Source organism: Vicugna pacos, unplaced genomic scaffold (genome assembly GCF_048564905.1).
Source record: "Vicugna pacos unplaced genomic scaffold, VicPac4 scaffold_19, whole genome shotgun sequence".
Classification (NCBI taxonomy): domain Eukaryota; kingdom Metazoa; phylum Chordata; class Mammalia; order Artiodactyla; family Camelidae; genus Vicugna; species Vicugna pacos.
In genome coordinates this window covers 72,032,643-72,176,821 of record NW_027328740.1, presented here as the reverse complement: position 1 = coordinate 72,176,821, position 144,179 = coordinate 72,032,643, and the positions used below count along the sequence as shown (strand labels likewise).

At 44.4% G+C, this 144,179-nt stretch overlaps 1 protein-coding gene across 5 annotated transcripts; it reads left to right on the top strand.

Annotated features, from left to right (window-relative positions):
- Positions 1–58,154: 58,154 nt before the first annotated feature.
- Positions 58,155–130,906, top strand: LOC140693507 (uncharacterized). Of its 5 annotated transcripts, XM_072957325.1 has the most exons (17): positions 58,155–58,347; positions 81,574–81,695; positions 82,726–82,950; positions 88,986–89,185; positions 89,489–89,615; positions 101,555–101,681; positions 119,591–119,711; positions 119,977–120,175; positions 121,751–121,867; positions 122,287–122,461; positions 122,580–122,671; positions 125,896–125,982; positions 126,317–126,387; positions 127,571–127,658; positions 129,861–129,993; positions 130,381–130,434; positions 130,709–130,906. In XM_072957325.1, the coding sequence occupies exons 13-17, from the start codon at positions 126,349–126,351 to the stop codon at positions 130,764–130,766; spliced, it is 372 nt and encodes a 123-aa protein (XP_072813426.1). In that variant the 5' UTR covers positions 58,155–58,347; positions 81,574–81,695; positions 82,726–82,950; positions 88,986–89,185; positions 89,489–89,615; positions 101,555–101,681; positions 119,591–119,711; positions 119,977–120,175; positions 121,751–121,867; positions 122,287–122,461; positions 122,580–122,671; positions 125,896–125,982; positions 126,317–126,348; the 3' UTR covers positions 130,767–130,906. The 5 variants fall into 5 exon arrangements, 1 of the variants encoding a protein (XP_072813426.1); XR_012069258.1 differs by lacking the exons at positions 58,155–58,347; positions 81,574–81,695; positions 88,986–89,185; ... (10 more) ...; positions 130,381–130,434; positions 130,709–130,906 and adding exons at positions 82,187–82,448; positions 110,834–110,870 and having other exon boundaries at positions 82,726–82,846; XR_012069260.1 differs by lacking the exons at positions 58,155–58,347; positions 81,574–81,695; positions 89,489–89,615; ... (10 more) ...; positions 130,381–130,434; positions 130,709–130,906 and adding an exon at positions 82,187–82,448 and having other exon boundaries at positions 82,726–82,846; positions 88,986–89,021.
- Positions 130,907–144,179: the final 13,273 nt, after the last annotated feature.

Genomic DNA, 144,179 nt, shown 5'->3' with positions numbered 1-144,179 from the left:
TTTGGGCTTCTGGCAAAGCTGTTTTCAGAGATGGGTATATACGTAAAATATCATATAAAATAAAATGATTTATTTAACGTGAGCGACTTTGCAGCTCTTGGGAAGAGCTGTGTTGGCCTGGTCTCCACGGGGGACACCAAGGGTCAGCAGAGCGTGCGGGAGGGAAGGCAGCCTGCAGTGCTTCTGCGGGGTGTTCTCCCCAGCAGGGCGCTCTGCTGAGTTGTCTCTTCTCTGAGTTTGGTTGCCAGAGGAGCAGACAGCAAAGTAATGAGATCTGGAGGGATTGTATAATGACAGGAAGAAATAGGAACCTGGAGATTTTCTGGACTAAAACACGCTTTTGGTTCCTGATTCAGTGTGTTCCATTACAGAATTGATGAGTTGTGTCTATTCTGGAACGTCATTGAAATAAACGTTCAGCCTAAATGTTAAGGGCTTTGATTTATTTGGCTGGAGGACTCGAGCCGGGATGACAGCCTCTCAGATCACTCTGAGGGACTGCTCCCAAGAGGTAGTGGAGGAGCTAGGATAAATAGAATCTTTACAACAAAGATCAGGTAATTGGAACAATAAAATATTGCTTGTTATCTAAAGAAAACCAGATATCTCAAGTTCAAGTATTTAGTGGTTTTCTATGTATGGTGGGAAGCAAACATTTGGGTCATTGAATTCATTCCTTTGGCAAGCCCCTGGCTATCTAGGGCCAGTATCCTGTCCTTTCTTGCACTGAGTCTGCTCAGAGGGCACCACTGTGAGTGGCTGAGAGGCCGGGCTGTAGGCATGAACTCGCTGGGGGTTGGCAGCAGCCGCTGATGATTTGGATTCAGCATTCTTTGTTTACTGACATGGTTGCAGTATTTTCATGCACATTGTAGTATTTTCATTCACAGTGTTCCCCCTTGGTCCTAAATTCGACCAATATTTTGAGAGACATTTCATGACCAATTTTGTCCCACGGTGCTAGGATGGCTCATTCCTAGTTCAGGTGAAGAATCTTCTGAGTTGCCATTCAAGGTGTTAGTTTTTTTTATCAGGCCCTGTTGATACTAAAAGTTCTCTGGATCACCTGTCTTACTACTCTATTATGATCCAGGAAGTGTTTACCCATCTTTGCTCATTCCCATACCTAGAATCACACTATTATATTTATTTTATTCAGGGTTATAAATTTTATCTGTTTCTTCAAGATGTTTAGCCATCATCCATCTTGTGGGCCTAGTTACACATTGGGAAATGTAACAGACAACAATTTTATAAAATAGACAGGATATAAGTAATACAGCTAGTAACGTTAATAAAGTCACGAGTAAGAATTTAATAGTCGAGAAGTTGTATTTTTGGGTTAAAATTTTGCTTGTGTTTCTGAGTTTGATCCTATGAGAAAGTTCATATTTATGGTCAGGGTCAGGGCAGGTATTAATTGGCCAGTTGAAATCTCCCACCTTGTAAGATCAACAGTGGCCTAAACAGAACTATAAATTCTTTTTAGAATAACGTTTCTGAGGGCTATCTAGTTAGAGCCTTTGAGTAGGGAAACCCACCAAGGTAACACAGAAGTACTAGACATAGGTAATTTATCATAAACTTAACAATTGGAGTAGTTCATAATCAAAGGTTGGAGAAATTATCAAAGTAATTGGTATACAGTCCTGGTCCGGTGTCTTGGGTCAGCAGTCTAGCTCAGATGTCGTCTTCTTCTCATCCAGGTATGGAAGCTTTTTCTCCATTTGGGCATTGTTTTAAGGTGAGCAGTGCTCTATAGGCCAGTGCACTGCAGGGGCTGTTTCAGATAGGAAATGAATCCGAGACTCCGTTTCCTTCAGCTTTGGTGTGTATGGTCTAGTTAAGAGTATCTGAAAAAGGGTCTTTCCATTCAGGTTGGAGACAGTTCTTTAAGTCATGCCTGTTGCAGTATGTATAATCCCCTGGCTGCAGGTCATGGGGCATTGGAATTTTACCCAAGGATAGATTACTGAGCTTCAGAATCAAACCTAGAGTATTCTTTTCATAATTCAATTAAACTGTACAGCAGTGTGACATAACAGCAAGGAATGATCTGGGAAGTGTCTTAGTAAATATGGACCTCAATTAACAAAACTAGAATTTAATATCCACTAAAATATAATTTTTTTCTCTCTAAAGTTACCCTCAGTTCTCTCAAATATAGCCAAATCAAGATTAATTTCTTTACAAATTAAATCTGATTATTTGATCATATAGGCTTTTTAAATTGACTGTGTTGGAAGTTTTAATACGGAGTCTCAGGGTAGAATGTTAATAAGGTTTTCTAAGGCCAAGAAAGCCACGTCAAGGCTTTTCATGGATTTTTGCCTTACAGATTTAGGTAAATTCTTTTCTCTTTAAAATCCTTAAAATACCTTTATACTCCTATATCTCTTAGGAGATGATCTCCCTAATTTGTCTGATAGAGCCACTGGGGACCTAAGTATTTTTAGTCTTTTGAGGGATCAGATAGAGAGAAAAGATAACTGTTCCAAGTCTGTATACATAGTTATAATTTATCAAATTGCTGTGAACCATAACTAGCTTAAGGAGAAGAGATTCTTTATGTCTGGGAAACAGGTTAAAAGGCAGTAGTATTTCAAACAATATCAAAAATTATAACCATATTCAGCTGGTTAATCAGTCCCATGTAACTAATTCTTTTAATGAGAGTTTTCATTAGAACTTTAAAATGTCTTACCCAGTTTAGTTCAGTGCTGTAGTTTGAAATTTATTAGAAATCAGTAAATCTCCTTGAAGAGAAAGCATTTTGCAAAACCATCAGAAGAAAACAATTAACTGTCTATAAATGACAAAAGATTTAAAAGCATGGTTAAACACCGTTACACTATAATCAATAAAGAAACCTGTTCACTATACCCATAATTATCACTGGTAACATTTCAGATAAACCAGAATTTTAGGGAGTCCATATAATTTCTACAATACCTATATTAATAATATTTCTCATTCAATATAACCTTAGAAGTTTTATGATTCATTTGACAATTCCATGTTATTTAAAATGCCAAATGAAACTTTATAGTTAAAAATCTCTCTTTGGGATGTTTCAGGGGCCTTCTGTAGCATCCCAAACTTAACTGGAGATTAAAAGAATTTTAATTAATTAAATTAATTTTTATTTAATTAATTAGAATTTTATATTTGGGGAGCTTTGTGAAAGATTTCAGAACACTTGATCAGATAAACATATAGATCACTGTAAAGTAGTACTAATTCATTAACAAGAAAATACGTCAAAAGTAAAGGCAGAACAGATCAGCTAAGTGGTATAAGAAGTTTTACAATCTGTTACTGAAGGTGGATTAATATTTTAAGAAAATTTTTTCCTCTTAACAGAGAGAAAACCAAATCTAATCTTGTTCCAGCTAACTTCTAAGATTCATTTACGTTGCCCAATTTGATTCTAAACTTAGCCAATTCTGACCACGTACAAAACTTTCCTCAGGGTTCCTTTTCCACAAGCCTTCCACAGCTTTCTATACTTATATTAGTGTGTCCCTTATTTTGTCTTCCATTCAGAGGTAACCAGCTTCAGGAGAAAGTCACTATTTTTCATTAACAAAGTATTATTCCATTCTTACATCTTCCTTTACGCATTTATATTACTTTCCTAGGATACTGAGATCATTCCCTTACTAATAGAGACTATTTCTGTGTGACACCAACCATTTATTAATATTTCTAAACACCTTTAGTTTCACTGTAAGAGGAAGTTAAATGTTAAGTAATTCATATTTCAATCTTATTTTATCTGAAAATGGCATAGATATTTAATAAAATCTTGTCATTTAACTTAATTTAGCACAACTCTAGAATTTAAAGATATCAAACATTTAGAGATTATTTTAAGCATACATTTTAAAAATATATTTTAAATATTTACCCAAAGCTCTCATCTCATTTGCATTTAATTTACTTAAAATTTTACCACAGCACATTACTGTTATTTTTTTTTGACAAATCTGCAACAGATATAACAGGATCTTATTTGACTTTCATTAAACCTAGGTACAGTAAAGGTATTATAGTTAAGATGGATGATTTTAAAGATGTCTACATTTATTAGAACATACTTAAACTAAACAATATCAAATATTACCTTAATATTGAATATTTTCCAATTCACATGACACTGAAAGTCAATTTGTTAAGTTTTTATTTTAAAAATACTTAATTTTTAAGCTCTTATATTTTTACATCAATTAAGCAGAGCTCTTTGACTTCGAAATTTTTTTTTTTAGCAGTAGAAATATCTCACTTCTATAATCTGTATGCAGGCTTATAAACAGACAAAAGCTAGAGATCTCATAGCTTCACTTTAAAACTTACTTATATTTATAATAATAGTTGGAGTAAGCTGAATTTGCTTGCTCAAATCACTAAGGCTTACTATTTATGAAACAGATAATTAAGATTTCCTCACAAAGTCTGAAGGACCCGTCAGAGTTCTGAGTTCTAAAATGCCAAAAATTTCATGGCCTCAAGTTTTATTTCGTTGAGCTAATTAGGCTCAGTCCTAGGTCACTGTTTGTTGTATTTATATTTCTGATCTGCAAGACAAAGACACTCTCTTCCAGGTCCCCAGATAAATGCTCTGTCACCCAGACCCAATTTTATCTCCTTAATTGGCATTTTTGTATCAGTGAGAAGAGCTGTAAACAAAGAATTCCATGTTTTAAAACTAAGGTTTTCTTTATTTTGTCTTCCAAAGCTTGCATAAGACATTTATTAAGGTCTCTTTTCCTTGAGTTATAAGTTAAACCCAGGGTAAACCTATTTTTTTTTTTTAGCTACTCAAATTACTTTTTAGATTTACGTTATATTGGACGTCTCAAGTAACTATATTGGTTTCCTTTAATTTGTTCAATTAATATTTTCAGAGGGATAGACATGTGCCCAGCCTTATAATACCAAGAAGGGGAAGCGTTTTTCCACTGAAACATATCTATCCCACAACATAAGCAAAAGGTTTCTATAAAGACCATCTAAATATACCAATTTCACAAACTTTTATCTCAATTTTATTAAATCTTATACCTTTAATTTTTATATTTATTAAGTTTAATCAATAATTCTTATTTCTAGAAGGAGTGACAGAAACCTTTTTTTTTGTGGGTGTACATTGTATATAATTTTATAGAAGTCTCTAGGATGCCCAAGTTTCAGCCAAAGAGCTTAGGCCCTTCTCGATTTTTAATTTCATTAATTGGTCTGTTGTCCCAATCCTTGATCAAGTATTTCAGTCTACATATAAATATATGTTAAACTGTGGTAAATAAAACGGACTTGTTTGAACTTTAATGTTGGGGGGGAGTAGGTGAACTCTTTGGCCCTTTTTTTTTAACTTTACGTAGTGTAGTATCAAAACCCTGTATGTAAATCCAAAAATGTCCATTTTATTTATCTCATTCAAAATAACCATATAAAAATATTTATCCTTTTGGGATAAGCCACTTATCTGTTTTTTTGACATTTTTACAATCCTTTTTCCAGTTATTCAACCTAATTAACATTAATTATACTAAGTTTTTATTAGCATCTCTAGAAACATTTATCAGAAAGGAAAAACAAAAATGTAGCTTTTCAAACCAGTTATATTTTTATATCTGAGTTCTTAGGTTAACCATTAGATATATTTTTCTGCATTTAAACTTTATTTTAATAGGTACCAATAAAACAGCCGTTTATAATGAGATCTCTTTAAACTTTCACCAATTAAAAAGTTTTTCCAAATTAAAAAATCCATCATATGGCCATCAATTTATATATATATAAATATATATATATATATATATATATATAGTGATTTTAAACCAATAAGATGAAGAGGCCCTTCCACATGAGAGTCGGGGTGTTGCCTAAATAAAATTCAAAGGTTTACTCTCCAAAAGCTTAAAGCCTTCGTGGTCCAGGCTGATGCAACAAAGTTTAAGATGGCAAAATATCTGAAAATTGGTACAATCAAAGAATTGCTTAGAATCCCAATTTATTTGCGTGGCCACCGTATGTACACAATACTTGAACTTTTGTATGGCAGAGTCCAAGGTTTCCTTTAAAAACTAAACTAAACATATATATACTTACATGCACACACTTAAAACATCCAGAGAAAGATAAAACGTTTATATTTCAAGGACACAGGAAGAGAAATCCAAGTTCCCACTAAAGGGGATTTTGTTTTTACAAGTTCAGAATGCCAAAAAATGTTTTTATCAGGCCTGGTTATTTCCAGAGTGAGTTTTTTTTTTTCTTATTCCCGATTAATGTTGTAAGTTTTGTATGTACATAAATCTGGCTGGGGTTTTACTTGGAGACTGGCAATCTGTCATTTCTTTTTCTTTTCTTTTCTGTTCTTTATTTTTTTTTTTGAAAGTTCTATTCCCCATTGTAAGGTCGGGTTCTCAGAATAAATTTGCTAGTAAGATTTCCCACAGGGACAACTCTGTGGCATGAAGTCTTTGTGTCTACCACTCCTGGAAGATTCCCTGTCACCCGAGAATGCTGTTACCAGCCAGGAGGATGGTCCAAAATTTGGAGTTGAAAGTTTCCTCATAAGAGTTTTACTTTTATCCTGAAAAATTCAATGGAGGTAACCAAATTGAGGAAAACATTAGACCAGCCTCTTACCTAACCACTCAGTCCTGAACCCAGTGTCTTTCAACTTGGACCCACTCGGGATGTCTCCACTGGGTGGGTAATTCACCTCAGTTTCTTTCAACTGGAGGGCCACGTACCTGGATACACCGCCAGATAAAACTTAGGATCATCAACCAATATGTGAGATCTGAGAACCAGGAGAGACTCAGCCAAATTCATCTGGACCCCCCGAGGAGGCGGATGAGCACAAAGGGCCACTGCTGGTACCAAGGCTCTGGTTACTTGGAGAGTTCAGGTGGAGAGAAATCTGCTGTGGTGCTTCATGGTGTCCAAAACTGTTGACTGAAATAAACGTGCAGCCTAAAAGTTAAGAGTTATGTTTCATTTGGCGGGAGGACTCGAGCCAGGATGACCGTCTCTCAGAACTCTCTGAGGGACTGCTCCCAAGAGGTTGAGGAAGAGCTAGGATATATAGGAGCTTTACAACAAAGACCAGGTTGTTGGAACAATAAAAGATTACTTGTTATCTAAAGAAAGCCAGGTATCTCAAGTTCAAGAATTTAGTGATTTTGTATGAATGGGAGGAAGCAAATATTAGGACTCACTGAATTCATTTTTTAGACAAGCACCTAGCTATCTCGGGCCAGTAGCCCGTCCTTTCTTATTCTGAGTCTGCTCAGAGGGCACCATTGTGAGTTGCTGCAGTGGCTGGGCTGCAGGCCTGTCCTCGCCGGGGAGTGGCGGAAGCCTTTAATGACTTGGTATCAGTATTCTTTGTTTACTGACATGGTTGCAGTATTCTCATTCACATTGTAGTTTTTCGTTCACAGACCGAATATGGATCATCTGCAAACTTGGAAAGCAACCGAGATGGAATTACTGCAGATACCTTCTGCTTTAATAAGCCGTGTGCAAACATAAACACGGAGGAAGCATACACTTGGATTTGGAGGTGTAGGAAAGGGATCCTGCACATTGCAGGAGAACGCAATGCAGAATTCCTTAAGTCCAACTTTCTTTACTGTAGTGGTTTCTGAGAACAGTTTATGGTAATTAAACAACATTGACAAACGGTGGCACACATTGCTTTTAAGGGATGGCCGGCTGCAAACTTTTATATTGGACAGGTGGAATTCATAGGCAAGTGGTCAGGTGGATGGGAGAGAGATGGAGCCAAGGCCTGGGCCCAGATTCCGGTTTAAATTGCCATTTCTTCACCATAGGGCCTTGGAATAGAATGCATACTCTCAACCTGTTGGTGAATCTGTGAAATGGGCATGATAATATTCATTTCTTCCTGGGATTGTTGTAAGATCTAAAGAGTATTATAGCACACATGAAGCATTTAACACCCTGGCACTTAGCAGTGTTCACTGTGTGGGGCCGCCCCGCTTAGCGTGCGTCAGAGCCGTAAAGGCAGCATTTGTCTGTTGAGGATGCACTTGTAGCCCCTTGGCTAGGTTGTGAATTTGTTGATTTCCTTTAATACTTGTAACTCTGTGTGACATGGGCAGTTATTTTCATGGACAGATGAGGAATCTCAGGGTAAAGAAGACTGTGTAATTTGCCCAAGGTCAGACCATAATTTTGGGTGCAGGGGCCTCAGTTCAGCATGGGCCCCTGGGCCTTCTGCTCTCTCCGTTCAGCACCAGAGCCAGATATGGAGTTGGCTGTTTCCCTGCCCAGAATATCCGGCAGGACCCAAGACACACCTGGCCCTGTGCTGCTTGAGCAAAAACTCCGGAGGAGAGGGAGTTACAAAAGGGATAAACATAAAAACAGACGACAGCAAACTGTGATCAGCTCTGAGAAGGAAAGGAACACGTCTCGCCGTGCAGAGCTGGGAGCTTTCCCGTCTGGGCTGCTCTGGGGGTGTTCATCTCAGCTAAACAAGTTCTGCTGTTGCAGCAAGGCAGGAAGGCAGGGCGCATGTGGGCAGGTAGACAGGGCCTCATTGATCGTACTCATTCCCCATTAAGCGGCAGCTTTCACGGGCACTTACCTAGTAAACATTGGCCATAATCTTCACGCAATTTGCTTGGTAGTTTTATTGACCCCAGCTTTGAGATGAGGTCATTGAAGCTGGGGAGTTTGTTGCATGCCCGTGATTACCTTGCAAATACCCCCACTGGTCTTTCAACCTAGACTGGTGTGGCTGTCATGCCCCATCCCTGTGAATGGCATCGTGTAGCTTCTCCCAAGTGGCCCAAGTGACTGACATTGATATGCTTAATTCGTAGGAAATGGTATGTGGCAATAAGAGAAAAAGATAGTAAGAAATTGTTTGGAAAACAAGAAAAAAACCTATTCTTCCCCAGCTGGGGGAGCGTAACCTGTATCACCCACCCTAATCACTGCCTGTCACCTCCTCCCTGAGGATTCTGTGTTCAGAAGCCACTCTGAGCCTTGGGAGAACATTTTTCCTCATGACACTTTTGACTAGGACCCGCGACATCTCTGTCCCTGGTTAACACTCTCTTCAAAGCCGTTTAAATTTTTTGCAGGTTCCTCCACTCTGATGTAAGAATACCCTGTATAACTTCTTGATGCAGCTCCTTAATGAAGATCTTGTGATGGAAACCTAGCCAAAACTGGGATGTATGCACATAGTGACTGCAACTTCAGCACATTGTGAGTTCATAATCAGAGGGGTGGGTGACTCAGGAAAGGCTTTTTTAAGGTAACAAGGGGAAAGTGAAAGGACGCTTGCTGTGTGAGAAAGAAACATCTCGGTCACAGCCAGCAAGACACCTGTGTTCATGATGGGGTGTGGCGAGTGCAGAGTTCTCACAAAGAAAGAAGTGATGTGATGGGAGGGAGGACAGTTGGGTAATTTATTGGGGAGGAAAAAAGTGGGCTGAACATTTCCTGGTTGAACAAGAGGATTGTGACATGACGTGCTTGTATTTTGGAGAGAAGGGTTTTGTGGGGACAGGCCTAGGAGTACGCTGTATGGCTGGGGAGTCAGCACAACAGAGAAACACAGAGAACCGGGCAGACCCCAAGGCCCAAGCTGGGGGAGAGGCTGCCCGCAAATTGGAACCCTGGAAGCTGGTTCTGTCCCTTAGCTGGGGCCTCAGACGTCACTTCACAGCCCAGTCCTGTTGATACAAGAATAAAAAACGTTGGGCATGAGAAGGGCTGTGTCCCAGGCTTTCGTTGAGCCCCTGGGATGTGCCCCACCAGATTTTGTTCTTTGACTTCATGCAGTAAAGAATTCAAGAGCAAGCCAGTGTTGAGTAAAGGTATATATATTCAGACAGATACATTGAAATGCAAGAGAAACGTCACGAGGTGTGGGGGTTTCATGCACAGATTAGAAGTAGGTACACACCCCACAGACAGAAGGTCTGTCTTCTCCAAAGAGGGACAGAGAGTGGTGACCGCGAGGTGGCGCTGTGTTGCTTGTTTTCTTGGGCTTGGTGGTTTCATATGCTAATAAGTAGAAGGACCAGCCTTAGGGCAAGGGGCTAGGATTCCCAGGGAGTTGGCCATTTCCCACCCTTTGACCTTTTGTGGCTATCATTGGGACTGCCATGGTGCCTGGGGCATGTTATTCACCAGGTTACTATTACAATGGATGTTTATTGAATCTCAAGATCTGCTAGAAGTTAAATCTCTTCATCCTGAGCCTCAAGGCCTATTGGGGGTTGAATCCTTCACCATTTTGATGTCAATTGCTGCGGCCTTCCTTGAATGGCTGTGCTCTTCCCCCTTCCATCCTGTATCACTGTGATGACACAAAGACAGCAAAGGCCGGGCCCTAACCGTGCTCCTGCATTTAACGGCAGGAGGTGTGGTGTGGGCTTATGATGACTCTGAGTGGTGAGAAGGATGTTTCAGATTTTCCCACGTGAGACATGGCGACTTACCAGCAGCCTCCCCAGATTTATCTCACGGGCATTATCGCTTGTGTTGTTATGGAAACAAAAGGCCAGCCAAGAAATAAGAATCACACAGAGGGTTGGAGTACTGAGATTTATTACGCTGGCGGGCTCAGAGGGGTTTCTTTTCCAAAGCTCTGAGCACCTCCAAGACGTGCACATGAGGTTTTATAGGGTTAATTACAAGTATGGGGCTAATACCCAATAAGGCTCAAACAACAAAAAGCAAGGAATCAGTACACTGAAGCTTATCAATTTGGAACAGATCACGTTACTGACAACTGTTGACCTTGGATTTTCGGGTTAGCTTATTAGCCCAGTAAACTGACACTAAACTTCAGATTTACCAGGTAGCCCAGCAAAACTTAGATCAGGAAACCGACACTTATCACACTTTGATTTGTGACTTAGCTTGTTAGGCCAGCTGTGGTTTTCCTTCAGTGTCACTTATCTTTTGAATTTTTCTTTTTTTCTTTTTTTTAATATTTAATCCAAATTTAATATCAGGGTTCTTTGGGAAAGAAATTTCTCTTTTTCTTTTCTTTGGTGATCTTTTAGGGGGGCAGTTAATTAGATGTATTTACCTGTTAGTGGAAGCCCTGGGGCTTCAACCCAGGACCCCGTGCACGCTAAGCACACGCTCTACCACCCGCCCCATCATCTTTTCTTTTTGGTTTCGCTGCCAAGAATCCTACAGCTGAATTTCTAGTCAGCCTTAACACTTGCCCTGACTTCATGGAATCCATTTTTATGAGTTTACTTCCCCCTGGTTTCATTTAAGTATTGAATCTCCATTTTCTCTTCACTCTCCGTTTTGCCTTTTGTTGTTATGGTTGTTAAGCTGTGTTTAACAGAATTGTTTAAATTCTCTTTTAGCAAGAGGCTGAATGTAAATAAATATGTAAGCAAACAGCACAATTAAATGCTTTTATACATTCTGAGCTGTTTAGTAGTAACTTAAAAACCGAATTGAATATTAAAGTGATAGCATTTTAAAAATATTTTTTAATTTTTCATAAAAATATAGCTGATTTAAAATATGATATTAGTTTCAGGTGTACAATAGATGCTCCATTTATAGTTACTGTAAAACATTGTCTGTATTCCCTGTGTTGTAAGATACATCCCTCTAGCGTGTTTACATTACATGTTGCAGTTTGTATAAGAAAGTTGGGTAACGCAGAGTCTGGAACGTGGCTGTGTATGACTCAGGTTCACGCTCACCCTGCCTGTCAGAGCTCAGGCCTTCACTCCTTTCTGCAGGGGAGCGAGTGGAGGCAGCTCTCATCAGCGCTGTCACCACCCTCTGAGTGGCAGTGACAGCAGTGACTGTGTGTGGACGTGCAAATTGTTTTTCCAAGAGCTTTATATGCGTTTCTGCATTTAATAATTAAAGCCCTCCTGTGAGGAAGCGTTTTAAGTTTTTAATGCATAATACATTTTATTTTGATATTGATAGATTTCAAACCTCTGGAAAATTTACAGGAGTAGTACAATAAACGCTTAGATACAGTTCACTTTAAAGGGCACTATTTGGCTTTCTGTGTCTGGCTTATTTTAGCATAAAGTTTCAAGGTTCATCCATAATTGTAGCCTGAATCAGTACTTTATTCTTTTTGCTTGATAATATCCTTTTCCTTTGTTTTCGTTTTTGGTCTATTTAAAAATATTTTCATTGAAGTCTTGTTAGTTTATAATTTTGTGTTAGTTTCTTGTGTACTGCACAACACTTCAGCTAAATAGGAACCTACCTGTATTCATTTTCATCCTCTTTTTAAACATAAGTTACTATAAGATATTAAATATATTCTCCTGTGCTATACAGTATAAACTTGCTGTTTATTCTTTACATACTCAGTATCTGCAAATCTTGAACTCCCAGTTTATTCCTTCCCACACCCTCTCCCCACTGGTAACCATAGTTTGGTTTCTATGTCTCTGTGTCTGTTTCTGTTCTGTAGATAAGTTTATTTTTTTTGTTTCTTTCTATTTTTTTTTTTTAGAGTCCACATGTGAGCAATCTCATATGGTATTTTCCTTTCTCTTTCTGGCTTACTTCACTTAGAATGACATTCTCCAGGTCCATTGATGTTGCTGCCAATGTCATTATTTTATTATTATTTTATGGCTGAATAGTAGTCTATTGGACAAATATGCTACAACCTCTTTATCCAGTCATCTCTCAGTGGACATTTCCGTTGCTTCCATGTCTTGATATTGTAAATAGTGCTGCTGTGTACATTGGGGTGTAGGTGTCTTTTTCAATTAGGGTTCCTTCTGGATATATGCCCAGGAGTGGGATTGCTGGGTCATCTGGGAGGTCAATTTTATGTCTTTAGAGGAACATCTATACACTTTTCCACAATGGCTCCACCAAACTGTATCCCCACCACAGTGCAGGTGTGTTCCCAATTCTCCGCAGACTTTCCAGTATTTATTGTCAGTGAACTTCTGAATGATGGCTATTCTGACTGGTGAGAGGTGATACTTGATTGCAGTTTTGATTTGCATTTCTCTGATAATGATATTGAATATTTTTTTATGTGGCTACTGGCCATTTGTACGTCTTCATTGGAGAAATGTTTCTTTAGGACTTCTGCCAATTTTTGAATTGAATTGTTTGTTTTTCTTTCTTATTAAGTGTAAAAGCTGTTTACATATTCTGGGAATTAAGCCCCTAGCAGTTTCATTTATTGTAAATATTTTCTCCCATTCCATAGTTTGGTTGTCTTTTTGTTTTGCTTACTGTTTCCATAGCTGTGCAAAAGCTTGTAAGTTTAATTAGATCCCTCTTGTATATTTTTGGTTGTTTTACTATTGCTTGAGTAGACTGCTCTAGGAAAACATTGCTGAGATGTATGTCAGATGTTTTGCCTATGGTTGCTTCTAAGAGGTTTATAGTGTCTTGTCTACATGTTTAAGTCTTTAACACATTTTGTATTCATTTTTGTATATTCTGTGAGGGAGTAGTCTAACTTCAATGATTTACATGCAGCTGTTAAGTTTTCCCTACACCATTTGCTGAAGAGGCTGTCTTTACTCCATTGTATGTTCTCACCTCCTTTGTCAAAGTTTCAATGACCAAAAGTTTGTGGGCCTATTCTTGGTAAATGTGTTTATCCGTTCATTGATGGATGGATATTGTTAGTAACTTTTGGCTACCCTGAATGATACTGCTATGAATATTGATGTGAAATTTTTTATGAGAATATGTTTTCATTCTGTTGGCTGTACATTTGCCCCGCCATATCTGTAGTTTCCACTACATGAATCCAGATGGTTGATTGTAAAGGGACTCGAACATCCTTGGATTATGGTATCCAGGGTGTGGGGTTCCTGAAACCAACCCCCCAAGGATATTGAGAGATGACTCTATATGTAGGAGTGGAATTGCTGAGACATATAACTCTAAGCTTTTGAGGAAATACCAGACTTCTCCAAAGAAGCTGCAACATTGTTCCTTTCCCCTGGCCGCATATGAGGTTTCTCTGCCTCCTGAACGACATTTGTTATTGTCCATGTTTTGGTTATAACCATCCTAGTGGGTGTAAAATGAGATCTCATTTTGTTTTTGACTTCCCTAGTGATGCTGAGCATCTTTTCATATGATTATTGGCCATTTGTATATCTATTTAAATTCGTGGTAAATTTAAAAATTGGGTGTATTTTTTTGTATTGTTCAGTTGTAAGCATTCGTTATATATCCTGGATACTACTCTCTTATTAGATACATGCTTTGCAAAATTTTTCTTCTATTCTGCACATTGTCCTTTAACTATATTTTTTTAAACATTAAAACAATTTCTTTACAAGGGAGGTAGTTTGATGTAAAGATTTATTTTATTTTTTTGCAAAGCACGCACTCTCTGACTTGAGATACCCTTTTCCCCTGTCATTTCACTTTCTTGATGATGTCCTTTGTAAGAAAAAGGTTTTAGTTTTGATGAAGTCCAGTTTATCTGCTTTTTCCTTCTATCACTTGTGCTCTTGGTTTTGTATCTAGGAAACCAAAGCCTATCCTAGGCCCACAAAGATTTATACTGTGTCTTCTTTTAGAAAGTTTATAGGTTTAATTTTTACATTTCTGTCTGTGATCTATTTTCAATTAATTTTATTTGTTATATAAAATATGGGTGTTCAGATTCCAGATTGATTCTTTTGCCTGCAGATACCCAGCTGTCCCTGAACCATTAGTTGAATAGACTATTCTTTCAATGGAGTGTTTTTGGCCCCCTAGTGGAAAAGTGTCTGTAAATGTAAGTTTTTCCCCGTGGGTTTTTATTGTGTCTCTTAGACTTATTTATCCAAACTTATGCCAGTATCATACTGACTTAGTACTATAGCATTTTAGTACACTTTAAAGTGAGTCCTCCAACTTTACTCTTCTTTTTCAAGGTTGTTTTTGCTGTCCTGGGCCCCTTGCACGTCCATGTGAATTTTGGGATCAGTTTTTCAATTTTGCATAGAAGTCAGCTGGAATTTTGATAGGGATTCCACTGAATATATAGTTCACTTTGAGGATTCTTAACATTTTTAATAATATTGTCAATCATTCCATGAAAATGGGATGTCTTCCATATATGTAGATCTTTTAAAATTTATTCTGGTGATACTTCAAAAAGTTCAATGTACAAATCTTGTAAATTTTTGTTAAATGTATCTCTCACTTTATTTTTAATGCTGTTGTAAATGGAAAGGCTGAATTTCTTATGGGTGGGACTATGTATCAATCTTCTTATTTGTAGAATTCCTTCACAACAAATACCCTTGGTATATATTTGCTACATAAATCTATCCACAACTATTCCCCGCCCCGTGTTATAAGAAACCAAGACCCAAGGTAAGCTACTTGAAAACACCTATGTGGAAGTGAGAAATGAGACCCTTGGGTGGGTCTTTGTGCAGATGATACTGAGAGCTTATTCTGAATGGCTTCTTCTTAATTACTTTTAAACAACCCTTTCAGTGTATTTAGTCAGATACATTAAGATTATGCCCTTTTGATGTGCGGAGTAGCTAAGACTATAATTTTCAAATAAATTCTAGTGAGAGTGTTGTACTTGAAACCTAATTTGCATCAATCTTTGAAGATTTATGTTTCAGGAGCTTTGACTAAAGAACAACTGTCTTTATTCTATAATGAGAACTAAATGCTCAAGCAACATGTAAGAGTTTGAGCAAACTGCCCCCGCCCCGTAGTGCTGGGTGGCTGCAGCTGTAACTGGAGTCAGCACTTACCTCTCCCAGTATGCTTGTGCTGATCTGCTCAAAGTGGTTCGTCCAACAGTTTGTCAGTAGTCTGTTGGACAAAGTCATAAAACATTGATTGAAGGTTGCTAGAATGCAATATATTCTTATTAATATTAAGTAAGCACATATTGAATGCTTACTGTATGATGGAATTGTCCCTCAGCCTCACATGAATATTATTTCTCTTGAAACCTCACATATTTCCTTGTTATTCTCACTTTACAGATAAGGAGACTGAGAATTAGGTCTTCTCTCTTTGGGGGGAGCTCATTATTAATGATGGGCAGTTGTAAGGAAAAAGATATTGATTCATCATGAGAAAACATTTTTGTGAGAGTCAGCAATGAAGAAGATGAACACTGAAGAAGGTGATCATTGTTCGAGTGAGACAAGCCCTGGGTTGTGCGGAGTCAGCATCCCTGTCCTAGACACGGCACGTGTAGAGCTGCGTGGTGGGTGAGGCGGCGCGGCCGTGCAGGGAAAGCGGATGCTGGGGCCTTAGGCTGTGCTCAGGCCTGGTTGGGCTTTCTCCTAAGGGGAGTGAACCATCATTGACAGATTTTAAGTAGGAGAGTGGGGTGCTCTCATAGTTCATATTTGTCTTCTAGAATGTTTGGAAACATTTAGAAGGCTTGGCAGGAGATGATGTGATGAGTCAGAGTAGGGTGGCTGCGAGGTGTAGCAGTGTCCAATTTTCAAGTGGTTTTCAGGCCCAGGCTTGTGGCTTAGTAGCCGTGTCAGTTTGAATGACGCACGCAAGGAAGTGAAACAATTTATCTAATCAGTTGAAGCAGTGATGTACCCAATTCCCAGGACTATTGTGGAGATCCAGTGAGATACACTGTGCAGTGTGCAGCGTGGTCTCCAGCAGAGGGTCAGTGCTGAGTGAGTGCCAGTGAGTATCTGGTAGGTCAGTTGAGGGTAGTGGGACTCGGTGTCTGAGGATATCTGGTCCCTGAAGGAGGGGTCCATTCACATCTGTGAGTGATGGGCCTGAGTTGGGAGACGCAGGGAGACCTTACCCTCCGACCAGGGGCCCTGGTAAGGACGGCTATGGGAGGAACACCGTGAAGTCAGCTCTTTGCATGTGGAGTTGGAGCTGCCTTTGAGACAACTAACTGCAGTGTCACGAGCTTAAAGAGGAGATCTGGGCCCAGGTTGTGCATTTTCCTAAAATCTCAACTCCTAAGGACGCCGAAGTATTGATCACTGAACGTGAAGTCATACTTTAAAGGACAAACGAATAGTAGTATTATCTCTGTCATCAAAGCTCACGTCTATTTATTCATCACTCACTTTGCTAATTGGGTACTTACAGAGCTCACTTCACCGTCCTCCCGTGGGCTCAGGCTCCACAGAAAAGAGCTGGTGAGACTCCCTCTTTTCTAGAATAAGACACATTTAGCTTGTAGACTTCTGTACCTCGCCAGACTTAGGAAATTAGTTTGTTGGTTTAATTGTATTTTCTGTTGGCCATGTCCTGACAGGAGAGAAATTTTACCTCATGGTCATGTTTCAATTAGCTGTTACTGAGAATTGCTGATCTGATACATAGTGTATGTATTACATTAACTTTGTAGAGTAGTTATCATTTTTCTGTCTTTGCCCTTTAATTTTGTTTGCCCCTTCAGTGTTCTATTCTTTTTGGGGCCTTATTTTTTTTTAATTAAAAAATGTCTGTTAGCAGTTAAGAAAAAAAAAGCACAGAAAAAATGCACATGAGAACTAAATTTAGAAAATGTCTAGTGTGTTTTCTGTCTCGGCAATGGAGGGTACTAGAAACTCCTGAAAACCTTCATTACACAAGTTCCTTAAAATGCTGATTGAGAAATAAAACCTTCCTTCCTCATCTTTCAAGCTGCACAACTCATTGTCAAGAAAGTGAGGGAAAATTCTCAGAAGCCAAGACAAACGAGAAAGCAGGGTTTCTGAGAGATACGTGAGCGTTAGAAGCCGTGGTGTGCTGGTTGGCTCCTGAACTGATTTTCAGTTGCCTTGACAGGAGGGAGGGATGTGAGCCCCAGACCTCTCACACTAGGAGTTGGATGGGTGATCATATAATGGGCCAAGCCCATCCTGAGAATCTTGCTTTACTAAAGGGTGAAATAGGAAAAAAAAATTCCTCAAAACAAGAAAGTAAGAAAAGTCAATTTTGTTGGAAGAGGGGAAAAATAACAAATCCAAAGTAAGGATATAGTTTAAAGCTGTTCTGGCATGAGAGTGACCACAAACTCCTGGCAGAAAAGCACAGCTACTCCTTGATTGATAAGTTGTATTTTGAATGAATCAGTGAACAGCTATTCCGAAAAAGGCCTCCAGAGTCTTGTGGATCAAGATACTGGACAGCAAACACCTCTCTTCCAAGGTCTCATTCAAATAACCAGAAAGGTTTTAAAGGAAACTAACAATAATCTGAGTTGTATTTATTGACATTACTATATGCTAAGAATTCAGAGGTGACTATGGAGTTGTCTCCTATTTTATGGACCTTATTTTCTCTTTGGGGAGAAAAGTGACATAGTTGGGTATCTTGGTGGAGGGAGGTGTTAGTCTGTTGCAATTAGCCAGGAGAGGAGATTAAGAAAACAGTGAAAGATCGGTGAACTTTTTAGCTGAGGACAGTCTTGTTCACTTGGCTTTTAATTGCAGGCTCAATGAGCTGTCACTGGAGGGAATAGATCTTACGGAGGATGGACTTAGCTCAGGCCTCTTTTGAATGGACAAGTGAACCTGGAAAAAGACAGTCAAATCTGTGCAGACATTAAAGTTCACTTGAACGTGCTGCATCCCTGAGCCAAAGATAGGACAAATATGCAGCAATTCTTGAGGACAGAAGAGTGGTTTTTAAGGTTCTCCAAGAATGAATCCCATGGAACCGAGATGGCCAGTTGTCAAACTGAGACTTTGTTCTTTGGACGGTGTACCCAGCAAGGGTATTGGCCTTTTATATGTTTCCATTTGTCTTTAATACATGTCTGTTGATGAGGACATGGGCACAAATGTTTGACACCTTGTCGAGGCGATTTTGGATACCTGCCTAGAAGCACGGGCACAGTTGTGGCTGCTTCATACATCTTGCAGCCCATCCCTTTCCCCGGCTCCGTGATCACGGCAGAGTGGTTCCTTGTTGACCTGTCCGTTTCCTCTGTGACATCATAACCCATGAAAAGACCGGAGCATATTAACTTGGCTTTGTTAAAGTCAAAGAAACAGATCAAATATGGAGTCAGATTTGTTCTTTCCTATTTCAGTAGTACCATGGAGATGGCAGTTTGGGCAGCTTTTTGTAGTGTCCTGGAGGCTTTCTCTCTCAGCTTCTGGGTGCCTCTATTGAAAACCCTTCATTGCTGTCTGGCCTGCTGGTAATGCACACTGCCTGTTTTGCCCTGAAGATGTGTTCTGTTTATAAACTCATCTCTACTCCTTGGAAAACAACTCAAGAAAAACTCAGTTGGTTTTCCACCAGCCATGGGCAGGGGTGAGGTAAACCGTGTTATTATTTCATAAAATAATAGTAATAATTAATAATAGTCATAGTAGTAGTACTTGTAGTAATAGTAATAATAATAATAATAATAATAATAATAATAATAATAATAATATTAATAGAAGTCTTAAAACAGGACAGAGCACATTGGAGAGAGTCAAAAAATGCTTTCTGGCTTAAATCAAAAGTGATGACTAATGATTCCATGGCTGCTGTATTTGCTAAGCTAATTACTCCTTTGCTCCATTACACATTTCTTTTATCTGAAAAAGAAATACAAGGAAATGGTTTAAAAAAAACTCAGAGAACAAAAATACACAAGTGAAAGATGTTTTCCCTCATCCTCTGTTCTTTCAGCCCTCTCTGGAGATGCCTCTGTTTACTATCCTTTGGGTGCTTTTCCAGATATGCTTTGCACATTCCCACCTATGTATGTAAATTCCTTTAAAATTTTAGTTATTTTTAACTTAAAGGGGTTTAAATCCTCAAGTGGCATCTGGCCGGGTAATATAACAGAACAAATCTGACTCCATATTAGATTTGTTCCTTTGAATTTAACCCTATGCTCTGTCACCTAGGCTTCATCTTGCTTGTAAAACAATGTTGCCTAGAGCCTGAAATAAACAGGAGACCCTATTCTGAAGGCTCTGACCTTTAAGGATATTTAACACTTTTTCATTCATTAAAAGATAGCAAATTGCAGAATAGAAAATAACGTTTCTTTTGTTGGAGGTTTACAGGGATCTGACCCACGCAGATAGCTGCAAGAAGAAAGGATTCTAACAAGAAGGAATTCCTACACTAAGAAGTTTGCACTAACCAAGCACATAGGAAAGGAGCCTGAATTGTGACTTGGGGAGATGGTTTTCCAGGACATTAGTTTGCCATCTAGGTCTACAGAAACTTGCTATTCCATGCCCCAACATCTGGTCTCCCAACTTATTGGCCTGTCCTGCACTGAGGAGAATTAATTTCGACTTGGTAACACTCCTATCTACCTAGAAAGCTGGGCACTGGAGCTGAGTGTTATGGAAACAGGCCAGCCAAGACAAAAGCACCAATCGGAGTGTTGGAGTACTCAGAATTATTATGCCGGTGGGCTCAGAGGGGCTTCGGCTCCGAAGTTTTGAGTACCTCCAAGACGTGCACATGAGGTTTTAAAGGCTTAGTTACAAGTAAGGGGGCATTAGCCAATAAGGCTCAAAGAACAAAAAGCAAGGAATAAGTACACTGGAGCTTATCAATTTGTAACAGATCACATTACTGACACTCGTTGAGCTTGGAATTACGAGTTAGGTTGTTAGGCCAATAAACTGACACTAAACTTCAGATTTACGAGATAGCCCAGCATAATTTAGATCAGTAAACTGACACTTATCACACTTAGATTTGTGACTTAGCTTGTTAGCCCAGCTGGACTTTTCCTTCACATGAGGACAGCTCTCCCACACCCAGGGAACTACTGTGAGCCCTTGATGTTTCCACTAGGGTGGGGTATGGTTTACCCAGGAGGGATGGGGACTATGCACCAACACTCAGGCAGTCTGCTCTGTCTGGGGCTCTGATCTTGTACCATCCCGCTCCCCGCCAGCCCAACACCTGGGACAGTGGAGCTAAGGCAGAGATCCTGCCTGCCTGTTTCCCAGCGTGTAAAAGGGGAATATGTGCTCTTCCCAAGGTAGTTCTGAGCGACAACACCTGCGGGTGCTTGGTTCTCAGAGCAACAGAAAACCCAGCTCCGCGTGGGGGCAACGGGTGTGATCTCCCTAGGGTTTCTGCAGAAGCATCGGACGGAGGGTTGGATCACGGTGGTAAAATTGAGCTGCGGGGCTTGAAGGGTAACAGAAGGGTACAGAGGCAGGTCTGCCGCCTAGGGGTGCCCCAGAGGTAAAGCTTTTTTTCTCCAACTCCTCTAAGACCCTCCCTTCTCCAGATCCCTTCCTTCTCTCTGCTCATCCTGTCCATCTGTATCCCTCCAATTTTCCCGTCCTCTCCACCCGCTCCCATCTTCTCCCTCCCTCGCTGTCCCACCTTCTCTCACAGAACCCAGAGAGGATCGCTGGCCCTCCTGCGCATGCGCAGTCAGTGCCAAGTGGTCCGCTGGTTGGGAGCTCCATATCCGAGCCGGGGATCGGGCCCAAAGGCTTCTCAACTACGTCGCCCGGTAGGCCTTTGGTTCCTGCCTGGGGTCGGGGCCTCTGACTGTGGAAGTGCAAGGTGGGGGGCTCCTGGGAAAGGGGTCAGGCGGCTGCGGGAGGGCGGTCCGCCTGTCACAGACCCCAAGGGCGCTAGTCAGCCCGTGTTCAGATGAATTGCTCAGGCCAGACCCCTCTGCCAGCGCCACCTGCCCCGGCGTCCCGGCCACAGTGTCCAGGGCCTGGTGTGCACCTGCCATCTCTCACCCAGCCGGGATCCCCTCAGTCCGCGGCTGGCGTCCCCTTCCCCTCTCCCTCCCGCTAGTCCTCTCCTCCCGGGCTTCCTCTTCTCGTCCGGCGGCCCGTCCCCGCCCCTGGGCGGGCTGTGTCCCGGGCGGGCGGGGTCTGCGGACCCGGACGGGGGCGGGCGCCTGGGACTGTGGCTGGGGCTGTCCTCCGAGCGAGGCTGCAGCCCGCGTCCCCCTCCCCGCTTTCCCTGCCCCGCGACCCCGGGGCTGCCCTGCTCTCCCTTTCCCGCTCCCTGAGGACCAGCTCTGTGGCGTGGGCGCTGCTACCTGGGCTGAAAGCCTCCGGCTCTAACGCCCAGCTTCTCCTGGTGGAGTCGGGAAAAGGGAGCGTCACTGCTAAGCGAGGTTCTGTCTCCCCCCTCCATGTTTCTGCCTCAGGTAAGTACCTTGAACACTTTCAGGTGTTATGATGGCGGTGCTTGTTGATGTCACGTGTTTTTATAGTGAGAGGGATTGCAGTGGTGAAAGCAGGGCTTGGTTCTGTTAAAAATGTGCTGAAGGCATGAGGCTGTGACATCCTCCTTCCTTCCCTCTCCCAGGGTGAAAGGAGTGATCCTCGATTTTCAAAAGATAGTTACAGTCCCTAACTAGCCCAGCCCAGCTATTGTGCGTTAACAGGAACAGCACCACCAGAGGCCTTGGAGACCCAGGGATATTGCAGTCCTAAAGTGCTCCTGGCAGAGTTTGGCTTGTTTAGGTTTTTTGTTTTTCTTAAATTGTGGGACAGACTAGTGTATAAACTGAAAAATAATTGTCAAGAAATAATTTTCATAGGACAGTTTTATTGTGATATAGTTCACAAACCATGAATTCCATCCATTTAAATGGTACAATTCAGCAGCTTTTTGCATATTCACAGTGGTGCATCCATTATTATTCCAGAACGTTTTCATCACTTCAGAAAGAGCAGTGGAAATGAATGACCTATCCACCCCTCCCAAGTGGTGGTTCTAAAGAAATTTCTTGGCTATTCCTGACCATAAATTAACTTGTTATATTCCAAGAAAAATCTGGTAGGAATTCTAACCAGAATTGAAATGAATCTGTCTATCAAAACAGGAAGAATTTATAACTTTATGGCATAAACTTCTTCTACCCATGAATATATCTGGGACCCTATCTTTTCATCTGACCAGAGCCTGGCCCATGTGAAGTTCTCACTACTTTTTGGGCTTGTGAATGATGAGATTCTATACATCGTTAGTTGCAACTGTAGCCTTTCACAGAAGAGAAAAGTAACCTCAGTGAAGCAAGTGACTCTCTGATGGTCAGAAAGAGTGACAGCCAGTGCTGGAGTGATCCAGTGGACTTGGTGTTTGCAGCTAGATTTCTCGACCACCTACAGTTAAGGGGATTAGAGAGTTCTTTTATTTTTTCTTAATGGCGTTGCATTTATTTTTACTTATTTTTTAAAATTATTTTTTATTTAAGTGTAGTCAATTTACAATGTTATTTTCAAGTGTGCAGCAGAGATTCAGTTATAAACATATGCATATGTATATATATATGTTTTAGATTGTTTTTAGTATAAATCACTACAAGAAATTGAATATAGTTCCCTGTGTTATATAGCAGGCCCTTGTCATTTATTTTATATTTACTAATTTGTATCTGTTAATCCCCCCTTTCCTGCCTGCTAAACACAGTTTGCATTCTATGTCCATGTGTCCATTACTAGGAGCACCGTTTTTCCTAGTAATATATGCTCTTTGGCTGCTTTCAGTTTCAGTAATTCCATCTTATCTGTGGGCGCTTTTCTTCTGGTGGCCTTAATGTGGTTTGCACACGTGGTAATAGAGATCTGTATTTGGGAGAACCCCAGGCCTCGTGTAGTCCCTGGTACAGAGTGCCCACTGAATTGATGCTTGAACTGGGAAAAAAGCACAGTAAATGTTGGAATTTCCACTATGGTTGAGAATTCTATAACCTCTTTTGACAAACTTAATATTGGCTGCACCCATTCTGGGTAATTTGGTGGAAATTCATGTTATGGTGGTGAAGAGACGGGGCCTTGTATGCTTCTTCTCTTTCTGTTTTCTAACACTCATTCTCCTGGGCCTTCCAGATCCTCCCCTAGAAGTGCCAGGTCTGGCTTGGTGCTGCACTGAGGCAATATTTGTTAATAAGGCCCTTTCCTCATCTCTTCTGAGCCTCCGGTTTTTTCTCTGCACAATGAGGGCTTAGACTAGATAACTACTTTTCAGTTTCTTTTAAAGCCATGTTTCCTTTGAGAAACAGAAAATGCAAATCTCTCCTCTCAAACCAACCCTTTAGATTTTGAAAAGTCCTCCAAGGAGTGACATAGCTCTTTGTGGAAAATGAATGTGATTGTGATTCCAGGTGACACAGAAAAGACTCTTCAGAGATTGATTGCAGGGAGAGGGCAGGAAAGGGGCAGTATGTCACACTTTCTAGTGTGAGCACTGGAGCAGGGGCTTGGATTTAAATACGGTGTCTGACGTGGCCTCTCTCTAATCTTGTAGAATGTGATAAACTTCTCTACCTCAGTTTCTTGATGTGTCAAGTTGGGGTGATAATATTTTAAGGCTTTTGTGAAACATTATGCACATAAGCCATTTGTGTATGGGTAGAAACAAGACCTGCTAGGGATTCAGGGATTTGTTTAAAAAAAAAAATCTTGTCCATAGCACTCTGTCTGTGTGTATTTAGTAGTTCCTGAAGGGTGAGGGTGAGTCTAAAGTCCATCGTGGGACAGGTGGCCCATGGTTCTCTGTGCCCCTGAATGCCCCCTCCTCCCCAGTCCTCTTCCTCAGTCCAGGATGAAGTTCCCTAGTAGATTTACTCAGAGGTCTTGTGAAAATGGCTATTCATTTTATTGTTTCACCAAGAAGGGCTGCCATCATGACCTCAGCCCTCCCCGGCCGCCACACCAACCCGGATCCCACCCCGGTCCATGTCCACTGGCCTCGCCAACGGCGCTGCCGTACGTTTACCGTCTGTGAGACGCCGCCCCAGAAAGGATGTCGGCCGCCGACTGACGCGGCCAGAACTAGTGGCCCGGCCAAGCAAGCCGCCATCCCCAGCAGCAAACACCGCCATGGCCCCGGGCAGCTGCACACTTCCGGAGCCCGCTGCCTGCCCCAGAAGCGCACGCCAGCCCGCGAGGAGCGCGGCGTCTTTATCCATGGCAACGCCGCGGGGCCCTCCCCTAGCGCTTGCGTCTGCGTCCTCCCGACGCTAGACGTGCAAGGGCAGAACTTTCGGAGCCAATGGGAGCAAGGGCGCGGCCAGGACGGGGGTGGGGGGAGGCTTATGGGGCAGCTGGGCGGGGCCGGGGCGGGCGGGGCTGCGCGGAGGTCCTCAGCTGCAGGTGGCACCGGCCGGAGGCTGGGGCAATGCTGCCAACAGTGGGCGCGGCGGCGGGGCAGCGGGGCGGGGGCACCCTCACCTGTCTGTGTGCGGGGCTCAGCCTGGGCTCCGCGGCCTCCGCTTGCACCGGAAGTGGACCCAGGCTACCTGTGGGCAAGATAGAGGACTGAGCCCAGGCAGGCACGGCTGGCCAGGTAGGGCACCTGAAGTGCAGATCCGCCAGGCCGGCTGCCGGCCTTGAATACGCGCTGCTAGGCAGTTTCCAAGAAGACGGGATCTGTCCCAAGAGGGGAGGTAGGGCAGGGTGCCAGATGCCTGGTTGGGTGCGGTCTTACAGGAGAGCCACGTTGAGAGGGTGCAGAGCAGCCCCTGTGTTGGCGGGGCTAGGAATTTGGGGTATAGGGTGGGGATGATGTGTGCCATTCCCTGTGGTCTCCCAAAGAACTCGCACCCCCAAGCAAAGGACCCTGCTCCCTCCACCCTTCACTGCATCCCCTGCCTTCCCCATCACCACCGCCCCTGCCCCCGGAGTGTCCCATGACCTCTCCCCACACCAGGCACCGTCCCTGTTACAGGTACTTATCTCCTGGTGGTTCCAGCCCAAGGGTGGGGGCTGTATCTAACCAGTTAGGATGCCTGGAGCCTTTGTATGAAGCCTCAGACTATAATGCAGGTGTGCACAGAGGCCCCTCAAACAGGATTCCCTGCATTCCCTCCCCACCACGCACCCACAGCGCAGCTGCCACACCAGGCCAAGCCTGCAGGAGGACCGCTGTTCCCTCTCCTCCTGTCCCTGATCAAGAGTGCACCGCCCACACTGCTGGGTATTTAGTGGGCCTTAGAAGAGCAGCTGGTATTTTCATGGACAAATATTTGCTCTTTTGGGAAGAGTTGAGTGCAAAGGGATGTAGGGTATGCCTTTTCTGTTGTCCTGGAACTGGTGACTAGGATGCAAACTTAAGTCAAAGCAGTTTTTAGAGAGAGCCGCAATATATCTTACCCAAAGATCACTGTTCCCCTACAAAGGCAACACCACCTGGCGGGTGGGGTCCTGGTCCCTCTTTCTGGAGGTTGGGCTTTGCACCCTCCAGCTGGGACAGAGCCCGAAACAGCTCTGAACACGCTCCAACAGGCTTTCCCAGCACAAACTGCCTTTATTTTGAATCTGGCTGAAGGAAGCAGCTGAGAAATCTGGGTAAATCTTCCTGGGTGTAACCATGCCTTTTGTGCTGAATGAAAGAGCGGCTCTCCACATGCTAACAGCTTAGAACTGAATGTGTGTCGAAGCCTTCATGCATGTAGCATGTTGGGAACAGCGTTTCATGGTGAGGGGAACTCTATAACTTACATGTGTATGGGGAAGCCCTCACTCCAACAGGGTTTTCCTGCACAAACTGCCTTTATTTCGAAATTGGCTCTTGCTGAGAAATCTTGGTAAGTGTTCTTAAGTGTAGCCATGCCCATTATGCAGGATGAAAGAGCGGCTCTACACTTTTTCACATCTCAGAAATGAATGTGTGTTGAAGCCGTCATTCATGTAGCGTGTTGGGAACACAGAATTTAGTGGTGAGAACTATGTAAATTACATGTCTATGATGAAGCACTCTCTCGAGCCGGGTATTCCAGTGCATACTGCCTTTATTTCGAAACTGGCTTCTCAGAAGCCTGTGGTCTCCACTGCAGGTCTGTCTCCAAACCCAGGGCCAGCATGGTAACTCTGCTCCCCCTGTCTATTCTGGAAGTTCTAGGTGTCCTCCATGGCCCTACCACCATTATGTTTTTGGAAAACCCCGCAGATGGAATGGGCCTGAGAACAGGAGAGCTGGATGCCAGAAGCCACTGCCCAGTGTGAGGCTCCTGGGAGGGGCATCTCCTCTCCGTGGGCTCTGATCTAACCTCCCCTCTCCCCCACCCCCACCCCTCTCCTCCTGCATTTCCTGATTGATCCCTGGATAATGGTCCATACCAGGAATGACCTGGGAGAGGTTTTATGAGTCTTTAAGTGGAAAAAAAAAAAGAAATCTTTAGACAAGTTACTGAAAGTAACTTCCAGCTTTACCGGGAAAGACCTCATTCCAATGTTTAAGGCTAGTTGACAGGGTGTCAAATTGCTTAACCACTCACATCTGAGCAAGTGCTACCTCTCTCTCCAGCTCCCCGCAGCATCCACCTGTGGCAACTTGGCCAAAAGAAGGCAAGAAAGCTCTTTCCCCTCGCCAGCACCAGCGTGGCTTTGGAGTCAGTGGAGGCTGAGAGAAAGAGCCCCGCCCTGAGGTTTGAGGGGCCTCCAGCCACAGCCAGAGGAGCGGGGGTTTTCAGAGTGGCCCAGCAGGGAAACCAGGCAAGGCCACCTGGCCCAAGTCTTCCCTGCCCAGAGAGCCCCATGAACTGCTTTGGGCCACACTCCCCGTTTGGGCCCCCTGCAAAAAGATACCACGGGAGCCACACCTGAGAAGGCAGAAGGACAGCCCTTTAGCCTGGGGTCCCAGCAGGTGTGTCCTGTGAGACCTGTGGCCACATAAGTTCCTTGTCTCTCCAGGTCACTGAAGGGACTGTGCTGGGCATCTTGGTGGTCAGGGACATGGGAACACCTCTAAACTCTGAAGAAGGACAGAGAGACTCTTCCTGGAAGCAAGGATTCCAGGGAGACACCTTGCCCAGAACTGGGGGACTGTGTCCTGAGCAGACCCCTGGGAGGCAATGTGGGGCTGTGGGGTCCTCTTCTGAGAAGGGAGCAGGTGAGTTTTCCGGGGGTGGGGTCCTGCTTTGTCCAGATATGTCCTTGTGTAAGACTCATTTACAAACACCTCCAAGTCCACCTAGGGGTGGCCCCAGAGGTGGGGGTAGAGGAGGAGAGTGAAGGGTGCAGACTTAGGGCCCCCTGAGCCACCCAGGGAGCCAAGGGTCAGTGGGAACATCTTGGGAGTCTAGTGCAGGGGTGGAGGACGAGCACTAAGAACATGCCAAGTCATGCAATAAAGTGACCCGTGACCACGAGACACAGGTGGCCGTACACCAAAAGAGGCAGATAGAAATTTAGACCCAGGATCTGAGAACCTTGAGAGGGGCTGGAGGGTCCCAGGAACCCTCAGGAACAGCTCTTCTAGGGGCACAGACATCCCAATACACACATTTCTCATGGAAGCTTTTTGGGGTGCAGAGTGAGTTACCAGGATCCTGAACTTAGTATGGAATCACGGTTCCTGGCAATAAATTGCTGTCATTTGTCCCTGGACATGCACAGGGGAGCTGACTGCTGTGGGGGTCACTGCAGGACTAGAATCTTCTGGTGTCTGCTCTGTGACCACAGAAACCCAGGGGGATTTCTCAACAGGAGAACCTGGAGACCATGCCTGCAAGGACCACCCTCATGGGATGGCCAAGGAGCTCGTGGTACCCAGGTCACCAAGTGACGAAGTTGTGAGGTTGCCTGGGGAATCGTGGGGGCATGTAGATTTCTGAGGTCAGCACGTGGGCCCAGCACTGCTGGATGGTCTGCACAAAGAGGGGCCTGCCCTCCTGATGATGGCTCTTAACACCTGCAGGGAAACTGCTCCCAGGGCTCCTGGAGGTCCATATTGAGAGTGTCCTGCCAGCCTTGTGGGGTCACCTTCCCCTGATGCAGAAGCAGACCTCTCTCCCTTGAGGCCCAGGGGACACCTGGCTCAGGTGCCACCTCTGTGCCCTGGACACGCAGAGCCCCAGAGCTCTGGCACAGCCTGGGGTGTGGTGGTGTCCGGGCAAGAAAGGCCCTGGGAAGGGGGTCATTCAAGGGCAGAGGCCACTCTGCAGGGATGCTGGACCTGGCAGCAATGCACTGCTTCAGTACTCCCTTGGGTTGGGTCTCCAACCTGTGGGATGGAAGGGCCACTCCTTCCTGTGTTGCAGTCGGGGGAACTAGATCCATCGTCAAGGTCAGCCCTGAAAATGGAGGCTGCGCTACCTCCATTCCTGGAAAGAAAATCAGTCCCCTCCAGTCCAGGTGATTCAGAAAGTCATTCAGCAATGTTCGGGGCCCCCACTTTAGGCTTTGAATTAGAGCTGAGCGGCTTAGGAGGCCAGATCCCTGACCGTGGCTCCAGGAGCAGGTTTTCTGCTGGGGGACAGGATCCTCACAAACACCTGTGTCTTTGTGGGACACTCCCCTCTGACAAGCTGGGAGGCAGGGTGCAGTTGTGGGAAATCGTGTTTACATGAGCAGAGGGCCACCATGTGGTGGGGGCACAGGAGACTGTGAGAATGAGTCCCACAGCCTTTCTGGAATCAAAAAACTGGCAAATGTGAAAAAGTGCATAATTTGTTTTATTGAACAGGCTGCTTATGTACGTTTGGAGGACCAGGTTCAATGACTCAGCATCCCTCCAGGACAATAGCCTCAAGAGAAGAACAGACAGAGCAGGAGGAGATCTGGGGTTTCTCCCAGGAATGAGGTGGAACAGGGATTTCTGCAGATTTGCAAGGAGTCCCCGACCACTGAGCATGGGGTTACAGCCCCACGAGACCCCTGTCATGTTTGGCTTGGGCTCTGGTTCTGGCCTGCTCATGTATTCTTCCAGCAGAGTTCCAGAAACTCAGAGGGTGGACTTAGAGGGGCTGCGTTTGGAACCTAGTGAGGAGTTGGAGGGTCCTTTATATTGAGTCCCTTCATCCTAATCACCGTAGCTGAAGCCCAACACCCCCCAGGCCCCCATGGTTGCCGTGGAGGGAGAACAAGCCTGGCAGGCGACCTAGGGGTCCCACTACTGTGTCCTTCCCTTGTCTTCGTTCCCTTTCACCCCGGAAGGTGTGATTGTCTCGTGTCATGGTGGCCTCCACAATGTCCCTCCCGGTAATCTCTCTTCTCCATCAGGTGGGGTTCCCAACCCCGCTCAGCCTTCTCTGCATGGATGCTGAAGGACCAGGCCCACCTGAAGTTCTGAGCTCGAGCAGTAAGGTGGAAACAAAGAAACCAATGGAAAAAAGAAGCAAGTGATTGTGGCAAAGCTCCCCACCACAGAGAAGCTGCCCTGAGTGGAAGGGAGAGTGTGGGCATGCCCGTTTGTTTCCTATCTCCCAGTGCTCTTAGCTTTCTTATTGCCTACCTGCATGGTTACAACAAAATGATCTGCAAAACTGAAAATATTTACTCTCTCGCTTTTACAGAAAAGGCTGGCCAGCCTCTGGTCCGGTACCAGGCAAGAGATTGGAGTTCCTTTCCAGTTTGGAAACATCTTGGCAGGCCCAGGTTTGCAAAGGTCTTTAAGAGTAGTTACGGAGTTTTGCTTTTAAACTTTTTTACGGCTGTATATACTTGTGTGATGTGGTTGTGATGTATAATTCTGAGCCGGGATTTTCTCAAACTGTTTCTCACTTCTTATACCAGACATTCCTAAATTCCAAGTGGAACTGCATATTAAGGAAGCCATGGAATTTAGCAAAAGGATACAGATCTCATTTCCTTTTAAGCATCGGTGTACCTCCATCATGGCAGTATTTGTTATGTGTTATTGATAGGGGAACTAAGTAGTAAACAGATTAATAGAAAATAGGGGATTTTAGGTACACAGGTTCATCTTTTCAACATTGTTTGTAATATTTGCAGTTTAAGATGACCATTCCTGAGAAACAGGCAGCCTCTTAGAATGAAATAGCATTTCCTCTGAACCATAATTAATTTTTATTTTGTAGACAGCAGGAAGGGTAATAACACGTCACACATTTGGGGACGTCAAAGAGAAAATGTAACTTTCTGGGAGCTCACTCCCCCGCCTCCCCCTGCCCTTTTTACTGTCCCATTCTCCCTGGAAGGCTCTTTCTTATCTTCTGCTCATGGCTCCAGTAACTCTTTCTTCCTCCTTGTTCCTCAGCTGGTAAGGTTAGTTTTCTACTTTGAACAAGCAAACAAGCCAACAGAAGAGAAATTTCACAAGCAACTCCCAGCACATCCGCTCGCCTTCTGATGTCTGTGACCTCACTCTCGGTGCCCCACCGCTTATTAAAAGTGGCATCGAAAGCCAGTTCCTCCAAAAGTCCCCGAGGCCCCATCCCTCCCATCTTCTCTGGGTTGTCACTCCCAAAACCATCCTCTCTTTCACTGCCTCATCTATTTTGTTCTCCTGCTAGTTGGCACCATCAGTATATAAACGTCCATCCTCTTAAACCAACAGCACTCCTTGACCCTAATTCACCCCCACCAATTGCCACCCTGTGTCTTTGCAGCAAATCTTTAAGGAGTTGTTTAAACTCACTGTCTGCATCTTCTCTTGAGCCATCCCCTTTTACACCCATTCTGGCTTTTCGCCTGATCCCTCGCTCTATGGAAACTGCCCTGTCAAGGCCATCAGTGACCCCATGTTGCTAAATATAGTGGTCAATTTTGACTCCTCATCATGCTTGGCCCCTCGGCAGCATTTGACCCAGCTCTTCCATCCCTCCTACCCCGTGTTCCTGCTTCACTCAACCCCCAGCCCATCTCTCTGTCTGTTTCTGCTTTTGGCCTGCTGGCTGGTCCTTTGCCAATGTCTCCTGTTTTTTCCAAACATATACTGTGGGTGTTCCCCAGGGTGGGTTCCTGGGCCTCTCCTCTCTCTCTCTGCTATTCCTTTGGTGGAAGCAACCCAGCCTTGGAAATTGGCATGCCATCAATTTCTCGATTTCTCCAAAATTCCCTGATTTCCCCTTTCCATCTGAGCCTTTATCCCTGAGACTCACATCACATTCTTTTCCTTTCATTCATCTTGCTTTCACATTCATACATATGTTCTACTATGAAATTACTTTTCCAAATTTTGAATCAGTACATATATATCATGTAAAATGCTCAAATATGTATTATTTCCACTAAGATGCTAATTCTACCTTAGAACATTTCTGCACTTCTGTATTTATGTGAATAAAGCGAATAGTATTTCTACAAGCCTCATAGTTAAACACTGTTAGTTTGGGGCTATTATGTAACATGAAATAATGGTACATCAACATAGTCGTTTTTCATTTATTTTTATGTAACACCGAGATGAGGTTTTTGCCCTGAAGACTGGTTTTATTGAAATTTTACCTACGTTACGGACAGTCAGTTTATGTGAAAGCCCTCATTTCTCCCCTTTTTGATATATGCTCCATTTGGCTATATATAACATATAACTTGGCATGAAACAAAATTCCCAAATCATTCACATAATACAATTAATATGTTTAATTATATTTTTTAAATGTTAAAAAGAAAAAGAAAACAGATTCCTCTACCTATTAGGCACTTCTGTGGCAATATGTAACACACCCCTTAACCATGACATTGAAGAACTGAGCTGATACCAGCCCCTTTCCACCTGCTCAGCCCCACCTTTTCCCATCCCCTTTCCCATCCGGAGAGGACATCCCTCCCATTGTCCAGGCCCAGATGTTGGAACCATGTCCTTTCTCTCTCTTTCTTTTACACTCACAGACAGCAAATCCAGCTTGTTAGAAAATTCTGGATATTCTGTCTTAATTAAATACCTGCTCTCTGCTCCCCGCCCTCCTAAGAGCCACCTTCAGCCTTTCCTGGATACCAATAGCCTTCTGTTTCCATCTTTGCTTTCCTACAATCTCTCATCCACACAGAGTCAGAGGGAGCCTGTAAAAACATACATTGGGGGTGGTGGGTGTTGCTCAGTGGTAGGGCGCATGCTTAGCATGCTTGAGATCCTGGGTTCAATCACCAGCACATTCATTAAAATAAATAAATTACTTCCCCCCAAAAAACACAAACACAAAAGCATAAGTTGGACTACATCACCCCTCCCCTCAAAACTCACTAAACGGGTCACCATGTCATTAGGAGCCAAAGTCGTCACAAAGGCCTCAGGACCCGGCGTGCTCTGCCTCTCTGCCCACACTCTCCCCCTCACTCTGGGGGCCTCTGGCTCCGGCTCTTCCTTCTTCCTCCGGATCTATTCTGCTTCAAGTTCATTACTCCGTGAGATCTGCCAGGATTGCCTTATTCTCTCCTGCCTGCCTCCCACCCCACCGCCATCACCCGAGTTTGCTCATATCACTCTTTTTTAAAAATTTATCCAAACTCTTGCTACCCCAACATGCTGCCTGTTTCCTCTGCTAAAATTCTGAGCCCCCAGTGATGGGGAGTCATGTCTATTTTGTTGACTGATAAAGCCCGAGAGCCTTGGGAACGGTCTAGTTAGGAGATTCCCGTATGTAGTAGGAGCTTATACACATTTGCTGAATGAATGTAGATGCCCTGGTCCAATCCGATGGAGCACTTCTGTGACGTGCTCAAAGAATAACTCTCCTTTCCACCTGAGAGGGGGTGACAACTTCCCTGCTGATTAAAGGCAAGAACTTTTTGCTTTATGCTGTTAACCTTAGGCGGGGAGACTGGGGGATCTTCATATATATTTTTAAATTTGGTTCACTCTGCAGTTGGTCTTTGGTCTCTGTATAATTTTGAGAAACTCTTTATAAGTGATCATTCTTTGATCAGATTGAACAGGTTCCAGGGGGAAGGACCAAGCCTGTCCCATCAGCCATCCTATGTGTCTTGTCCTGGGACCCAGTGGATGCTCAGCATGTAAGTGAACCGACAGGAGTGAGTGAAGAGATGGGAGCATCTCATTATTGTGGCGGATCTCTGTCCAATGCCTTGAGATTTGGGGAAGGGTTTACGAGTGCAGAAGGGAGAGGTCAGGTCCTCTGTGCTTTTCCTGAGTGCCCTGGCCTTACCCATTCCCCCAGCCCCCTCTGGGCAGCCAAGCCAAGGAGCTGGGCCACCAGGGGTTGTGCTGATCAATAATCCACCTTCACCCCAATTCCGGGGGTAGGTACACATGGTTGTAGACACTGGAGTCAGGTCCTTGGAGGAATTCCTCACCGAACTATGTTTTGGACCTTTTATTTTTCTCTAGAACCTCCAGCTGAAGAAGATTGTCTTAGACACATGAAAGTTGAGGACACCTTCTGTCCCCTCGCAACCCAGGTGGGCCTGGGAGTCTGCTTTTTCTATTGCCGATGGGCTCGTGTTGATTTGGGCATCCCTGTGCCTGAATTCCTGCAGTACACTCGGTGGTAAGGATGGGGGTGCCTGGCAGGGAGGGAAGCGGGTTGGGAGACTGTACAGCTGGGCTGATGTTAACCTGGGGTGAGCGGGAGCTTGCTGATGCATGGCATCTCGGGGCAGGGAACTCTCCACACTCAAGAGGGGTTCCCACTCCCGCAGGGTCCCTTTGATCAGGGTGCTGGGCTGTCAGGGGACCACAGGGGTCCCAGTGAGGATTAGGGTGCCTTCAGGCAATGGGAAGTGTGGGGTCCAGTGGCAATTGAATTAACTGTGCACCCAAACCCAGCCCCCACCTCTTTCAGCCTGTTTCCTAATCTGCAAAACTGGAATGTTATTAAACATCTCGCGGGGTCATTGATGGGCTGGGACAGACTACACAGTCAGGAGCTGGAATTCTTCTGTCCCCTGATTGTTTGCCTTCTTTCTGACTATTTGCTCTCACAAGCTCAGTCTCTCTGTCTCTCGCTCTTTCACTTCTAAGTTTCTCTCATGCTCTGGTTTCATTTGATTTCCAACCACCGCCCCTCCCCTCCGCCAAACTCCAGATGAGTGAACTTGATTTCTATGTGTCAGTTCCAAATTCCCAGGAAAGATGCTCTGTCACCCTCTGGATCTTCTGTCCAACCCATGAGTTGTGGCCAGATGAGCGAGTCCCTCTGGGACCAGCAGAGGGTCTCTGCCCAGCCCCCAGCCACCACTGTGGGAGCACATAGCTCTCCGTGGAGGAAGTACTGGCTGTGACCTTGTGTCACTAAGTGTGAATTTATGTCTTCTCTTGAACCACCTTCATCCTCCTAAACAAAGATGAAAATTAAACACTCCCGGGATTTGTGTCATGGAACACTCAGGGTGGGGGCTAATGGGGTTGGAATTTCTGCTGTATTTAAGGGGCTACAGTGAATCCCCAACGAGAGCCTGCAAAGGGAACAGCACCGGCCCCACCCGGCACTTAGGGCGCTGAGTCTGCGTGACGTTGAGCCAGGCTTCTGACCACAGCTCAGGGGTCTGGTCTGACCAGTTAGCCTTTGAAACCAACCAGCTTTGGATTCCTCAATCCCACCCTGAGGTTTTACCTGAACCATCAGCTTCTGTATCTCTGAAGACAGATGCTGAGGACCCTTCACGTAAGCCGTTCGCACAGCCCTGTTCAGGCCTTTGTGCTGCACGGTCTGCCCGGCGAGCTGACCGAGGTTGGTATTTTACTGATGTTAGAAGTAGTCTGGTTTCCCGATGTACTGTTTCACTGAACAAGCAACAGAAGCCACTTCTCGCTGATAAAAGCAGTAAAGGGACATAATGAAAAGATACTGGGAGGGTGTGTGGAGTGGCCAGGACCGGAGCCAACCCAGGAGCTGTAGGAGGTGTTAGGGAGCCCCAGGCACCAGGCTGGGAGGGGTGCTACCGGGCCCCCTGCCACCCCAGAAGGGACCCCCCTCCACCCGACCCTCCACCTCACTCACTGCAGGTTCATGTCCCGGCAGGGCCAGGTCACACTGAAGCCACCAGCACACACCTCAGTTGGGGAGCTGGCCCCGTCTGAGCTGCGGGCGTGCCTGGTGTGGGGAGAGGCCCAGTTAGAGGAAGGCAGTTCCCCTACTGTTCCGAGTTAAGGTGCAAGTCAGTGCCCATCACTCAGGAGAGCCAGGCTGGACGGACCTCATTGTGGTGACTAGGCTGTCTGAGTTCACTTATTACTTTCTACGTTTGAAGGCCCTGGAGGGAGAAAAAGTGAAGGTTCTAGTACTTATTTTGTGTTTCCCACGTACCAGGTGTGGTAAACAAGCCACTTCAGACAAGGCCCGGAGCAACCACGTAAATAGGCCACGGAGCAAGTCGTGCAGTCAGGCCTCTGTGGTCCCGAAACCCGTGTCCCCATCGGCTCCATAGTTACCAGTGGAAACTAGGGGGATTTATGGGACTGTGTGCTCCTGTGAGGGCTGGGATATGTGTGTTTAAGTCCACATCTTCAGAAACTCGGCTAGAACCACAGCCACTGATTGCACGGTGGCAGAGGAAGGGAGGATTCCAGCCTCTGGTCCAGCTCGTGTGGAGCTCAGAAGTTCTTCCTCCTGTCCTGAAAATAACACCAAATCTGAGGGAGCTGCAAACCCACTGCTCTTCTTAGATCCCAGAAGACTGAGGGGGAAAGCTGCTTCCAACCCAGAGAGGTTGCAAAGGGAACAGCGGGCAGGCTTGGAGAGTCACAGCTCCCAAGGCAGAACCTGCTTTTGTAAGAACCCTGGGGGCAGGCAGATTTAACAGGTCCCTGAGGCCAGCAGGAGGCTCAGTGTGGGGAAATCAGAGTGTGACAACTCCAGGGGGCCAGTCAGAGGGGCCCCATGCTCTTTTTCATGTATTTTACATCCAGGACCGTGTCCTGTTCTCAGAATGAAGGTCAGAGGATAACTCCTCATGCTTCCTGCCTGGAGAGGAGAAAATAACTGTATTGAAATACACCCAGAACATTCTGTTTCATTGGGGGAAGTTGTTTTTTGTTTGTTTTTTTAATGAGAAATTATTTTACCAGAGCCTAACCAACCTGGGAGAAGGGAAATCCCTTCTGTGTCACCCAAATTGGGGTGGGGGGAAAGAGACACACTTGTGGAGGTCACAGCTCAGGGCACAGGCTCAATGAGAACTAATCACAGGACTGCAGATGCCCTGCTCTGTCCCGCTCCCCCAACACCTTACCTCCATGTCAGTAGGGCCCGTGTGTAATAACAGGAATAATACTAACAGAAGTAAATGTCTCAGGAGTGTCTAGGGAAAACCCAAAGACAGCGGGGAGATGAAAACAAGGACACACAGGCTGTTTTAGCCTCTCACACCAATAGCTGTAGCAAACTACACACAGCCCAGCCCCAGTAGATAAACAGACAACCTCACAGAAGAAATTATTTATTTTGGTTCTCTTACCCAGTGCATTCCATGGTGCATCCTCGCCTAGAATTGAGTGGAAGCAAGTCCATCTCAGAAGGGACATAACTGAAGAGGGATGGCTTCCCAGACTCTGAGGGGCAGAGAGAGCACCAGCCTGGGTTAGAGAAAGGTGAGGGGTGGGGTAGGGTGTGGGCTGCCTTCTTCCCCATATAAGGAACCTTCCTGAGGCCAGCACAATAGGAGGGAGGGCCATGGGGTGGAAGCAGCCAGACTTCATCCTGAGAACTGTTGGGATGCCTCAAAGGGACCATTCAGGTGCCCAAACTGGGCCCTGATTGAGGGAGCCAGTCGGTCTGACTCAGAGCCCAGGACTGAGGTGGGCTCACAGCAGGCCGGTATTACTTGGCCGGATCCATTTCACTTCTCCGAAGCCCTGTGTAAAACATGAAGCGTGGACGGCCTGGTGAGCACAGCTCTGCCCTCAAGACCGGTTTCAACTCCTCTCTTCCCAGAGAACAGCATCTCTGAACCCGTCCTGGGTGACCTCACAGAGATCACCCTAGTGGCCCAGGCTAGTGACCGGGAACATGTACCTTCCTGCAGGCAAACCCTGACGTCCACTGATGCATCATATACTGGCAAAGAGTGAGTCACTGTGCATTGGTCTAACAGCAGAGACTCTGCCAAAGGCCCAAGAGGTGGTGTGTGGGACATGCAGGGGTGCAGGAGTGTAAGCAGTGCAAAAGTGTAACTGGTGACAGGGGTGCAGGGGCTGTGGAGGGCGCAGGCATTTCAGGGGATGTGGGGGTGGAGGGGTGCAGAATTGCAGAGAGTAGCAGGGGTGCAGAGGTGCAGGGAGTGTAGGGATGCAGGGAGGTGCTCAGGGACCTGGCCAGGATAAGAAGGCAAGTGCACATCCTTGCAGTCAGCCTGACCCCGGTAGGCTATTGCAATGCTTTTGGGCTGCGGCGGCGGCGGTGGCGGTTGGGAGGCTGCCCGGGCAAGCCGATCGATTTCTTCTCTTCCCTGCAGCCTGGCCTGGGGTGGGGCTTGGCCGCCGGAGATTCGCCAGATGTTGCACTCCAGGTAAGCTTGCTCCTGGTAGGTGGGGCGGTTAGGTCAGAAGGCAGTGGCAGCGGCAGAGGGGCGGAGCGGGTCTACCCCTGGTGAACGGGTGGAATAGCTGCCTTGTCCCGGCTGCTGGGCCTGGGAGCGGCCTCTTCTTCCCCAGGTCGCCGGACACTCCTGTCCCACTCAGCTTGCTGAGTGCGGAGTGGGGGCGGGGCCGTTAAGGTGCGGGACCCACGGGGGGAGGGAGGCTGCCGCGGGGGAGCCGATCAATTCGCTCCGCTCTCCCCAGAGGCGGAGCCAGGGGCGGCTTCTGCTGCCCTAGAGGCGGGACGCGGGTCTCCAGATGATCTTGCTCCTGGGAGGCGGCGGCGGAGGCGGCAGGGGCAGGGGATGTGTTCCAGGGAGTTGCTCCATTTCTTCTCTCCCCCACGGCCTGGCTTGGGGGCGACGTCTGCCGCCGGAGATTTGCCTCAGGTCCGACTCCAGGTGAGCTTGCTCCTGGGAGATGGGTGCGGTGCGGTCAGGGGGCTGGTAAGGTGGTGGCTGCAGGCATAGGGAGGCTGCCCCGGAGGAGACTGTGGATTAGCTCCATGTCTGCACCGCGTGGCCTGAAGGCGGCCTCTGCTGCCCCAGGTCCCGGGACACCCCTGTCCCACTTTGCCTGCTGGGGGCGGGAGGCAGGGTAGTCAGGGTGCAGGGGTGGCGGTGGTCGGGGTCCTGCAGCGGGGGAGCGGACCATTTGCTCCCATCTTCCCCGCGTCTTGTCCTGGGGGCGGTCGCTGTTGCCCTGTGTTATGAGACGCGTGTATCCTAGTCGGCCTGACCCCGGGAGTTGGACTTGGTACTTTGGGGGTGGTGGCAGCAGCGGCAGGTTTTCCCATGGAACTTGTCCATTTGCTCCCACTTCCCCCCATGGTTTGCCCTGGGGGCGGTCCCTGTTGTCCCAAGTTCGTCGGACGTCCATCTCCAGGTCAGCCTGCTCCCTAGAGGAGGCCACTGTGAGGTCATGGGCAAGAGTGGTGGCTGCTGCGGGGGTAGGGGCTGCCTTGGGGAGCTGGTGGATTGGCTCCCGTCTCCCCGATGGCCTGGTGTGGGAGTGGCCTCTCCTGCCCCAGGTCACCAGACGCACCTGTCCCACTCAGCCTGCTGGGGGAGGGGCGCCCTGGGCGGTGCCTTTAAGGTGCGGGGGTGGCGATGGCGGGGGTAGAAGACCTGCAGCGCGGAGCCTGTCAATTTGCTCTCCTCTTCCCCGTGACCAATCCTGGGGGCGTCCTCTGCTGCCCAAGAAGCCGGATGCCCGTCTCCAGGTCAGCTTGCTCCTGGGAGACGGGCCCGATGCGGTCAAGGGGCAGAGGCAGTTGCGACGGCCGGCTGCCCCGCCTAATGGGGCCACTTCTTCTCCTCTCCCCTGACCTGGCCTGGGGACGTCCTCTCTGGCGCAAGATTCGCCTGACACCCCACACCTGGTCTGATTGCTCCTGGAAGGTGGGCGCGGTGAGATCAGGAGGTGGAGAGGACAGGGGCTGCCCCTGGAGAGCTGGAGGATAAGCTCCAATCTCTCTGCAGGCCTGACGTGGGGGCGGCCTCTGCTGCCCCTCGTTCCCAGGTCACACTTCTTCGGGTCATATTTCCCCGGGGTTGCGGTAGGGTGCGGGGGCGTCGGGGTGTTGGCGGGGGTATGGAGCCTGTCACTCGGGAGCTGGGGGTTTAGCGCCCATCTTTTCCGCAGATTGGCCTGTGGGCAGCCTCTGTTGCTCCAGATCGCAAAGCAATTTCCCTGACAGCTTAGCCACCAGAGGTGGGCAGGATGGGCTGAGAGGGCTGAGGCAGCCGCCAAGGCAGCGACGGAGGGGGCTGTCCCTGGCCAGCTGGTCAATTTGTTCCCATCTCAACCTTTGCTGCCCCAGTTTCGCAGAACGCCCTTCTCCAGTTTATTCTTCTCCAGGGAGGTGGGCGCAGTGCATGCAGCCCGAGGTCTGGGCTCTCCCTTGGGAGGGGCAGAACTCTCTTGTTCTCCTTTGTCTTTATTCTTCAGCGAAGTGGTTACTGGACGCAATTCTTAATTCTGAGAAAGTGTAGCCTGTGTTATGGAAGAGCTGCTGGACAGTGAGGTTTCTGGGTGGATTTTCACATCAGCTGATGCCCCAGGCAGGCAGGAAAGCTATTACTCAGAGCTTCTTAGTCTGGGGTTGGGGATGGCCCCGCCATCCTTGCCATGCTTTTTAAAAATGTGTTACTCCCCTCTTTTTCCTAGGTGACATTTTAGGTTATTGGGTCTCAGATTGCTGGCACACTCATCCCTGTTCTCAGACATCTTTTAAACTTGGGTGAAGTGATAAGTAGGGGAAGATGATTTACTGAAAGGTAAGAATACTTAAATTCGCATTAAAGCTACATTCTGTCAATCTTTCTAAAATGATTTTCCTCTGATTCTAAATCCACGACCTAGTGAATGTTGTACTCCTGTGTAAAATCATTGATCTTCACATCACATTTGTTGAGTGGTCAACGAGATTTGTTAATTAGATTATTCCTGAAAGGAAAAGTTCAGGCTTTTCAGAATTCCTTGTCTGATGTCACCCAGGCAGTCACAGTAGAAGACAGAGCTGATATAAAAATCCCTCAGCTGCCTGAACTGCAAAGCTTCTGGGATTACTGATCCCTGAAATGCAGGTGACTCTTGATGATAATCTGGGGGATGGTTTAAATGATCAGATTCTTCCAGTCCTATAAATGGGTTCTGTGGCCCCAGCCCCGGGAGAACTGGACATAAGGGCCATATCGTGTGTGGTGGGATGGGAAGGCAAGGTGTAAGAGCTGGAATCACTGAGATTCCACACTCGCTAAACACAGACTCCAGAGCCTAATTGTTGTCAGGTTCTGTTCTGGATTTGAGAGTGTGTTCATACATGATTCTTGCCCTTCTGGAGTCACTGCCTGGGTGGAAGTAACCTTTACATAGATCTGTGGAGGATGACATTTAAGTAGATGGGCTGTTATGGTTCTCAATGTGCCCAGGCTTGCTCTTCCAGGCACTCGTGGGACTAACGCGAGTCATGTTATTCACTCATTCACTGATTTATTACCCTTGAATTGATCACTCGTCCCACAGTAAGTGAAACAAGGTAACAGGAAGCTGAGTTTTGTCCCCTCTCCTATCACTGATTGTTTTTCAGTCGGGCGCCCTGCGTATGCATTGTGAAACGGTGGTATTTCGTGCCCAATGGGGCAGCACTGTCAGTTCTGAGAATCAGGGGAGACACATGGGTAGGACAGCACCCTGACACACATGGCACCCCCCATCCCGTGAGACAGAATTGTCGATGCTCAGGTGACCCGATGTAGACTGCGGTGCTAAACCTGAGCATGTTTAGTTATCCTGGTGGCTATGAAAATACAGACTACCAGTCGCTACCTCTGGAGACTCTGAGGGTGTGCACCCCAGGATTCTGCATTTTAAGAAGCACTTTAACGAATCCTGATGAAGAGATCTGAGTGTCCCACGGAGAAACACTGGTGTGCGAGGCACCAATATTGAGGATTCTCAGGGAACGATGTCTTTTTAGGATGGTCCATGGGCCCTCACTTTAGACTTTTGCCTTGAGTTTAATTTTATGTGTTCAGAAGTGATGTCTTTCAATTCCAGTGCATGTCAGCATGCTCTGTGCAGGGATTTACTCTCAGTAGATGGCAAAAACTATGATTCTTCAGGTCACCGAGCTACACTGTGAACGATATTTTATTTTGGTTTTCTTTGTAGCAATGCAGAGTCTCCCGAGAAGAGATTTAGACTCAACAGCTTTGTGTCAGACTTTGGAAGACCGCTGCTGCCCAAGGTGTTCTCTGGCAGTGCAATGACGAATCTAGGTCCCTCTTTCACTGCTACATCAATGAAGTGGACCACTTGGACAAGGCCAAAGCTGGTATCCCTACCATAGCCCTTTACAGTGTTATTCGGCTCCAGGAAGCCATCAGATGCAGCAGGTGGCCAGAGGAGGAGCCGAACAGACTCATGAAATGTGACATCCCCAACTTTATCAACACGGACCAGAACTCTGCCTTTGTGGAAGATGATTTCCTGATTTTGTAACTACCGATTGTTCTAGAAAATAAGCCAGTTGCCCAGAACTCACACAAAGACTTGAATTGAGAAACGTGCTTTCTCAGGTATCTTTCTGAAGATGTGAAGTCTGTCTTTGTATGGAAGGAAGTCCCCTTTCACAAAACTGAATGTGTTTGTGTCTGAGAGAGGGAAATGGAGACAGAAAGACGAAGAAGCAGAAGAGAGCCCCCTCAGAAGAGATCTAGTTAAGGTGAGTTTTTGTGCCTTTAAAAAACATTTGGGGTTTTAGGGGGAACAAAGTATTTACACTGTCTTATTCTCCTCATTGGAAACCTTGGCCCCGTCGTCAGAGTCAGCGGCCTTGAACGGGGGTTGCACGCTGCGTTTCATCTGGCACTGCCACTTCCACGCTCTGCCTTTAGCACGTTGCTTTGCCTGTCAGGGTTGCCACCCTTTTAACTGTAAGGTGAGGAGTCTGGAGTAGATGATCCACCCCAGCTCTGCTGTTTTGCAAATTTCTGATTTCGTATTCGGATGAGTCTGGGATACACCCAGAGCAGTATAAACCAGGCCCTACCTCCTGCCTATTGCTGGGGCATCCCTCAGGTCTGTGCCTTCTACTCAACCCTTTACTGAGCCCAGCTTTTGTCAGGAGCCCAAGTGCCTACCGGGATGGCAGGGGACTTGTCTTTCGTGGTCACGGTGGCCAAGAATTCTATTGGTGTGCTGAAACAACTCTTCTGAGATCCTCCACCCACCCCTGCTCAAACCTAATGACAGCACTACGGTTCCTTTCCTAGGAGGAGGATCAATCCATGGTGCATTTTATGACAATCCTGTCCCCAGGGATGCACGGAAGTTTATCAGCTGAGTGAGGGGAGGTGCCTCTGTGTCCCTGTATCTCTGTCTGCTGACAGTTCGCTGCCACCGGCTACTGAACAAGAAAAGTGCTATTCACCATGTTGTGTGTTTTCCAAATGTGTAGGTGATGGTCTTGTGGCTCGTGCGTGGGCTTTGATTTGGGATGGTGAAGGGCTTATAAATACCTCATCAACATGTATTCGAGGTGGCCTGGTGCCACACAGATTTGATTCATGAAGGCATCAAGCCTGCACACTGGTTTGGAAACAACTTGGTTTTGATCATTCACACTGCATGCATGACTCGCTGCTAATCTCTGGGTGGTTTTTTCATTTCAGATTTATTCACCCCATGTCTTGCTTAAGCTGAAAAATACATTTATTTCACCAGAATATTCCCTGATTCTTTGTTTACACACATCCAGTTTTTTTAATTCCTTTAAAAATGATTCTGTGTTTATAATGCCTCCTAATTTCTATCATCTCTATGTTGCCAGTGGCCTGAGACATGCACCAGATTTGATGCCGGAACAGTTCCACCAAAAGAAATCCCTTTGCCGTAATATCTTTTGAGGAAAATATTATTCTTTAAGGCTCTAACAGTAAATCGTAGAAGAAAGCATGGAACATTTCTTGTAGTTAATACATGTTCATGCGAAAAGAAATGATATTTTCATTAAACAATGTTGATTTTAATAACTTTTACAAATGTGAACATTATTATTCATAATTTAAGTAACCAGATAAAACCACAGTTATTTATTATGAAGATTGAAAACTATTTACATGGTCTCTTAATTAGAAGTAGCTTTATTAGAAGACTGAAGGGTATTTAAAAGATGGAAAAATACCCATGATGACACCATCATTTTTATTAACTAAATATCAAGAACTGTGCAGGGATAAGATTTAACCCTCTGCAAACTGCCAAGTTAGCATGAGGTAGTTTGTGGATGCTGCCAGAGGACAGGACACTCCCCCAGGATCAGAGACAAAGGACTCCCTGCCAGCACAGAAGGCAGCCTGTGGTTCAAGTTCATATTGGTTCCTGAGTTCCTTTCCTATTGCTGTTGTAACAAAGGACCACAGACTCAGTGGCTTAAAGCAATACACATTCATCTTCTCACTGTTCTAGGGTGCAGTAGTGCAAAGTCAATGTCAGTGGGCTAAAACCAAGGAGTGGCCAAGGCTAAGTTCCACACCTAGGCTCTTGGGAGGGATTCATCATCCTACCTTTCCCAGCTTGCAGAGGTGCTCACACTCCTTGGCCCAGGGCCCTGTGTCACTGTGACCTCTGCTGCCACTTTACATCTCTGTCTCTGACTATATAGATATAGAGGAAGAGTCTTCTACATCTGGTATGGACCCTTTTTCCTACATGGACATTGTATCCTTATTTATGTGCAGATGAAAACCCCTTCCCTCCAGGGTGCGGTGGCATCAGCTCACAAGATGACCACTCTGGGCTTTAAGTGTCCTCTTTGTATTGTCATCAGGGAACTTCTCTTTCCATAGTTAGCTCTGTGTTACTTTGTTGTTATATTTTACCCAGAATTACTGAAAGTTTTACTTAAAAGGGATCCTAATTAGCTCTGTTTACCTGTTTCCAGAGCTGAAAGCTTCAGTTCTAGAGTATCAGTTTGATTTTTCCTAAAAATACATTCCAGTATATTTCTCTGGTGAAAGTCTCTACCCTGTTATCTATTCTCCCATCATTTCCTTATTTTCTTGAATATATTAAAAGTATTTTATAGCCTTTATTGGTAACTCTGATGCCTACATCACCTGGGGTTTGCATCCTTTGTCTAATGCTCCTTATTCTCATGTTATCTGTCATATAGTCTGGACATGTTGCATGTCTAGAAATTCTTTATTACATGGCAGACATTGCAAATGAAAAATCCATGTTATCTTCTGTGAGAGCTTTTCTACCTTCCCGTTAGGCAGACAGTGTGAGGGACTGATCATGTCACTCCAATCAGGCGCTGAGGTGGATCAGGACTAAAGTGCCTTTTTTCTTAAAACAGCTTTGAGGTATACTTGGCAAAATAATTTTCACACGTTTAAAGTGTACAGCTTAATATGTTTTGACGTAAGAATATCCCCAAGGAACCATGACCACACTCAAGACAGTGAACATACCCATCACCCACAAAGCTTCTCTCCTGACTTTTTTTGTCCCTCCCTCCCTCCCTGTCTCTTCCCCTGGGAACCATTGATCTGCTTTCTATCACAACATATTGGTTTGCATTTTCAAGATCCTTATATGAATGGATTCATGCAGTATCTACTCTATGTTGTCTGACTTCTTTCATTCAGTGTAATTATTTTGAGAATCATCTGTGTTGCTGTATTAATAGCTTATTTGTCTTATAGTAGAGTATTGTTTAGTGCTGAGTTTTTACTGAAGAGTTTATTGTGAGCAGTGTTTGTATAGACCATCATTTCTTTCTGCATTTACTTCTTGATGGATGCATGGGTTATTTACAACTTGTGCTATTATAAATAAAATAGCAGTGAATATTTGGTTATAAGTCTTTGTATGGACATATGCTTTTCCTTTCTAAAGCACCAGATGAGGAATGTCTGGATTATATGGTACATAGGTGTTTACCTTTTTAAAAGAATCTGTTAAAGACTTTTCCAAAATGGTTGTACTATTGTAAATTCCTCGTGGTGTGTATCAGTTCTGGTTGCTCTACTTCCTTGCCAGCACCTTGTAAGGTCAGTCTTTCTAACTGTATTCATTCTAGTATGTATGTGAACTAGTATCTCACTGTGGTTTTTAAAAGTATTTCTCTAATCATTAATGACACCTTTAATCAGCATCTTTTCATATGCTTATTATCCATCTGGATATCTTTACTGAAGTGTGTTTTCTGGCCTCATTCATTCAGGTGTTTGAATTATTATTGAATTTTGAGACCTCTTTATTCTGGATCAGATACAAAGAGAGACCATTATCAGATATATGATCTGCAAATAGCTTCTGTCTATGGCTTGTCTTTTCATTTGCTTAGCAGTGTTTAGAAGAGCATTGAAGAGTCTTCATGTTCATAAAGTTCACTCTATCAGTTTCTTTTTAAAATAGATGATACTTTTGGTGTCATAGCAAAGAAAAATTTGCCAAACCCAAGGCCATAAAGCTTAAGCCTATGCTTGTTCTCCTAGCTGTTTTTTAGTTTTAGATTTCCTATTAAGATCTATGATCCATTTTGAGGTAAATTTTGTATATTTTGTGAGGTGTGAATCAAAGTTCATTTTTTTTTTTTGCGTATCACTATCTAATTGTTCCAGCACTACATGCTGAAAAGATCCTTTCTCCACAGCATCCTTTTTGAGAATCAATTGTCTGTATAAGTCTTGGTTTAGTTCTGAACATTCTATTGTGTTCCATTATTCTATTTTCCTGTTTTACACCAACACCCTAATTTCTGATTACTGTAGCTTTATAAAAAAAAAGTTTGAAAATCAGATAGTGCAAGTCTTCCAACATTGTTTTTCTTGTTCAAAGTTGTTTTGGATTTTTGGGATCCTTTGAATTTTTATATGAATTATAGAATAAGTTTTTAAATTCCTTACATCCTGTTCTGCCAAAATTCCACCCATGTCTTTGGCCGTCTCCAGAGCCACATTTTCTGAAGAAGTCTCTCTAGATCCCAGGTGAAAGGAATTTCTCTTTCGTCTGTGCTCAAATCACATTTGATATTATTTGATTCCATTTAATCATATTTGCCTGTATGTACTTGTCTGATCTTTCCAGCCATTTAGTAAATCTCAAAAGATTAGGAATCTTGACTTGGTTCCCTCTGTGTGCTGAGAAACTAGTTCTATGCTTTGCAGGAGTGAGCCCTGCAGTAAGAGGTATCTGCAGCACACATCTAGCTCATTGCTTGAATATTGTCAAGGAATTCTGCAGATTTAGAATTGTTTATTGATTGTTGTCTCCAAGACGGCTCAGTCTTTTTTATTTCTATTGCTACTGCTGCAGTTTCAAAGAACAATGGGCTAGTTATTTTGCAAATATCAAATCATACTCTAATTGTGTTGTCACGCAAATTATGTGCTGCTGTGTCTTAACAACCTGCTTAGTGTTCACAGGCTCCTTCACTCATGGAAAATTTGGGAGAATGTCATATCCTTAGAGATAGCAATGCTGTCTTTGGCGACCTGAGCAGCAGTATCTGAATTCACTCCTGCTATTTTTCCAGTGTCCCCTCTAGACCTCCTCCAGCCCTCCATGGGGGGCCCTGCAGTTCTGCCCTAGAAAAGCCTGTTGCTTCTCAGGAAGACTTCCCTATGAAACATAATCATGTCCTTCTTGTGGGGACATTCAGTCCAGAGACCTGAAAGCAGGGGAAAATGTTCAGCCTGCTTTTGGTAGAACCTAAATTCTTCCATACTTGTTAGAAGCAATTTCAATGAGGAAACTGTTTTGGCATCTAACAAATCAGCATAAATGACTGATGAGGAAGATCAGCTTCCCCATCCCACTCAGTCGTCATGTTGATGTGACACACACATTGGCAAACATTTTCCCCTGTGAGCAACGTAAAGTTCAAGACGTTATGAATGGCTTTTTATTTTTATTTCTTAGTCTTTCCACATTCACTGTGTCTCGTGAGATTATATGAATCCTGCTTATTTTCAGCCCAGCACTAAACTTTTTAAAAGGATCACGTGTTTAAAAGGCTAGTGGACACTTTTTTAGAAGACAGAAATCCTTAGATTTTGGTCCCAGAGTTGAATCTTGGTTAGTGGTGAATGAAAATTCCCGTTAAAATTTTAAATTCAGTGATATAAAGTCTTAAAAATAGTTAAATATTAGTCAATTTCATTAAACACTATAAGAGTTATTTACCTTTAAGCCTGTTTCTGGGGCAATTTTGCAATGATTCCCTCCCTTTATCGATTCCCTCTTTATCAGAATCCTTGAGAGGCCCCTGTCATCATTGTCAGTATCATCATTATCATCATGGAACTGATTCTTCTGGAAGATTCTAGGAAAATAAAGAGATGGACGGGATTATGTGTAGGTCAGTGTGTGCATGTACAATAAGAACAGCTGTCAGGCATTAGATGCAAGATACCCATTTCATTTAGGGGAGAATGTGGTCATGAAATCCTGATGTGGTGAATGAAGGAAGCGGTGGGAACAGGATAGTCAATGCAAAGGAGGAGGAAGTGAGTGAGTTGGAGAGCATAGATCCTTGGTTAGTTGATCAGCACATTGGTAAGAATGAGGGGAGTGTGATGGCAGAATCATGTCCCTCCCCGGCCACAGGGTAGCCACCTGTGACATGTTACTGTACATGGCAAAAGGGATGACAGATATTTTAGGATTAAAAATCTTAGAGGATTTCTGTCTCCTAAATTGTCTATTAGTTAGCCTTTAAACCCATGATACATTATTATAGATTAGTGCAGGGGCACAAATAAAAAGGATTCATATAATCTCACCAGACAAACTGAATGTAGAAAGGATAAGGAAGAAAAACAAAAAGTCACTTATAAGTGCCTTGAACCATAAATTGCTCATGAGGAAATGTTACACAAGGTGAATGTCACAGCCACATACATACTGCCTGAGTGGGATGGGACAAGGGGATCCTGAGATGAGACAATAGGGTGAGTAGTCTGGATTGTCCAGGTGGGCTGAATGTAATCACAGGGGTCCTTAAATTGGAGGATATTTCCCAGCTGAGTTTAAAATCAGAGGGAGGTGTAGCGATGGAGCAATGTTCAGAAAGGCTGCTGACCATGAAAATGGAGGAAGTTGAGGGGCACAAGCTAAGGAAGGTGGGTGACCTCTGTAAACTGGAAAAAAAAAAAGGAAACATTCTCTTCTAGACCCTCTAGAAGGAAGGAACCCTGCTGGTATCTTGAATTTATCCCAATGAGAACTGTGTTGGATCTCTGACATCCACAGCCATAAGCTGATAAGTCTGTGCTGGTTTAAGCTATTAAGCTTAATGGAATTTGTTACAGTGGTAATAGGAAAATAACATAGTGAGCGGTAGTGTAAGGGATTAAAGGTCTAGGATGGGGTGTGGAGAGAATTCTGACATTTACACCTAAAAAACAACCAGGTGAAGTGGGAAGGTGTTTTAAGGAAGTCCTACCTGGCAGGGCTGTCAAGCAGACTGGAGTGAGCGAATCCTTGGAGTTAGAGGAATCAATTAAACCTCTACAAGGAAAATAAGAAATAAAATGTAGCAGGGCTTCAGTGTTAGTAGATGTAGGAATGGAAATGGGCAGAGAGATATAAACATTATTTTGAAATTAGCTACAGGTTTGATGACTGCATGTTTGGGAGAGTTAGCCGATGTGTGGACTGAATGCATCCCCTCAAAATCCATATGTCGAAACCTCATCTCCCAGGTTGATGATATAAGGATGCGGGGCCTTTGGGAGGTGATTAGTAGGATAAAATGAGGTCATGAGAGTATTGCCCTCATGAATGGTATTAGTGTTCTTATACAGGGCCCCAAAGTGCTTGCTTCTCTCTCCTCTCTGGGCCATGAAGATAGTGGGAAGACAGCCATCTTCGAGCTGGCAATCCTCTCCCAGATACATTGACCTTGAAAGCCTCAGCCTCCAAACCATAAGGAATATGCTGGTTGTTTAAGCCACCCGACACACGGTAATTTGTTACAGAATCCCAGACTGACGAAGACAGTGGAGAATGCCACTGCGTTTGGCACTGATTGCCTGGAGAATGCTGAAACCCAGGGAAGTGGGCAGCACAGACGTTTACTCATTTAATCCTGCCAACACTGTAGGGGATAGAGTCTACATTTTCCTCGCTATTTAAAAGGTAAGGAAAAAGAGGCACAAATAATAACAATGACAATGACAACAACAACAACAACAGCAACAATAATTTGTCCAAGATTCACACAGAACTCCCTGGAGGGAGAGTGAGAATTAATACTTATGCAGGCTGGCCCCAGAGCCCCTGCTCATAACTACTAAGTCAGATCACCTTGCTTATTTAGATCAGTTTTTTTTCAACTGTGATATGAGTGTACTGTGTCCAGTAACTTATAATTTCAAAATACCTCACTGTAAGGGAAACATTAGTTGCAGGCATTACAACCCACAGAAAGCTAGACATACAAAAATAACTTGTTAGGGCAAGATAACCAATAATGTTTTTAAATATTATACCTGCTGACCCTTTGCAATAAAGTGTTTATTTATAATTCTGTCTGGCTACAGAATAACATCATAAACCTGCATGTGGCTGGTGGCTCCCGTGTTGGACAGCAAGGGTCTAGAGAATTTAAATGACTTGCCCAGCCTTGCCCAGGAAGCTCGTGGTGGGATCAGAGCTATAGTCTGGGACTGTTCCTTCCTATCCAACAATTCCCTCATGGAAGTTTAGAAGCTTCTCCTTTGGTGCCCAGCTGTCTATCCGTACTTATGACATCTTGTCAGGTGCCACGGCCTGCTCCTGAACATCAGCCAGAACCCACTTCTGCTCTTTTTTGGCCAGGTAATACCTTCTAGCAACTTCCATTGCCTTCTTGGCATCAGTTTTTACATGGAAGGGTAGTGGCTAGAGAAGGAAATGTGTCCACATGACAGGTTTTTCATAAATATAGTAGGAGTGGTCAAGAGAAGAAAACCTCAGGAATACGAGTGGAAGCAGGTCATTTAATATACCAAATGCGTACTTTCAATGTATGTTTGTGTTTCCGAGTCCACGCTTGTTCTACTCGTGCATTATAGGCCAACACATCAGGAGACAAGGATTTGGGGCAAGAAATAGCGGCTTTAATTTGTAAAGCCAGCGGAGAAGATGGTAGACCAATGTCCTGGAGAACCATCATCCCAAGTCAGAATTCAGGCTCTTCTTATATTAAAAAGGGGAAGCGGGAATGCTTGGTTGTTGCAAACTTGGTGTATGAATTCTTTGTTGTTAGAATCCTTTGTTCTTGCAGCTCTTCACCTGGGTCAGATCCGTGTAAACCTCCAACAAGCAAATGTTATTTTCTATTCTGTATCTTGTTATCTTTATACGAATGGAAAAGTGATAATATCCTTCAAAGTCAGAGCCTTGAGAATAGGGTCTCCTGTATATTTCAGGATCTAGGCAACATTGTTTCACAAAAGGTGCAGAAACAGCAAGACTAAGCCTAGGAAACAGGGCACAGGTTTAAAGTCAAAGGAACAGATCTAATATGGAGTCAGATTTGTTCTTTCCTATTTCAGTAGTGCCATGGAGAAGGCACTGTGGGCAGCTTTCTGTAGGGTCCTGGAGGCTTTCTCTCTCAGCCTCTGTGCGCCTCTATTGAAAACCCGTCATCGCTATCTGGCCTGCTGGAAAACCAGTCCGCCTGTTTTGCCCTGAAGTTGTGTTCTGTTTATAACTCATCTCTACTCCTTGGAAAACAACTCAATAAAAACTCAGTTGGTTTCCCACCAGCCCTGAGCAGGGGTGAGGGATAGCATGTTATTATTTTATTAAAAAAATATATAAAAGAGTTTTAAAACACCACTGGGCACATAGGAGAGAGACAATCAATGCTTCCTGGCTTAAATCGAAAATGATGACTCAGTGAGTCTATGGCTGCTGTATTTGCTGAGCTAGTTACTCCTTTGCTCCATTACACATTTATTTTAACTGAAAAAGAAATATATGCATATGGTTAAAAAAATTCAAACAGAGCAAAAAATACTCAAGTGAAAGAAGTTTTCCCTCATCCTCTGTTCTTACATGCCTCCCTGGAGATGCCAATGTTTACAATCCTTTGTGTGCTTTTCCAGATATGCTATGCAAGTTCCCACCAATGTATGTAAATTCCTTTAAAGTTTTACTTATTTTTAACTTTAAGGGATTTAAATCCTCAAGTGGCTTCTGCCACAGTAATAGAAAAGAAGAAATCTGACTCCATATTAGATCTGTTCCTTTGACTTTAACCCTGTGCTCTGTCTCCTAGGCTTCTTCTTGCTTGTAAAACAATGTTGCCTAGAGCCTAAAATATACAGGAGAGCCTATTCTGAAGGCTCTGACCTTTAAGGGTATTTAACACTTTTCCAATCATATAAAGATAACACGTTGCAGAATAGAAAATAACGTTTGTTTTGTTGGAGGTTTACAGGGATCTGACCCAGGGAGATAGCTGCAAGAACAAAGGATTCTAACAAGAAGGAATTCCTACACCAAGAAGTTTGCAAAAACCAAGCACATAGGAAAGCAGCCTGAATTGTGACTTGGGGAGATGGTTTTCCAGGACATTAGTTTGCCATCTAGGTCTACAGAAACTTGCTATTCCATGCCCCAACACTTGGTCTCCCAACTTACTGGCCTGTCCTGCACTGAGGAGAATGAATTTGGACTCAATAACACTTCTACCTACCTAGCAAGTTGGACACTGGGACTGAGGGCAGCTCTCCCACACACAGGGGCCTACGGTGAGCCCTTGATTATTCCCCGAGGTTGGGGTGTGGTTTACCCAGGAGGGATGGGGACTCTACACCAACACTCAGGCAGTCTGCTCCTTCTGGGGCTCTGACATTTTACCTCCCGCTCCCTGCCAGCCCAACATTTGGGACAGTGGAGCTAAGGCAGAGATCGTGCCTGCCTGTTTCCCAGCGTGTAAAAGGGGAATATGTACTCTTCCCAAGGTAGTTCTGAGAAACAACACCTGCGGGTGCTTGGTTCCCTGAGCAACAGTAAACCTAGCTCCTTGTGGGGGCAACGGGTATGATACCCGTAGGGTTTCTGCAGAGACCTTAGCTGGAGGGCTGGGCCAGGGACGTAAAATATGATCTGTGGGCAATGACGGGTAAGAGAAGGGTGTATAGGCAGGACTGCTGCCTCCTTCGGGGTGCCACAAGAGGTAAAACGCTTTCTCCCCATCTCTGTTACTCCCCTCCCAATTCCAGATAACTGCCTTCCCTCTGCTCCTCCTGTCCATGTGTCTCCCTCCACTTTTCCCCGCCTCCCCTCCTCCTCCCCTATTCTCCCTCCCTCGGTTCCCCTTCTCTCTCAGGACCCAGAGCGGATCGCTGGCCCTCCTGCGCATGCGCAGTTGCTGCCAGCTGGACCGCGGGTTGGAAGCTCCAGCTCCGAGCCGGGGATCGGCCCCAATGGCTTCTCAGCTCTGTCGCCCTGTAGGCCTTTGGCTACTGCCTGGGGCCGGGGCCTCTGGCTGTGGAAGTGCAAGGTGAGGGGATATCGGGAAAGGGGTGAGGCGGCTGCGGGAGGGCGGTCGGCGTGTCACAGCCCCCCAGGGCGCCAGTCAGCGTGTGTTCAGCTGGATTGCTCGGGCCAGACCCCTCTGCCCGCGCCACCTGCCCCGGCGCCCCGGCCACAGCTGTCCAGGGCCAGGTGTGCCCCTGCGCCTCTTGGCCCAGCCGGGCTCCCCTCAGTCCGCGGCTGGCGTCCGCTTCCCCTCTTCCGCCCGCGAGTCCTCCCCTCCCGGGCTTCCTCTCCTAGGCCGCCGACCCGTCCCCACCACTGGGCGGGCTGTGTCCCGGGCGGGCGGGGTCTGCACACCCGGACGGGGCGGGCGGCTTGGGCTGGGGCTGGGGCTGGCCTCCGAGCGGGGCTGCAGCCCGCACCCCCCCTTTCCCTCCCCCCTAGGGCTGCCCTCCTTTCCCTTTCACCCTCCCTCAGGACCAGCTCAGTGGCGTGTGTGCTGCTCCCCGGACTGAGAGCCTCTGGCTGTAGCGCCCAGCTTCACCTGGTGGAGTCGGGAAAAGGGAGCATCAGTGCTGAGCAAGCTTCTGTCTCCTCCCTCAGTGTTTCTGCCGCAGGTAAGTATCTTGAACACTTTCAGGTGTTATGATGGCGGTGCTTGTTGATGTCACGTGTTTTTATAGTGAGAGGGATTAACAGTGGTGAAAGCAGGGCTTGGTTCTGTTAAAAATGAGCTGAAGGCATGAAGCTGTGATATCCTCCTTCCTTCCCTCTCCAAGGGTGAAACGTGTGACAGTCAATTTTAAAAAGATAGTTACAGTCCCTAGCTAGCCCAGCCCAGCTAGTGTGTGTTAACAGGAACAGCATCACCAGAGGCCTTGGAGACCCAGGGATATTGCAGTCCTAAAGAACTCCTGGCACAGTTTGGTTTGTATTGGTTTTTTGTTTTTCTTAAATTGTGGGACAGACTAGTGGTATAAAAAGAAAAATATTTGTCAAGAAATATTTTTTCATATAACAGCGTTATTGTGATATAGTTCACACACCATGAATTCCATCCATTTAAATGGTAAAATTCAGCAGCTTTTAGCATATTCACAGTTGTGCAACCATTATTATTCCAGAACGTTTTTATCACTTCAGAAAGAGCAGTGGAAATTAATGACCTATCCACCCCTCCCCAGTGGTGGTTCTAAAGAAATTTCTTGGCTAATCTTGACCATAAATTCACTTGTTACATTCCAAGAAAAATCTGGTAGGAATTCTAATCAGAATTGCAATGAATCTGTCTATCAAAACAGGAAGAATTAACGTCTTTATGGCACAAACTTCTTCTACCCATGAATATATTTCGGACCCTATATTTTCCTCTGTCCAGAGCCTGGCCCATGGGAAGTCCTCACTACTTGTTGGGCTTGTGAATGATGAGATTCTATACATCGTTAGTTGCAGCTGTAGCCTTTCACAGAAGAGAAAAGAAACCTCAGTGAAGCAAGTGACTCTCTGATGGTCAGAAAGAGTGACAGCCATTGCTGGAGTGATCCAGTGGACTTGGTGTTTACAACCAGAATTCTCCACCACCTACAGCTAAGGGGATTAGAGTGTTCTTTTATTTTTTCTTAATGGCGTTGCTTTTATTTTTACTTATTTTTTAAATTATTTTTTATTTAAGTGTAGTCAATTTACAATGTTAGTTTCAGGTGTACAGCAGAGATTCAGTTATAAACATATGCATATGTATATACATATGTTTTAGATTGTTTTTAGTATAACTCATTACAAGAAATTGAATATAGTTCCCTGTGTTATATAGCAGGTCCTTGTCATTTATTTTATATTTACTAATTTGTATCTGTTAATCCCTCCTTTCCTGCCTGCTAAATACAGTTTGCTTTCTATGTCCATGAGTCCATTTATAGGAGCACCATTTTTCCTAGTAATATATGCTCTTTGGCTGCTTTCAGTTTCAGTAATTCCATCTTATCTGTGGGCGCTTTTCTTCTGGTTGCCTTTATGTGGTTTGCACACGTGGTAATAGAGATCTTTATTTGGGAGAACTCCAGGTCTCGTGTAGTCCCTGGTACAGAATGCCCACTGAATTGATGATTGAACTGGGAAAAAAGCACAGTAAATGCTGGAATTTCCACTATGGTTGAGAATTCCAGGTTTCAATAACCTGTTTAGACAACCTTACTATTGGCTGCACCCATACTGGGTAATTTGGTGGAAATTCATGGTATGGTGGTGTAGAGACGGGGCCTTATATTCTTCTTCTCTTTCTATTTTCTAACACTCATTTTCCTGGGCCTTCCAGATCCTCCCCCAGAAGTGCCCAGGGCTGGCTTAGTGCTGCACTGAGGCAATATTTGTTAATAACGCCCTTTCCTCTTCTCCTCTGAGCCTCCGTTTCTTTCTGTGCACAATGAGCGCTTAGACTAGATAAATACTTTTCAGTTTCTTTTAAAGCCATGTTTCCTTTGAGAAACAGAAAATGCAAATATCTCCTCTCAACCCAACCCTTTAGATTTTGGTATGTCCTCCAAGGAGTGACATAGCTCTTTGTGAAAAATTGATGTGATTTTGATTGCAGGTGACACAGAAAAGACTCTTCAGAGATTTATTGCAGGGAGAGGGCAGGAAAGAGGCAGTATGTGACACTTTCTAGTGTGAGCAACGGAGCAGGGACTTGGATTTAAATACGGTGTCTGACGTGGCCTCTCTCTAATCTTGTAGAATGTGATAAACTTCTCTACCTCAGTTTCTTGATGTGTCAAGTTGGGGTGATAATATTTTAAGGCTTCTGTGAAACATTATACAAATAAGACATTTGTGTCTCGGTAGAAACAAGATCTGCTAGGGATTCAGGGATTTGTTTAAAAAAAATTCTTGTCCATAGCACTCTGTCTGTGTGTATTTAGAAGTTCCTGGAGGGTGAGGGTGAGTCTAAAGTCCATTGTGGGACAGGTGGCCCATATTTCTCCGTGTCCCAGTTTACCCCCTACTCCCCAGTCCTCTTCCTCAGTCCAGGATGAAGTTCCCTAGTAGATTTACACAGAGGTCTTGTGGAAATGGCTTTTCATTTTATTGTTTCACCAAGAAGGGCTGCCATCATGATCTCTGTGGTCAGGTTTTGAAGGGCTGCCATCATGATATCTGGTAAGAATTCTATGCAATTTGGAGTTCCAATTTAATGAAAAGAAAATAATTACAAATAGAAAATTAGAACAAGGGTGGTGACAGGGGCTCTTTTAAGTGGACACCATTAGCTTTGTTAGCTTCAGGTGCTGTGGCCTGTTGCCACGAGGACCCATCCTCTTGCTCTGAAGTTGGAGGGACTAGTGGGCTCAGTGGGAATGTTAACTGAGTGTATCTCATGGGCTGGGCATTGTCCTATTTGTACTGTGTGTTCCTTATTTGAGACAGTGAGCTCACCTAACTTCGATAACCTCTTTAAAATATTAGACTTTTAATTTTGAGATGTAATGTAGATTCCCATGTGGTAGTAAGAGATTATATGGAGAGGGCCTATGGACCCTTTGCCCAGTTTTCTTAATGGTTCCATCATGCAGTGTTGGGGTACAATTCATTACTGACTCACTAACAATTTGAGGTTTGTGTTATTGATCTTATTTCTATTCACGATTAAACTGGGGCTTCGTGAAGCACGCAGGCCTGTCCAGGTCACCCACATTGTTAATGCAGAGTCGGGTGAACGTGGGCTTGGGATTTCCAGGCAGTACCATTATGATGGTTTGTGGCAGGGAGCAGCATTCACTTTGCTTGTTTATTCATTCATTCAACAAACATTTATTGAGTAAACTCTGTGGGTCAGATGCTTTCATAGAGTTATCTGATTCTTCAGCAGTACTGAGAATCAGGTAATGTTTATATTTTTTAATCTGAGAAAATTAGCTCTGAGAGGTTATAACCTCCCCAAAGGAAGTATAACTCATAAAGGAGGGATAGAACATGTGTACAGTCACCTCCTTTTATGCAGGTGGTACCCTATGCATTTTACATTTTCAAACATCCGTAATCCAGATATATTCTTGTAAGGCAAGGCTTTTTTTTTAATTGAAGTATAGTCAAGTTTACAATGTTGTGTCAATTGCAAGGTGTTTTTTGACTTTTGAATTAAAAAATACTTTTTCAGGAGGGAAATTAGGTGTATTTATTTGTTTGATTTTTTAAAATGAGGTACTGGGGTTTGAACCCAGGACCTCGTACATGCTAAGCATGTGCTCCACCAATGAACAGTACCCTCTACCCCAAGGCAAGTTTTCTTATCCATTATTATGAAGCTTAGGAGTTCAAATAAATTGAATAGGAATCCAGATCTTTTGATCCTACTGTGGTCCTTCTCTTTATATTCTGCTGAAGGGGGTTGGGGAAGCATTTCCTTTGTTCATTTCTTTATTCAGCATTTTTGAGCAGTGACTTTGCATCAGGGCCTTGCTAGGTGCTTGGAAATAGAAAATAAGAAATGACCTTTCTCTGCAGAGGCAGGAAGCCTAGACCAAAAGCTGGGTAATGTGATCCGAGCTACAGTAGCCATATGCAGACTCTGAGGACAAACTGTACCCTTGGATTTGCTTTGGCTTCCCTTGTCTTCTGGCTGGTACACACCAGGTCACCGCAACCCAGATGGGCCCGTAGCACACAGCAGAGAATGTACCTCGATCTCCTCTCCCCTCTCGGCAGGGCCTGCAACATGAGCATCCCTGACTACGTGCAGTGTGCTGAGGACCACCAGACTCGTCCCGTTGTGGTCCAATCCATAGAGATCATCTCAGAGGAGAATTTCTTTTGCATCTATCAGCTACTCACCTCGGTTAGCCATATCAGCCCTTGTGGCTCCCAGTGGACACTCTGTATCCACTACAGGCACCGCTATGTGCCCGAGAATCGGTGGAGCGTCTTCCAGAAACACCCCAAGGTCGTGGGCCTTGTCACCATTACCGAATGTCTCTCTGCCAAGGCCTTCGAGAAGCTCCACATGCAGAGGAGCTGTATGGTGCATCGCTTAATGACTCTCAGCTTTTTGTCTTTGTGCAGCATGGGGAGGTATCCGAGCAGACACGCACCGACGTTGCCTTCAATCTAAGAGTACTGCAGGGTGGTGGAGAAGAGGACCGAGGACTTCACTGAGTCACTCTTCATCTTGCTCAAGTCCAAGTGTCTGGATGGTGGCCCCAAGAATTCTGGGGACAAGATCCCCCTCCCCTGCATCCCGTTTGAGAAGGAGGACTTCATGGGACTGGACACAGACAGCAGGTAAGTTTACCTGGAAGCCAGTCCACCTTGGCTGTGTGCTGGATTGCTTCCCTACATCCAGAAAGGGATCAGCAAGGAAGAAGTCTGTCTTGTAGCCAAGGGGGTAGGGAGGTGCAGCCCGCCGGTTTCCAGACATTTCAAAGTGAATCCGCCTTTATTTCAGAGAGATCCTTTTAGGGTTATTGTGGACACTTACTCCCGCTTTACAGCCAGGAACATGGTGGGACCCCTGGAGTTGCTGTCCAATAAAGTAGCCAAAGCCACATGCTAGGAGCACTGGGGAGGAGGCTGGACTCAGCTGAGATGTACTGTAGGTCAAATGCACATCAGACGCTGAGGCTTGTCTAGTAAAAGTACATAAACTATCTCTCTACTTCCTATATTGATTACATGTCAAAATAATAGTATTTTACATACAGTAGATTAAGTAAGATCTGTTCTTAAAATCACATTCTAGTATTTGTTTTTTGTTTGTTGCTTTGTTTCTTTGTTTCAAATTTTAAACGTGGCAACTGGGAAACTTTCTTTACATGGCTCTCATTTCATTTCTGTTGCGCAGCCTGTCCTGGTACATGCTCATCCCTTTGCTTATAGATGAGATGCTGAGCCCCGAGAGGCAGAACGAGGCGCTGGTTGAGCTGCGGCTGGAGCCGCTGTCACCTGCCTCCCAGGCCCAGCACCTTTTCAGCTCAGGCCGTCTCTTCCTGCCCGACAGCCACCATGCCAAGTTAGGACATCAGAAACACCGCCAGGGACTTCCTAATGAACTCCTTATGCAGGGAAAGGCGTATCACGGTGTATGGGACAGAGCAGGGAAATGTTCATTCCCACTTTGTCCCTGTGATTAAGTCAATGGCCCCACTTTGCCTCGGAAGTACAGATGAGCTCTTCTGGGCTGCCTACCCCCCACCTTCTGCTCTGTTTCCCCGTATATCTATCATGTTTTCCCTCGGGCTGAAGAGGGTGAGATGCCTTTGCCGAGACGTGGTCCCCCTTTGCTGGGGTGAGTGAGGGAAGCTGTGTCCCCCCGGCCTACGGCCTCGGTCCTTGAGTCTGGAGAGGGCTCATGGTGGTCCCACAGGTGGCGGTCAGAAGACCTGGCATGTGCTACCGGGCCCGCTTTGGAGGTGGTGCTCTGTGATTCTTGAACTTACCTAAGATCAGATCCTACTTTCTGGTTGTTGGTAAGTTGGAGGAGAAGATGCTAGGGAATTAATAAAAAGAATGTCTAGACCAGCCCTGTGAGTGAGAAGCACAGGGGACACTAGTCCCACCTGCGAGAGCCCACCTAGCAGGCTCTGGATGAATTTTCTGTTCCTCCCCAGAAATACCTCTATGGCTTAAGGAAGAGGAGAGGCATGTCGTGGCCATGATCTGTACTTGTCCTCACAGGGCCCTGTGATCTACATGCCCGCACTCCCCATCTGCTTCTTGGAGATGAGCTGGCATGTTTAGGAGCCTGGGCACTGCTGAGGGCATAGCTCCCAGCACCGTGCTACACAGAGTCTCGCTCCGTTCACCTCATCTGTCAACTCCTGCTGAGGCCCCAGACATTAGTCAAGTAGGTGCATCAGCGAAACCTAAGCAGGGACCACCTTCTCCCCCTGGACAGACTGGTGAGTGAGCAGTGGAAGCCTGGAGCCCTGCCCCAGCCCCCACGCCAGTGCCACTTCTTTTGTCATAGGAGGCACTGGTGACATTTTTGCTCAACAAATGCTTGTCTCTGAGTCTGCAGACCCACCAGAGAATGCCAGCTTGTTTTTGCCTTTTGAAGTCTGCCCTTGGGACTTGGCGGAGTAGCCGGATGTGTACTTAGCCCACAGTGGTTCAGCACATTAAACCTGCCTCCTTGTGGGTCTGTCTATTCTGGTACCATAAGGGCTCAGCCAGCATCTGAACGTCATTGAGATAACGCGGCCAGTGAGCTCGGGTCAAGCACATTCTCCTCCAGTCACTTTTACTCCATTGTTTCTTTTACTATTCCACAGTCATTAATTTTTTAAACAATGCTTTGGTGCAGGAGCAGAGCCTCATTCTCTCCTGCTACTCTTGGTGGAAGTGAGTAAAACGGTTCAGACTGAAATGCGACAATAATTTGTAGCTCAAAAGCTGCCTAGTCGCTTGTAGGTCGAATTTTGGTTAGGGGAGCTGAACACGTTGTGGTCCCCCGGCAGCGCCGCTCCCCTCAGGCCCCTGCTTTCCCTTGAGCAGGAGGTGAGGTTGGGCCTCACCATCCCCGCGTCCCTGGCCTCACACACTCACATAAATTCTTGTACATGCAGTCAAAATTATTTTTGTTCTTGTGTGATTCTAATTTTCTCTTGTTCCTCTTTTCCTTTTTCTTTACTCCTTTTTCACTTGTACTGCCCAGTGAGCATGTTGTTGCTTCTGAAAATGTGGGCTGTGCACACCCTGCATTGGAAATAGCCAGATTGCCCTCCGTACAGTCTCCATCGCTTTAAAAAGCAACAACTTAACAGCTGTTTTGATCCATCTATTATCTTAGTCATTTTTTATTTTCTAATTTTTTGGAATATTTGCTTTGTTAGCTCATCACCCACTGGTGTTTGATACCTGTTGAAATCCTTGCTTTTGAGGAACATGTTTGGTCCTCCTTTTATTTGATGACAAATGCGCCCTTATTAAATTTGTTTCATTGTTTTGAAGAAGTAAGATGTGAATTGATTTAGTCGGCTGCTCAGGGATTCTTTTCATGGAGTATTTAAACTTGTAAGGTCAAACTCTGCAGCATTTTGCTCGATTCCTGCTTTTACACAAACGTGCTCAGCACGCGGTTCCTGGCTGTCGCTGTGTGACGTGCGTGACGTCGCTTCCTGGCCGGCGGTCACTGGTGAGGATGTGGCCGCCACGGAGGTGACAGCTGCAGGGGACGCTGTTGGAGGAAGAGGTCACCGTTTGGTTCTTTAATTTTTTTTTTTTGCATTCAACTTCCCCGTGCCATTTACTTTACTTTGCCTTCATAAATGGGCAGAATTGGGTCTAAAATCCATGCCACTATTTTTTCCCTTTACGAGGCTGGTTTTTCTGAGTATCAGGACAACATGGCCTTCTCCTAAGTAGCTGGCTTACCTGGATCTGTTGGGCAAAGGGACTGCTAAAAGGGCCGTAGCTTCCTCTCTGCTCCAGCCAGTGGGCATTCAGAGCTGGGTCTGTGGTTTGCCTCAGCAGCCGTGCAGACCTTCCTGCCTCGGCCTTTACTTTTAACCCATGTTGGCAGTAAAGAGCTGAATCCATTTCTGTTGCAGCTGACGCCCACCACGTGGGCCCCCTAACGTGTCGTTAGTTTGTGGTAGTCAGTCCCCAACACCCCAGTCAACAATGAAGGAAGATGATTTGTCCAACCCAGGACCTTGGATTCTCAACCCTACCCTGGTTCATCTCACCTGGTGGAATTGTTTGGCCACCACCATCATGCTGACCATGAGGCCTTGTTTCTCCTTTCATGCTCTGGTCCAAATGTGGACACTTCATTTTTCACTGAATTTGTCTCGCTTGAGACAGGCCAGAATATCTGAATGAGTCCATCACATTCTGGGTGGGGAACAGAACAGAAGTAAGTGTCGCAAGTAGATGGAGTCTAGGCTGTCCGGGTTGGCAAATGCAGGCTGGGATCTGTGATGGCTGGGCTGTACACTGGACACAGGCCTTTCCCATGGCTCCTGAGAGCCCATGAGTTGAAGTGATAACAGCCTTGCGTGGGTTCCCCCATCCTCATCTGCTCATTGGCAAGTGTGTCTGCTAATTAGGAGCTCCCCCAGACCTCGGGCCCTTCAAAGCTCAGACCATGGGAGAACCTTGAGTCCCTTCTCCTGGGCCTCCTGTGTGAGAATCCACTGCCTTCTGAGGTGACCAGCGGCAGGAGATGCCTCCCCATCCAGGGAGCACCCTACGGAGGACTGTTAGTGCACCATGCTGTGAGCTTGTGTGTTTCCGGCCATGGTCCCTACAGAACTACACTTGAGATGGGCTTATTGATGGAGATAACAGGACTGATTCCAGGGCAGGGCCTGGGGGAGGGAACAGTGGAAATTGAATGTGACCTCAGACACCTCGGTGGGTGCTGGGGCTGTTACTAAAATGGGGAGTCTGGGAGATACCTGACAGGAATGGAATTCCAGAGTAAATGGTGGACATGAGGCATTTTTAAGATGCCATTTGTCATCCAAATTAGGACTTCAAAGAGGCACTCGGGTCGATGAGCCTGGGGCTCAGGTGAAGGAGCCGGACTAGAGATACACGTTGGGAGTCGTCATTCTTAGCTGGTGTTCACAGCCTTGCATGTGAATTAGATCATCTCGAGAGCTGCAGACTGAGACTGAGGGGGGCAGGGCTGTGTCTTGGTTGGAGGAAAGCCCAGACCATACAGCTCTGGTGTGTCAGTCAGTGGCGTTTGCCATTTTCAAAGCAATGCCAGTTATCCTTAAGGGGCCAGGGGCTGGGCAGGGCCAGCCAGGAAGAAATCTGAAGGGAGGGTCGTGGCCACGTGTGCGTCTTGGGAAGGTGCAGAGGCTGCAGGGTACGGGAGGGTAGACTCCTCAGAAGCTAGAGTTGCAGTGAGGAGTGGGGAGAAGTTAGTCACAATCACCTGTGAGGGAGGGAGGGAGGCCTAGGGAGCCCCACCTTACCGGACTCGCTTTCCCATGAACAGAAGGCAGTCAGACAGAGGATCTGAGGTGAGAAGGGATGGGCACTGGGAGGGGAGCCAACCTGGAGAATGGTGCTTGCAAAATTCTGGAATAGTCTCCCTGAAAAATAGAGTTAAAAATACCCAGACTCTTAAGAACATTGTTAGTGACTTGGGAGGAGGCAGTTGTTTTTCTGGCCTCCTAAGGGTAAGGCATGTATCCAGGGATACACAGAAGATACGGGCAGTCTGTTCCGGGGGCTTGATCGTTACCGGGGGAACAGTGCAAGTTTAAAAGGGGAGAAGGGCAGCGGAGGGAAACTAGCCAGGCCCCGTGTCAGGTACCAGTCGGCCGCCCTACTTGCGTGTTTCATTCACATCCATGCCTCCCAGGTGGGCGGCGGCAGCCCCCTTTTGGGGATTGGGAAGCCTTCTCAGAGGGGTTAAAGAATTGGTCCATTTAGCGACTAGTAAATGCTGTAGCAGGATTCAAGCAGGGCCTTGTCAGAATTCAAGGGCATGTTCTCTCTACTGTTTCCAGTACTTCCCTGTTATACCTGGAATGGTGAAGTGGGTCAGTTTTGGAGCCTTTCAGAAAAAGTATGATTTAAGCGCCTCTGGACTGTTTCACAAAGCTCAGCATTCTTTGATGGTTCTGAAGCACGCAGTGATTTTCGTCCCAGAGAGGTAACGTCTAACTCCTTTGATGATGACGTGGTTGCAAATGGTGTACAGGTGCAAAACCAGACTTTGCAGCTTCTGAAGGGAAACTCTCCAGTTCTCCCTTGGTCGGCTTTCTTCCACGGGATGTAACTGTGCTGCAGCGTAGGCCTGAGCTTTCCATATGGAGTGAGAGTTTAATATCCGATGTTAGCATAAAACGGTCAGATGAAGAAAATCGAAGTTGACAATTTATTTTTGGGTTTCATTAGTCAAGATATACTATCAGTTAATGGCCCATATAGCAAATGAAATTGAGTACAGGACATTGCATTTCTTACTTTCTATTTAGAGTTCTCTTACAGAATAATGTTGCCTGCTTTGGAACATCAGCTCCACCACTCACGGCACCTATCAGTGTGTTGGTGTGATTGCATTTACAGAGTGAATGTAATCTGGGCTTCCTCAGCCCCAAACACTTCAGTGCAGAATCACGGGCTGTAGACGTCTGTTAGTCACGCAAATACTTCTAAAATTATATGATTCCAGAAAAGAAAGAAGAGAGAGAGAGAGATTGCCTTTATCAAATTTCCTTTCAGTTCTAAATGAAAACTGTTGTTGAGCAGCTCTGGTTTCCTTTGGATAAGAATATATACATTTCTTTGCATGTAACCTGGGTTTTGGGCTAGAACACCAAGTTCTTGCTGTCCACAAGCCACAAAAATAGTAGCCAAATGGCACACGTGTGAAATATTTTATACTTTTTTCTGAGAAAGTATCCTTGAATTTGGGACTTGGGCTGTGATTTCTGCTTTTTGATTCCCCCACCTGTCTTGTAATCTCTCACTCCTTCCCACGTGGTTCCCAAGTGTTCGTGGTCTCAAAGGAGCGGGCAAACACCCAGTTGGTCACCATGTACTGCTGCTATAGATAGAGCCCAGACAAGACTTAAAGGACATTATCAGAGAGAACTTCCTGGAAGAAATGGGCTGTACATTCAGTTGTGAGGACAGAGTAAGAGTCAGCCAAGAGAAGGAGTCAAGAATGTGGCTCAGGTCGCAGGTGCAGCCCGGGCAGAGGCCTGGAGGCTTTTGGCGTGGGGACCCGGGGAGAGTGCCCTGTGCGGTCCAGGGTGGAGGGAGCCCCTGCTGGGGAGGACACTGGAGAGAGTCCGGGGTGTAGGGCTTTGGAAGAAGTTGAGTTTTACTAGAACTGACACAGTAGGCAGTGAAGGGTGTCAACAGAAGTGACCCTCAGGGAAGGTACTTCTGGTTTTGCTTCTGATATACTACAGACAAAAGGGTCGGGACGGGTGAGAGCAGGTATGTCTGTCCCTTTGAGATCCAACCCGTCATTCATTTATTCATAACACGTGCACTTCAGTGAGTCTAGGGGAGAGAGAGTGTAGCCACATAAATAAGCAAAATGTATTTGCTTCTTGAGAGCTTAGCATTGTCAGTTAGCCTAGAATGTTCTAGGAAGAGAGGAACAAATTGTGGAGGTTGGAGGGAGGGAAGGCTTCCTTGGGAAACAGTCAAAATGAACCTGGAGGCAAGTGGGAAGTAGGAGCAGGTCAGGGGGCTCCTGAGGTCACTGGGGACCTATGTACTGAGATGAAGCTGGGCGAGCAGGGTCTGGGGTGGGGCTAGAACTCTACCAGGGAGCCTCTGAACTGTTTGAAGTGGGGTTGATGTAATCAAATTTGTGCTTTGGGAAGGCTGTCGTGGCTTTGTGTGTGTGTGTAGCGGGGAAGAGGTGGAGGGTGCCACCAACTGGGGGATCATTTGAAGACCATTCACAGGCTGGGATATGGGCTTCGGGGCTACTTGGGGACGGCAGGGGCAGTGTGGATGCCGGCTTTTCTTATGGGGGACTTGTTAGCGGGGCTGCCCTAGAGGCACCTTGTGGCTGGAAGAAAACTGATGGAGGCTGCCAGGGGGACATTCCTCTTCTCTCTTTCCATGCCTAGTGTGATTATCTTAGCTCAGCCAACATTTGGAACAAAAGAGCTAATCTCCAGGGTTGCCCAGGCCTTTGTAGAGCTCCTTCGAGTGAGATCTGATAGGATTTAGGTTTGTGTTCAGATCTGGATGTTCACTTAGCTAGAAACGTCCTGTCATTTCGATTTCCATAGGGGTTTTTATTCCTGATAAAGATTGCTTTCTTGGTGAGAGGAAAATTATTACAGCTGTTGTCTTTTTCAAAAAAAATCATATGTTTTAAGAGCTTTAATATTCAAAAGAATAGGAATATATAAAATATTTAAGGAAGTCTTTGGTGTGGTTTCTTTGCTTTCTGAGCTAATGTGGACTTAGAGCCTTTGTATTACTTAATAGCACATCCTTGTCAGTATTTAAAGAGCTGTTAGTGAGCACCCCAGGCCCCACCTCTCAAAGAATCGTTAAAGTTTGCTCTGAAATAGTGAGGTCATAAACGTCTTGTTTTCAGAAATCAAAAGGTTTTAAATACGCACCATAGCTCCATTTATAAAATAATAATAAGTTCAAAATTAAGAAAATGGAGGATAATTGATTTTTTTTTAAAGCCTAAACATAAACTTTCTTGTGCTAATTTTGCAACTGGAAATTTTGAAAAGAAAAATCCTACTGCAATATCATCTACGTGGTATATATATATGAGTTTCACGTTTGAAAAGTAACTGCGCAGTGGTTCTCAAAGTCAGGAGCATTCCAGCTCAAATACTGGCAGTGGTGGCTGCTGGTTTTCAATGGAAGAGCCTAAATTTGCCTTCTTAGCTTTTTTTTTTTTTTTGTACTGAGAAGGTTGAGTAGTGCTTTGCCAGCATGATTTTCGGGCAATTTGAGGGCAGCTGTCGTGTTCCAGCAGTGAGATATTTCCATGCATTTTATTTTCTGGACATCACCAGGGCACATGTGGGGTTTGTGCCTGCAGGCTGGAATGCTGCAGGACTCCCTAATCCATCACCATTATGTCCTGGTGCTGCTCCGGTCAGTGAATGATTTTCTGTGACTTGGAGGTAATGTGGTCTGATGGTGATGATCAGACGTGCAGTTAAATGCTATTAATTGAAATAAGAGTAACCTAGAAACATTGCTCTAACAATACAGGATGAGGGAGGAGGATTGGCTGAGCTGCTTGCAGTGGGATGTCTTCTCAGGTGACTCCCTCACCGTGATTCCTGCCAATATCCGCCCCAGCCCTGCACGGTAGTCCTGCCGAAGCAAGCAAGCACTTTGCTCAGAAACGCACTGAATTTCCTTGCGCCTCTGTTTGTTGGCTTGTTTTTGAAAACACATTTTGCCCTTTGCTTAAATGCCATCCATGCTAGTCACCCCTTACACTCATTCTTCTGGACCTCGTCCATACATAGCTGCTGAATGGATGAACAGAATGTAGTATCTCCATGTAGTGGAACATTATTCACACGTAAGAGTGAATAAAAAAGAAAAAAAAAAGAGGAAAATGAAAAATGCCACCTGTTTTGGGAAGTCCACCCTGACTGTTCAACCCACATTTTTCCCTTTGAAACACAATCACTTATGCTCCACTCTACTCTTTTTGATAGTACTTACCACCTTCTAATAATCTTTAACGTTTCCAAAAAAAATAAAAAATAAAGAGATGCTGATGCCACTTCAAAATATACAAGCCTTGCTAACAGCATGTTAATTGAAAGGAAGCAGACACAAACGGCCAGATATTGTTGATTTCAGTGATCTGAAAAGCCCAGAAAATGCACATGCAGAGGCAGAGAGCAGGTGATGGTTGGAAGGGGCTGGGTGGAGGGGGGTTATGGAGTGAATGCTAGTGATAGGGGGATTCTTTTGGGCTGATGAAGTGTTCTGGAAATAGAAGGTGTTGAGGGCTGCACAACTGTGATTGTGCAGAAGACTGCTGAGCGCTGTGTCTGGGAGTGCCTGTTGTTGGGGCATCTTTATTTTGTTCACATCCTGCAATGTGAAGGGCCATCTTCTGCTGTGGTCATTCTACTCCTGTGAGTGGTGAGGGTCAGGACTTTGTAGAGTCCTGTTTCTTTTCTCCCTCTGGCTGAGTGTAGGCAAAAATATTTAAGCCTGAGAAAGTGCTCCATCTACAGAAATGTCTTTCAGTTTTGCCTGGTGTAAAAATCTTGAGAGCTTTTAACCGTTGAGGCTAGTCTGTGGGGGTAAATAGCCTATGAAGCCTGGGTGAGCCCGGGAAGAGCCGCACTTCCCTCCCAGACACGGGTGGGGATTTCACCCCCTTTCAGGCAGTGAAGGGCCCAGACCCGTGGGCAGACTTGACAATCGTGAATATTTACGTGTATCCGCTGCTTCATCTTGGATATTAATTTCAAGCTGAGTCAGTTTGTGACGGCAGCCTCATCCTACAGCAGGAATTTATAGTATCTGCTCTTTGAGGTGAAGACCTGACAGACTTGATTATTTAACAGTCTGCTTTGAATTGATATCTCAGATTCCTTTGTCAAAAGCAAAACAGCAGAAATACAGACGTCCTTTAATTCCAATGTGGCCTGGAACGGGTTTAGTGTCTGTGCCTCAGTGGCCTTATCTGCGGGTGGGGAAGATGATAACAGTGCTTCCCTCAGAGGAGCTGGTGAGGGGAGAGTGAGAAGCACAAATGGAGGACTTACACGAGATGCTCATAAATGACCGAATTTAGTGCTCTCCGCCTGGTGAGGCCTTAGGGGTAGAGATGTCAGAACAGAGCAGTCCTAGCCGGAGCTCGATACGTGATGGTAGCTGTTATGATCAGTATCACCACTGTGGGTTATCAGGTAGTTTTAAGACTTGGTAATATGATTTCATGAATAATGTTAAAAGACTAGACATCTCAGATCCAGTTTACATAGTCCTCAAGATTTCTTCTGAGAATTGGATGGTTTCTTCCCTATCTTAAATCTGAGATGAGTCTCTAAAAATTTCCGTATTCCTCCATCCTTTTGCTTTAATTCTCTATTTCTTAAAAAACAAAGTTTCTAGATGGAGTTACTGGGGACTGAATTGAGGGCCTCATGCATGCTAAGCACATACTCTCCCAAATGAGGTATAATCTCTTCCCTGATTTTTTTTTTAAATTTACATCTTAATTTTCAGAGGTTAGAGGCCTCTAATTATTTTTCTGGAGACTTGTCCATGAACCTGTAAATCTACAATTAATGGACAAAATTTGGTTTATTAAAAAAAAATCTATAGAATATTCTACAGTCCACCCAAAAGGAAATACTCATGGACTTAAAATGTTTCTCCTTTAAGGTGATTTCTCCTGTTTGGTCGAGCTTAATTTGTTAACAGCCATCCTCATCATCATAATGACCAAACTCGCTGTGAGTGGACGCCTAACTGAGGCTAAAATGCTTTGCTCATATTTTACTTCATAGCAAGTGTTTGATTGTAGGTATCAGTGTCTCCTTTTTTGTAGCTGAGGGATTGAGAGATGGGTCAGCTTGCCCCAAATGACACGCAGCTGGCGGTGGCTAGCTCGATGCTGGAATCCAGGCTGCACAGGATGAATTCTCAATTGCTCCTCTAATCAGCTTCCCGTTGAGTGTTTTCCCGAACTCCTGTGAGCCCATAAATGACCGATTTTAGCTATCTCAGCCTGATGAGGTCTTCAAAGGAGAGACACCAGTGAGAATGAGAGGCAGAGTGGCATAAATTAAAATTGTACATTTTCACAAATGTTTTATTCTCAGGTAATGACTGTAAAGGAAATAGTTTTTTAATTTAGTGCTTTGTGAGAACTAAAAACAAAACATTTAAAATAACTATTGTGCAAGAGAGAAGTGGTCTTTGAAAGTCCAACTGTTGCTAATGATGTTACTTGTTTTTTCTAGTGGTGCTTATTTACTGAAAAATTTCCAAACACTGAATTTGTTTTATGTAGTCTTAGTATGAAAGAAAACTTTGTCAGTGAGTATTGTAAGTAAAATCCTTACTCTTTTCTTTCCTGATGATGAATATCTTAGTTGTTTACATGGCTTAAGTATATTTTGTCATTTGTGAAATTTGAGTAATATGGTTTACCTTGTCTGACTGTGAGAGCTGGACGCCTTGTATACAAAGCACCGTAGAGGTGCTTAATAAAAATGTGCTTTCACAGTGACTGATAGTTTAGAAGTATCAACTCTGAATACTAAAAAGGGTAGCTTATTTCTGATGCATATTCAATATGTGTATATATGATATACATTAATATGGCTTAAAGTAACTAGGATTGTTTTTTTTTAAGTGCAGTATGAAGCTTTAATGAAATCTGTGTCATTCTAGTGAGACAGGGACTACTTAAATTGCCTTAAGCAGACGACCTTGAAGATTATTTACACAGAATGTAAGCTCAGAATTCATGTTGCCGTGTAACCATCCATCAGACATTTAATTTCTCGGGATTCTGACCAGAACCATTAAGTTTAGAAAAATCCACATTGATTATTATCAGGGAATAAGCTTCTCTCTTTTGTGACTAAAGAAAATTTTGATTTTTTTCTGCACTCTTTTCAGGTTTTAAAATTTCAAAATTTTGATTTGACATGTCACTTTTTTAATAGAGAGAATAAAGCTCATGCTGTTTTAATATGTAAATAAATGTTTTTGTATTTCAATACCCTTCTATGATTTCCTGGCTCTTTGAGAAGTATTTTGCAAGATACTTAGATTACCTACTGTTGGAAAAATACAGACGTGACTTTTATGAATATAGGCCTAGTACAGTTCTGTTGGTTTTTACTACAGTGCAAGACATGAGACCTAGGAGAGCTTTGCTGCTGATTGCCAGGAGGACAGATCTCAGGTCTCAGTCTCCCCTCGTGTAAAATGAAGTGGCTGGACTGGATTCTTTCCTCTTCTAAGATGAGCTTCCATGAGCCTATGTCTTTTGTTTATATTTAGGAGTATTAGCAATATCAGATTAAATACTGAATACCCCTCCATCCCCCCGAAGCAAAGTGCAGTATATGCTACATAAGCTTCTAGTTATCTGATTCTCGTTTCTCATCTTACAGTCAATTTTTGTGTTGCATGTTTCCCGGCAACCTGGAAGGTCTTTTTAGCCATAGGTGGCGCTGTTGCAACTTTTTACAGTCTTAATTTTTCTGTTTGTAAAATAAGGCTTAAACAATGTGATTTTATTTTGATTCCTTTGCTTAATGCTTCAGAATAGCACAACGTCCATTATGTCTTTCTACCTGGAAAATTTTTTCTGCTGATATCATAGTTTTATTCTTTTATCTCGCTGTGAACATTTCAGACTTGCTGTGCAAACAATGGCAAAATCGGGCTTTTCTTCTAGTGTTAGAAACCAGTGAGCCGGGATATTATAAAACAGCTAGAAGCTGCCTCTGGAGCACCATAAAGCTGAAAGGTGTGTTGAGTTCCCTGAGTATTGACCCCGCCGCTGTGTGTTAATTGGTGGGAGTTGATTTGGTACATATATGATGGGGTGTAGTTTCTTGACTTGGGTTTGCCTGCACGTGCTGACACTGAACCATGTGATCCTGAGTCAGCTCGTTCTGAGTTTTCCCCTCGTCTGTGAGAAGGGGACACTCATATCTGCTTTGTAGAATTGTGAGAATTAGTAATTATGTAACATGTTTACCACAGTGGGTATGTCAAGAGAGCTCATAAACTTTAGCTGCTGTTTTGTGTGCAGCCATCATTTTATAGTCTTTGGTAATTACAAAGAAACAAGAAAATAAGAAAAGCTGATTTTATGATGAAAGATATTTGAGGACGTTCCATAATTCCTACACCCATAATTTAGCATCAGCAGAGTCAGAACTGTTACACAGTCGCCCTGGACCAACGTTAAGCCACAGAAATTTTTGTTACTTCATATATGTTGGGGCCTAAGGGGAACCAATACTTATACACATGTTGTCTCCAGCAGCCAACTGAGAGATGACACAAAAGAGTAGGCAGGCGATAAATGTCTTCTTTGTTACTGATGAAGCCACGTTCTCCATGAACTTCAGGGCTGTGGATAAATGAGTGTCATGATACTGTGTCCCAGAAGTAGAGACTCACCCTGTCCCAGGTATCTCTGGGCCACAGCAAGCCTTCCCTTGAGAGAATGAGCCCCATCATGCACAGGGCTGTTCTGCAATGGAGCTGAGCATCCAGGGTGCTTCCCTAGGGTAGTCAACACTGGAGGGAAAGGAAGGGTTTCACATGCCCTGCTTGTCTCCCCGGAATCACAACTCAATCTGTTAATGTGAGGAGGGCTAGCTGTGGGCCAGGGGTCAGGGCTGTGAAGGGAGTAGCACTCTGCATGGCCCAGAGGAGTGGGGAGGAGGTATCCCTTCCATCAGTTTAAACAGGTGGTGGGATGGAACAGAAGGGTTCATCCCATGAGTTTATAAAAGGAGAAATAAGAATTTCCTTTGGGTATTAGTCTAGCCAGGAAACACAGAAGATGATTAGGAAGGAGACTTGTAAACCACTGTAATATTAATTTGACATTTGTTGAGCACCCAAAATGTGCTACATTCTTTTCTGAGCGTTTTACAGAAATGAATCCTTCAATCTTCTCAACAAGCGAGTAAGGAAGGTTTGATTGTTATCCCAGTTTCACAGTGTGGAAATTGAGGCACACAGAGGGTAAGTTGACCAAGGTCACAGAACTAGTAAGTGGCAGAGCAAGTATTTTAACCCTGGCTGTATGGTATTGTGGCTCCCAGAATGGGCTTTGGGTGTTTAGATGTATCTGCATCCCTCGATTTCTGTACGTCTGTGCATCAATTAGCCCAGAAAGGACAGGGAAAGGAGAGTTACACAGGTGCTCACAGTCGTGTCTCGGCAACTGTCCACGAAGAGTGCACCGTGATTAGAATTAATTGTTTTCCAGGCAGCAGATCTGTTGGTATAACAGAAATTTAGTCCATTGAATTCATCTAGAAATCCTTCCTGCTCTGCTTCTGTCCACACTTGCCATGTGACTGCCTGCCCGTGTTTGGGCCGTGGAGGAGAACATATACTCATGGTTGAACTCTGATATTGCAGTCTGGTTCATAGTTTCACATCTTCTGTTACATTAATAAGTTAAATTTCTGGTTTTCTTGCATCAGTGTCTCATGAGTTTGGTTAATGTGAAACCAGTCCATGGGAGCCCAGGGGTTATGATGGTATAAATTTTTAGCACGTTGTGGCACTTCTAGCCATGCAGACATGACTGGGGGATGTACGCCTTTCTCACTGATTTCTCCCAACAGCAGGGTCCTCTCACGGATATGAGGCTGGGAGCTCTCTGAGTAGCTCAGTCAGAGGCCAAGTCCACCAATCCGAAAATGATGAAGTACCTGGAAGTGGGTTTAATAAAAGTAAAGGGCTTCCAGGTAGTCCGATGGGCTGTTCAAGAAATTTGGTGAAAAGCTGTCCACTGTCTGTGGTTTAGCTGCTTCTTTGCTATTGAAAAGTCTGGAGTAGATGAAGGGATTTTAAAAAGCAGAAAGGAGTGATTTCAGGTGGTACATCCACACCGGTGAGAAGTGATGGATGACCGCCTGTGTGAGGCACAGACAGAGTCTTACAAACTTCATAAAACAGCTTCAAATGCTCTGCCATCTGAGTGCGCTTCATATGGGGTCCAGTTCATCACTGGTCACGCTGTGAGGGCAAGTAACTGACGATGGCAGAAAGGACACGGAGGCATCAAAAAGGTCTCACTCATGTTCCCTGTTTAAAGAATGTGGCACAGTGTATTATATTTGAGCTGGTTTTTCACTGAACAGTTTTTAGTGTTTTCTGGGACTCCCCAGTGCCCCAAGGTTCCATGCAGCTGGGTGTCCCCTCATTGCAGCTCCGTCAGCGCTTGCCCTGGGCTGATGTGGTGTCACGGGAAGCAGGACGGTCAGCGTCCCCGGCTCCTCTGAGCTCCGTCTCCTCATCTGCAGAGCCTGGTTTCCCATCCGTGTCTACTTAGTAGGGTTGCTGAGAATCACACGTGATGGTTATCAGGTGTGATTTCTGGTTGTCTCTGCGATTGGCAAATAGCCAATAATTGATAGAAACTCTTGTTTTTTTTATTGTAATTGTGTCTCCTAGATTGCAGTGGTTTTTAGTCTGCATTTTTTTATAACTTTACTCATTTTTAAATATGCCCTTATTTTATTTATTTTTTTTTTGAGGTACTGGGGACTGAAGCCAGGACATTGTGCATGCTATGCAGGTGCTCTACAACTGAGTAATACCCACCCTCCTTTTCTGCACTTAAAAATAAATATTGCAATACACAAAATAGCTCTTAAACTCCATCATGGGACCTGGTCTCTGTATAGGCAAATGAACACGTATACTATTTCAATAAGAATAAATGCTGTTGAGACATAAGTTTCTGAATCTGTTAATGTGCTTAAAAACGATCATAGCTAGTGATAAACACGAGACTTAGATCAAGGACTTTTTAGGGTATGTTTTGCCATCATGGGAAATTACATTCTACCGAGAAGGCTAATTGGGTCTCTTTGATATTTGGATGGTTTAGCAGGTGATCAAGGCTTTCCAAAGCTGACAGTTTTGTATTTTAAACTAACTACAAAGTTATCTTCTAGAAGATGGAAATCCTAAGCTTGTGAATTTCCCAGTAATCCAGGGGGTATGTGTCTGTGTCTGTGTCTGTGTGAACGTTTGTGTGTGTGATTTCAGGAATGTAGAAATAAGTTCCATATAGACTTCTGATATCTTTCTCTTCCAGTTCAAGGTTTAAGCATATACTTACACAAATAAATTGATTTTCTTTTGTCATTTGGCATATTGGCGGGAATAAGAGGTTCTCATACTTGTTTCAGAAGGGTTGGGAAGCATGAGCTTAGAAAACGGGAGGAGAAAGAGGCAGGGAGACACTTCACACTTTGTGCAGTATATGAGAAACGGTAGCTTTTCTTTTCTCTTTTCTTCTAAAGCAAACTGGCTCTGAATTGTAACACACTATTACTCAGAATTGCTTTTCTAATCAGATACAAGTGCCTCAGATTTTTCAAGGCAACATGAATGATGAAATGTGTTTTAGCATTTATCTTTAAAAGTAGTTTTATTTCTCAAGTAAAAGACTATAGCCTGTTTCTTCCAGCGTCTCAAGAAATTCTCATTGATCTATGTACATGTTCTATGTGCTTATTTTCTTTTCTTTTTTTTTAAGTGCTTGTTTCATTGTGGTGTGAATCAATGTTTAAAATTTCTGGATTTTGATCTTTAGAAAATGCTGATATATCAGAACTGTTAAAAACCTGATTGTTCTTTGGTCCTTGTTTGGTGGGGCACCCTATTGATTACTCTTGTCTGTTAAAGAGAGAAATTCTTCCTCTAGCCTGCAGATCATTAAGTGTATGGTTTGCAGCATGCCTTTAAATTTCATTGAATGCATTGAACATGATTGTCCAGTGAATTTTGAGTTGACTCATAGTAATGACTTTGCTTTGATTCTGTGGCTTTTGCTCCTCTCCACAAGAGCTTGAATTCTCTGTTGCATTTTGTATACGTGTTCTTCACAGTGGAAGAAATTTTGCATTTTTTACAGAGGTGGTTTTTCCTAACACCTCTGAATGCCTTCTGTAATTGATACAACAAAAATCTGTTATTTCAATGCTTAATTATTTCATAAACTAGTTTTTGGCTTAATCAGAAACAATGACAGAGTGATAATAAAAAATAGGAAAACTTTCCTTCCTTTGAAGAATAGAAATCAGGTGGTCAGGCTCACCCATGCTTTGGGCCTGACACACTTAATCTCATGTCATTGTGTATCATGATTCGGAGATGGAGTTGCTTCAGGTTTATTGATTTTTGTTTTAACATTTGTGTTGAATTCTTTCTCCAGGCTTATGTATCCTGTTGGGTTTGTTGAAACTGTAGAAGGGAAACAAAAGCTTTTTTTGGTTTCCGGAGGCCTGAGTTGCTGATGATAAGGGTTGAGGGTGGGCTGAGGAACAGAGTGACACTCCCTCTGCTCCCAGCTGAAATTGATGAACAATGAAATCAATTAAGTGTATCGGTATTTGACCAATAGAAGTTAGCGAGCCCAAACTGGCTAGTTATGCCCAAAGAAAGTACTGAATTCACCTGCAGAATTAGGTGCTTTACCAAGAAGAAGCAGCTTAGAGCAATCAGAAAAATCAGTCCTATGATGAGATATAAAGTAAATATAATATCTTTTATTTCTGAAACTTTTCTACGTTAAGTTGTGTAGAGCTAAAATTAAGTTTCAAGCACCAGGAGTTAACAGTGTGGGTGGTTCTGTATGATCATTATTCAGGAATGTGCCTAGACTCTGCTAGAGTGGCTGAAGCTGGCAGGAAAAGACCCAGAGCCAGGATTTGTCACCTTAGGGTGTCCTCCATAATGGTTCCATGTGGGAGCCCATGATTGGGTTAACAAATTGTAACAGATCCCAGCCGCCTGTCAAATTTAAGAAGAAAACGTATGCTTAGTAACTGCTTTGCAAGCAAGTGCCTGTGCATCCTCACTCCTGTCTCCTTGCCTTAAAAAGCAGAGATAATGCTTTGCTTGCGTAGATGATGTTTTAGATAGCACTCTGCTCATCGCAAAGCAATGACCCAGGCCCACAGCTATAAAGGCTGGGCTTGTGTGCAGTTAGATACTCTATTATCCCCCAAGCAAGGACCTAGCTGGTCTGGTGGTCTGCTTTGTAATTCACATGTCTAAAGGATGTATCTTATTCCCCTCACCCCATGACTTACCTAAAGATACACTAAGCCTTTGTACTCATGGTGGATTCTACAATCTCTGTCTCATCCTTCTTTCCCCAAGTTCCTGCTTACTATCACACAACTGTTAATGACGTTTTCCTTTGATTATATACAATAAATATGGGATCATTTGAGAGGCTCGTGGAGTTGGGTCCCTACGCCCTCTCTCTTTCGTGACTTTTTCCACAGAGTCTTGAGTATTCATTCCCTGTACGTAAGACTTCTGCCAGCCAGAACCCACAGTTCCAGGTGAGAAGGATGCAGGCTTTATCTCTCCTACCCGAGGGAGAGAGAGTAGAAAATTGAGATCTGCTCTTCCGTGGTCCCTTCCTGCCCCAGGTCTGCTCCAGTTCACCTGCAGCCTTCTGGCCTCTGCTCACACTGCCTCTGTCCCAGGACTGACAGCAGCCTTTTCTTCCCTGGTAAACATTTCCTGTGCCTTTTAGAAGTTGGTCTCTTCTCTGCAATACAACCCTGGCAGATGTGATGGTGGTAAACGTGCTGGAGGGCAGTCACTTGGGGACTGCCAGGAGCCATGCTGATTCTCCTGAGTCTCTCATTCGGGGTTACAGAACTGTCGAGCAGCAGAGGAAGCCCTTTAACGTGAGGCCAGCTCAGCATTGCATCACTTTCATTTTATTTTTGAATTTTCAGTGGAGAAATTATTTGTAGCAAACTGTTCCAGATTTTTGGCTGCCTGCTTTCCTCACCACCATTTCCTTGTTGGCTCTGGTGCTTGTTGTAAGAACCAGGTTTCTTCTCTGGTTATTTCTAGCAGCTGGGCTTGCCGAATCCTTGATCTGCATTTGAAGCAGAATGCTTCTTCGTGATGTCAAGCTGATTTTCCTATTTCTGAATATTTCGTGTACACTCAGCAACTCTTTCAAGTGAAATGCTCTTGTCCAATTCTGTTAACCCATATTTGCCGATCTCCTGCTTTCATGCTGAGGGCAGTTTCTTCTTCCTGTAATAAAAGTTAGCAATTTGCATTTACTATTTGAAGGTTCTGGCCCTAGGTGCTTTTGTCCTTAACAGTTTTAATACAATTCACCCATTAAAATGTGCAGCGGTTTTTACTCAAAGCCCAGAATTGTGCATCGCAGTCAATCTTAGAATATTTTCATCCCCCAACAGGAAGCCCTGTATGCACAAGCAGTCATTCCCATCTTCCTCATCCTCCCCCAGCCCCAGGCAGCCATTGTTCTCTCTCTATGGATTTGCCTGTGCTGGACATTTCATGTAAAACAAGTTATTTCATGTAAATGGAACTGTCTATTGTGACTGACTTCTTTCACACTGAGTAACTTTTTCAATGTATTTCCAGGTTGTGGCCTGGGTCAGTACTCTATGCTTTGCTATTGCTGAATTATATTCTACTGTATATCTGGGCCCTACTGTTTACCCATTCATCAGGTGATAGTCGTTTGTGTTGTGTCTGCTTTTTGTTTGTGAAGAGTAATGGCGCCGTGAATACTCCTGTAGGAATTTTTATGTGGACATTTGTTTTCAGTTCTCTTACTTGTGTGACCAGAGAGCAGAAATGCTGGGTCATTCATAAACCAAATGTTCAACTCTCTGAGGACCTGCCAGGCTGTTTTCTAAAGTGGCCACCCTGTGTTACATCCTCAAAAGCAAGGGCTGCGCGCTCCGCTTCCTCTGTGTCTTCATTAGTGCTTGTTACACATTTTTTTTTATTATAACCTATTGTAGTAAGTGTGAAGCGGTTTCTCCTAGTGGTTTTGACTTGATTTCTTTTACAGCTAATGATATTGAACATCGTTTGATTGTGCTTATTGGCCATTTGTATATTTTCTTTGAAAAATACATTTTCAGATACTTTATACACATTTTAATTGAGTTCTCTTTTTCTTGTTGAGTTGTAGGAGTTTTTTCTTTTATTTGAAGATACAAATACTTAATCAGATAAATAATTTGAAAAAAATTTCTCCTCTCAGATGTTTTTTCACCTTCTGGATGGTGTCCTTTGAAGCAAATTTTTAACATTTGATGAACTCCAATTTATCACTGTTTTCTTTGTTCCTTGAGCTTTTGGGGTAATATTTAAAATCTGAGGTATTTTATTTAAACTTTTATATAAAAAATAACTTAATTCTTAAGACTGTTCTAGGAGATGGGTGCTGTGGCTGTCCCCAGTCTATGGATAGGAGACTGAGGTGCAGAAAATTTCACTGAAATATCAGTGTCACAGCTACCCAGTGCTGTGGGATTTCAGACCCTCATGTTTGTCCCCAGCATTTGTGATCTTCACCACCATGCTCCACTACTGCCTGGAATCATTAATGAAAAAGTTTTCCTTTTTTGATTTCTTGATTGTTTGTTTTCTCATTGGGGAACTCACCTCTTCATTTTCCTTGCAGAGATCTGTGTAGGTTTATTTTAGATCTCATGTACTTATTTATTACACAGGCTCCAGCGATGATTGTGCCTAGTTGATCTAATCAATTCATACTCAAGTCTTTCCTGCTCATGACACTAAAAAGAGAGTCATGATTTACATAATGCTCAAAGAAGAATGTACTTGAGTGATTTTATTTTTCTAACCAATCAAACAAATCAAATAAAAACCCGGTGTTGGAACAGATTATAAGCCCTGCAGAATAGGGTCACTGTCTTCCTTGTGTTTCATTTGATTTGTCACAGTGTCTGGATAGTGCCTTGCTGTCCAGCAGTTTTGTGAGTATACGGTGCTCGTGAATCATTGTAAGGAAAGAATTTTGACAACAGACTGTGTTGTTCATTTCACAAGGGAAAAGATCATATAGAAATACTGCTCAGATTTATTTTAAAATTAAGCTTGGTGTCTTGAGAAGGGTTCAAGAAACCATACAATAATCTTTTTCACTAATTTTAAATCTATCTTAGACACATTATGCATACATAGCAGAGTAACTTATCAACTAGTTTTGACAAGAGGAGTGTATTATTGATTATCTATTTTAGTTGAAATATTCTACCTGGGATAAAGTAATCAGTGCCCATAAATGAACAAATATGTTTGTATTTCTATGCAACATGGGGGCAGACTTCATATGTTTTATATAATATATATGACTGTGTGTTTTAATCTGTCTGTCAGTGTTTTTATAGTTTTTCATCAATGTTGTAACTTTAGAATTCTTCTATGGAAATCACCCCCAATTCTAGTGCAGTTTGTACTGTGTATCCTGTCTTATGCATGGGATTCCACTGTCCCCTCACTGAGGAATTTCCTCTCCTATTGAGTTAGTAGCAGAGTTAAAGGAACTGTGATTTCTAGGCCTTTGCTCTCCATGTGTTTGCAGTTGGCTGTCAATCAAGATTTTCTCTTTCTTGAGTTTTCATTGTTCAATTAGAATTTTGGAAATAACAATTAATATGTTGCAACACTCTCCCTAGAAACTTGATGTGTTTGTGCTTTTCAGTTTCCAATTTACAAAAAATGTAAATGCACTCTTGTTTTTAAATAGTCCTTTTTCACTAGATATTTGTTTACTTCTTTATAGTCAAAATATTTTTTTCCCAATGAATGAATAGGTTTGCATGTTTTAAAAGATACCTTACTTTTTAAATTTCTTATTCTAACAGGTATATTCGTTGTACAGAATTTAGAAAATAAGGATAAACACAATTATAACTTAAAAATGGCCTCTAATCTCACCTGGAGATACAGTTGTAAGGTTTGAAATTGAGAATTACAAGTCCTCTCAAACTGTTCTTCTATTTCAAGTACGGTTTGGTTACTGAGATCCTCGAATTCCCATATGAATTGTAGCAGCAGATAGTCAGTTTCTGCAGAGGAACCCACTGGGATTGTGATCGAGTCCACGTTGAATATATGGATCGCTCTGGGGAGCACTGCCATCCCAAGAATGCTGTCATTTGATTCAGGAATGTGCGTGGTGTGTCTGTCCAGGTATTTAGGTATTCTTTAATTTTTTTCAGCATTGCATAGAGTTTACATTGGATTATTTTACTATATATTTTGCCTTTATACTGAGGACAAGTGTGCAAGGTACCGGGATCAGAAGTGTATTGGAGCTCCGCAGCTTGCTGCCACCATGGACGCTGTGCTCTTGCTTCGCCCACTGTACAATGTTGCACAAAATAGGACCTAAGTAACTCTCTCTTGAAAGAATGATTATATGATTGCTGGATGATGCTTGAGAGTCCTTGTGATGATGTCTTTTTCCCAGAATTTCCCCTCTTCTTTACTATGCCCTTTCCCTTCCTTTCCTCCAGCCTGTGTTTCAGCCTGCCTGTGGCATTGATTTTCCTTGTCTGTGGACTCTTCCTTTCACTAGTTCGTGATAATGTTACATGTGAGATGTGGAAACTTGCTAGATGTCAAGAAAGAGGAAATCCATTGCATTCTAGTTTTTTTAGAGTGTGCTATTGTATTATCGATTGAAATGAAATCAGGCTGACCCATTGAGCCATCCCCTGAGCTCTTTTTGCCTTCCTACAGGTGATACTGCTCTCGTTGCTGCATGTGCCCTTCCCCCAGACTTGGTTTTGGGGTTGAGTAAGTCACCATCACTGGAGCCCTCTCTTTAAATGATGAAGAGAACATTTGCTCTTTCTCCCTGTTTGGGGACTTGGATGAGATGAGGCAACAGATAAAGAATGGAGCCCCACCTCATTCTGACCCCCGCTCTTTCCGTTCCTTTCTCCAGGGGAAGAGTACAATTCAAAAATATAAAGATTGTGAACTAATGAGATAGACAAGACAACCGATCATTTATTAAATACCCTTTCATGCCAGAAACAAATGTATTATACACACAAAAAGCACATAAAATACGGTAGTACTGTGGTTACAAACGTGGGTCCGAGTTCGAGTCCTGGTCTGGAGTGACAAGTCCTGTGAGATGGAGAATTGGTAGGTCGGCTTAGCCTCTCTTGGACTTGTTTTCTGTCCTGCAGAGATGGGGCTCGCTAGGCGTCCCTCCCCCGTAGAGGTGCTGAGGGGTGTAAAAGACACGTGTAGGCAGACCGAGCACAGCTGCTCTTTCCTCGTAAGTGCAGGATAGCATCGCTTTTGCGGTGATGGCTTTATGACTGCACCGTGTAGACTCTCAGTGCTCCAAAGGGATGCCTTGCAGATTGGAGATGGGATTCTCACTTCTGTATATACCCAAGGATTGTGTTATTGGGCCTTGCTAATTTGACTCTATTCTTTAGAAAGTACATAATGTAGATATATTTTTCAAACATGCATGATTTTTTCTTTTATTATTTATAGTTCTACCCTCTCATCTCTTGGTGTGACTTTTCATGGAATCCAGGAAACAGTCCTAAGCAACCTGCCTCTTCACACTTCTCCGTGGTGGTTTCCTTCCCTGACTAGAAGAGGGTTTTGCATAGGTAATTTTGATTGCTCCCCTTCTCTTGGAGACTCTCTGTTTTTCTGCCCATCTCTCACCTGTCCATCTGTCCATTTCTCTACCCACTCATTCTTCTGACTTGTTTCAATAAGCATTTCAGGCAGCTTACAGAAGAACAGGTACCAAATAAACAGGTGAGAAAATGGGGCCAAGTTCATACAGTGAGGCTAGGAGTTGAGCCTGTGTGAGAGTTGCCAGCGTGAGACACACGCCTCTGCCTTGTGACTTATAAGATAGACAACATCAATGTGCCTGAAGCTCCCAGCAGACACAGGGAAACAGGGTTTGTGGGAGATGCTCATTGGCTGTGAAATAAATAAGTGGCTTAGTAGAAGCCCAGCCTTTCCAAGTACTAAGGCTTAGGAGAATATTTTAGTGTCTTCCAAAATCAGATTATTGCATCTTTTCTTTTTCAGAGTTTTATGTATAGTTGGTTTACATTCTATACCTGGAAATTTCTCCAAAACTTCTGCCCACGTGAGTCCCATGACTCGGGAATGGGGTGGTTCTGCTCATTGACGGGTGTTGGCCAGAAACGGAAAATGACAGCCTCAAAGGAGCCTGGGATTTATCAGTTATGTTTTGTCAGTGCTGTAGATTTCAGAAAATGCTTTCACCTTTTCTTTCCATCTGAGGCAGCAGCGCGCTCTCTTACCAGCATCAGGAGCTCAGGGCCACGGGATGGTGGGGGCTGACTGCACTGCCGTCAAGACAGCTGAGCTAGTCACTGCAGGTGTGGTTCTTTTACATACTGCAGTTCATGCTCTTTACTAGAATGTTTCAACAGGGAGTTAATTAACTGAGTTAATTAACATTTTATAAATATGATGCTTTGTTGAAAAGACAGTCATAGGCAGAATATAAGTTGTGATCACTTTAAAAATGGTTTCATTACTGAAATTTCAGTAGGAAAGATCCAGTTTATCTTATTTCCGCCTCTCTTTAAAAGTAACAAAGAAACAAGACAGAAAAAGCAGAGGATGATTTCTGTTCTTCCTCTCGGCTTGCAGGTGCCCTCACCTCCAGTGGCATCCATCCAGACACCAGCACTGACACTGGCCGTGCTCAGAACTGCCTCAGCCCTGAAGACACATCTGACAAATGGAAGGGGGCCGCGCCCTGTTACAGCAGGTGCTCTCACTTTGTGGGTCCTTATGTAACTGCGCGGTGTTATTCAGGATCGCCCTTTCTACACTTTGTGACGCTGCTGCGGTGTCTCCTAGTTATTTGTTTCTGTAAGTACTCGTGTAATTTTCCAATGTGTGGTACTAGACATCTAAAAATGCATTTTTCAGATGAAAAATAGTGTGTATTTAATATAAATGTATGAAAAAAGGGTCAAATGGATCTATCCTGGTGCCAGTACTCAGAGATAATAATTAACACATTAACATCTATTTTCTGTTCTTTTCATCAGTGTGTATTACCTCTGTCATAAAAACCAGCGAGCAATGTGTGCCTGTATACTGTGTGGAGACCTCCATTTTCCATTCGGCTTATTACACATTTTTCTACAATATTCTATCTCCCCTGGCATGATTTTTAATGACTAGTATAGCATTCTGTCTTGTGGAGTCCTCGTCCATTTTACTTTGGACTTAAATAAACTTTTAAATTCCAAGTATACTTAACTGAAATTCTGAAAAGAGATCTGTTGTGGTACCGAAAGTCCCCTACATCCCTTCCCCTTTTTTCCTGAGAGTAAAAACTGCTGACAATGTGGAGTATATATTTCATGACCTTTATGCCTATGTCATATAAATAAACTCATACATACACGTATATGAGAAATCTATGTCTATGTGTGTGTATATATGCTTTATTGAAAAATAAGGCCATACTATATGTTTTCTGCAGCTCGGTTTATTCACTCAGGTATATATCACAGACGTCCTCTCTCTCCAGACTCACCCGGTCCTTTCAGATAGAGTAGAGGGTTTTCCTGATATGCAGGTTTGGTCTCTTGTGTAAGGACACCTTTCGTGGGAGCGTACTGTGGACAAGGCCTTGGACCACGCCGAAACACCGGAACTTTAGTGCCCACAGCTCACCGTGATTTACCGCATCATTGTCTTGATGGTGGACACTTAAGTTTTCTCCATTTTCCACTGTCAGAAAGGGTGTTTGACTGGCATACTTCTTATACAAACATTCCTGTGATCTTGTATGAGTATTATTTTCGTTAAGGTTTCTGGAAATTTAGTCCTTGGATGTGACAACTACATAAATCACAGGCTCCTTTCAAGTGAATCAAGAAATTCCTTCTCCTGTGGGGCATGAAAAGATGTAGAATAACTTATGTAACCAATTCTCTATCGCTGGATATGATTTCACTTCAGCTTTTCTTCTCACCATTGTAAACAGTGCTGTGTAAATGCTCTGATAAGTACATCTTTTTGAACTGAATTTTTCTAAATGAAACGATTCCAAAATGTGGAGTTCAGCCTGTGTGTACACACGTTTTTCAGAGTTTACATATCCATTGACATGTCATCCTCCAAAAGATCGCTCACAGTTTGTTCTCTCAAAGATGGACACTAGCTAGAATATCTTTTAAAAATATGTGCCAATATGATGAGCAAAAGTACTTTTTCATTGTTTTAATTTGCACTTGATGACCAGTGAGGTATTGAGCATTTTTCACTCATTAGCCATCTGACTTTTAAAAAGTGAATGATCTCTTTTGTCCTTTGCACACATTTAAGTGAGGCAGCTTCTTGTTGCTTTGTGACAGCTCTATGTATATTATGAACATTAACCCCTTGTCTTCATCAACATGTATCAGAGAGCTTTTCCTTGTCATATTTTGCCTTTCATTTTGTTCAGTAGGTTCATTTTTGTTGTGGCCCAAAATAATCTTAAGATTGTAAATGTCTTCTTTTTGGGTTTTATTCCTGATATTATTCTTAGAAATACTTTCTTATAATGGTATAAATTTCTTCTGTAGGTTTTTTTAATCTCTAAGATGGAGATGATGATGGTACTTGTTATAGTGAAGAGAAGTTGAATTAATATGAGCAAAGAATTATATTCGCTGTTATTAGTACTTTCTAATATTCACATCACATTCTGTAATTTTTCTTGCGGTCATTATGACTGGAATAGAATTTGTTTTTTCCAGGGGATTCTCTGATTGTCCCAAGACAATTATTGAATTCCTACTTTGCTTTTTAACTTGAAATCCCACCTGTAAAGAATACTTATGTACACTAGAGTCTCTTTTTGAGCTCATGGTTTATTTTTATCAATCTTACTTTCTTACACTAGCACTATATCTTACATATTGTAAACATTTATTTAATATCTGACAGTGCGATTTTTTGATTCTCTTTTCGATCCCAAATTTTCTTGGTTAGTATTATGACTTTATTATTCCTGAAGAATTCTAATATAATTTTTCAAGTTAAAAAAAAAAAGAAGTGCTCTCGTGGGATTTTTTAGTACTTTTGAATTATCTTTAGGAGAACGTACATTTTTACAAAACTGCTTTCCTGCATACAAAATGTTGATGTCTCTACTTTCACACCTCTTACTTTACCCCACAGTACAGTCCTGTACTTCCTCCATGTACAACATGGGCATTGTTTTTGAGTTTATTCCAGATTATTGTTGATGTTTTTGTTAATTATTTAAGTCAGAATTTTTTGCTATTGTATATTTTAACTGTTAAAACTGACACCTAGGAAGGCAGATTCGGTTTGTAAATACTCACTTTGTAACTTCTCATTTAAAATTGTAAGTATTAAGTACTTGTTACAGAATCCTTTCTTTTCTGTTTTTAAAAATTTGTTTCCAAGATTCTCAAAATGGTCATAGCAAAGTAGTATAGGTGGGGACAGAGATGGAGAGAGGTAGTGTGGCTCATGTACAAACTGTGAGCACTTTCATGGCTGTGTTTACGCTGGAAAAGCCGCTGAAGAGTCCAGGATAAAACAGGGGTGGCTTTGTATGCAGTTGAAAGCCAGCTTTCTTGCCTGGTGAAGCCTGGTGGGCGTGACAGGTAGATGATCAAGGTCGAATGGAGGTTATTGGCTGCACAGAGCGCTGTGTCTGAGAACTGGAGAATATCGCCATGGGAAATGCTTGGTGCCAGGAACAAAGCAGAGGAGCTGGGGACCCTGTGTGTTAAGGAATTTCCAGCCCTCGGAGTGGGAAGATCAGACTCTGCATTCAGATCTGAGTTTGAATTCATCCTCTTTAGTTTACTTGTCCTCTGACTTTGGTCAAGCTATATACCCTATTTCACTTCCTGTTTTCTTATCTCTCAAAATAGGAGAATTACAGCCTGCTGCCAGATTGTTTGATCAGGTTAAATAATTAGTGTCTATAAGATGCCACGTACAGTCACAAGCTCAGTGAGAAATGGGCTGTCACCTGTTCTTCTGCAACTCAGTGCTTGACAAGACATGTGGGAAAGCCAGTCCCTAATTTGTGTGTGATGCAAGTAGGAACAAAATTAATGTCTTGCCTTTCCCTAGCAGTATACTTACAGCTTTGCTTCATTTACTTCTTTCCTCCTTTCCTTTCCCCTTTCCCATCCTCCACCAAAAGATCCTGAGACTCTCTCAGAATAGTAGATTCAAATTACTTTAAAGGTTGGCTCATCCTCATGAAATGATAGTAACATAAAAAAAATCTGTGCACATCCCACAATACATTGTATTTGATTTACACACACACGTGTGCACACATACACACACACAATCAGGCTACCTTCCACTTGCAGAGGGATAAGGACCACTTTTTCTGAGTTTTCACTCACTGAGCTTGAGAACAATGTCTCTTACACAGACTTTCACCAGGCTTCGTGCATGGTGTTTTTAATTGAATTTCGGCTTTGTGGCCATAGATATAGTCTCCTAATAGAAGAGAGAAAGTGGAGACATAGACATTCCGCTGAGATATTGGTGTCATCATATTTTAGTTGGAAAGGACTTAAGACAGCATAGAGTCGTAATATTATATGGGTGAGAATCCATGATGTTGTAACTTGGACAAGAACATGGACCTTCTGCCGTCTTGTCCACAAAGGTGAAGAGGCAACTGGGCAGGGGATGGTAGGGATCCTTCTTGCTTGAGTTCCATGTTCTTGCTAGTTTTCATTGCTCAGTTGCCTTTAGTTTATGTCCATGAGGCCTCTCATGGGAAGGTCACTCTGTCCTGATAGATTGAGTTTCTTATCAGCAAAAAGCTCTGGACCCACTCATATTTCCCAGAGTTTTCTGCTGACCTGCTGACACTTTATATAATTGAGACCTAAGAAACTACAGAATATAAAATCCTTATTGTTATTGTTTGCCCTCGAGTTCCATAGGAAGGGGTGCTGTCTCAGGCTGTCTAAAGCCAGATCTGAACAAAGATAGGGTGACAGGCTGTGCTGCTGGTCCTCCACAGTTGAAGGGGATTTCCAACTTAGCTTTATATTCAAGGCAGATGAGTTCAAATCTTGCCTTTACCAGTTATTATCTTTGTGAATTTGGGGAGAAACTGTACTTTTTTGTGTCCAAATTTGTTTATCTGTAAGTAAGTTCAGTATTTATTTTAAGGTTTCTGTTTTAGAATTGAATGAGCTAATACTCTCATTTATACCTAAACTAGTGATCTCATGGTTCTATGCTGGTGCCTTGGTAGTTGATTACTAAGGGACTCCGCAGTGAGATTGGGGGTGGGGGACCCTGGATAATAGAGCTTATATTCCAGGATATGCTTGTAAAAGACTGGATGTGCAGTGGATTTTTAGTAAATATCTACTCCTTTCCTAATCTGCATTGATTGTGTATATATCTTTATACTAATATATGAACAATTTTTATTGCAATTTAAATATCTTTGTAGTATTTACAATATCTAGTTATAAAAATACGTGAAATAAAAAGATTTGAATTTATTTTCTTTTCAATAAGCAAAACAAAATAAAATAGAAAAGAAAAAAGTTTTGAAGGAGTAGAAATAATTTTATTTCTGTGGAATCAATTCCTTGTAATAGGTTTTTTGTTCATGTTGTTAAAAAGCATATAAAATTGATAGGTGGTGAAATACTGGAAATGAGGAAACAGTGGAGACATACTACCTCTAAGGCAGTCAATTTGTTACCAAGTCCAAACTCGTTCTGCTTGCTGCATGACAGGCCGATTAATCGGGAGATGAGATGTTGGAGTAAGGAAAAGAGACTTTATTTGTAAAGCTGGCAGACCCAGAAAATGGCATATTGTTATCCAGTAGAACTCTCTTCCCCAGGGCAGAATTCAGTCTCCTTTTATACTAAAAAGCGGCAGGGATGTGGCTGGTTGTTGCAAACTTCTTGCTGTATGAATTGTTTGTCCTTGAAATCCTTTGTTCCTGCAGCTGTCCATGTGGGTCAAATTATGGTGCCCCTGTAAAACCTCCAAAAAAAAGAAAGGTTATTCACTATTTTACAACTTGCCATCTATACATAAGTGTAGAAGAGCAAATATCCTTAAAGATCAGAGCCCGGAGAATAGGCCCTCCTGGATATTTCAGGCTAAAGGCAACTTTCTTTTACAAAAGGTGCAGAGATAGCAAGTCTGAGCCTAGAAAACAAGGTACAGGATTAAAGCCAAATGAACACATCTAACATGGAGTGAAATTTGTTCTTTCTATTACAATTTCTTTTTCTCCCTCATAAATAATTTTAGTAAGAAACGTGAGCAATTTTTTTATTTTTGCTTCTTAATAAAGGACTACAACTACAATTTAGTGAGCAGGGATGCTGTGCGTGCCTTGGTGTCACAGCAAACTCTTGTTGGTGGTGCAACATGCCTGATGCCCCGTGAGTGTTGGTGAGGGTCCCCCTAACCAGGGGCTCTATTCAGGAACCACCATATGCGCGTTGACCTCTGGCACCTCTTTTTCAGCTGCAGGAAATTTTTTCAGATTCTATGATAGAAAAATCACTCCAGCTAGGGATAATCAGGGAATAAAGGAAGAGGAAAAGGGCTTGAAGTAGAGTAGAAGAGAAAGACAGAAGCTCAGGGAGCCTGGGGGCTTGGCAGCGCTGCCTCGGGAGAGAGAGGAGCAGAGGTGTGGATGGGACCGGCTACGGAACCAGCTCCTGCAGCTTTCCCTGCACCCAAGCCACACAGCTTTTAATAGGGCCCAGGACTCTCTCCTGGCTGGATGTCACCCTGGGCAGAACCTTGAGAATCGAAGGTAAGGGGTGGGCAGCACTCACCTAGGGGGTCACTGAGGACTTTGGTCAAGTCCACATTGACTTTTCCAGTCAAGTGCCTTCACCTGTTCTTTATCTCAGGATCTGAGAAGCAGGAGCAAGGAACTCAGGGAGAGATCCAGGAAGATATCTGACTGTGTTAAGAGATGACAGTCACAGTGACACTGGGAGCGAAGACACTTGCAGCAAAGTAAAATAACTTCACAACTATTGCATCAGAGCTGCATGTGTGAGAGAGCCTAAGCCTGTCTCAGAGTGCAGGGGACAAGCGGAATGGAATGGTAAAATTAACACTGACAATTGAAATTTTGTTAAATAGCCTGCTACTTTTAATTTTATCACTTCAATGTATGCAGGTGTATTTCTATGAGCATTTATAGGTTCACACAACCCCACCAGCCCCTCTTGCCCCCATGGGGGATGGGATTTCTCAAGCACAGTGCCCCTCCTGCTTGCTTGGGCCACGCTGCGGGTCCTCACCTGGGGCCGGACTGCTACAGTACACTGAGTCCCCGAGGCACGGCCTGGGATACATGACAGGAACAACTGTGCTCTTGGCTGAGGGCCTCCATTTCCCCCTGCAGTGTAAGAATGCCGGTGACTCAGTTAGAAGCATGCATCCAAGCCGTCCTTCCGTGTCATCACCATCTAGAAGCGGTGCCTGAATCTTCTGAATTTCTGCAGAATGTGGTTTACAATCACCTTGAACAAGTGAGTGTGTGTCCTCTTTCAAGTGGAGGAGTTACTGCCATTTTCCTGGAACTTACTCACCACTAGTCCATCTGATTTTTCTGTGCTAGGATTCAGTATGGCCTGCTAATAACTCTGCAGTCAGGTCTAGAAACCCTGATGAAGAGGATTATTTATTTTCTTTCTTTATATGATAGTATTTTACTTTCAAATTTCTGAGTTTTCAGTTCTTGGAGGAATTTTTTCGGGGGTTGGAGAAACAACTTTGCTCTTACCATCTTTGTGACCTGTTGCTATATGCGTCTCACCTGTCTTCTGTCACTTGTGAGGCGGTTCTATTTTTGACCCTGTCCGGGTTGTTCATATTTTAAAACATAAAATCTGTAAAAGTACAGTCCCTTTTACTCCGAAGACATTCCACAAATACTCCTTTAATCTGGGTATGGTTTTAAGAAGACACAATAATTAGAATATATACTTGCAGGTTGCCAGTGCAAAATTCCCAAATTAATAGTCGAGCTCAACATCTAAAATCTTTCTAATCTACCATGGATTTGTATGGATAAGTGAAGTAGTTTGCTAAGAACTCAATCCTCCCAAGCTGATGCTCTGCCAGATGGTGGAGCCGAGGGACGAGGGTGTGTCCTGCCCTTACTGAGCTGACAGTTTCATGGCAAGGACCTTCACCAGGTGAAGAAATTGAAGTTTCTTCTAAGAACAGTGGGTCTGAAATGAGTCCAAAAGCGTGGGAGAGACACAATCACATTTGTCTCAAGTAGGGGAGAGTGGCTGTGGGGCCACCTGGGAGACTCATGAGTCCAGGTGGGCAGTGTTGTTGGCTTCCAATTGAGCGGTGGGACGGTCAGTGGGTAAAAGCGAACAGATTGAAGGCATGTTTAGATGGTAAAGAGGAAAGGATCAATGCTGTCTGTGAAGGTAGGATGGAGTAAGGCCCAGGTTTCTGGGTGGATTAATGAGTTAAATAATGGTCCTGCTGTGTTCTGAGGAGGGAAAGCAGCAGAGGGAGTTCTGGGGGAAAACTGATGAGTTCAGCTGTGGGTAAAGTGAAAGGCTGTTAGATGTGTGGTCTGGGAGCTCTGGTGAGAGCCAGTAGTGAGTAGGGGGCGGGGAGAGAGACTTTCAAATCATTTTGTCTTGTGAAAATACATACAAGAATGAGTAATGACACAACCCCTGTATATTCTGGATTTAAAACCCAGTAACATTTTGCTATATTGACTGCAGGGGTTCTTAATTTTTTAATAGAAATAAAATAAATAGAAACAAAATAGTGGAGTTAATGAATATCTTAGAGTTGATGTGTGTCCTTGTATGTATTTTCATACCTCATCTGTTTATAAACATAATCTACAAAAAGTTAACTTGCTTAGCATTAGAGTTAAACAGAGGGACGTGACACACTCTGTTGGTGGTTCAAGGTGATTTCTTGGGCAAATTATGTAGCCTCTCTGTGCCTTAGTTGCATCTTCTGTGACTGCCCCCATGCCCCTCATCACAGCTGATTTCCTAGACTTGAAGTTGGGAGGGAGGCTGCTGAAGGGAGTAAGAGGTGGCAACTGCTAGGGTCACTGAAGAGAGAGACAAAAACAGATTAAAGCCGAGAAACTGAGTGCTAATACCCTCAAAGGAGAAAGAATCCCTTAGTTTTTTGAGCCACTTAGCCTAAGAGAACGAAAATCATGTGGATCCAAAGCTCTTGAGCATATGAGTATTGTGGGTGGGAGGGTTTCATCAGAAAAGGGTTGAGAAAAGGCCTTTTGGTTTCCTTTTACGTTTCCAGTAAGGATGAGGCGCAGAAGAAAAACCACCCGTTTCACAGTAGAAGGTGCTGTTTTGTGCGAAACTGTCCGAAGGTTGGAAACCATTCATCAGTGGTGCTGGCAAAAGAAGAGACTTCTGGATTGGGTGGGGCACTTGCTGTGACTTCCAGGTGACCTGCTGGCTGGGGGCTGTGAGGCGGGCAGTAGGTTTGCAGTGTGACCTGGGTATAATCCCTGGCATTGAGGCTGCTGATCTGACTAGCAGAGCTGGGCAGACACCGTCCTAACGGGGCTGCTCGGGATGAGGCCTGGGACACCTGCCATGCTGAGGGCGAGAGGAGAGCTCCCCTGAGGTTGTGTCCCTGTGAAGATTAAAAACGTCCTCCTGCAGGGGAGGAAGAGCCTCTGAGCAGCGGGCCGGATGCACACGCAAGACCAGCCTGAGCACGGAGATTTCAGGAAGCCGGAATTCATACAGGCCCGAACAGCCTTGTTCCTGAGAAACTGGAGGGAAAAGATGCTGCAAATGCAGGCTAAGTTCAGACACTATTGTGTGTCATGAGTGATAGGAAAAGACTGTTCAGGCAGCCACGAGAGAACCCTGTGGTTGTCCCAGTTGGGCGTCACACAGGAGGGAGGAGCAGAGTTATATACTTTGCCACTTATTAGCTGTGTGACTTTGAGCAATATCACCCCACTTCTCTCTATATATATCTACATCTGTAAAGAGACACAGTGACAAGCTCGTGTCATCAGAATGCTTTGTTTAGCTCTGATCCTCTTTGTCCAGTCCTGTCAGTGCTGCCCTGCAAGGTTCTGCAGCGGCTGCTCTTGCCCTGTGATGGGAGGGCATAAAAGGGCATTGTAGCACCCGAGGGCAGAAAGGGGTTGCTTTAAAAGCAGACATGTAGCGTCCTGCAGCTGCAGACCTGCAGGCAGTTTGGTTCATGGTCGTGGAGAGGACTTTGGAGGCCTTAGCGTCGTCTTAAGACTTGTTTTCCCTTGGGGACCTGATTTGCCTTTGCAGATTAATGTTGAAGATTTGGGCTTCTGGCAAAGCTGTTTTCAGAGATGGGTATATACATAAAATATCATATAAAATAAAATGATTTATTTAACGTGAGCGACTTTGCAGCTGTTGGGAAGAGCTGTGTTGGCCTGGTCTCCACGGAGGACACCAAGGGTCAGCAGAGCGTGCGGGAGGGAAGGCAGCCTGCAGTGCTTCTGCGGGGGGTTCTCCCCAGCATGGTGCTCTGCTGAGTTGACTCTTCTCTGAGTTTGGTTGCCAGAGGAGCAGACAGCAAAGTAATGAGTTCTGGAGGGATTGTATAATGACAGGAAGAAATAGGAACCTGGAGATTTTCTGGACTAAAACACGCTTTTGGTTCCTGATTCAGTGTGTTCCATTACAGAATTGATGAGTTGTGTCTATTCTGGGACTTCATTGAAATAAACGTTCAGCCTAAATGTTAAGGGCTTTGGTTTATTTGGCTGGAGGACTCGAGCCGGGATGACAGCCTCTCAGATCACTCTGAGGGACTGCTCCCAAGAGGTAGTGGAGGAGCTAGGATAAATAGAATCTTTACAACAAAGATCAGGTAATTGGAACAATAAAATATTGCTTGTTATCTAAAGAAAACCAGATATCTCAAGTTCAAGTATTTAGTGGCTTTCTATGTATGGTGGGAAGCAAACATTTGGGTCATTGAATTCATTCCTTTGGCAAGCACCTGGCTATCTAGGGCCAGTATCCTGTCCTTTCTTGCACTGAGTCTGCTCAGAGGGCACCACTGTGAGTGGCTGAGAGGCCGGGCTGTAGGCATGAACTCGCTGGGGGTTGGCAGCAGCCGCTGATGATTTGGATTCAGCATTCTTTGTTTACTGACATGGTTGCAGTATTTTCATGCACATTGTAGTATTTTCATTCACAGTGTTCCCCCTTGGTCCTAAATTCGACCAATATTTTGAGAGACATTTCATGACCAATTTTGTCCCACGGTGCTAGGATGGCTCATTCCTAGTTCAGGTGAAGAATCTTCTGAGTTGCCATTCAAGGTGTTAGTTTTTTTTATCAGGCCCTGTTGATACTAAAAGTTCTCTGGATCACCTGTCTTACTACTCTATTATGATCCAGGAAGTGTTTACCCATCTTTGCTCATTCCCATACCTAGAATCACACTATTATATTTATTTTATTCAGGGTTATAAATTTTATCTGTTTCTTCAAGATGTTTAGCCATCATCCATCTTGTGGGCCTAGTTACACATTGGGAAATGTAACAGACAACAATTTTATAAAATAGACAGGATATAAGTAATACAGCTAGTAACGTTAATAAAGTCACGAGTAAGAATTTAATAGTCGAGAAGTTGTATTTTTGGGTTAAAATTTTGCTTGTGTTTCTGAGTTTGATCCTATGAGAAAGTTCATATTTATGGTCAGGGTCAGAGCAGGTATTAATTGGCCAGTTGAAATCTCCCACCTTGTAAGATCAACAGTGGCCTAAACAGAACTATAAATTCTTTTTAGAATAACGTTTCTGAGGGCTATCTAGTTAGAGCCTTGTATTAGGGAAACCCACCAAGGTAACACAGAAGTACTAGACATAGGTAATTTATCATAAACTTAACAATTGGAGTAGTTCATAATCAAAGGTTGGAGAAATTATCAAAGTAATTGGTATACAGTCCTGGTCCGGTGTCTTGGGTCAGCAGTCTAGCTCAGATGTCGTCTTCTTCTCATCCTGGTATGGAAGCTTTTTCTCCATTTGGGCATTGTTTTAAGGTGAGCAGCGCTCTATAGGCCAGTGCACTGCAGGGGCTGTTTCAGATAGGAAATGAATCCGAGACTCCGTTTCCTTCAGCTTTGGTGTGTATGGTCTAGTTAAGAGTATCTGAAAAAGGGTCTTTCCATTCAGGTTGGAGACAGTTCTTTAAGTCATGCCTGTTGCAGTATGTATAATCCCCTGGCTGCAGGTCATGGGGCATTGGAATTTTACCCAAGGATAGATTACTGAGCTTCAGAATCAAACCTAGAGTATTCTTTTCATAATTCAATTAAACTGTACAGCAGTGTGACATAACAGCAAGGAATGATCTGGGAAGTGTCTTAGTAAATATGGACCTCAATTAACAAAACTAGAATTTAATATCGACTAAAATATAATTTTTTTCTCTCTAAAGTTACCCTCAGTTTTCTCAAATATAGCCAAATCAAGATTAATTTCTTTACAAATTAAATCTGATTATTTGATCATATAGGCTTTTTAAATTGACTGTGTTGGAAGTTTTAATACGGAGTCTCAGGGTAGAATGTTAATAAGGTTTTCTAAGGCCAAGAAAGCCACGTCAAGGCTTTTCATGGATTTTTGCCTTACAGATTTAGGTAAATTCTTTTCTCTTTAAAATCCTTAAAATACCTTTATACTCCTATATCTCTTAGGAGATGATCTCCCTAATTTGTCTGATAGAGCCACTGGGGACCTAAGTATTTTTAGTCTTTTGAGGGATCAGATAGAGAGAAAAGATAACTGTTCCAAGTCTGTATACATAGTTATAATTTATCAAATTGCTGTGAACCATAACTAGCTTAAGGAGAAGAGATTCTTTATGTCTGGGAAACAGGTTAAAAGGCAGTAGTATTTCAAACAATATCAAAAATTATAACCATATTCAGCTGGTTAATCAGTCCCATGTAACTAATTCTTTTAATGAGAGTTTTCATTAGAACTTTAAAATGTCTTACCCAGTTTAGTTCAGTGCTGTAGTTTGAAATTTATTAGAAATCAGTAAATCTCCTTGAAGAGAAAGCATTTTGCAAAACCATCAGAAGAAAACAATTAACTGTCTATAAATGACAAAAGATTTAAAAGCATGGTTAAACACCGTTACACTATAATCAATAAAGAAACCTGTTCACTATACCCATAATTATCACTGGTAACATTTCAGATAAACCAGAATTTTAGGGAGTCCATATAATTTCTACAATACCTATATTAATAATATTTCTCATTCAATATAACCTTAGAAGTTTTATGATTCATTTGACAATTCCATGTTATTTAAAATGCCAAATGAAACTTTATAGTTAAAAATCTCTCTTTGGGATGTTTCAGGGGCCTTCTGTAGCATCCCAAACTTAACTGGAGATTAAAAGAATTTTAATTAATTAAATTAATTTTTATTTAATTAATTAGAATTTTATATTTGGGGAGCTTTGTGAAAGATTTCAGAACACTTGATCAGATAAACATATAGATCACTGTAAAGTAGTACTAATTCATTAACAAGAAAATACGTCAAAAGTAAAGGCAGAACAGATCAGCTAAGTGGTATAAGAAGTTTTACAATCTGTTACTGAAGGTGGATTAATATTTTAAGAAAATTTTTTCCTCTTAACAGAGAGAAAACCAAATCTAATCTTGTTCCAGCTAACTTCTAAGATTCATTTACGTTGCCCAATTTGATTCTAAACTTAGCCAATTCTGACCACGTACAAAACTTTCCTCAGGGTTCCTTTTCCACAAGCCTTCCACAGCTTTCTATACTTATATTAGTGTGTCCCTTATTTTGTCTTCCATTCAGAGGTAACCAGCTTCAGGAGAAAGTCACTATTTTTCATTAACAAAGTATTATTCCATTCTTACATCTTCCTTTACGCATTTATATTACTTTCCTAGGATACTGAGATCATTCCCTTACTAATAGAGACTATTTCTGTGTGACACCAACCATTTATTAATATTTCTAAACACCTTTAGTTTCACTGTAAGAGGAAGTTAAATGTTAAGTAATTCATATTTCAATCTTATTTTATCTGAAAATGGCATAGATATTTAATAAAATCTTGTCATTTAACTTAATTTAGCACAACTCTAGAATTTAAAGATATCAAACATTTAGAGATTATTTTAAGCATACATTTTAAAAATATATTTTAAATATTTACCCAAAGCTCTCATCTCATTTGCATTTAATTTACTTAAAATTTTACCACAGCACATTACTGTTATTTTTTTTTGACAAATCTGCAACAGATATAACAGGATCTTATTTGACTTTCATTAAACCTAGGTACAGTAAAGGTATTATAGTTAAGATGGATGATTTTAAAGATGTCTACATTTATTAGAACATACTTAAACTAAACAATATCAAATATTACCTTAATATTGAATATTTTCCAATTCACATGACACTGAAAGTCAATTTGTTAAGTTTTTATTTTAAAAATACTTAATTTTTAAGCTCTTATATTTTTACATCAATTAAGCAGAGCTCTTTGACTTCGAAATTTTTTTTTTTAGCAGTAGAAATATCTCACTTCTATAATCTGTATGCAGGCTTATAAACAGACAAAAGCTAGAGATCTCATAGCTTCACTTTAAAACTTACTTATATTTATAATAATAGTTGGAGTAAGCTGAATTTGCTTGCTCAAATCACTAAGGCTTACTATTTATGAAACAGATAATTAAGATTTCCTCACAAAGTCTGAAGGACCCGTCAGAGTTCTGAGTTCTAAAATGCCAAAAATTTCATGGCCTCAAGTTTTATTTCGTTGAGCTAATTAGGCTCAGTCCTAGGTCACTGTTTGTTGTATTTATATTTCTGATCTGCAAGACAAAGACACTCTCTTCCAGGTCCCCAGATAAATGCTCTGTCACCCAGACCCAATTTTATCTCCTTAATTGGCATTTTTGTATCAGTGAGAAGAGCTGTAAACAAAGAATTCCATGTTTTAAAACTAAGGTTTTCTTTATTTTGTCTTCCAAAGCTTGCATAAGACATTTATTAAGGTCTCTTTTCCTTGAGTTATAAGTTAAACCCAGGGTAAACCTATTTTTTTTTTTTAGCTACTCAAATTACTTTTTAGATTTACGTTATATTGGACGTCTCAAGTAACTATATTGGTTTCCTTTAATTTGTTCAATTAATATTTTCAGAGGGATAGACATGTGCCCAGCCTTATAATACCAAGAAGGGGAAGCGTTTTTCCACTGAAACATATCTATCCCACAACATAAGCAAAAGGTTTATATAAAGACCATCTAAATATACCAATTTCACAAACTTTTATCTCAATTTTATTAAATCTTATACCTTTAATTTTTATATTTATTAAGTTTAATCAATAATTCTTATTTCTAGAAGGAGTGACAGAAACCTTTTTTTTTGTGGGTGTACATTGTATATAATTTTATAGAAGTCTCTAGGATGCCCAAGTTTCAGCCAAAGAGCTTAGGCCCTTCTCGATTTTTAATTTCATTAATTGGTCTGTTGTCCCAATCCTTGATCAAGTATTTCAGTCTACATATAAATATATGTTAAACTGTGGTAAATAAAACGGACTTGTTTGAACTTTAATGTTGGGGGGGAGTAGGTGAACTCTTTGGCCCTTTTTTTTTAACTTTACGTAGTGTAGTATCAAAACCCTGTATGTAAATCCAAAAATGTCCATTTTATTTATCTCATTCAAAATAACCATATAAAAATATTTATCCTTTTGGGATAAGCCACTTATCTGTTTTTTTGACATTTTTACAATCCTTTTTCCAGTTATTCAACCTAATTAACATTAATTATACTAAGTTTTTATTAGCATCTCTAGAAACATTTATCAGAAAGGAAAAACAAAAATGTAGCTTTTCAAACCAGTTATATTTTTATATCTGAGTTCTTAGGTTAACCATTAGATATATTTTTCTGCATTTAAACTTTATTTTAATAGGTACCAATAAAACAGCCGTTTATAATGAGATCTCTTTAAACTTTCACCAATTAAAAAGTTTTTCCAAATTAAAAAATCCATCATATGGCCATCAATTTATATATATATAAATATATATATATATATATATATATATATATATATATAGTGATTTTAAACCAATAAGATGAAGAGGCCCTTCCACATGAGAGTCGGGGTGTTGCCTAAATAAAATTCAAAGGTTTACTCTCCAAAAGCTTAAAGCCTTCGTGGTCCAGGCTGATGCAACAAAGTTTAAGATGGCAAAATATCTGAAAATTGGTACAATCAAAGAATTGCTTAGAATCCCAATTTATTTGCGTGGCCACCGTATGTACACAATACTTGAACTTTTGTATGGCAGAGTCCAAGGTTTCCTTTAAAAACTAAACTAAACATATATATACTTACATGCACACACTTAAAACATCCAGAGAAAGATAAAACGTTTATATTTCAAGGACACAGGAAGAGAAATCCAAGTTCCCACTAAAGGGGATTTTGTTTTTACAAGTTCAGAATGCCAAAAAATGTTTTTATCAGGCCTGGTTATTTCCAGAGTGAGTTTTTTTTTTTCTTATTCCCGATTAATGTTGTAAGTTTTGTATGTACATAAATCTGGCTGGGGTTTTACTTGGAGACTGGCAATCTGTCATTTCTTTTTCTTTTCTTTTCTGTTCTTTATTTTTTTTTTTGAAAGTTCTATTCCCCATTGTAAGGTCGGGTTCTCAGAATAAATTTGCTAGTAAGATTTCCCACAGGGACAACTCTGTGGCATGAAGTCTTTGTGTCTACCACTCCTGGAAGATTCCCTGTCACCCGAGAATGCTGTTACCAGCCAGGAGGATGGTCCAAAATTTGGAGTTGAAAGTTTCCTCATAAGAGTTTTACTTTTATCCTGAAAAATTCAATGGAGGTAACCAAATTGAGGAAAACATTAGACCAGCCTCTTACCTAACCACTCAGTCCTGAACCCAGTGTCTTTCAACTTGGACCCACTCGGGATGTCTCCACTGGGTGGGTAATTCACCTCAGTTTCTTTCAACTGGAGGGCCACGTACCTGGATACACCGCCAGATAAAACTTAGGATCATCAACCAATATGTGAGATCTGAGAACCAGGAGAGACTCAGCCAAATTCATCTGGACCCCCCAAGGAGGCGGATGAGCACAAAGGGCCACTGCTGGTACCAAGGCTCTGGTTACTTGGAGAGTTCAGGTGGAGAGAAATCTGCTGTGGTGCTTCATGGTGTCCAAAACTGTTGACTGAAATAAACGTGCAGCCTAAAAGTTAAGAGTTATGTTTCATTTGGCGGGAGGACTCGAGCCAGGATGACCGTCTCTCAGAACTCTCTGAGGGACTGCTCCCAAGAGGTTGAGGAAGAGCTAGGATATATAGGAGCTTTACAACAAAGACCAGGTTGTTGGAACAATAAAAGATTACTTGTTATCTAAAGAAAGCCAGGTATCTCAAGTTCAAGAATTTAGTGATTTTGTATGAATGGGAGGAAGCAAATATTAGGACTCACTGAATTCATTTTTTAGACAAGCACCTAGCTATCTCGGGCCAGTAGCCCGTCCTTTCTTATTCTGAGTCTGCTCAGAGGGCACCATTGTGAGTTGCTGCAGTGGCTGGGCTGCAGGCCTGTCCTCGCCGGGGAGTGGCGGAAGCCTTTAATGACTTGGTATCAGTATTCTTTGTTTACTGACATGGTTGCAGTATTCTCATTCACATTGTAGTTTTTCGTTCACAGACCGAATATGGATCATCTGCAAACTTGGAAAGCAACCGAGATGGAATTACTGCAGATACCTTCTGCTTTAATAAGCCGTGTGCAAACATAAACACGGAGGAAGCATACACTTGGATTTGGAGGTGTAGGAAAGGGATCCTGCACATTGCAGGAGAACGCAATGCAGAATTCCTTAAGTCCAACTTTCTTTACTGTAGTGGTTTCTGAGAACAGTTTATGGTAATTAAACAACATTGACAAACGGTGGCACACATTGCTTTTAAGGGATGGCCGGCTGCAAACTTTTATATTGGACAGGTGGAATTCATAGGCAAGTGGTCAGGTGGATGGGAGAGAGATGGAGCCAAGGCCTGGGCCCAGATTCCGGTTTAAATTGCCATTTCTTCACCATAGGGCCTTGGAATAGAATGCATACTCTCAACCTGTTGGTGAATCTGTGAAATGGGCATGATAATATTCATTTCTTCCTGGGATTGTTGTAAGATCTAAAGAGTATTATAGCACACATGAAGCATTTAACACCCTGGCACTTAGCAGTGTTCACTGTGTGGGGCCGCCCCGCTTAGCGTGCGTCAGAGCCGTAAAGGCAGCATTTGTCTGTTGAGGATGCACTTGTAGCCCCTTGGCTAGGTTGTGAATTTGTTGATTTCCTTTAATACTTGTAACTCTGTGTGACATGGGCAGTTATTTTCATGGACAGATGAGGAATCTCAGGGTAAAGAAGACTGTGTAATTTGCCCAAGGTCAGACCATAATTTTGGGTGCAGGGGCCTCAGTTCAGCATGGGCCCCTGGGCCTTCTGCTCTCTCCGTTCAGCACCAGAGCCAGATATGGAGTTGGCTGTTTCCCTGCCCAGAATATCCGGCAGGACCCAAGACACACCTGGCCCTGTGCTGCTTGAGCAAAAACTCCGGAGGAGAGGGAGTTACAAAAGGGATAAACATAAAAACAGACGACAGCAAACTGTGATCAGCTCTGAGAAGGAAAGGAACACGTCTCGCCGTGCAGAGCTGGGAGCTTTCCCGTCTGGGCTGCTCTGGGGGTGTTCATCTCAGCTAAACAAGTTCTGCTGTTGCAGCAAGGCAGGAAGGCAGGGCGCATGTGGGCAGGTAGACAGGGCCTCATTGATCGTACTCATTCCCCATTAAGCGGCAGCTTTCACGGGCACTTACCTAGTAAACATTGGCCATAATCTTCACGCAATTTGCTTGGTAGTTTTATTGACCCCAGCTTTGAGATGAGGTCATTGAAGCTGGGGAGTTTGTTGCATGCCCGTGATTACCTTGCAAATACCCCCACTGGTCTTTCAACCTAGACTGGTGTGGCTGTCATGCCCCATCCCTGTGAATGGCATCGTGTAGCTTCTCCCAAGTGGCCCAAGTGACTGACATTGATATGCTTAATTCGTAGGAAATGGTATGTGGCAATAAGAGAAAAAGATAGTAAGAAATTGTTTGGAAAACAAGAAAAAAACCTATTCTTCCCCAGCTGGGGGAGCGTAACCTGTATCACCCACCCTAATCACTGCCTGTCACCTCCTCCCTGAGGATTCTGTGTTCAGAAGCCACTCTGAGCCTTGGGAGAACATTTTTCCTCATGACACTTTTGACTAGGACCCGCGACATCTCTGTCCCTGGTTAACACTCTCTTCAAAGCCGTTTAAATTTTTTGCAGGTTCCTCCACTCTGATGTAAGAATACCCTGTATAACTTCTTGATGCAGCTCCTTAATGAAGATCTTGTGATGGAAACCTAGCCAAAACTGGGATGTATGCACATAGTGACTGCAACTTCAGCACATTGTGAGTTCATAATCAGAGGGGTGGGTGACTCAGGAAAGGCTTTTTTAAGGTAACAAGGGGAAAGTGAAAGGACGCTTGCTGTGTGAGAAAGAAACATCTCGGTCACAGCCAGCAAGACACCTGTGTTCATGATGGGGTGTGGCAAGTGCAGAGTTCTCACAAAGAAAGAAGTGATGTGATGGGAGGGAGGACAGTTGGGTAATTTATTGGGGAGGAAAAAAGTGGGCTGAACATTTCCTGGTTGAACAAGAGGATTGTGACATGACGTGCTTGTATTTTGGAGAGAAGGGTTTTGTGGGGACAGGCCTAGGAGTACGCTGTATGGCTGGGGAGTCAGCACAACAGAGAAACACAGAGAACCGGGCAGACCCCAAGGCCCAAGCTGGGGGAGAGGCTGCCCGCAAATTGGAACCCTGGAAGCTGGTTCTGTCCCTTAGCTGGGGCCTCAGACGTCACTTCACAGCCCAGTCCTGTTGATACAAGAATAAAAAACGTTGGGCATGAGAAGGGCTGTGTCCCAGGCTTTCGTTGAGCCCCTGGGATGTGCCCCACCAGATTTTGTTCTTTGACTTCATGCAGTAAAGAATTCAAGAGCAAGCCAGTGTTGAGTAAAGGTATATATATTCAGACAGATACATTGAAATGCAAGAGAAACGTCACGAGGTGTGGGGGTTTCATGCACAGATTAGAAGTAGGTACACAGCCCACAGACAGAAGGTCTGTCTTCTCCAAAGAGGGACAGAGAGTGGTGACCGCGAGGTGGCGCTGTGTTGCTTGTTTTCTTGGGCTTGGTGGTTTCATATGCTAATAAGTAGAAGGACCAGCCTTAGGGCAAGGGGCTAGGATTCCCAGGGAGTTGGCCATTTCCCACCCTTTGACCTTTTGTGGCTATCATTGGGACTGCCATGGTGCCTGGGGCATGTTATTCACCGGGTTACTATTACAATGGATGTTTATTGAATCTCAAGATCTGCTAGAAGTTAAATCTCTTCATCCTGAGCCTCAAGGCCTATTGGGGGTTGAATCCTTCACCATTTTGATGTCAATTGCTGCGGCCTTCCTTGAATGGCTGTGCTCTTCCCCCTTCCATCCTGTATCACTGTGATGACACAAAGACAGCAAAGGCCGGGCCCTAACCGTGCTCCTGCATTTAACGGCAGGAGGTGTGGTGTGGGCTTATGATGACTCTGAGTGGTGAGAAGGATGTTTCAGATTTTCCCACGTGAGACATGGCGACTTACCAGCAGCCTCCCCAGATTTATCTCACGGGCATTATCGCTTGTGTTGTTATGGAAACAAAAGGCCAGCCAAGAAATAAGAATCACACAGAGGGTTGGAGTACTGAGATTTATTACGCTGGCGGGCTCAGAGGGGTTTCTTTTCCAAAGCTCTGAGCACCTCCAAGACGTGCACATGAGGTTTTATAGGGTTAATTACAAGTATGGGGCTAATACCCAATAAGGCTCAAACAACAAAAAGCAAGGAATCAGTACACTGAAGCTTATCAATTTGGAACAGATCACGTTACTGACAACTGTTGACCTTGGATTTTCGGGTTAGCTTATTAGCCCAGTAAACTGACACTAAACTTCAGATTTACCAGGTAGCCCAGCAAAACTTAGATCAGGAAACCGACACTTATCACACTTTGATTTGTGACTTAGCTTGTTAGGCCAGCTGTGGTTTTCCTTCAGTGTCACTTATCTTTTGAATTTTTCTTTTTTTCTTTTTTTTAATATTTAATCCAAATTTAATATCAGGGTTCTTTGGGAAAGAAATTTCTCTTTTTCTTTTCTTTGGTGATCTTTTAGGGGGGCAGTTAATTAGATGTATTTACCTGTTAGTGGAAGCCCTGGGGCTTCAACCCAGGACCCCGTGCACGCTAAGCACACGCTCTACCACCCGCCCCATCATCTTTTCTTTTTGGTTTCGCTGCCAAGAATCCTACAGCTGAATTTCTAGTCAGCCTTAACACTTGCCCTGACTTCATGGAATCCATTTTTATGAGTTTACTTCCCCCTGGTTTCATTTAAGTATTGAATCTCCATTTTCTCTTCACTCTCCGTTTTGCCTTTTGTTGTTATGGTTGTTAAGCTGTGTTTAACAGAATTGTTTAAATTCTCTTTTAGCAAGAGGCTGAATGTAAATAAATATGTAAGCAAACAGCACAATTAAATGCTTTTATACATTCTGAGCTGTTTAGTAGTAACTTAAAAACCGAATTGAATATTAAAGTGATAGCATTTTAAAAATATTTTTTAATTTTTCATAAAAATATAGCTGATTTAAAATATGATATTAGTTTCAGGTGTACAATAGATGCTCCATTTATAGTTACTGTAAAACATTGTCTGTATTCCCTGTGTTGTAAGATACATCCCTCTAGCGTGTTTACATTACATGTTGCAGTTTGTATAAGAAAGTTGGGTAACGCAGAGTCTGGAACGTGGCTGTGTATGACTCAGGTTCACGCTCACCCTGCCTGTCAGAGCTCAGGCCTTCACTCCTTTCTGCAGGGGAGCGAGTGGAGGCAGCTCTCATCAGCGCTGTCACCACCCTCTGAGTGGCAGTGACAGCAGTGACTGTGTGTGGACGTGCAAATTGTTTTTCCAAGAGCTTTATATGCGTTTCTGCATTTAATAATTAAAGCCCTCCTGTGAGGAAGCGTTTTAAGTTTTTAATGCATAATACATTTTATTTTGATATTGATAGATTTCAAACATCTGGAAAATTTACAGGAGTAGTACAATAAACGCTTAGATACAGTTCACTTTAAAGGGCACTATTTGGCTTTCTGTGTCTGGCTTATTTTAGCATAAAGTTTCAAGGTTCATCCATAATTGTAGCCTGAATCAGTACTTTATTCTTTTTGCTTGATAATATCCTTTTCCTTTGTTTTCGTTTTTGGTCTATTTAAAAATATTTTCATTGAAGTCTTGTTAGTTTATAATTTTGTGTTAGTTTCTTGTGTACTGCACAACACTTCAGCTAAATAGGAACCTACCTGTATTCATTTTCATCCTCTTTTTAAACATAAGTTACTATAAGATATTAAATATATTCTCCTGTGCTATACAGTATAAACTTGCTGTTTATTCTTTACATACTCAGTATCTGCAAATCTTGAACTCCCAGTTTATTCCTTCCCACACCCTCTCCCCACTGGTAACCATAGTTTGGTTTCTATGTCTCTGTGTCTGTTTCTGTTCTGTAGATAAGTTTATTTTTTTTGTTTCTTTCTATTTTTTTTTTTTAGAGTCCACATGTGAGCAATCTCATATGGTATTTTCCTTTCTCTTTCTGGCTTACTTCACTTAGAATGACATTCTCCAGGTCCATTGATGTTGCTGCCAATGTCATTATTTTATTATTATTTTATGGCTGAATAGTAGTCTATTGGACAAATATGCTACAACCTCTTTATCCAGTCATCTCTCAGTGGACATTTCGGTTGCTTCCATGTCTTGATATTGTAAATAGTGCTGCTGTGTACATTGGGGTGTAGGTGTCTTTTTCAATTAGGGTTCCTTCTGGATATATGCCCAGGAGTGGGATTGCTGGGTCATCTGGGAGGTCAATTTTATGTCTTTAGAGGAACATCTATACACTTTTCCACAATGGCTCCACCAAACTGTATCCCCACCACAGTGCAGGTGTGTTCCCAATTCTCCGCAGACTTTCCAGTATTTATTGTCAGTGAACTTCTGAATGATGGCTATTCTGACTGGTGAGAGGTGATACTTGATTGCAGTTTTGATTTGCATTTCTCTGATAATGATATTGAATATTTTTTTATGTGGCTACTGGCCATTTGTACGTCTTCATTGGAGAAATGTTTCTTTAGGACTTCTGCCAATTTTTGAATTGAATTGTTTGTTTTTCTTTCTTATTAAGTGTAAAAGCTGTTTACATATTCTGGGAATTAAGCCCCTAGCAGTTTCATTTATTGTAAATATTTTCTCCCATTCCATAGGTTGGTTGTCTTTTTGTTTTGCTTACTGTTTCCATAGCTGTGCAAAAGCTTGTAAGTTTAATTAGATCCCTCTTGTATATTTTTGGTTGTTTTACTATTGCTTGAGTAGACTGCTCTAGGAAAACATTGCTGAGATGTATGTCAGATGTTTTGCCTATGGTTGCTTCTAAGAGGTTTATAGTGTCTTGTCTACATGTTTAAGTCTTTAACACATTTTGTATTCATTTTTGTATATTCTGTGAGGGAGTAGTCTAACTTCAATGATTTACATGCAGCTGTTAAGTTTTCCCTACACCATTTGCTGAAGAGGCTGTCTTTACTCCATTGTATGTTCTCACCTCCTTTGTCAAAGTTTCAATGACCAAAAGTTTGTGGGCCTATTCTTGGTAAATGTGTTTATCCGTTCATTGATGGATGGATATTGTTAGTAACTTTTGGCTACCCTGAATGATACTGCTATGAATATTGATGTGAAATTTTTTATGAGAATATGTTTTCATTCTGTTGGCTGTACATTTGCCCCGCCATATCTGTAGTTTCCACTACATGAATCCAGATGGTTGATTGTAAAGGGACTCGAACATCCTTGGATTATGGTATCCAGGGTGTGGGGTTCCTGAAACCAACCCCCCAAGGATATTGAGAGATGACTCTATATGTAGGAGTGGAATTGCTGAGACATATAACTCTAAGCTTTTGAGGAAATACCAGACTTCTCCAAAGAAGCTGCAACATTGTTCCTTTCCCCTGGCCGCATATGAGGTTTCTCTGCCTCCTGAACGACATTTGTTATTGTCCATGTTTTGGTTATAACCATCCTAGTGGGTGTAAAATGAGATCTCATTTTGTTTTTGACTTCCCTAGTGATGCTGAGCATCTTTTCATATGATTATTGGCCATTTGTATATCTATTTAAATTCGTGGTAAATTTAAAAATTGGGTGTATTTTTTTGTATTGTTCAGTTGTAAGCATTCGTTATATATCCTGGATACTACTCTCTTATTAGATACATGCTTTGCAAAATTTTTCTTCTTTTCTGCACATTGTCCTTTAACTATATTTTTTTAAACATTAAAACAATTTCTTTACAAGGGAGGTAGTTTGATGTAAAGATTTATTTTATTTTTTTGCAAAGCACGCACTCTCTGACTTGAGATACCCTTTTCCCCTGTCATTTCACTTTCTTGATGATGTCCTTTGTAAGAAAAAGGTTTTAGTTTTGATGAAGTCCAGTTTATCTGCTTTTTCCTTCTATCACTTGTGCTCTTGGTTTTGTATCTAGGAAACCAAAGCCTATCCTAGGCCCACAAAGATTTATACTGTGTCTTCTTTTAGAAAGTTTATAGGTTTAATTTTTACATTTCTGTCTGTGATCTATTTTCAATTAATTTTATTTGTTATATAAAATATGGGTGTTCAGATTCCAGATTGATTCTTTTGCCTGCAGATACCCAGCTGTCCCTGAACCATTAGTTGAATAGACTATTCTTTCAATGGAGTGTTTTTGGCCCCCTAGTGGAAAAGTGTCTGTAAATGTAAGTTTTTCCCCGTGGGTTTTTATTGTGTCTCTTAGACTTATTTATCCAAACTTATGCCAGTATCATACTGACTTAGTACTATAGCATTTTAGTACACTTTAAAGTGAGTCCTCCAACTTTACTCTTCTTTTTCAAGGTTGTTTTTGCTGTCCTGGGCCCCTTGCACGTCCATGTGAATTTTGGGATCAGTTTTTCAATTTTGCATAGAAGTCAGCTGGAATTTTGATAGGGATTCCACTGAATATATAGTTCACTTTGAGGATTCTTAACATTTTTAATAATATTGTCAATCATTCCATGAAAATGGGATGTCTTCCATATATGTAGATCTTTTAAAATTTATTCTGGTGATACTTCAAAAAGTTCAATGTACAAATCTTGTAAATTTTTGTTAAATGTATCTCTCACTTTATTTTTAATGCTGTTGTAAATGGAAAGGCTGAATTTCTTATGGGTGGGACTATGTATCAATCTTCTTATTTGTAGAATTCCTTCACAACAAATACCCTTGGTATATATTTGCTACATAAATCTATCCACAACTATTCCCCGCCCCGTGTTATAAGAAACCAAGACCCAAGGTAAGCTACTTGAAAACACCTATGTGGAAGTGAGAAATGAGACCCTTGGGTGGGTCTTTGTGCAGATGATACTGAGAGCTTATTCTGAATGGCTTCTTCTTAATTACTTTTAAACAACCCTTTCAGTGTATTTAGTCAGATACATTAAGATTATGCCCTTTTGATGTGCGGAGTAGCTAAGACTATAATTTTCAAATAAATTCTAGTGAGAGTGTTGTACTTGAAACCTAATTTGCATCAATCTTTGAAGATTTATGTTTCAGGAGCTTTGACTAAAGAACAACTGTCTTTATTCTATAATGAGAACTAAATGCTCAAGCAACATGTAAGAGTTTGAGCAAACTGCCCCCGCCCCGTAGTGCTGGGTGGCTGCAGCTGTAACTGGAGTCAGCACTTACCTCTCCCAGTATGCTTGTGCTGATCTGCTCAAAGTGGTTCGTCCAACAGTTTGTCAGTAGTCTGTTGGACAAAGTCATAAAACATTGATTGAAGGTTGCTAGAATGCAATATATTCTTATTAATATTAAGTAAGCACATATTGAATGCTTACTGTATGATGGAATTGTCCCTCAGCCTCACATGAATATTATTTCTCTTGAAACCTCACATATTTCCTTGTTATTCTCACTTTACAGATAAGGAGACTGAGAATTAGGTCTTCTCTCTTTGGGGGGAGCTCATTATTAATGATGGGCAGTTGTAAGGAAAAAGATATTGATTCATCATGAGAAAACATTTTTGTGAGAGTCAGCAATGAAGAAGATGAACACTGAAGAAGGTGATCATTGTTCGAGTGAGACAAGCCCTGGGTTGTGCGGAGTCAGCATCCCTGTCCTAGACACGGCACGTGTAGAGCTGCGTGGTGGGTGAGGCGGCGCGGCCGTGCAGGGAAAGCGGATGCTGGGGCCTTAGGCTGTGCTCAGGCCTGGTTGGGCTTTCTCCTAAGGGGAGTGAACCATCATTGACAGATTTTAAGTAGGAGAGTGGGGTGCTCTCATAGTTCATATTTGTCTTCTAGAATGTTTGGAAACATTTAGAAGGCTTGGCAGGAGATGATGTGATGAGTCAGAGTAGGGTGGCTGCGAGGTGTAGCAGTGTCCAATTTTCAAGTGGTTTTCAGGCCCAGGCTTGTGGCTTAGTAGCCGTGTCAGTTTGAATGACGCACGCAAGGAAGTGAAACAATTTATCTAATCAGTTGAAGCAGTGATGTACCCAATTCCCAGGACTATTGTGGAGATCCAGTGAGATACACTGTGCAGTGTGCAGCGTGGTCTCCAGCAGAGGGTCAGTGCTGAGTGAGTGCCAGTGAGTATCTGGTAGGTCAGTTGAGGGTAGTGGGACTCGGTGTCTGAGGATATCTGGTCCCTGAAGGAGGGGTCCATTCACATCTGTGAGTGATGGGCCTGAGTTGGGAGACGCAGGGAGACCTTACCCTCCGACCAGGGGCCCTGGTAAGGACGGCTATGGGAGGAACACCGTGAAGTCAGCTCTTTGCATGTGGAGTTGGAGCTGCCTTTGAGACAACTAACTGCAGTGTCACGAGCTTAAAGAGGAGATCTGGGCCCAGGTTGTGCATTTTCCTAAAATCTCAACTCCTAAGGACGCCGAAGTATTGATCACTGAACGTGAAGTCATACTTTAAAGGACAAACGAATAGTAGTATTATCTCTGTCATCAAAGCTCACGTCTATTTATTCATCACTCACTTTGCTAATTGGGTACTTACAGAGCTCACTTCACCGTCCTCCCGTGGGCTCAGGCTCCACAGAAAAGAGCTGGTGAGACTCCCTCTTTTCTAGAATAAGACACATTTAGCTTGTAGACTTCTGTACCTCGCCAGACTTAGGAAATTAGTTTGTTGGTTTAATTGTATTTTCTGTTGGCCATGTCCTGACAGGAGAGAAATTTTACCTCATGGTCATGTTTCAATTAGCTGTTACTGAGAATTGCTGATCTGATACATAGTGTATGTATTACATTAACTTTGTAGAGTAGTTATCATTTTTCTGTCTTTGCCCTTTAATTTTGTTTGCCCCTTCAGTGTTCTATTCTTTTTGGGGCCTTATTTTTTTTTAATTAAAAAATGTCTGTTAGCAGTTAAGAAAAAAAAAGCACAGAAAAAATGCACATGAGAACTAAATTTAGAAAATGTCTAGTGTGTTTTCTGTCTCGGCAATGGAGGGTACTAGAAACTCCTGAAAACCTTCATTACACAAGTTCCTTAAAATGCTGATTGAGAAATAAAACCTTCCTTCCTCGTCTTTCAAGCTGCACAACTCATTGTCAAGAAAGTGAGGGAAAATTCTCAGAAGCCAAGACAAACGAGAAAGCAGGGTTTCTGAGAGATACGTGAGCGTTAGAAGCCGTGGTGTGCTGGTTGGCTCCTGAACTGATTTTCAGTTGCCTTGACAGGAGGGAGGGATGTGAGCCCCAGACCTCTCACACTAGGAGTTGGATGGGTGATCATATAATGGGCCAAGCCCATCCTGAGAATCTTGCTTTACTAAAGGGTGAAATAGGAAAAAAAAATTCCTCAAAACAAGAAAGTAAGAAAAGTCAATTTTGTTGGAAGAGGGGAAAAATAACAAATCCAAAGTAAGGATATAGTTTAAAGCTGTTCTGGCATGAGAGTGACCACAAACTCCTGGCAGAAAAGCACAGCTACTCCTTGATTGATAAGTTGTATTTTGAATGAATCAGTGAACAGCTATTCCGAAAAAGGCCTCCAGAGTCTTGTGGATCAAGATACTGGACAGCAAACACCTCTCTTCCAAGGTCTCATTCAAATAACCAGAAAGGTTTTAAAGGAAACTAACAATAATCTGAGTTGTATTTATTGACATTACTATATGCTAAGAATTCAGAGGTGACTATGGAGTTGTCTCCTATTTTATGGACCTTATTTTCTCTTTGGGGAGAAAAATGACATAGTTGGGTATCTTGGTGGAGGGAGGTGTTAGTCTGTTGCAATTAGCCAGGAGAGGAGATTAAGAAAACAGTGAAAGATCGGTGAACTTTTTAGCTGAGGACAGTCTTGTTCACTTGGCTTTTAATTGCAGGCTCAATGAGCTGTCACTGGAGGGAATAGATCTTACGGAGGATGGACTTAGCTCAGGCCTCTTTTGAATGGACAAGTGAACCTGGAAAAAGACAGTCAAATCTGTGCAGACATTAAAGTTCACTTGAACGTGCTGCATCCCTGAGCCAAAGATAGGACAAATATGCAGCAATTCTTGAGGACAGAAGAGTGGTTTTTAAGGTTCTCCAAGAATGAATCCCATGGAACCGAGATGGCCAGTTGTCAAACTGAGACTTTGTTCTTTGGACGGTGTACCCAGCAAGGGTATTGGCCTTTTATATGTTTCCATTTGTCTTTAATACATGTCTGTTGATGAGGACATGGGCACAAATGTTTGACACCTTGTCGAGGCGATTTTGGATACCTGCCTAGAAGCACGGGCACAGTTGTGGCTGCTTCATACATCTTGCAGCCCATCCCTTTCCCCGGCTCCGTGATCACGGCAGAGTGGTTCCTTGTTGACCTGTCCGTTTCCTCTGTGACATCATAACCCATGAAAAGACCGGAGCATATTAACTTGGCTTTGTTAAAGTCAAAGAAACAGATCAAATATGGAGTCAGATTTGTTCTTTCCTATTTCAGTAGTACCATGGAGATGGCAGTTTGGGCAGCTTTTTGTAGTGTCCTGGAGGCTTTCTCTCTCAGCTTCTGGGTGCCTCTATTGAAAACCCTTCATTGCTGTCTGGCCTGCTGGTAATGCACACTGCCTGTTTTGCCCTGAAGATGTGTTCTGTTTATAAACTCATCTCTACTCCTTGGAAAACAACTCAAGAAAAACTCAGTTGGTTTTCCACCAGCCATGGGCAGGGGTGAGGTAAACCGTGTTATTATTTCATAAAATAATAGTAATAATAGTAATAGTCATAGTAGTAGTACTTGTAGTAATAGTAATAATAATAATAATAATAATAATAATAATAATAATATTAATAGAAGTCTTAAAACAGGACAGAGCACATTGGAGAGAGTCAAAAAATGCTTTCTGGCTTAAATCAAAAGTGATGACTAATGATTCCATGGCTGCTGTATTTGCTAAGCTAATTACTCCTTTGCTCCATTACACATTTCTTTTATCTGAAAAAGAAATACAAGGAAATGGTTTAAAAAAAACTCAGAGAACAAAAATACACAAGTGAAAGATGTTTTCCCTCATCCTCTGTTCTTTCAGCCCTCTCTGGAGATGCCTCTGTTTACTATCCTTTGGGTGCTTTTCCAGATATGCTTTGCACATTCCCACCTATGTATGTAAATTCCTTTAAAATTTTAGTTATTTTTAACTTAAAGGGGTTTAAATCCTCAAGTGGCATCTGGCCGGGTAATATAACAGAACAAATCTGACTCCATATTAGATTTGTTCCTTTGAATTTAACCCTATGCTCTGTCACCTAGGCTTCATCTTGCTTGTAAAACAATGTTGCCTAGAGCCTGAAATAAACAGGAGACCCTATTCTGAAGGCTCTGACCTTTAAGGATATTTAACACTTTTTCATTCATTAAAAGATAGCAAATTGCAGAATAGAAAATAACGTTTCTTTTGTTGGAGGTTTACAGGGATCTGACCCACGCAGATAGCTGCAAGAAGAAAGGATTCTAACAAGAAGGAATTCCTACACTAAGAAGTTTGCACTAACCAAGCACATAGGAAAGGAGCCTGAATTGTGACTTGGGGAGATGGTTTTCCAGGACATTAGTTTGCCATCTAGGTCTACAGAAACTTGCTATTCCATGCCCCAACATCTGGTCTCCCAACTTATTGGCCTGTCCTGCACTGAGGAGAATTAATTTCGACTTGGTAACACTCCTATCTACCTAGAAAGCTGGGCACTGGAGCTGAGTGTTATGGAAACAGGCCAGCCAAGACAAAAGCACCAATCGGAGTGTTGGAGTACTCAGAATTATTATGCCGGTGGGCTCAGAGGGGCTTCGGCTCCGAAGTTTTGAGTACCTCCAAGACGTGCACATGAGGTTTTAAAGGCTTAGTTACAAGTAAGGGGGCATTAGCCAATAAGGCTCAAAGAACAAAAAGCAAGGAATAAGTACACTGGAGCTTATCAATTTGTAACAGATCACATTACTGACACTTGTTGAGCTTGGAATTACGAGTTAGGTTGTTAGGCCAATAAACTGACACTAAACTTCAGATTTACGAGATAGCCCAGCATAATTTAGATCAGTAAACTGACACTTATCACACTTAGATTTGTGACTTAGCTTGTTAGCCCAGCTGGACTTTTCCTTCACATGAGGACAGCTCTCCCACACCCAGGGAACTACTGTGAGCCCTTGATGTTTCCACTAGGGTGGGGTATGGTTTACCCAGGAGGGATGGGGACTATGCACCAACACTCAGGCAGTCTGCTCTGTCTGGGGCTCTGATCTTGTACCATCCCGCTCCCCGCCAGCCCAACACCTGGGACAGTGGAGCTAAGGCAGAGATCCTGCCTGCCTGTTTCCCAGCGTGTAAAAGGGGAATATGTGCTCTTCCCAAGGTAGTTCTGAGCGACAACACCTGCGGGTGCTTGGTTCTCAGAGCAACAGAAAACCCAGCTCCGCGTGGGGGCAACGGGTGTGATCTCCCTAGGGTTTCTGCAGAAGCATCGGACGGAGGGTTGGATCACGGTGGTAAAATTGAGCTGCGGGGCTTGAAGGGTAACAGAAGGGTACAGAGGCAGGTCTGCCGCCTAGGGGTGCCCCAGAGGTAAAGCTTTTTTTCTCCAACTCCTCTAAGACCCTCCCTTCTCCAGATCCCTTCCTTCTCTCTGCTCATCCTGTCCATCTGTATCCCTCCAATTTTCCCGTCCTCTCCACCCGCTCCCATCTTCTCCCTCCCTCGCTGTCCCACCTTCTCTCACAGAACCCAGAGAGGATCGCTGGCCCTCCTGCGCATGCGCAGTCAGTGCCAAGTGGTCCGCTGGTTGGGAGCTCCATATCCGAGCCGGGGATCGGGCCCAAAGGCTTCTCAACTACGTCGCCCGGTAGGCCTTTGGTTCCTGCCTGGGGTCGGGGCCTCTGACTGTGGAAGTGCAAGGTGGGGGGCTCCTGGGAAAGGGGTCAGGCGGCTGCGGGAGGGCGGTCCGCCTGTCACAGACCCCAAGGGCGCTAGTCAGCCCGTGTTCAGATGAATTGCTCAGGCCAGACCCCTCTGCCAGCGCCACCTGCCCCGGCGTCCCGGCCACAGTGTCCAGGGCCTGGTGTGCACCTGCCATCTCTCACCCAGCCGGGATCCACTCAGTCCGCGGCTGGCGTCCCCTTCCCCTCTCCCTCCCGCTAGTCCTCTCCTCCCGGGCTTCCTCTTCTCGTCCGGCGGCCCGTCCCCGCCCCTGGGCGGGCTGTGTCCCGGGCGGGCGGGGTCTGCGGACCCGGACGGGGGCGGGCGCCTGGGACTGTGGCTGGGGCTGTCCTCCGAGCGAGGCTGCAGCCCGCGTCCCCCTCCCCGCTTTCCCTGCCCCGCGACCCCGGGGCTGCCCTGCTCTCCCTTTCCCGCTCCCTGAGGACCAGCTCTGTGGCGTGGGCGCTGCTACCTGGGCTGAAAGCCTCCGGCTCTAACGCCCAGCTTCTCCTGGTGGAGTCGGGAAAAGGGAGCGTCACTGCTAAGCGAGGTTCTGTCTCCCCCCTCCATGTTTCTGCCTCAGGTAAGTACCTTGAACACTTTCAGGTGTTATGATGGCGGTGCTTGTTGATGTCACGTGTTTTTATAGTGAGAGGGATTGCAGTGGTGAAAGCAGGGCTTGGTTCTGTTAAAAATGTGCTGAAGGCATGAGGCTGTGACATCCTCCTTCCTTCCCTCTCCCAGGGTGAAAGGAGTGATCCTCGATTTTCAAAAGATAGTTACAGTCCCTAACTAGCCCAGCCCAGCTATTGTGCGTTAACAGGAACAGCACCACCAGAGGCCTTGGAGACCCAGGGATATTGCAGTCCTAAAGTGCTCCTGGCAGAGTTTGGCTTGTTTAGGTTTTTGGTTTTTCTTAAATTGTGGGACAGACTAGTGTATAAACTGAAAAATAATTGTCAAGAAATAATTTTCATAGGACAGTTTTATTGTGATATAGTTCACAAACCATGAATTCCATCCATTTAAATGGTACAATTCAGCAGCTTTTTGCATATTCACAGTGGTGCATCCATTATTATTCCAGAACGTTTTCATCACTTCAGAAAGAGCAGTGGAAATGAATGACCTATCCACCCCTCCCAAGTGGTGGTTCTAAAGAAATTTCTTGGCTATTCCTGACCATAAATTAACTTGTTATATTCCAAGAAAAATCTGGTAGGAATTCTAACCAGAATTGAAATGAATCTGTCTATCAAAACAGGAAGAATTTATAACTTTATGGCATAAACTTCTTCTACCCATGAATATATCTGGGACCCTATCTTTTCATCTGACCAGAGCCTGGCCCATGTGAAGTTCTCACTACTTTTTGGGCTTGTGAATGATGAGATTCTATACATCGTTAGTTGCAACTGTAGCCTTTCACAGAAGAGAAAAGTAACCTCAGTGAAGCAAGTGACTCTCTGATGGTCAGAAAGAGTGACAGCCAGTGCTGGAGTGATCCAGTGGACTTGGTGTTTGCAGCTAGATTTCTCGACCACCTACAGTTAAGGGGATTAGAGAGTTCTTTTATTTTTTCTTAATGGCGTTGCATTTATTTTTACTTATTTTTTAAAATTATTTTTTATTTAAGTGTAGTCAATTTACAATGTTATTTTCAAGTGTGCAGCAGAGATTCAGTTATAAACATATGCATATGTATATATATATGTTTTAGATTGTTTTTAGTATAAATCACTACAAGAAATTGAATATAGTTCCCTGTGTTATATAGCAGGCCCTTGTCATTTATTTTATATTTACTAATTTGTATCTGTTAATCCCCCCTTTCCTGCCTGCTAAACACAGTTTGCATTCTATGTCCATGTGTCCATTACTAGGAGCACCGTTTTTCCTAGTAATATATGCTCTTTGGCTGCTTTCAGTTTCAGTAATTCCATCTTATCTGTGGGCGCTTTTCTTCTGGTGGCCTTAATGTGGTTTGCACACGTGGTAATAGAGATCTGTATTTGGGAGAACCCCAGGCCTCGTGTAGTCCCTGGTACAGAGTGCCCACTGAATTGATGCTTGAACTGGGAAAAAAGCACAGTAAATGTTGGAATTTCCACTATGGTTGAGAATTCTATAACCTCTTTTGACAAACTTAATATTGGCTGCACCCATTCTGGGTAATTTGGTGGAAATTCATGTTATGGTGGTGAAGAGACGGGGCCTTGTATGCTTCTTCTCTTTCTGTTTTCTAACACTCATTCTCCTGGGCCTTCCAGATCCTCCCCTAGAAGTGCCAGGTCTGGCTTGGTGCTGCACTGAGGCAATATTTGTTAATAAGGCCCTTTCCTCATCTCTTCTGAGCCTCCGGTTTTTTCTCTGCACAATGAGGGCTTAGACTAGATAACTACTTTTCAGTTTCTTTTAAAGCCATGTTTCCTTTGAGAAACAGAAAATGCAAATCTCTCCTCTCAAACCAACCCTTTAGATTTTGAAAAGTCCTCCAAGGAGTGACATAGCTCTTTGTGGAAAATGAATGTGATTGTGATTCCAGGTGACACAGAAAAGACTCTTCAGAGATTGATTGCAGGGAGAGGGCAGGAAAGGGGCAGTATGTCACACTTTCTAGTGTGAGCACTGGAGCAGGGGCTTGGATTTAAATACGGTGTCTGACGTGGCCTCTCTCTAATCTTGTAGAATGTGATAAACTTCTCTACCTCAGTTTCTTGATGTGTCAAGTTGGGGTGATAATATTTTAAGGCTTTTGTGAAACATTATGCACATAAGCCATTTGTGTATGGGTAGAAACAAGACCTGCTAGGGATTCAGGGATTTGTTTAAAAAAAAAAATCTTGTCCATAGCACTCTGTCTGTGTGTATTTAGTAGTTCCTGAAGGGTGAGGGTGAGTCTAAAGTCCATCGTGGGACAGGTGGCCCATGGTTCTCTGTGCCCCTGAATGCCCCCTCCTCCCCAGTCCTCTTCCTCAGTCCAGGATGAAGTTCCCTAGTAGATTTACTCAGAGGTCTTGTGAAAATGGCTATTCATTTTATTGTTTCACCAAGAAGGGCTGCCATCATGACCTCAGCCCTCCCCGGCCGCCACACCAACCCGGATCCCACCCCGGTCCATGTCCACTGGCCCCGCCAACGGCGCTGCCGTACGTTTACCGTCTGTGAGACGCCGCCCCAGAAAGGATGTCGGCCGCCGACTGACGCGGCCAGAACTAGTGGCCCGGCCAAGCAAGCCGCCATCCCCAGCAGCAAACACCGCCATGGCCCCGGGCAGCTGCACACTTCCGGAGCCCGCTGCCTGCCCCAGAAGCGCACGCCAGCCCGCGAGGAGCGCGGCGTCTTTATCCATGGCAACGCCGCGGGGCCCTCCCCTAGCGCTTGCGTCTGCGTCCTCCCGACGCTAGACGTGCAAGGGCAGAACTTTCGGAGCCAATGGGAGCAAGGGCGCGGCCAGGACGGGGGTGGGGGGAGGCTTATGGGGCAGCTGGGCGGGGCCGGGGCGGGCGGGGCCGCGCGGAGGTCCTCAGCTGCAGGTGGCACCGGCCGGAGGCTGGGGCAATGCTGCCAACAGTGGGCGCGGCGGCGGGGCAGCGGGGCGGGGGCACCCTCACCTGTCTGTGTGCGGGGCTCAGCCTGGGCTCCGCGGCCTCCGCTTGCACCGGAAGTGGACCCAGGCTACCTGTGGGCAAGATAGAGGACTGAGCCCAGGCAGGCACGTCTGGCCAGGTAGGGCACCTGAAGTGCAGATCCGCCAGGCCGGCTGCCGGCCTTGAATACGCGCTGCTAGGCAGTTTCCAAGAAGACGGGATCTGTCCCAAGAGGGGAGGTAGGGCAGGGTGCCAGATGCCTGGTTGGGTGCGGTCTTACAGGAGAGCCACGTTGAGAGGGTGCAGAGCAGCCCCTGTGTTGGCGGGGCTAGGAATTTGGGGTATAGGGTGGGGATGATGTGTGCCATTCCCTGTGGTCTCCCAAAGAACTCGCACCCCCAAGCAAAGGACCCTGCTCCCTCCACCCTTCACTGCATCCCCTGCCTTCCCCAGCACCACCGCCCCTGCCCCCGGAGTGTCCCATGACCTCTCCCCACACCAGGCACCGTCCCTGTTACAGGTACTTATCTCCTGGTGGTTCCAGCCCAAGGGTGGGGGCTGTATCTAACCAGTTAGGATGCCTGGAGCCTTTGTATGAAACCTCAGACTATAATGCAGGCGTGCACAGAGGCCCCTCAAACAGGATTCCCTGCATTCCCTCCCCACCACGCACCCACAGCGCAGCTGCCACACCAGGCCAAGCCTGCAGGAGGACCGCTGTTCCCTCTCCTCCTGTCCCTGATCAAGAGTGCACCGCCCACACTGCTGGGTATTTAGTGGGCCTTAGAAGAGCAGCTGGTATTTTCATGGACAAATATTTGCTCTTTTGGGAAGAGTTGAGTGCAAAGGGATGTAGGGTATGCCTTTTCTGTTGTCCTGGAACTGGTGACTAGGATGCAAACTTAAGTCAAAGCAGTTTTTAGAGAGAGCCGCAATATATCTTACCCAAAGATCACTGTTCCCCTACAAAGGCAACACCACCTGGCGGGTGGGGTCCTGGTCCCTCTTTCTGGAGGTTGGGCTTTGCACCCTCCAGCTGGGACAGAGCCCGAAACAGCTCTGAACACGCTCCAACAGGCTTTCCCAGCACAAACTGCCTTTATTTTGAATCTGGCTGAAGGAAGCAGCTGAGAAATCTGGGTAAATCTTCCTGGGTGTAACCATGCCTTTTGTGCTGAATGAAAGAGCGGCTCTCCACATGCTAACAGCTTAGAACTGAATGTGTGTCGAAGCCTTCATGCATGTAGCATGTTGGGAACAGCGTTTCATGGTGAGGGGAACTCTATAACTTACATGTGTATGGGGAAGCCCTCACTCCAACAGGGTTTTCCTGCACAAACTGCCTTTATTTCGAAATTGGCTCTTGCTGAGAAATCTTGGTAAGTGTTCTTAAGTGTAGCCATGCCCATTATGCAGGATGAAAGAGCGGCTCTACACTTTTTCACATCTCAGAAATGAATGTGTGTTGAAGCCGTCATTCATGTAGCGTGTTGGGAACACAGAATTTAGTGGTGAGAACTATGTAAATTACATGTCTATGATGAAGCACTCTCTCGAGCCGGGTATTCCAGTGCATACTGCCTTTATTTCGAAACTGGCTTCTCAGAAGCCTGTGGTCTCCACTGCAGGTCTGTCTCCAAACCCAGGGCCAGCATGGTAACTCTGCTCCCCCTGTCTATTCTGGAAGTTCTAGGTGTCCTCCATGGCCCTTCCACCATTATGTTTTTGGAAAACCCCGCAGATGGAATGGGCCTGAGGACAGGAGAGCTGGATGCCAGAAGCCACTGCCCAGTGTGAGGCTCCTGGGAGGGGCATCTCCTCTCCGTGGGCTCTGATCTAACCTCCCCTCTCCCCCACCCCCACCCCTCTCCTCCTGCATTTCCTGATTGATCCCTGGATAATGGTCCATACCAGGAATGACCTGGGAGAGGTTTTATGAGTCTTTAAGTGGAAAAAAAAAAAGAAATCTTTAGACAAGTTACTGAAAGTAACTTCCAGCTTTACCGGGAAAGACCTCATTCCAATGTTTAAGGCTAGTTGACAGGGTGTCAAATTGCTTAACCACTCACATCTGAGCAAGTGCTACCTCTCTCTCCAGCTCCCCGCAGCATCCACCTGTGGCAACTTGGCCAAAAGAAGGCAAGAAAGCTCTTTCCCCTCGCCAGCACCAGCGTGGCTTTGGAGTCAGTGGAGGCTGAGAGAAAGAGCCCCGCCCTGAGGTTTGAGGGGCCTCCAGCCACAGCCAGAGGAGCGGGGGTTTTCAGAGTGGCCCAGCAGGGAAACCAGGCAAGGCCACCTGGCCCAAGTCTTCCCTGCCCAGAGAGCCCCATGAACTGCTTTGGGCCACACTCCCCGTTTGGGCCCCCTGCAAAAAGATACCACGGGAGCCACACCTGAGAAGGCAGAAGGACAGCCCTTTAGCCTGGGGTCCCAGCAGGTGTGTCCTGTGAGACCTGTGGCCACATAAGTTCCTTGTCTCTCCAGGTCACTGAAGGGACTGTGCTGGGCATCTTGGTGGTCAGGGACATGGGAACACCTCTAAACTCTGAAGAAGGACAGAGAGACTCTTCCTGGAAGCAAGGATTCCAGGGAGACACCTTGCCCAGAACTGGGGGACTGTGTCCTGAGCAGACCCCTGGGAGGCAATGTGGGGCTGTGGGGTCCTCTTCTGAGAAGGGAGCAGGTGAGTTTTCCGGGGGTGGGGTCCTGCTTTGTCCAGATATGTCCTTGTGTAAGACTCATTTACAAACACCTCCAAGTCCACCTAGGGGTGGCCCCAGAGGTGGGGGTAGAGGAGGAGAGTGAAGGGTGCAGACTTAGGGCCCCCTGAGCCACCCAGGGAGCCAAGGGTCAGTGGGAACATCTTGGGAGTCTAGTGCAGGGGTGGAGGACGAGCACTAAGAACATGCCAAGTCATGCAATAAAGTGACCCGTGACCACGAGACACAGGTGGCCGTACACCAAAAGAGGCAGATAGAAATTTAGACCCAGGATCTGAGAACCTTGAGAGGGGCTGGAGGGTCCCAGGAACCCTCAGGAACAGCTCTTCTAGGGGCACAGACATCCCAATACACACATTTCTCATGGAAGCTTTTTGGGGTGCAGAGTGAGTTACCAGGATCCTGAACTTAGTATGGAATCACGGTTCCTGGCAATAAATTGCTGTCATTTGTCCCTGGACATGCACAGGGGAGCTGACTGCTGTGGGGGTCACTGCAGGACTAGAATCTTCTGGTGTCTGCTCTGTGACCACAGAAACCCAGGGGGATTTCTCAACAGGAGAACCTGGAGACCATGCCTGCAAGGACCACCCTCATGGGATGGCCAAGGAGCTCGTGGTACCCAGGTCACCAAGTGACGAAGTTGTGAGGTTGCCTGGGGAATCGTGGGGGCATGTAGATTTCTGAGGTCAGCACGTGGGCCCAGCACTGCTGGATGGTCTGCACAAAGAGGGGCCTGCCCTCCTGATGATGGCTCTTAACACCTGCAGGGAAACTGCTCCCAGGGCTCCTGGAGGTCCATATTGAGAGTGTCCTGCCAGCCTTGTGGGGTCACCTTCCCCTGATGCAGAAGCAGACCTCTCTCCCTTGAGGCCCAGGGGACACCTGGCTCAGGTGCCACCTCTGTGCCCTGGACACGCAGAGCCCCAGAGCTCTGGCACAGCCTGGGGTGTGGTGGTGTCCGGGCAAGAAAGGCCCTGGGAAGGGGGTCATTCAAGGGCAGAGGCCACTCTGCAGGGATGCTGGACCTGGCAGCAATGCACTGCTTCAGTACTCCCTTGGGTTGGGTCTCCAACCTGTGGGATGGAAGGGCCACTCCTTCCTGTGTTGCAGTCGGGGGAACTAGATCCATCGTCAAGGTCAGCCCTGAAAATGGAGGCTGCGCTACCTCCATTCCTGGAAAGAAAATCAGTCCCCTCCAGTCCAGGTGATTCAGAAAGTCATTCAGCAATGTTCGGGGCCCCCACTTTAGGCTTTGAATTAGAGCTGAGCGGCTTAGGAGGCCAGATCCCTGACCGTGGCTCCAGGAGCAGGTTTTCTGCTGGGGGACAGGATCCTCACAAACACCTGTGTCTTTGTGGGACACTCCCCTCTGACAAGCTGGGAGGCAGGGTGCAGTTGTGGGAAATCGTGTTTACATGAGCAGAGGGCCACCATGTGGTGGGGGCACAGGAGACTGTGAGAATGAGTCCCACAGCCTTTCTGGAATCAAAAAACTGGCAAATGTGAAAAAGTGCATAATTTGTTTTATTGAACAGGCTGCTTATGTACGTTTGGAGGACCAGGTTCAATGACTCAGCATCCCTCCAGGACAATAGCCTCAAGAGAAGAACAGACAGAGCAGGAGGAGATCTGGGGTTTCTCCCAGGAATGAGGTGGAACAGGGATTTCTGCAGATTTGCAAGGAGTCCCCGACCACTGAGCATGGGGTTACAGCCCCACGAGACCCCTGTCATGTTTGGCTTGGGCTCTGGTTCTGGCCTGCTCATGTATTCTTCCAGCAGAGTTCCAGAAACTCAGAGGGTGGACTTAGAGGGGCTGCGTTTGGAACCTAGTGAGGAGTTGGAGGGTCCTTTATATTGAGTCCCTTCATCCTAATCACCGTAGCTGAAGCCCAACACCCCCCAGGCCCCCATGGTTGCCGTGGAGGGAGAACAAGCCTGGCAGGCGACCTAGGGGTCCCACTACTGTGTCCTTCCCTTGTCTTCGTTCCCTTTCACCCCGGAAGGTGTGATTGTCTCGTGTCATGGTGGCCTCCACAATGTCCCTCCCAGTAATCTCTCTTCTCCATCAGGTGGGGTTCCCAACCCCGCTCAGCCTTCTCTGCATGGATGCTGAAGGACCAGGCCCACCTGAAGTTCTGAGCTCGAGCAGTAAGGTGGAAACAAAGAAACCAATGGAAAAAAGAAGCAAGTGATTGTGGCAAAGCTCCCCACCACAGAGAAGCTGCCCTGAGTGGAAGGGAGAGTGTGGGCATGCCCGTTTGTTTCCTATCTCCCAGTGCTCTTAGCTTTCTTATTGCCTACCTGCATGGTTACAACAAAATGATCTGCAAAACTGAAAATATTTACTCTCTCGCTTTTACAGAAAAGGCTGGCCAGCCTCTGGTCCGGTACCAGGCAAGAGATTGGAGTTCCTTTCCAGTTTGGAAACATCTTGGCAGGCCCAGGTTTGCAAAGGTCTTTAAGAGTAGTTACGGAGTTTTGCTTTTAAACTTTTTTACGGCTGTATATACTTGTGAGATGTGGTTGTGATGTATAATTCTGAGCCGGGATTTTCTCAAACTGTTTCTCACTTCTTATACCAGACATTCCTAAATTCCAAGTGGAACTGCATATTAAGGAAGCCATGGAATTTAGCAAAAGGATACAGATCTCATTTCCTTTTAAGCATCGGTGTACCTCCATCATGGCAGTATTTGTTATGTGTTATTGATAGGGGAACTAAGTAGTAAACAGATTAATAGAAAATAGGGGATTTTAGGTACACAGGTTCATCTTTTCAACATTGTTTGTAATATTTGCAGTTTAAGATGACCATTCCTGAGAAACAGGCAGCCTCTTAGAATGAAATAGCATTTCCTCTGAACCATAATTAATTTTTATTTTGTAGACAGCAGGAAGGGTAATAACACGTCACACATTTGGGGACGTCAAAGAGAAAATGTAACTTTCTGGGAGCTCACTCCCCCGCCTCCCCCTGCCCTTTTTACTGTCCCATTCTCCCTGGAAGGCTCTTTCTTATCTTCTGCTCATGGCTCCAGTAACTCTTTCTTCCTCCTTGTTCCTCAGCTGGTAAGGTTAGTTTTCTACTTTGAACAAGCAAACAAGCCAACAGAAGAGAAATTTCACAAGCAACTCCCAGCACATCCGCTCGCCTTCTGATGTCTGTGACCTCACTCTCGGTGCCCCACCGCTTATTAAAAGTGGCATCGAAAGCCAGTTCCTCCAAAAGTCCCCGAGGCCCCATCCCTCCCATCTTCTCTGGGTTGTCACTCCCAAAACCATCCTCTCTTTCACTGCCTCATCTATTTTGTTCTCCTGCTAGTTGGCACCATCAGTATATAAACGTCCATCCTCTTAAACCAACAGCACTCCTTGACCCTAATTCACCCCCACCAATTGCCACCCTGTGTCTTTGCAGCAAATCTTTAAGGAGTTGTTTAAACTCACTGTCTGCATCTTCTCTTGAGCCATCCCCTTTTACACCCATTCTGGCTTTTCGCCTGATCCCTCGCTCTATGGAAACTGCCCTGTCAAGGCCATCAGTGACCCCATGTTGCTAAATATAGTGGTCAATTTTGACTCCTCATCATGCTTGGCCCCTCGGCAGCATTTGACCCAGCTCTTCCATCCCTCCTACCCCGTGTTCCTGCTTCACTCAACCCCCAGCCCATCTCTCTGTCTGTTTCTGCTTTTGGCCTGCTGGCTGGTCCTTTGCCAATGTCTCCTGTTTTTTCCAAACATATACTGTGGGTGTTCCCCAGGGTGGGTTCCTGGGCCTCTCCTCTCTCTCTCTGCTATTCCTTTGGTGGAAGCAACCCAGCCTTGGAAATTGGCATGCCATCAATTTCTCGATTTCTCCAAAATTCCCTGATTTCCCCTTTCCATCTGAGCCTTTATCCCTGAGACTCACATCACATTCTTTTCCTTTCATTCATCTTGCTTTCACATTCATACATATGTTCTACTATGAAATTACTTTTCCAAATTTTGAATCAGTACATATATATCATGTAAAATGCTCAAATATGTATTATTTCCACTAAGATGCTAATTCTACCTTAGAACATTTCTGCACTTCTGTATTTATGTGAATAAAGCGAATAGTATTTCTACAAGCCTCATAGTTAAACACTGTTAGTTTGGGGCTATTATGTAACATGAAATAATGGTACATCAACATAGTCGTTTTTCATTTATTTTTATGTAACACCGAGATGAGGTTTTTGCCCTGAAGACTGGTTTTATTGAAATTTTACCTACGTTACGGACAGTCAGTTTATGTGAAAGCCCTCATTTCTCCCCTTTTTGATATATGCTCCATTTGGCTATATATAACATATAACTTGGCATGAAACAAAATTCCCAAATCATTCACATAATACAATTAATATGTTTAATTATATTTTTTAAATGTTAAAAAGAAAAAGAAAACAGATTCCTCTACCTATTAGGCACTTCTGTGGCAATATGTAACACACCCCTTAACCATGACATTGAAGAACTGAGCTGATACCAGCCCCTTTCCACCTGCTCAGCCCCACCTTTTCCCATCCCCTTTCCCATCCGGAGAGGACATCCCTCCCATTGTCCAGGCCCAGATGTTGGAACCATGTCCTTTCTCTCTCTTTCTTTTACACTCACAGACAGCAAATCCAGCTTGTTAGAAAATTCTGGATATTCTGTCTTAATTAAATACCTGCTCTCTGCTCCCCGCCCTCCTAAGAGCCACCTTCAGCCTTTCCTGGATACCAATAGCCTTCTGTTTCCATCTTTGCTTTCCTACAATCTCTCATCCACACAGAGTCAGAGGGAGCCTGTAAAAACATACATTGGGGGTGGTGGGTGTTGCTCAGTGGTAGGGCGCATGCTTAGCATGCTTGAGATCCTGGGTTCAATCACCAGCACATTCATTAAAATAAATAAATTACTTCCCCCCAAAAAACACAAACACAAAAGCATAAGTTGGACTACATCACCCCTCCCCTCAAAACTCACTAAACGGGTCACCATGTCATTAGGAGCCAAAGTCGTCACAAAGGCCTCAGGACCCGGCGTGCTCTGCCTCTCTGCCCACACTCTCCCCCTCACTCTGGGGGCCTCTGGCTCCGGCTCTTCCTTCTTCCTCCGGATCTATTCTGCTTCAAGTTCATTACTCCGTGAGATCTGCCAGGATTGCCTTATTCTCTCCTGCCTGCCTCCCACCCCACCGCCATCACCCGAGTTTGCTCATATCACTCTTTTTTAAAAATTTATCCAAACTCTTGCTACCCCAACATGCTGCCTGTTTCCTCTGCTAAAATTCTGAGCCCCCAGTGATGGGGAGTCATGTCTATTTTGTTGACTGATAAAGCCCGAGAGCCTTGGGAACGGTCTAGTTAGGAGATTCCCGTATGTAGTAGGAGCTTATACACATTTGCTGAATGAATGTAGATGCCCTGGTCCAATCCGATGGAGCACTTCTGTGACGTGCTCAAAGAATAACTCTCCTTTCCACCTGAGAGGGGGTGACAACTTCCCTGCTGATTAAAGGCAAGAACTTTTTGCTTTATGCTGTTAACCTTAGGCGGGGAGACTGGGGGATCTTCATATATATTTTTAAATTTGGTTCACTCTGCAGTTGGTCTTTGGTCTCTGTATAATTTTGAGAAACTCTTTATAAGTGATCATTCTTTGATCAGATTGAACAGGTTCCAGGGGGAAGGACCAAGCCTGTCCCATCAGCCATCCTATGTGTCTTGTCCTGGGACCCAGTGGATGCTCAGCATGTAAGTGAACCGACAGGAGTGAGTGAAGAGATGGGAGCATCTCATTATTGTGGCGGATCTCTGTCCAATGCCTTGAGATTTGGGGAAGGGTTTATGAGTGCAGAAGGGAGAGGTCAGGTCCTCTGTGCTTTTCCTGAGTGCCCTGGCCTTACCCATTCCCCCAGCCCCCTCTGGGCAGCCAAGCCAAGGAGCTGGGCCACCAGGGGTTGTGCTGATCAATAATCCACCTTCACCCCAATTCCGGGGGTAGGTACACATGGTTGTAGACACTGGAGTCAGGTCCTTGGAGGAATTCCTCACCGAACTATGTTTTGGACCTTTTATTTTTCTCTAGAACCTCCAGCTGAAGAAGATTGTCTTAGACACATGAAAGTTGAGGACACCTTCTGTCCCCTCGCAACCCAGGTGGGCCTGGGAGTCTGCTTTTTCTATTGCCGATGGGCTCGTGTTGATTTGGGCATCCCTGTGCCTGAATTCCTGCAGTACACTCGGTGGTAAGGATGGGGGTGCCTGGCAGGGAGGGAAGCGGGTTGGGAGACTGTACAGCTGGGCTGATGTTAACCTGGGGTGAGCGGGAGCTTGCTGATGCATGGCATCTCGGGGCAGGGAACTCTCCACACTCAAGAGGGGTTCCCACTCCCGCAGGGTCCCTTTGATCAGGGTGCTGGGCTGTCAGGGGACCACAGGGGTCCCAGTGAGGATTAGGGTGCCTTCAGGCAATGGGAAGTGTGGGGTCCAGTGGCAATTGAATTAACTGTGCACCCAAACCCAGCCCCCACCTCTTTCAGCCTGTTTCCTAATCTGCAAAACTGGAATGTTATTAAACATCTCGCGGGGTCATTGATGGGCTGGGACAGACTACACAGTCAGGAGCTGGAATTCTTCTGTCCCCTGATTGTTTGCCTTCTTTCTGACTATTTGCTCTCACAAGCTCAGTCTCTCTGTCTCTCGCTCTTTCACTTCTAAGTTTCTCTCATGCTCTGGTTTCATTTGATTTCCAACCACCGCCCCTCCCCTCCGCCAAACTCCAGATGAGTGAACTTGATTTCTATGTGTCAGTTCCAAATTCCCAGGAAAGATGCTCTGTCACCCTCTGGATCTTCTGTCCAACCCATGAGTTGTGGCCAGATGAGCGAGTCCCTCTGGGACCAGCAGAGGGTCTCTGCCCAGCCCCCAGCCACCACTGTGGGAGCACATAGCTCTCCGTGGAGGAAGTACTGGCTGTGACCTTGTGTCACTAAGTGTGAATTTATGTCTTCTCTTGAACCACCTTCATCCTCCTAAACAAAGATGAAAATTAAACACTCCCGGGATTTGTGTCATGGAACACTCAGGGTGGGGGCTAATGGGGCTGGAATTTCTGCTGTATTTAAGGGGCTACAGTGAATCCCCAACGAGAGCCTGCAAAGGGAACAGCACCGGCCCCACCCGGCACTTAGGGCGCTGAGTCTGCGTGACGTTGAGCCAGGCTTCTGACCACAGCTCAGGGGTCTGGTCTGACCAGTTAGCCTTTGAAACCAACCAGCTTTGGATTCCTCAATCCCACCCTGAGGTTTTACCTGAACCATCAGCTTCTGTATCTCTGAAGACAGATGCTGAGGACCCTTCACGTAAGCCGTTCGCACAGCCCTGTTCAGGCCTTTGTGCTGCACGGTCTGCCCGGCGAGCTGACCGAGGTTGGTATTTTACTGATGTTAGAAGTAGTCTGGTTTCCCGATGTACTGTTTCACTGAACAAGCAACAGAAGCCACTTCTCGCTGATAAAAGCAGAAAAGGGACATAATGAAAAGATACTGGGAGGGTGTGTGGAGTGGCCAGGACCGGAGCCAACCCAGGAGCTGTAGGAGGTGTTAGGGAGCCCCAGGCACCAGGCTGGGAGGGGTGCTACCGGGCCCCCTGCCACCCCAGAAGGGACCCCCCTCCACCCGACCCTCCACCTCACTCACTGCAGGTTCATGTCCCGGCAGGGCCAGGTCACACTGAAGCCACCAGCACACACCTCAGTTGGGGAGCTGGCCCCGTCTGAGCTGCGGGCGTGCCTGGTGTGGGGAGAGGCCCAGTTAGAGGAAGGCAGTTCCCCTACTGTTCCGAGTTAAGGTGCAAGTCAGTGCCCATCACTCAGGAGAGCCAGGCTGGACGGACCTCATTGTGGTGACTAGGCTGTCTGAGTTCACTTATTACTTTCTACGTTTGAAGGCCCTGGAGGGAGAAAAAGTGAAGGTTCTAGTACTTATTTTGTGTTTCCCACGTACCAGGTGTGGTAAACAAGCCACTTCAGACAAGGCCCGGAGCAACCACGTAAATAGGCCACGGAGCAAGTCGTGCAGTCAGGCCTCTGTGGTCCCGAAACCCGTGTCCCCATCGGCTCCATAGTTACCAGTGGAAACTAGGGGGATTTATGGGACTGTGTGCTCCTGTGAGGGCTGGGATATGTGTGTTTAAGTCCACATCTTCAGAAACTCGGCTAGAACCACAGCCACTGATTGCACGGTGGCAGAGGAAGGGAGGATTCCAGCCTCTGGTCCAGCTCGTGTGGAGCTCAGAAGTTCTTCCTCCTGTCCTGAAAATAACACCAAATCTGAGGGAGCTGCAAACCCACTGCTCTTCTTAGATCCCAGAAGACTGAGGGGGAAAGCTGCTTCCAACCCAGAGAGGTTGCAAAGGGAACAGCGGGCAGGCTTGGAGAGTCACAGCTCCCAAGGCAGAACCTGCTTTTGTAAGAACCCTGGGGGCAGGCAGATTTAACAGGTCCCTGAGGCCAGCAGGAGGCTCAGTGTGGGGAAATCAGAGTGTGACAACTCCAGGGGGCCAGTCAGAGGGGCCCCATGCTCTTTTTCATGTATTTTACATCCAGGACCGTGTCCTGTTCTCAGAATGAAGGTCAGAGGATAACTCCTCATGCTTCCTGCCTGGAGAGGAGAAAATAACTGTATTGAAATACACCCAGAACATTCTGTTTCATTGGGGGAAGTTGTTTTTTGTTTGTTTTTTTAATGAGAAATTATTTTACCAGAGCCTAACCAACCTGGGAGAAGGGAAATCCCTTCTGTGTCACCCAAATTGGGGTGGGGGGAAAGAGACACACTTGTGGAGGTCACAGCTCAGGGCACAGGCTCAATGAGAACTAATCACAGGACTGCAGATGCCCTGCTCTGTCCCGCTCCCCCAACACCTTACCTCCATGTCAGTAGGGCCCGTGTGTAATAACAGGAATAATACTAACAGAAGTAAATGTCTCAGGAGTGTCTAGGGAAAACCCAAAGACAGCGGGGAGATGAAAACAAGGACACACAGGCTGTTTTAGCCTCTCACACCAATAGCTGTAGCAAACTACACACAGCCCAGCCCCAGTAGATAAACAGACAACCTCACAGAAGAAATTATTTATTTTGGTTCTCTTACCCAGTGCATTCCATGGTGCATCCTCGCCTAGAATTGAGTGGAAGCAAGTCCATCTCAGAAGGGACATAACTGAAGAGGGATGGCTTCCCAGACTCTGAGGGGCAGAGAGAGCACCAGCCTGGGTTAGAGAAAGGTGAGGGGTGGGGTAGGGTGTGGGCTGCCTTCTTCCCCATATAAGGAACCTTCCTGAGGCCAGCACAGTAGGAGGGAGGGCCATGGGGTGGAAGCAGCCAGACTTCATCCTGAGAACTGTTGGGATGCCTCAAAGGGACCATTCAGGTGCCCAAACTGGGCCCTGATTGAGGGAGCCAGTCGGTCTGACTCAGAGCCCAGGACTGAGGTGGGCTCACAGCAGGCCGGTATTACTTGGCCGGATCCATTTCACTTCTCCGAAGCCCTGTGTAAAACATGAAGCGTGGACGGCCTGGTGAGCACAGCTCTGCCCTCAAGACCGGTTTCAACTCCTCTCTTCCCAGAGAACAGCATCTCTGAACCCGTCCTGGGTGACCTCACAGAGATCACCCTAGTGGCCCAGGCTAGTGACCGGGAACATGTACCTTCCTGCAGGCAAACCCTGACGTCCACTGATGCATCATATACTGGCAAAGAGTGAGTCACTGTGCATTGGTCTAACAGCAGAGACTCTGCCAAAGGCCCAAGAGGTGGTGTGTGGGACATGCAGGGGTGCAGGAGTGTAAGCAGTGCAAAAGTGTAACTGGTGACAGGGGTGCAGGGGCTGTGGAGGGCGCAGGCATTTCAGGGGATGTGGGGGTGGAGGGGTGCAGAATTGCAGAGAGTAGCAGGGGTGCAGAGGTGCAGGGAGTGTAGGGATGCAGGGAGGTGCTCAGGGACCTGGCCAGGATAAGAAGGCAAGTGCACATCCTTGCAGTCAGCCTGACCCCGGTAGGCTATTGCAATGCTTTTGGGCTGCGGCGGCGGCGGTGGCGGTTGGGAGGCTGCCCGGGCAAGCCGATCGATTTCTTCTCTTCCCTGCAGCCTGGCCTGGGGTGGGGCTTGGCCGCCGGAGATTCGCCAGATGTTGCACTCCAGGTAAGCTTGCTCCTGGTAGGTGGGGCGGTTAGGTCAGAAGGCAGTGGCAGCGGCAGAGGGGCGGAGCGGGTCTACCCCTGGTGAACGGGTGGAATAGCTGCCTTGTCCCGGCTGCTGGGCCTGGGAGCGGCCTCTTCTTCCCCAGGTCGCCGGACACTCCTGTCCCACTCAGCTTGCTGAGTGCGGAGTGGGGGCGGGGCCGTTAAGGTGCGGGACCCACGGGGGGAGGGAGGCTGCCGCGGGGGAGCCGATCAATTCGCTCCGCTCTCCCCAGAGGCGGAGCCAGGGGCGGCTTCTGCTGCCCTAGAGGCGGGACGCGGGTCTCCAGATGAACTTGCTCCTGGGAGGCGGCGGCGGAGGCGGCAGGGGCAGGGGATGTGTTCCAGGGAGTTGCTCCATTTCTTCTCTCCCCCACGGCCTGGCTTGGGGGCGACGTCTGCCGCCGGAGATTTGCCTCAGGTCCGACTCCAGGCGAGCTTGCTCCTGGGAGATGGGTGCGGTGCGGTCAGGGGGCTGGTAAGGTGGTGGCTGCAGGCATAGGGAGGCTGCCCCGGAGGAGACTGTGGATTAGCTCCATGTCTGCACCGCGTGGCCTGAAGGCGGCCTCTGCTGCCCCAGGTCCCGGGACACCCCTGTCCCACTTTGTCTGCTGGGGGCGGGAGGCAGGGTAGTCAGGGTGCAGGGGTGGCGGTGGTCGGGGTCCTGCAGCGGGGGAGCGGACCATTTGCTCCCATCTTCCCCGCGTCTTGTCCTGGGGGCGGTCGCTGTTGCCCTGTGTTATGAGACGCGTGTATCCTAGTCGGCCTGACCCCGGGAGTTGGACTTGGTACTTTGGGGGTGGTGGCAGCAGCGGCAGGTTTTCCCATGGAACTTGTCCATTTGCTCCCACTTCCCCCCATGGTTTGCCCTGGGGGCGGTCCCTGTTGTCCCAAGTTCGTCGGACGTCCATCTCCAGGTCAGCCTGCTCCCTAGAGGAGGCCACTGTGAGGTCATGGGCAAGAGTGGTGGCTGCTGCGGGGGTAGGGGCTGCCTTGGGGAGCTGGTGGATTGGCTCCCGTCTCCCCGATGGCCTGGTGTGGGAGTGGCCTCTCCTGCCCCAGGTCACCAGACGCACCTGTCCCACTCAGCCTGCTGGGGGAGGGGCGCCCTGGGCGGTGCCTTTAAGGTGCGGGGGTGGCGATGGCGGGGGTAGAAGACCTGCAGCGCGGAGCCTGTCAATTTGCTCTCCTCTTCCCCGTGACCAATCCTGGGGGCGTCCTCTGCTGCCCAAGAAGCCGGATGCCCGTCTCCAGGTCAGCTTGCTCCTGGGAGACGGGCCCGATGCGGTCAAGGGGCAGAGGCAGTTGCGACGGCCGGCTGCCCCGCCTAATGGGGCCACTTCTTCTCCTCTCCCCTGACCTGGCCTGGGGACGTCCTCTCTGGCGCAAGATTCGCCTGACACCCCACACCTGGTCTGATTGCTCCTGGAAGGTGGGCGCGGTGAGATCAGGAGGTGGAGAGGACAGGGGCTGCCCCTGGAGAGCTGGAGGATAAGCTCCAATCTCTCTGCAGGCCTGACGTGGGGGCGGCCTCTGCTGCCCCTCGTTCCCAGGTCACACTTCTTCGGGTCATATTTCCCCGGGGTTGCGGTAGGGTGCGGGGGCGTCGGGGTGTTGGCGGGGGTATGGAGCCTGTCACTCGGGAGCTGGGGGTTTAGCGCCCATCTTTTCCGCAGATTGGCCTGTGGGCAGCCTCTGTTGCTCCAGATCGCAAAGCAATTTCCCTGACAGCTTAGCCACCAGAGGTGGGCAGGATGGGCTGAGAGGGCTGAGGCAGCCGCCAAGGCAGCGACGGAGGGGGCTGTCCCTGGCCAGCTGGTCAATTTGTTCCCATCTCAACCTTTGCTGCCCCAGTTTCGCAGAACGCCCTTCTCCAGTTTATTCTTCTCCAGGGAGGTGGGCGCAGTGCATGCAGCCCGAGGTCTGGGCTCTCCCTTGGGAGGGGCAGAACTCTCTTGTTCTCCTTTGTCTTTATTCTTCAGCGAAGTGGTTACTGGACGCAATTCTTAATTCTGAGAAAGTGTAGCCTGTGTTATGGAAGAGCTGCTGGACAGTGAGGTTTCTGGGTGGATTTTCACATCAGCTGATGCCCCAGGCAGGCAGGAAAGCTATTACTCAGAGCTTCTTAGTCTGGGGTTGGGGATGGCCCCGCCATCCTTGCCATGCTTTTTAAAAATGTGTTACTCCCCTCTTTTTCCTAGGTGACATTTTAGGTTATTGGGTCTCAGATTGCTGGCACACTCATCCCTGTTCTCAGACATCTTTTAAACTTGGGTGAAGTGATAAGTAGGGGAAGATGATTTACTGAAAGGTAAGAATACTTAAATTCGCATTAAAGCTACATTCTGTCAATCTTTCTAAAATGATTTTCCTCTGATTCTAAATCCACGACCTAGTGAATGTTGTACTCCTGTGTAAAATCATTGATCTTCACATCACATTTGTTGAGTGGTCAACGAGATTTGTTAATTAGATTATTCCTGAAAGGAAAAGTTCAGGCTTTTCAGAATTCCTTGTCTGATGTCACCCAGGCAGTCACAGTAGAAGACAGAGCTGATATAAAAATCCCTCAGCTGCCTGAACTGCAAAGCTTCTGGGATTACTGATCCCTGAAATGCAGGTGACTCTTGATGATAATCTGGGGGATGGTTTAAATGATCAGATTCTTCCAGTCCTATAAATGGGTTCTGTGGCCCCAGCCCCGGGAGAACTGGACATAAGGGCCATATCGTGTGTGGTGGGATGGGAAGGCAAGGTGTAAGAGCTGGAATCACTGAGATTCCACACTCGCTAAACACAGACTCCAGAGCCTAATTGTTGTCAGGTTCTGTTCTGGATTTGAGAGTGTGTTCATACATGATTCTTGCCCTTCTGGAGTCACTGCCTGGGTGGAAGTAACCTTTACATAGATCTGTGGAGGATGACATTTAAGTAGATGGGCTGTTATGGTTCTCAATGTGCCCAGGCTTGCTCTTCCAGGCACTCGTGGGACTAACGCGAGTCATGTTATTCACTCATTCACTGATTTATTACCCTTGAATTGATCACTCGTCCCACAGTAAGTGAAACAAGGTAACAGGAAGCTGAGTTTTGTCCCCTCTCCTATCACTGATTGTTTTTCAGTCGGGCGCCCTGCGTATGCATTGTGAAACGGTGGTATTTCGTGCCCAATGGGGCAGCACTGTCAGTTCTGAGAATCAGGGGAGACACATGGGTAGGACAGCACCCTGACACACATGGCACCCCCCATCCCGTGAGACAGAATTGTCGATGCTCAGGTGACCCGATGTAGACTGCGGTGCTAAACCTGAGCATGTTTAGTTATCCTGGTGGCTATGAAAATACAGACTACCAGTCGCTACCTCTGGAGACTCTGAGGGTGTGCACCCCAGGATTCTGCATTTTAAGAAGCACTTTAACGAATCCTGATGAAGAGATCTGAGTGTCCCACGGAGAAACACTGGTGTGCGAGGCACCAATATTGAGGATTCTCAGGGAACGATGTCTTTTTAGGATGGTCCATGGGCCCTCACTTTAGACTTTTGCCTTGAGTTTAATTTTATGTGTTCAGAAGTGATGTCTTTCAATTCCAGTGCATGTCAGCATGCTCTGTGCAGGGATTTACTCTCAGTAGATGGCAAAAACTATGATTCTTCAGGTCACCGAGCTACACTGTGAACGATATTTTATTTTGGTTTTCTTTGTAGCAATGCAGAGTCTCCCGAGAAGAGATTTAGACTCAACAGCTTTGTGTCAGACTTTGGAAGACCGCTGCTGCCCAAGGTGTTCTCTGGCAGTGCAATGACGAATCTAGGTCCCTCTTTCACTGCTACATCAATGAAGTGGACCACTTGGACAAGGCCAAAGCTGGTATCCCTACCATAGCCCTTTACAGTGTTATTCGGCTCCAGGAAGCCATCAGATGCAGCAGGTGGCCAGAGGAGGAGCCGAACAGACTCATGAAATGTGACATCCCCAACTTTATCAACACGGACCAGAACTCTGCCTTTGTGGAAGATGATTTCCTGATTTTGTAACTACCGATTGTTCTAGAAAATAAGCCAGTTGCCCAGAACTCACACAAAGACTTGAATTGAGAAACGTGCTTTCTCAGGTATCTTTCTGAAGATGTGAAGTCTGTCTTTGTATGGAAGGAAGTCCCCTTTCACAAAACTGAATGTGTTTGTGTCTGAGAGAGGGAAATGGAGACAGAAAGACGAAGAAGCAGAAGAGAGCCCCCTCAGAAGAGATCTAGTTAAGGTGAGTTTTTGTGCCTTTAAAAAACATTTGGGGTTTTAGGGGGAACAAAGTATTTACACTGTCTTATTCTCCTCATTGGAAACCTTGGCCCCGTCGTCAGAGTCAGCGGCCTTGAACGGGGGTTGCACGCTGCGTTTCATCTGGCACTGCCACTTCCACGCTCTGCCTTTAGCACGTTGCTTTGCCTGTCAGGGTTGCCACCCTTTTAACTGTAAGGTGAGGAGTCTGGAGTAGATGATCCACCCCAGCTCTGCTGTTTTGCAAATTTCTGATTTCGTATTCGGATGAGTCTGGGATACACCCAGATCAGTATAAACCAGGCCCTACCTCCTGCCTATTGCTGGGGCATCCCTCAGGTCTGTGCCTTCTACTCAACCCTTTACTGAGCCCAGCTTTTGTCAGGAGCCCAAGTGCCTACCGGGATGGCAGGGGACTTGTCTTTCGTGGTCACGGTGGCCAAGAATTCTATTGGTGTGCTGAAACAACTCTTCTGAGATCCTCCACCCACCCCTGCTCAAACCTAATGACAGCACTACGGTTCCTTTCCTAGGAGGAGGATCAATCCATGGTGCATTTTATGACAATCCTGTCCCCAGGGATGCACGGAAGTTTATCAGCTGAGTGAGGGGAGGTGCCTCTGTGTCCCTGTATCTCTGTCTGCTGACAGTTCGCTGCCACCGGCTACTGAACAAGAAAAGTGCTATTCACCATGTTGTGTGTTTTCCAAATGTGTAGGTGATGGTCTTGTGGCTCGTGCGTGGGCTTTGATTTGGGATGGTGAAGGGCTTATAAATACCTCATCAACATGTATTCGAGGTGGCCTGGTGCCACACAGATTTGATTCATGAAGGCATCAAGCCTGCACACTGGTTTGGAAACAACTTGGTTTTGATCATTCACACTGCATGCATGACTCGCTGCTAATCTCTGGGTGGTTTTTTCATTTCAGATTTATTCACCCCATGTCTTGCTTAAGCTGAAAAATACATTTATTTCACCAGAATATTCCCTGATTCTTTGTTTACACACATCCAGTTTTTTTAATTCCTTTAAAAATGATTCTGTGTTTATAATGCCTCCTAATTTCTATCATCTCTATGTTGCCAGTGGCCTGAGACATGCACCAGATTTGATGCCGGAACAGTTCCACCAAAAGAAATCCCTTTGCCGTAATATCTTTTGAGGAAAATATTATTCTTTAAGGCTCTAACAGTAAATCGTAGAAGAAAGCATGGAACATTTCTTGTAGTTAATACATGTTCATGCGAAAAGAAATGATATTTTCATTAAACAATGTTGATTTTAATAACTTTTACAAATGTGAAGATTATTATTCATAATTTAAGTAACCAGATAAAACCACAGTTATTTATTATGAAGATTGAAAACTATTTACATGGTCTCTTAATTAGAAGTAGCTTTATTAGAAGACTGAAGGGTATTTAAAAGATGGAAAAATACCCATGATGACACCATCATTTTTATTAACTAAATATCAAGAACTGTGCAGGGATAAGATTTAACCCTCTGCAAACTGCCAAGTTAGCATGAGGTAGTTTGTGGATGCTGCCAGAGGACAGGACACTCCCCCAGGATCAGAGACAAAGGACTCCCTGCCAGCACAGAAGGCAGCCTGTGGTTCAAGTTCATATTGGTTCCTGAGTTCCTTTCCTATTGCTGTTGTAACAAAGGACCACAGACTCAGTGGCTTAAAGCAATACACATTCATCTTCTCACTGTTCTAGGGTGCAGTAGTGCAAAGTCAATGTCAGTGGGCTAAAACCAAGGAGTGGCCAAGGCTAAGTTCCACACCTAGGCTCTTGGGAGGGATTCATCATCCTACCTTTCCCAGCTTGCAGAGGTGCTCACACTCCTTGGCCCAGGGCCCTGTGTCACTGTGACCTCTGCTGCCACTTTACATCTCTGTCTCTGACTATATAGATATAGAGGAAGAGTCTTCTACATCTGGTATGGACCCTTTTTCCTACATGGACATTGTATCCTTATTTATGTGCAGATGAAAACCCCTTCCCTCCAGGGTGCGGTGGCATCAGCTCACAAGATGACCACTCTGGGCTTTAAGTGTCCTCTTTGTATTGTCATCAGGGAACTTCTCTTTCCATAGTTAGCTCTGTGTTACTTTGTTGTTATATTTTACCCAGAATTACTGAAAGTTTTACTTAAAAGGGATCCTAATTAGCTCTGTTTACCTGTTTCCAGAGCTGAAAGCTTCAGTTCTAGAGTATCAGTTTGATTTTTCCTAAAAATACATTCCAGTATATTTCTCTGGTGAAAGTCTCTACCCTGTTATCTATTGTCCCATCATTTCCTTATTTTCTTGAATATATTAAAAGTATTTTATAGCCTTTATTGGTAACTCTGATGCCTACATCACCTGGGGTTTGCATCCTTTGTCTAATGCTCCTTATTCTCATGTTATCTGTCATATAGTCTGGACATGTTGCATGTCTAGAAATTCTTTATTACATGGCAGACATTGCAAATGAAAAATCCATGTTATCTTCTGTGAGAGCTTTTCTACCTTCCCGTTAGGCAGACAGTGTGAGGGACTGATCATGTCACTCCAATCAGGCGCTGAGGTGGATCAGGACTAAAGTGCCTTTTTTCTTAAAACAGCTTTGAGGTATACTTGGCAAAATAATTTTCACACGTTTAAAGTGTACAGCTTAATATGTTTTGACGTAAGAATATCCCCAAGGAACCATGACCACACTCAAGACAGTGAACATACCCATCACCCACAAAGCTTCTCTCCTGACTTTTTTTGTCCCTCCCTCCCTCCCCGTCTCTTCCCCTGGGAACCATTGATCTGCTTTCTATCACAACATATTGGTTTGCATTTTCAAGATCCTTATATGAATGGATTCATGCAGTATCTACTCTATGTTGTCTGACTTCTTTCATTCAGTGTAATTATTTTGAGAATCATCTGTGTTGCTGTATTAATAGCTTATTTGTCTTATAGTAGAGTATTGTTTAGTGCTGAGTTTTTACTGAAGAGTTTATTGTGAGCAGTGTTTGTATAGACCATCATTTCTTTCTGCATTTACTTCTTGATGGATGCATGGGTTATTTACAACTTGTGCTATTATAAATAAAATAGCAGTGAATATTTGGTTATAAGTCTTTGTATGGACATATGCTTTTCCTTTCTAAAGCACCAGATGAGGAATGTCTGGATTATATGGTACATAGGTGTTTACCTTTTTAAAAGAATCTGTTAAAGACTTTTCCAAAATGGTTGTACTATTGTAAATTCCTCGTGGTGTGTATCAGTTCTGGTTGCTCTACTTCCTTGCCAGCACCTTGTAAGGTCAGTCTTTCTAACTGTATTCATTCTAGTATGTATGTGAACTAGTATCTCACTGTGGTTTTTAAAAGTATTTCTCTAATCATTAATGACACCTTTAATCAGCATCTTTTCATATGCTTATTATCCATCTGGATATCTTTACTGAAGTGTGTTTTCTGGCCTCATTCATTCAGGTGTTTGAATTATTATTGAATTTTGAGACCTCTTTATTCTGGATCAGATACAAAGAGAGACCATTATCAGATATATGATCTGCAAATAGCTTCTGTCTATGGCTTGTCTTTTCATTTGCTTAGCAGTGTTTAGAAGAGCATTGAAGAGTCTTCATGTTCATAAAGTTCACTCTATCAGTTTCTTTTTAAAATAGATGATACTTTTGGTGTCATAGCAAAGAAAAATTTGCCAAACCCAAGGCCATAAAGCTTAAGCCTATGCTTGTTCTCCTAGCTGTTTTATAGTTTTAGATTTCCTATTAAGATCTATGATCCATTTTGAGGTAAATTTTGTATATTTTGTGAGGTGTGAATCAAAGTTCATTTTTTTTTTGCGTATCACTATCTAATTGTTCCAGCACTACATGCTGAAAAGATCCTTTCTCCACAGCATCCTTTTTGAGAATCAATTGTCTGTATAAGTCTTGGTTTAGTTCTGAACATTCTATTGTGTTCCATTATTCTATTTTCCTGTTTTACACCAACACCCTAATTTCTGATTACTGTAGCTTTATAAAAAAAAAGTTTGAAAATCAGATAGTGCAAGTCTTCCAACATTGTTTTTCTTGTTCAAAGTTGTTTTGGATTTTTGGGATCCTTTGAATTTTTATATGAATTATAGAATAAGTTTTTAAATTCCTTACATCCTGTTCTGCCAAAATTCCACCCATGTCTTTGGCCGTCTCCAGAGCCACATTTTCTGAAGAAGTCTCTCTAGATCCCAGGTGAAAGGAATTTCCCTTTCGTCTGTGCTCAAATCACATTTGATATTATTTGATTCCATTTAATCATATTTGCCTGTATGTACTTGTCTGATCTTTCCAGCCATTTAGTAAATCTCAAAAGATTAGGACTCTTGACTTGGTTCCCTCTGTGTGCTGAGAAACTAGTTCTATGCTTTGCAGGAGTGAGCCCTGCAGTAAGAGGTATCTGCAGCACACATCTAGCTCATTGCTTGAATATTGTCAAGGAATTCTGCAGATTTAGAATTGTTTATTGATTGTTGTCTCCAAGACGGCTCAGTCTTTTTTATTTCTATTGCTACTGCTGCAGTTTCAAAGAACAATGGGCTAGTTATTTTGCAAATATCAAATCATACTCTAATTGTGTTGTCACGCAAATTATGTGCTGCTGTGTCTTAACAACCTGCTTAGTGTTCACAGGCTCCTTCACTCATGGAAAATTTGGGAGAATGTCATATCCTTAGAGATAGCAATGCTGTCTTTGGCGACCTGAGCAGCAGTATCTGAATTCACTCCTGCTATTTTTCCAGTGTCCCCTCTAGACCTCCTCCAGCCCTCCATGGGGGGCCCTGCAGTTCTGCCCTAGAAAAGCCTGTTGCTTCTCAGGAAGACTTCCCTATGAAACATAATCATGTCCTTCTTGTGGGGACATTCAGTCCAGAGACCTGAAAGCAGGGGAAAATGTTCAGCCTGCTTTTGGTAGAACCTAAATTCTTCCATACTTGTTAGAAGCAATTTCAATGAGGAAACTGTTTTGGCATCTAACAAATCAGCATAAATGACTGATGAGGAAGATCAGCTTCCCCATCCCACTCAGTCGTCATGTTGATGTGACACACACATTGGCAAACATTTTCCCCTGTGAGCAACGTAAAGTTCAAGACGTTATGAATGGCTTTTTATTTTTATTTCTTAGTCTTTCCACATTCACTGTGTCTCGTGAGATTATATGAATCCTGCTTATTTTCAGCCCAGCACTAAACTTTTTAAAAGGATCACGTGTTTAAAAGGCTAGTGGACACTTTTTTAGAAGACAGAAATCCTTAGATTTTGGTCCCAGAGTTGAATCTTGGTTAGTGGTGAATGAAAATTCCCGTTAAAATTTTAAATTCAGTGATATAAAGTCTTAAAAATAGTTAAATATTAGTCAATTTCATTAAACACTATAAGAGTTATTTACCTTTAAGCCTGTTTCTGGGGCAATTTTGCAATGATTCCCTCCCTTTATCGATTCCCTCTTTATCAGAATCCTTGAGAGGCCCCTGTCATCATTGTCAGTATCATCATTATCATCATGGAACTGATTCTTCTGGAAGATTCTAGGAAAATAAAGAGATGGACGGGATTATGTGTAGGTCAGTGTGTGCATGTACAATAAGAACAGCTGTCAGGCATTAGATGCAAGATACCCATTTCATTTAGGGGAGAATGTGGTCATGAAATCCTGATGTGGTGAATGAAGGAAGCGGTGGGAACAGGATAGTCAATGCAAAGGAGGAGGAAGTGAGTGAGTTGGAGAGCATAGATCCTTGGTTAGTTGATCAGCACATTGGTAAGAATGAGGGGAGTGTGATGGCAGAATCATGTCCCTCCCCAGCCACAGGGTAGCCACCTGTGACATGTTACTGTACATGGCAAAAGGGATGACAGATATTTTAGGATTAAAAATCTTAGAGGATTTCTGTCTCCTAAATTGTCTATTAGTTAGCCTTTAAACCCATGATACATTATTATAGATTAGTGCAGGGGCACAAATAAAAAGGATTCATATAATCTCACCAGACAAACTGAATGTAGAAAGGATAAGGAAGAAAAACAAAAAGTCACTTATAAGTGCCTTGAACCATAAATTGCTCATGAGGAAATGTTACACAAGGTGAATGTCACAGCCACATACATACTGCCTGAGTGGGATGGGACAAGGGGATCCTGAGATGAGACAATAGGGTGAGTAGTCTGGATTGTCCAGGTGGGCTGAATGTAATCACAGGGGTCCTTAAATTGGAGGATATTTCCCAGCTGAGTTTAAAATCAGAGGGAGGTGTAGCGATGGAGCAATGTTCAGAAAGGCTGCTGACCATGAAAATGGAGGAAGTTGAGGGGCACAAGCTAAGGAAGGTGGGTGACCTCTGTAAACTGGAAAAAAAAAAAGGAAACATTCTCTTCTAGACCCTCTAGAAGGAAGGAACCCTGCTGGTATCTTGAATTTATCCCAATGAGAACTGTGTTGGATCTCTGACATCCACAGCCATAAGCTGATAAGTCTGTGCTGGTTTAAGCTATTAAGCTTAATGGAATTTGTTACAGTGGTAATAGGAAAATAACATAGTGAGCGGTAGTGTAAGGGATTAAAGGTCTAGGATGGGGTGTGGAGAGAATTCTGACATTTACACCTAAAAAACAACCAGGTGAAGTGGGAAGGTGTTTTAAGGAAGTCCTACCTGGCAGGGCTGTCAAGCAGACTGGAGTGAGCGAATCCTTGGAGTTAGAGGAATCAATTAAACCTCTACAAGGAAAATAAGAAATAAAATGTAGCAGGGCTTCAGTGTTAGTAGATGTAGGAATGGAAATGGGCAGAGAGATATAAACATTATTTTGAAATTAGCTACAGGTTTGATGACTGCATGTTTGGGAGAGTTAGCCGATGTGTGGACTGAATGCATCCCCTCAAAATCCATATGTCGAAACCTCATCTCCCAGGTTGATGATATAAGGATGCGGGGCCTTTGGGAGGTGATTAGTAGGATAAAATGAGGTCATGAGAGTATTGCCCTCATGAATGGTATTAGTGTTCTTATACAGGGCCCCAAAGTGCTTGCTTCTCTCTCCTCTCTGGGCCATGAAGATAGTGGGAAGACAGCCATCTTCGAGCTGGCAATCCTCTCCCAGATACATTGACCTTGAAAGCCTCAGCCTCCAAACCATAAGGAATATGCTGGTTGTTTAAGCCACCCGACACACGGTAATTTGTTACAGAATCCCAGACTGACGAAGACAGTGGAGAATGCCACTGCGTTTGGCACTGATTGCCTGGAGAATGCTGAAACCCAGGGAAGTGGGCAGCACAGACGTTTACTCATTTAATCCTGCCAACACTGTAGGGGATAGAGTCTACATTTTCCTCGCTATTTAAAAGGTAAGGAAAAAGAGGCACAAATAATAACAATGACAATGACAACAACAACAACAACAGCAACAATAATTTGTCCAAGATTCACACAGAACTCCCTGGAGGGAGAGTGAGAATTAATACTTATGCAGGCTGGCCCCAGAGCCCCTGCTCATAACTACTAAGTCAGATCACCTTGCTTATTTAGATCAGTTTTTTTTCAACTGTGATATGAGTGTACTGTGTCCAGTAACTTATAATTTCAAAATACCTCACTGTAAGGGAAACATTAGTTGCAGGCATTACAACCCACAGAAAGCTAGACATACAAAAATAACTTGTTAGGGCAAGATAACCAATAATGTTTTTAAATATTATACCTGCTGACCCTTTGCAATAAAGTGTTTATTTATAATTCTGTCTGGCTACAGAATAACATCATTATCCTGCATGTGGCTGGTGGCTCCCGTGTTGGACAGCACGGGTCTAGAGAATTTAAATGACTTGCCCAGCCTTGCCCAGGAAGCTCGTGGTGGGATCAGAGCTATAGTCTGGGACTGTTCCTTCCTATCCAACAATTCCCTCATGGAAGTTTAGAAGCTTCTCCTTTGGTGCCCAGCTGTCTATCCGTACTTATGACATCTTGTCAGGTGCCCCGGCCTGCTCCTGAACATCAGCCAGAACCCACTTCTGCTCTTTTTTGGCCAGGTAATACCTTCTAGCAACTTCCATTGCCTTCTTGGCATCAGTTTTTACATGGAAGGGTAGTGGCTAGAGAAGGAAATGTGTCCACATGACAGGTTTTTCATAAATATAGTAGGAGTGGTCAAGAGAAGAAAACCTCAGGAATACGAGTGGAAGCAGGTCATTTAATATACCAAATGCGTACTTTCAATGTATGTTTGTGTTTCCGAGTCCACGCTTGTTCTACTCGTGCATTATAGGCCAACACATCAGGAGACAAGGATTTGGGGCAAGAAATAGCGGCTTTAATTTGTAAAGCCAGCGGAGAAGATGGTAGACCAATGTCCTGGAGAACCATCATCCCAAGTCAGAATTCAGGCTCTTCTTATATTAAAAAGGGGAAGCGGGAATGCTTGGTTGTTGCAAACTTGGTGTATGAATTCTTTGTTGTTAGAATCCTTTGTTCTTGCAGCTCTTCACCTGGGTCAGATCCGTGTAAACCTCCAACAAGCAAATGTTATTTTCTATTCTGTATCTTGTTATCTTTATACGAATGGAAAAGTGATAATATCCTTCAAAGTCAGAGCCTTGAGAATAGGGTCTCCTGTATATTTCAGGATCTAGGCAACATTGTTTCACAAAAGGTGCAGAAACAGCAAGACTAAGCCTAGGAAACAGGGCACAGGTTTAAAGTCAAAGGAACAGATCTAATATGGAGTCAGATTTGTTCTTTCCTATTTCAGTAGTGCCATGGAGAAGGCACTGTGGGCAGCTTTCTGTAGGGTCCTGGAGGCTTTCTCTCTCAGCCTCTGTGCGCCTCTATTGAAAACCCGTCATCGCTATCTGGCCTGCTGGAAAACCAGTCCGCCTGTTTTGCCCTGAAGTTGTGTTCTGTTTATAACTCATCTCTACTCCTTGGAAAACAACTCAATAAAAACTCAGTTGGTTTCCCACCAGCCCTGAGCAGGGGTGAGGGATAGCATGTTATTATTTTATTAAAAAAATATATAAAAGAGTTTTAAAACACCACTGGGCACATAGGAGAGAGACAATCAATGCTTCCTGGCTTAAATCGAAAATGATGACTCAGTGAGTCTATGGCTGCTGTATTTGCTGAGCTAGTTACTCCTTTGCTCCATTACACATTTATTTTAACTGAAAAAGAAATATATGCATATGGTTAAAAAAATTCAAACAGAGCAAAAAATACTCAAGTGAAAGAAGTTTTCCCTCATCCTCTGTTCTTACATGCCTCCCTGGAGATGCCAATGTTTACAATCCTTTGTGTGCTTTTCCAGATATGCTATGCAAGTTCCCACCAATGTATGTAAATTCCTTTAAAGTTTTACTTATTTTTAACTTTAA

Excerpts from the sequence above, each read along its gene's own strand:
- LOC140693507 (XM_072957325.1), top strand. The coding sequence starts at position 126,349 with ATGAAAGTTGAGGACACCTTCTGTCCCCTCGCAACCCAG. Across the intron at positions 126,388-127,570 it reads TCTGTCCCCTCGCAACCCAG|ACAGATGCTGAGGACCCTTC; the intron begins GTGGGCCTGGGA and ends GTATCTCTGAAG. Across the intron at positions 129,994-130,380 it reads GCATCATATACTGGCAAAGA|CCTGGCCTGGGGTGGGGCTT; the intron begins GTGAGTCACTGT and ends TCTTCCCTGCAG.